Source organism: Castor canadensis, chromosome 13, assembly GCF_047511655.1.
Source record: "Castor canadensis chromosome 13, mCasCan1.hap1v2, whole genome shotgun sequence".
In the NCBI taxonomy this organism is placed as follows: domain Eukaryota; kingdom Metazoa; phylum Chordata; class Mammalia; order Rodentia; family Castoridae; genus Castor; species Castor canadensis.
In genome coordinates this window covers 40,237,265-40,381,443 of record NC_133398.1, presented here as the reverse complement: position 1 = coordinate 40,381,443, position 144,179 = coordinate 40,237,265, and the positions used below count along the sequence as shown (strand labels likewise).

At 39.1% G+C, this 144,179-nt stretch overlaps 2 protein-coding genes across 9 annotated transcripts; one reads left to right on the top strand and one right to left on the bottom strand.

Annotated features, from left to right (window-relative positions):
• The first annotated feature begins 23,359 nt into the window (after positions 1-23,359).
• Positions 23,360-85,125, top strand: Aco1 (aconitase 1). Of its 4 annotated transcripts, XM_074051628.1 has the most exons (23): positions 23,385-23,482; positions 30,508-30,598; positions 39,349-39,424; positions 42,078-42,196; positions 43,174-43,342; positions 44,283-44,420; positions 52,173-52,242; positions 52,370-52,553; positions 53,065-53,204; positions 61,820-61,991; positions 64,035-64,135; positions 64,646-64,762; positions 65,488-65,647; positions 66,817-66,952; positions 67,682-67,766; positions 68,538-68,694; positions 70,130-70,254; positions 71,714-71,818; positions 72,434-72,576; positions 74,531-74,678; positions 78,454-78,576; positions 80,548-80,733; positions 81,679-85,125. In XM_074051628.1, the coding sequence occupies exons 4-23, from the start codon at positions 42,100-42,102 to the stop codon at positions 81,790-81,792; spliced, it is 2,670 nt and encodes an 889-aa protein (XP_073907729.1). In that variant the 5' UTR covers positions 23,385-23,482; positions 30,508-30,598; positions 39,349-39,424; positions 42,078-42,099; the 3' UTR covers positions 81,793-85,125. The 4 variants fall into 4 exon arrangements, with proteins under 4 accessions (XP_073907728.1, XP_073907729.1, XP_073907730.1 ...); XM_074051629.1 differs by lacking the exon at positions 39,349-39,424; XM_074051630.1 differs by lacking the exon at positions 30,508-30,598 and having other exon boundaries at positions 23,419-23,482.
• A 6,394-nt stretch (positions 85,126-91,519) lies between these two features.
• Rigi (RNA sensor RIG-I) lies at positions 91,520-132,500 on the bottom strand. Of its 5 annotated transcripts, none has more exons than XM_074051626.1 (17): positions 132,359-132,500; positions 124,275-124,456; positions 123,184-123,331; positions 121,154-121,276; positions 119,409-119,507; positions 118,845-118,998; positions 117,838-118,096; positions 115,495-115,657; positions 113,399-113,503; positions 110,609-110,766; positions 109,532-109,667; positions 106,736-106,884; positions 103,323-103,413; positions 100,028-100,198; positions 98,545-98,696; positions 95,811-95,954; positions 91,520-93,931 (listed from the first exon to the last, which is right to left on the bottom strand). In XM_074051626.1, exons 3-17 carry the CDS (start codon positions 123,311-123,313, stop codon positions 93,635-93,637), a joined length of 2,331 nt encoding a protein of 776 aa, XP_073907727.1. In that variant the 5' UTR covers positions 123,314-123,331; positions 124,275-124,456; positions 132,359-132,500; the 3' UTR covers positions 91,520-93,634. The 5 variants fall into 5 exon arrangements, with proteins under 5 accessions (XP_073907727.1, XP_073907725.1, XP_073907724.1 ...); XM_074051625.1 differs by having other exon boundaries at positions 91,521-93,931; positions 121,154-121,279; XM_074051624.1 differs by lacking the exons at positions 124,275-124,456; positions 132,359-132,500 and adding an exon at positions 122,788-123,071 and having other exon boundaries at positions 121,154-121,279; positions 123,184-123,320.
• Between the last annotated feature and the right edge of the window lie 11,679 nt (positions 132,501-144,179).

Below are 144,179 nucleotides of genomic sequence, written 5' to 3'. Positions count from 1 at the left end.
AGGGATAACAAATGGAAATTACAAAATAAACCTGTAAGAGTTTGCCAATTAGCAAACAGAAATCTTCAGATAAGATATAGAAAAAATTTAACAAAATCCAGCTACATTAGCGTCTCCCCCTGCCACACACACTTATCCACAGTTAGACTTTCCACAATTTCAGCTATCCACAGTCCACCACAATCTGAAAATATGAAGTGGAAAAATTCAGAAATAAACAGCACCATTGAGAGCCTGCTCTGTCCCCACTGTATACACTATGCAATCATTAGTCACTTAATAGTCTTCCCAGCCGTCAGATCAACTGTCCATTGTGGCAGAGAAGGAGAGAGAGATCACATTCACGAATGTTATTGCAATGTATGGTCATAATTGCTCCATTGTATTATTGTCTTTGTTGTTATTTGCTTTCTGCACCTGATTTATAAATTAAGCTTTATAGTTATGGACATATTTTTAGAAGAAAATATAAGAATTATCCTCTGTGAACCCAATAAATAGGGTTTTGTACTTTCCGTGCTTTTAAGCATTGACTGGGGGTTCTTAGAGTATCCCCCACATACAGAGGGGAACAATAATATGTATTATATATAAGAAAAGCACCTAAAATGTACAATAAGGTGAAAATAAAATACAAATTGGTATACAATGCAATTATTATGAAGTTAATGTAGCAATGCTAATGGCAGAAAAAATGCGTACTTCAAGACAGAAAATAAATAGGAAGCTAAGGAACATTAATAATTAAAGGAATAACATACTAAGAAAATATAAGAATTATCCTCTGTGAACCTAATAAATCCATAAAACATATAAACAAAAGCAAATCTCAAATTATAAAGCAAAATGGAGACCAGGGATATTCCACAGAGGCAGAGCACTTGCCCAGCATGTCTGAAACTCTAGGTTTGATCTTCAACACTGCAGAAAAAAAAAGAAAAAAAACAGAAGGAAAGAAAGTGAACAAACCCACAAGCATAGGTAAGGATGTCAATGCCTCTTGATCTGAAATGGATAGATCCAGCAAGGGAAAAAAGAGTAAGGATGTAGAAGATGGAGAGCAAAAATAACAAGCTTGAAGTCAGTGATAGTCAAAGAACCAGACCCCCCATGACTGCTTGAAGAAAATATAAAAATTATCATGTAAACTATATATTCATAACCATAATGAAAAATACTACCTTATCAAAAGTCTATAGAGGTACAATAAGGAGATTTGGAGTTGTGAATACCCATGAAAAAATTTGCATCCAAGTAAAAAATATTTAAACATTAAATTCAAGAAGTTAAGGGGGGAAACTGGATAAACCTATTGAACAACATGGACAGTTACACAATTCCTAGTAGCATATCTTCAACCCCAGAATTGCATTCTGGGTGAAATACTTAAGCTGTATGCAAAGAGATTTATTGATGCAGGTTTGGAAAAAGTGAAACATTCAAAACTCTTTCAGGAAAGAAATTGAAAAACCAACTTATTTATACAATGGAATATAATATAGTGGTTATTATAAATAATCAAGGACTGTACACATCCAAATGGATAAACCTGATAAGCATAAATGAGTGAAAAACATTTCAAAGTAATGCAATCAGTATTGCGCCATTTGCGTGCAGTTAAAAAGAAAGAACTGTAGTGTACATTGATTATGGATATAAGCAATACACATACATGGGAAAAACAAATTCAGGACAGAGGTTACTCTGGAGGAGGGGGATAAATGGAATAGAGGAAAAAATGAAGGGAAGAAAAAGGAAAAGACAGAGGGACAAAACAACAGCTTTTTCTGACAATTTTATTATTAAAGAGTCTAGAGCAAAAGGGGAAAATGATAATTTTGTGTGGTAATATCTGACACATAATTTTATGCACTTTTTTGCATGTTTATATTTTCAATATAAAAGACCATTTAAAGGACTGGAAACATTCCTATCAAATTAAGAAGAAGACTATGACACTGGTTCTCAGTGCTGTTCTTCACTATTATTCTAAAGTTATGAATATTGTGAATGGATAATAAGAATAGTATTTAAATAAGAAGACAGAATCATGATGTTCTTTTTTGTGGTACTGGGATTTAAAGTCAGGGCCTATACCTCGAGCCACTCCACCAGCCCTTTTTTTGTGATGGGTATTTTTGAGATAGGGTCTTGTGAACTATTTGCCCAGGGTTGGCTTCCAACCGTGATCCTCCAGATGTCTGCCTCCTGAGTAGCTAGGATTACAGGTGTGAGCTACCAGCACCCAGCTAGAATTATTATTTACATCAGTATGTTGAGGAAACATCTGCAATTGCATGTTTGTTATAGCACTATTTATGGTAACTAAGATATGGAATCAACCTAGGCATCCATCAACAGATGAATGAGTATGGAAAATGTAGCATACATACAGAATAGAATATTATTCAGCCATAAGAAAATGAAATTCTGTCATCTGTAGCAACATGGATGTAACTGGAGAACATTGTATTCAGTGAAGTAAGCCAGGCACAGGAAGAGAATACTGTGTGTTCCTACCTATATGTGAGAAAAACAGAAAGTTTATCTCATAGAAATAGAGAATAGAAGAGTGGTTATAAGAGGTTGGAAGGGTGTGGGGGAAGGTGGGTGGAGAAAGAATGATTAATAGACACAAGGGTGCTGTTTGGTAAGAGGAATAATTTCTAAAGTTCTATAACACAGAAAGATACCCACAGTTGACAACAATTAATTGAATATTTCAAAAGAACTAGCAGAGAAGAATTCTAATGCTCCCAACATGAAGAAATGAGAAATATCTGAGGTGATAAATAAGCCAATTATCCTGATTTGGTCATTTCTCATTGTATACCTGCATTGAAACAATACATTGTGTCCTATAAATAAGTATAATTACTATGTACAATTAATCTGATTATCTACCTAAGAAATCTAAAAAATTAACTTAAAATCTATAAAAGCTAAAAAGAATCCACAAAGAAAGTCAGTAATAAAATGAATATACAAAATAAAAACACTTGTGGGGCTGGCAGTATATCTCAATGGTCAAGTGTTTGCCTAGCATGTGTGATGCCTGGGGATTGACTCCCAGCACCACAAAAAATTTAAAAAAAAATAAAACCACTTGATTCATTATATACTAATAATGATGAGAAGGAAACTATAACAGCATTCTCAGCTAAAATATAACACATGAAATATTTACATTTTAATATAATAAGAAATATTTGTCAAAATGAAGAAAACCAAAACCTTACTCTGGGATATGAAAAGAAATCAAGTGATAAACAGTTACCTACCCAATTTCTTACTCTATGTCAAAGACCATCCTAAGAAGTTCATACGTATCATTTCCTTTAAGCCTTATAACCACCACATTTTAATTGATAAGGAAACTGAAGTAGAGAGAAGGTAAATGGTTGCCTGAATATGCAGCTCAGTGCCAGACTTGAACCTGAGTCTTCTGGTTTCAGGATCTTTAAGCACCAGTCCTTAAACTCTGCCACTGTTATTCCCTCAGTGTGAAAACTCAGCATCATAAAAAGGGCAGATACTGCAAATAATTTTAAATTTTAATACCATAGCAATAAAAACCTCAATACCACTTAGAGGGACTTGACCTGAGAATCAATGTATTCAACCACCTGTGAGTTGATAAAAATGATAAGGTTAGAATTCTTTGCCTGTGTTAAAATGATGACATATTTATGGATATGTGAACATTTCTACTGCAAATTAAGTGTCAAAGATTCACAAGGTTCTACACAAAGCATGACCCCATTAGTGTAAAATATGTATTTGTAGTTCTACTTTTTATAAGGCTCAAAAAAAGAAAAGTCTCAAGAGTTGAGCTGGGGATGTAGACCAGTGGTAGAGCACTTGCCTAGCAGGCATGAGGGTCCTGTTTCAATCTCCAGTACTGCAAAAAAAAATTATCAAAATTTATACAAAAACAAAAAGGGTAGCACAGCTATAAGGAAATGCCACACGTGAACCCAAAAGGGGCTAATGTAAGCATACAAAAAGAAAAATCTTTTTTACTTTGTTAGCCAGACTTCCACCACTATAGCAAATACCTGTCCACTTATAAGGAAAAGGTTTATCTTGGCTCAATGTTAAGGGTTCTATCTTCTCAATCAAAATTGGCCCAGTTGCTTTGGGCCTGTGGCAAGGTCATGGTAGGAACACATGACAGAGCAAAACTGCTCATCTCATGGCCAGAAAGAAGAAAGAAAGAGGTCCCACAATCACCTTTGTGGGCACACCCCCAATAGCCTGTGGACATCTCACCAGGCTCCACTTGCCACAGGTTTCACCACTTCCCAACAGCCACCTTGGAGACCAAGCCTTCAACACAATGTGCCTTGGGGAGACATTCAAGATCCAAACTATAGTGATCAGTACAGAAAAAATGTCTTTGAGATTCTGTACTTGTAATAGTTTGTTTTATACACATTTAAAGTGTACACTTTGATGAAGTGTGTCAAGATGATAGAAAGTTTCCCCCAGACCCTTTGGAATGCCTCCTTCTATTACAGTCTTGCCCAACCCCCACCAAACCCAGACCAACACTGGCCTACTCTGACTATAAATTAACTTGCATTTTCTAAAACTGTACATAGAATAAATCATACAGAATGCACTTAATTGTTTCACTCCATGTAATTATTTGGAAGTTAATCCATGTCGTGCCATGTATGCATAGCTAATTTCTTTTTATTGCTGAGTAGTTTTCCATCATATGACCATACCACAACAATGCTAATACCACATTTTCAATTAACTTCAACAACCTTAGAAACATTTTGAAAAGTGAGATTCTATAGTTTTGTCTTTCTGTGCCTGGATTACTTCACTTAACATGATGAAGAAAATGCACCTCACTTATTGAGATAGTTCAGAGGTGATATAACTAAACTTATTGACCGTGGTAGGACAGCCATGGAGTGTATTTTTTAGTGTGTGTGTGTGTGTGTGTGTGTGTGTGTGTGTGTGTGTGTGTGTGTGTTTGTGTGTTTTCAAAGAATTTACAGTGAACATGCTTTACTTTTATTATGACAATGAAAGTGATGTATAGAACTATTCCTACTTTCACTTCTGTTTAAAACCACGTTTATGTTTTAGTACACAACAATAAGTGTCTCCTTCAAGAATACCTCATTTTGCTTTCTCCATAAGTTGCAAAAACAAACTAAGATAATGAGCAGTTTATTTGTTGGCTCTGCTGAAGGAAGTAACTTGCAGAACTTTTCCCTGTGGCAAAACAAAATGTCATACACAGAGGCATTATAGTTTTATGACAACTATGGCATGTTACACACTCAAGCTCATTATTTTAGTCTCATTAATTTTGTGCTTGTGCACAGCACTGCCATTTATATGATGACTTAGCCTTTATGGATTTCAATCAAAGGTTTCAAAACTCAATGGAGAATGTATCTACAGTGTACGGAGATGTATCACTGACTAATTTTCCTAACAGGGAGCATGTTTTGATATTTAATACCTATAAGCCCCTGTAATGCTTACCTAATATTTTTATTTAAATTATGGTTCTTAGGGCAAAATCTGGCAGAATATTTTGGTTTCCTTATCTAAAAATAAGAAAAGTAATGTTTCCTAAAAAGAATATCAAATTGAGGAGACTAGAGATAAGTCAAGAAACAATTATTTCATCAATAAAGATGTAAAAATCTAAAAAGACAAAATAACTTTCATAAATATATATGGATATAAAAATACATATGAAATGAACATAAGGGGGAATTTTCTAGATACTCTCTTTTATACACATAAGCTCAAAATAAGCAAGGAATTTTAACAAAGAGGCTTATTTTATAGCAAAAGCTGAGCAGTATAAATTGTAAAACTTCAAAGAGAGAAAAATACACAAGTTTCTCCTCTTTAATTGAGAACCAAACAGAGCTCCCTGAAAAGCAATCACTTTTGCCAGCAGACATTTTAGTTTATCTTGCTTTACTCTTTGTCATGGAGTCGTCAGCCTTGTCAACTGTGTTTCTGTAGAGTTGTGAAGTGTTTCATGAGCATTATGAATGCCATCACATCATAAAAGCAGTGAGAACTTGTGAGAACTTTTATTCTTTTCTAAGCTGTGTAGCAGTTACAAAACATGGTAATTACCTATTGTTTCATGGAACCACCTGACAGCAAAAAATCCAACTGTTTAACAACTACTGGAGATGGAAACTCCTGTACACTGTTGGTAAGAATTTTTTGTTTTTACTTTGTTTTGGGTTCTATTGTTGTTTGTTTGTTTGTTTGCAGTGTTGGGAATCAAACCTCCAGCCCTCAAGCATGCTAGGCAAGCATTCTACCATTGAGCTATATCTCCAGACCCTGTTGGTGAGAATATAAATCAGTAGTGTGGAGATTCCTCAAAAAAATTAACGCTAGAACTACCATATGACTCAGCTATCCCAGGAGTGGGTATGTTTCCAAAGAACGTGAAATCAGCATGTCAGAGATGCAACTATACGCTCACATTCACTGCAACATTATCCACAGAATCAAGAGATGGAACCCACTTCAGGGCCCATAAAGGGATGAATGGATAAAAAGAATGTGGTATGTATATACAATTATTCAGCTTTAAGATAAAGAAAACTCTCCTACCATTCGTGACAACATGGATGAACCAGGAAGGCGCTACATTAAGTGAAATAAGCCAGGCACAGAAAGACAAAGTACCAGATGATCTCACTTATATTTGGAATCTAAAATATTGAACTCCTAGGAACAGAAAGTAGAATGGTGGACCCCAGGAAACTGAGGGGCAGGGGTAAGTATTGGGTAAGTATTGGTAAGTATTGATCAAAGACCACAAATTTTCAGTTAGACAAGAGGAATGAAATCAAGAGATCTATTTACATTGTGGTGACAGAGTTAATAACAATACATTGCAAGTTTGAAAACTGTTAAAAGAGTAGATTTTTTTTTCTTTTATTATTCATATATGCATACAAGGCTTGGGTCATTTCTCCCCCCTGCCTCCACCCCCTCCCTTACCACCCACTCCGCCCCCTCCCTCTCCCCCAAGCAGAAACTATTTTGCCCTTATCTCTAATTTTGTTGTAGAGAGAGTATAAGCCATAATAGGAAGGAACAAGGGTTTTTGCTGGTTGAGATAAGGATAGCTATACAGGGAGTTGACTCACATTGATTTCCTGTGTGTGGGTGTTACCTTCTAGGTTAATTCTTTTTGATCTAACCTTTTCTCTAGTACCTGTTCCCCTTTTCCTATTGGCCTCAGTTGCTTTTAAGGTATCTGCTTTAGTTTCTCTGCGTTGAGGACAACAAATGCTAGCTAGTTTTTTAGGTGTCTTACCTCTCCTCACCCCTCCCTTGTGTGCTCTCGCTTTTATCATGTGCTCAAAGTCCAATCCCATTGTTGTGTTTGCCCTTGATCTAATGTCCACATGTGAGGGAGAACATATGATTTTTGGTCTTTTGGGCCAGGCTAACCTCACTCAGAATGATGTTCTCCAATTCCATCCATTTACCAGCGAATGATAACATTTCGTTCTTCTTCATGGCTGCATAAAATTCCATTGTGTATAGATACCACATTTTCTTAATCCATTCGTCAGTGGAGGGGCATCTTGGCTGTTTCCATAACTTGGCTATTGTGAATAGTGCCGCAATAAACATAGGTGTGCAGGTGCCTCTGGAGTAACCTGTGTCACAGTCTTTTGAGTATATGCCCAAGAGTGGTATTGCTGGATCAAATGGTAGATCAATATCTAGATTTTTAAGTAGCCTCCAAATTTTTTTCCAGAGTGGTTGTACTAATTTACATTCCCACCAACAGTATATGACGGTTCCTTTTCCCCTGCATCCTCGCCAACACCTGTTGTTGGTGGTGTTGCTAATGATGGCTATTCTAACAGGGGTGAGCTGGAATCTTAGTGTGGTTTTAATTTGCATTTCCTTTATTGCTAGAGATGGTGAGCATTTTTTCATGTGTTTTTTGGCTATTAGAATGTCTTCTTTTGAGAAAGTTCTGTTTAGTTCACTTGCCCATTTCTTTATTGGTTCATTAGTTTTGGGAGAATTTAGTTTTTTAAGTTCCCTATATATTCTGGTTATCAGTCCTTTGTCTGATGTATAGCTGGCAAATATTTTCTCCCACTCTGTGGGTGTTCTCTTCAGTTTAGAGACCATTTCTTTTGATGAACAGAAGCTTTTTAGTTTTATGAGGTCACATTTATCTATGCTATCTCTTAGTTGCTGTGCTGCTGGGGTATCGTTGAGAAAGTTCTTACCTATACCTATTAATTCCAGAGTATTTCCTACTCTTTCCTGTATCAACTTTAGAGTTTGTGGTCTGATATTAAGATCCTTGATCCATTTTGAGTTAATCTTGGTATAGGGTGATATACATGGATCTAGTTTCAGTTTTTTGCAGACTGCTAAACCAGTTTTCCCAGCAGTTTTTGTTGAAGAGGCTGCTATTTCTCCATCGTATATTTTTAGCTCCTTTGTCAAAGACAAGTTGGTTATAGTTTTGTGGCTTCATATCTGGGTCCCGTATTCTGTTCCACTGGTCTTCATGTCTGTTTTTGTGCCAGTACCATGCTGTTTTTATGGCTACTGCTTTGTAATATAGTTTGAAGTCAGGTATTGTGATACCTCCTGCATTGTTCTTTTGACTGAGTATTGCCTTGGCTATTTGTGGCTTTCTGTGTTTCTATATAAATTTCACGGTAGATTTTTCAATCTCTTTAATGAATGTCATTGGAATTTTGATGGGAATTGCATTAAACATGTAGATTACTTTAAGGAGTATAGACATTTTTACTATGTTGATTCTACCAATCCATGAGCATGGGAGATCTCTCCACTTTCTATAGTCTTCCTCAATCTCTTTCTTCAGAAGTGTATAGTTTTCCTTGTAGAGGTCTTTCACATCTTTTGTTAGGTTTACACCTAGGTATTTGATTTTTTTTGAGGCTATTGTAAATGGAATTGTTTTCATACATTCTTTTTCCATTTGCTCATTGTTAGTCTATAGAAATGTTAATGGTTTTCTATGTTGATTTTATATCCTGCTACCTTGCTATAGCTATTGATGATGTCTAGAAGCTTCTGAGTAGAGTTTTTTGGGTCTTTAAGGTATAGGATCATGTCATCTGCAAATAGGGATATTTTGACAGTTTCTTTACCTATTTGTATTCCTTTTATTCCTTCTTCTTGCCTAATTGCTCTGCTTAGGAATTCCAGTACTATGTTGAATAGGAGTCGGGATAGTGGGCATCCTTGTCTGGTTCCTGATTTTAGAGGGAATGGTTTCAGTTTTTCTCCATTAAGTATAATGCTGGCTGTAGGTTTGTCATATATAGCTTTTATAATATTGAGGTACTTTCATTCTATTCCTAGTTTTCTTAGAGCTTTTATCATGAAATGGTGTTGGATCTTATCACAGGCTTTTTCTGCATCTATTGAGATGATCAAGTGGTTTTTTTCTTTGCTTCTGTTAATGTAGTTTATTACGTTTATTGATTTTCATATGTTGAACAACTCCTGCATCCCTGGGATGAAGCCTGCTTGGTCGTGGTGAATAATCTTTTTGATGTGTTGTTGAATTCGGTTTGCCATTATTTTGTTGAGGATATTTGCGTCAATGTTCATTAAGGAGATTGGCCTATAGTTCTCCTTTTTGGAGGTGTCTTTGCCTGGTTTTGGGATAAGTGTAATACTGGCCTCATAAAATGTGTTTGGCAGTTTTCCTTCCCTTTCTATTTTGTGGAACAGTTTAAGGAGGATTGGTAACGGTTTTTCTTTAAAGGTCTGATAGAATTCAGCAGAGAATCCATCAGGTCCTGGACTTTTCTTTTTGGGGAGACTCTTGATCGCTGCTTCAATTTCATTTTGTGTTATAGATCTATTCAGGTGATTAACTTCATCCTGGTTCATTTTTGGATGATCATATGTATCTAGAAATCTGTCCATTTCTTTAAGATTTTCAAATTTATTTGAATATAGGTTCTAGAAGTAGTCTCTGATGATTTCCTGGACTTCCATGGTGTTTGTTATTATCTCCCCTTTTGCATTCCTGATTCTACTAATTTGGGATTTTTCTCTCCTTATTTTAGTCAGGTTGGCCAGGGGTCTGTCGATCTTGTTTATTTTTTCAAAGAACCAAGTTTTTGTTTCATTAATTCTTTGTATGGTTTTTTTTTTTTTTTGGTTTCTATTTCATTGATTTCAGCTCTTATTTTTAGTATTTCTCTCCTTCTATTTGTTTTGGGATTTGCTTGCTCTTGTTTTTCTAGGAGTTTGAGATGTATCATTAGGTCATTGATTTGGGATCTTTCAGTCTTTTTAACATAAGCATTCCTGGGCTATGAACTTTCCTCTCAAGACTGCCTTAGCTGTGTCCCATAGGTTCCGGTAGGTTGTGTTTTCATTTTCATTGACTTCCAGGAACTTTTTAATTTCCTCTTTTATTGCATCAATGATCCATTCTTCATTAAGTAATGAGTTATTTAGTTTCCAGCTGTTTGCATCTTTTTTGTCTTTACTTTTGTTGTTGAGTTCTAGTTTTACTGCACTGTGATCAGATAGTATGCATGGTATTATTTTTATTTTCTTATATTTGCTGAGGCTTGCTTTGTGCCCTAGGATATGATCTATTTTGGAGAAGGTTCCATGGGCTGCTGAGAAGAATGTATATTGTGTAGAAGTTGGATGAAATGTTCTGTAGACATCAAGTAGGTCCATTTGATCTATTGCATATTTTAGATCTTGGATTTATTGATTTTTTTGTTTGGATGACCTATCTATTGATACTAATGGGGTGTTATAAGCTCCCACAACCACTGTGTTGGTGTTTATATATGCTTTTAGGTCTTTCGGGGTATGTTTGATGAAATTGGGTGCATTGACATTGGGTGCATACAGGTTGATGATTATTATTTCCTTTTGGTCTATTTCCCCTTTTATTAGTATGGAATGTCCTTCTTTATCTCGTTTGATCAATGTAGGCTTGAAGTCTACTTTGTCAGAGATAAGTATTGCTACTCCTGCCTGTTTTCGGGGGCCATTGGCTTGGTAAATCTTCTTCTAGCCTTTCATCCTTAGCCTATGCTTATTTCTGTCAGTGAGATGGGTCTCCTGTAAGCAACAAATTGTTGGATCTTCCTTTTTAATCCATTTCGTCAAGTGGTGCCTTTTGATGGGTGAATTAAGTCCATTAACATTAAGCGTTAGTACTGATAGGTATGTAGTGATTCCTGCCATTTAGTTGTCTTAGTTGTTTGAAGGTTTGATTGTGTGTACCTAAGTTGAAGTTACTCTCTACTGTCTTGCTTTTTCTTTTCCTGTGGTTTGGTGCTGCCTGTCTTTTCATGGTTAAGTTGGGTTTCACTTTCTGTGTGCAGAATCCCTTGAAGAATCTTTCGTAGTGGTGGCTTTGTGGTCACATACTGTTTTAGTTTCTGCTTATCATGGAAGACTTTTATTGCTCCATCTATTTTGAATGATAGTTTTGCTGGGTAGAGTATCCTGGGGTTGAAGTTATTTTCATTCATTGCCCGGAAGATCTCACCCCATGCTCTTCTTGCTTTTAATGTTTCTGTTGAGAAGTCTGCTGTGATTTTGAAGGGTTTACGTTTGTATGTTACTTGTTTTTTCTTTCTTTTAGCCTTCAATATTCTTTCCTTAGTTTCTGAACTTGTTGTTTTAATGATGATATGTTGTGGGGTAGTTCTATTTTGATCTGGTCTGTTTGGTGTTCTGGAGGGCTCTTGCATCTGTATGGGAATATCTTTCTCTAGATTTGGAAAATTTTCCGTTATTATTTTGTTGAATATATTACACATTCCCTTCACTTGCACCTCTTCTCCTTCTTCAATGCCCATGATTCTCAAGTTTGGTCTTTTGATGGAGTCGGTGAGTTCTTGCATTTTCTTTTCACAGGTCTTGAGTTGTTTAATTAATAGTTCTTCAGTTTTTCCTTTAATTACCATTTCATCTTCAAGTTCTGAGATTCTGTCTTCTGTTTGTTCTATTCTGCTGGATTGGCCTTCTGTTTTGTTTTGCCGTTCTGTTTCGTTCTTTTTTCTGAGGTTTTCCATATCCTTGGTGGTTTCCTCTTTAATGTTGTCTATTTTTGTCCTGAGTTCATTTATCTGTTTATTCATTGTGTTCTCTCTTTCACTTTGGTGTTTATACAGTGCTTCTATGGTTTCCTTTATTTCTTCTTTTGCTTTTTCAAATTCTCTATTTTTGTTGTCTTGGAATTTCTTGAGTGTCTCCTGTACATTTTGGTTGACCCTATCCAGTATCATCTCTATAAAATTCTCATTGAGTACCTGTAGTATGTCTTCTTTTAGATTATTCTTGTGGGCTTCATTGGGTCCTTTGGCATAGTTTATCTTCATTTTGTTGGAGTCTGGATCTGAGTACCTGTTTTCTTCATTCCCCTCTGGTTCCTGTACTAATTTTTTGCTGTGGGGAAACTGGTTTCCCTGTTTTTTCTGTCTTCCTGTCATTGTCTTTGGTGTTGTTACTGTCCCTGTACTGTGTACAATTAAGTATTTTCTAGCTTGTAATAATAACAATGCTAATATTTAGAATGGAAAGTTGAGTTGAGATGGAAAGCAAGAAGTTAAAGAAATGGGAAAAACAAATGCACAGACTGGAGGGAGAAAACAGAACAAAGTGTTGACAAGAAGATTTCAAAGGCATAAACAGGGAGCTTTAGTGTACTAACCGACAGTAAGCTGAACAGACATTACAGAGACAGAGAGAAGATTGAAAATCAAAAATAAAAAAGGTAAGAATAAAAATAAAAAATAAGTAAATGAAAGAAAAATCTATTTATAAAATTGTATTAAAATAAAATGAAAAAATTGAAAATTTAAAAAAACCAAAAAACCTCCAAGTTCAAATGCCGTGAAGTCTCAGTCTCCAATCCTGTAGATGGTGCCTCAGATGTTGTTCTGTAGTTGTCTCATCAAAGGGGACGCATAAAGAAGAACAAAACTACACACACACGCACAAGAAAAACCCCACCAAGTGTCCCAAATTCAATTGCAATACAGTTTCAGTAAGTTTTTCAGCTTGCAGGTGTAATTCGGTTGTTCTCTCATCAAAGGTAGGGAGACAAAGAAAAAAAAGAGTCTGGAGACAGTTCTGAGAATGGTATCTGCAGCTGTGGCTTGCCTGCCTGCTGCTGTCAGCCTGCTGTTGCTGGAGGCATTATTTATGCAGATCTCTGGGGTGAGCTTAGCACTCACCTGGCCCTGCAGGCTTTGTTTGCTCAGATTTCTCCTGTGCGTGAGCCTCTGCTACAAGGTTTCTCCTTTCCAAGTACTGGGAAATGTGACACTGCACCTGCATTCTCAGGCCTGCATGTTCATTGACAGTTCATGTGGGTGGTGGGTCTTCCCCCCTCTCCTGTGCAGTTCTCCTCCCACCTCCACTTTCACAAGCTTTCCTGCTCCTGATTACTGCGCAGTGTTGCTGCTCCTGCCAGCCGCCATGTTTGTTTACAGTTCCCGTGGGAAGTGGGTCTCCCTCTTCTCCTGTGGAGTTTTCCTCCCTCCGCCATTCTCACCTGCTTTCCTGCTCCTGGTTGCTGGGCACGCGCCCCGCCTCCACTCCTGCCAGAGGCTCTCCTGCCCGCCCGGCTTGTTTATTTACAGTCCCGGGAAGGATTCTCTTCCCCCAATCTTCAGCGCTCTGGGCGCCCCACCCTCTTTCTAGAGTGTCTTTATTGCTCTTATTGCTTATTACTCAGTTTCTCTTTTTTTTCCCCCAGGTGGAGGTCAGTCTGTACAGGGAGCTATGCTGCTCTGCCCCAGGCTTGTCTGTGGGAGTACGGTGGTACCGTGAAGCTCACCTGATTCATGTCTTCCCAAGCCGTCTGGGCGCAGGCAACTGGCGGCCTGGGGGCCCTCCTGGTTTCTCCGTTTAACGTGAAGTGGAGATTCTCTGCATCAGCTGGAGGTGTGGAGGAGTCAAAGTTATGCCTTTTCTCAGTGATTATGCCTGCAAAGTGTGTCTCCAGCGTCTCTCCAAGATTTCACTATAGGAGGCTCGCTGTCTGCTTCCTCCCTCTAGCCGCCATCTTGGAATCCTCAAAAGAGTAGATTTTAAGTATTCAATATCATGAAAAAATATATAGAGAGATATATGGCAATGCCTATGTTAAATAGCTTAATTTAGACATTCCACACCTATGCATATATTGAAAAAAATCATGGTGTATACCATAAATATAATTTCGCTTGTAATTTTTTAAAAGATTTAAAAAATAATAATAACACACTGATGGAGACTGTACACGTGAAGATTACTAAATTGTTAATTCTTTTTATCCTTATTTTGATGCTGGAGTTCAGGTCTTTCAAACCATCTTTCTACTTTCTCAAATGCCTCTGAATTAGGCTCTGTCAATAGGGACAAAAAAATAAACAAGCAAAAACTATCCACTAAAAAGGCATTATTTCTACAGAGAACAATCCAATAGCAGTAAACACCCTAGTGCTCAGATTGTGGTCTCTAAGTACCATTTCCTGTAAAGAGGAAATAGAGCCATTTAGAGAAAAGGCAGGCTGTAGGTTTGCAGCATACAATGTCCAATATGAGTGAGGAAAGTTATTTTATCAGAAAGGAAGGAAATTGTCATCAAGGACAACTAGGTTATGTCAAAAGGACTCAGGTGCCAACTTGAGAACAGTCCCACTGACTAAAAATAGATTAACTGAAGCATCAGTAAAAATAATAGTACAGAAGTTAGACACAAAGTACGTCTAGATTCATGTGACATCATACTAAGAAAGAAACTTCACTGGTCTCTTTGGAAAATGATAGAGATTCACTTATTATTCCAAAAACAAGTGATAAATAAATAAGTACAGGGTTGGGGTAGAATCAAGCATTTATCTTACTTTTCTCAGCAAAAGTAGATGTAATGAGTACCAAATAGTTAATGAAGAAAATATTTTCAATTATAGACCCCAAACAATCAAAAAACCCCACAGATACCCATCAGGGTTTGAGAAAACCTGTTACTATTTTATGGATAGTGCAGAAAATGCAAGACCCCTGGGTCACAGGAGTCTTCTAATCACTCACGACACAGAAAGCAGCATGAGCATCACATGTCATGGGTTCTCCCTGCCCATATCCCACAAGGGTAATATGGAGGTGCCTAGAAGGGTGCAACACACAACGATGGGTTTGTGTCACAGTCAAGCAACATTGAGCTGATGTCATACTTAGCATGGTGAAAGGAACTATGCAGATGTGACTAAATTAAGAATCATGAGGGGGTTGGGGATTTAGCTCAGTGGAAGAGCGCTTGCCTGGCAAGTGTAAGGCCCTGAGTTCGGTCCCCAGCACCGAAAAAAAAAAAAAGGAAAAAATAGAAAAAAAAAGCAAAAAACAAAAAAGAATCATGAGATGGGAAGATGAAAGATAATCTTATTAAAATGAACCCAATAGAATCCTGGGAGTCCTTATAACAGTTAGGCTGGAGGTGTGAAACCACAGCAGAGTCATCCCTCTGGGAAGATGATGCACTGCTGGCTTTGATGATGGAGTAAGGGGGCCATGCGTCACACACATGGTCTCTAGAAGGTGGCAAAGGCAAGGAACGGATTCTCCCCTGGACACTTCAGTAGAAACGCAGCCCCGCCAACACCTTGACATTAGCCCATTAGGGTTTGAGATTTACTCCACTTACAAACTGATAAAGCAAGCCCATTACTATCTTAGAGATATTGAAGATACATTTCAGAATTCTGAGTTTCAGAACCATAAGATAATAAATTTTTATTGTTTTGAACCACTGAACGTTTAGTAACTTGTTATAGCTATAACAGGAAACTACTACAAGGGAAAAGGAAATGTTTTCAATCACAGAGATTCATTATGTCTCCTTCTTTGACCTCCATAGGGCACTGTGGGAGAACTAAGCAGGTATGCCCAGCCAAATGACAATTGTCTTCATGTTATTGGATCAAAGCAGGAAGATTTAAACAGTCCTATGAATACCTTGCAGAAAAAATAATAAACTTATGGAAAATTCAAACTATTGAAAACCAATCACAATAGAAGATTTTAAAATTGTCCAGAGAAAAAGACAATTTGCCTTCAGAGGAGGAAGATTTAGGCTAACAGTGGACATCTCAACAGAAACTATAGAAGCCAGAAGAAAGACAGGGCTATTTTTTAAATGTTGAAAGAAAATAATGACCAACCTACAGTTTAAATATCTTGAAAAAAATTTCTCCAGAATAACAGTAAAAGACACTTCTCACTAAATGACATCTGAGAGAAACTGTCACTAGAAGACCCACACTAGAGAAAGTATTATTAATCAACTAGGAAAAAAATATGCAAAAGGAAAGCTGGACATACAGGAAGACAGAACAACAAAACTGGTAAATGTATTTAAATCTAAATAAATAATAACTGCATATATAACAATAAATACATCTTGAAGAATTAGCATATATGAGTATAAAATGCAAGAAATAACAGCATAGAAAACAAAAGGGAGTAAAAGTATTAGCGTGTTATAAGAACCTGGCACAAGCGTTATTCAGAAAAAAATAAAAGTAGCAACATTAGGTTTTGATGCATCCAAGATGAATGCTGTAACATCTTGGGTAAACAATAAAATAATATCCAAAGATATCTGGGAAAATAATAACAGTAAATCCTCAGGGTCCTCAGAGTAAGAATCAATTTAATCATAGTCATTTTGGTAGCTGCCATACCAGGCACTCAGCAAAGCCATTGTGTTGACTAAATCGGTTTCTATCTCTAAATTTCTAGGGCATTCAGTGGATATGAAATTAAGAGACAGAGGGTAAAATTCTTAATCCATTAATATTTCTTCTTATTGCTTTCTCTCTCTCTCTCTCTCTCTCTCTCTCTCTCAGTACTAGAGTTTGAACTCAGGGCCTCAAGCTTTCTAGCCAGTCCACCAGCCCTTTTTTGTGTGTGTTGGGTATATTTTTGAGATAGGGTCTCACTATTTTCACCCAGGCTGACCTTGAACTTTGATCCTCCTGATCACTGATTCCTGAATAATGAGATTACAGAAATGAGTCATCGGTGCCCAGCTAATGATTGCTCTCTTAATGCAAAAGCATCTTCTCAGCTTTTTACAACAATGTGTTTACTGCATATTCATATTTCATCAACAGAGGGCAGCATCCAACCATGATCTTTTACTTTTTTTTTTTGAAACAGGGTCTCCCTAGGTAGCCCAGGCCGTCGTCTGACTTCTAATCCTCCTGCCTCTGCCTCCTGAGTGGTGGGTTTATAAGAGTACCCCACCATGCCCAGCTCGCTTACTGAATCTTCAGGATACTTTCAAGGATGAATCTGGAATAGACAAAGCCTACCTTTCAGTGTTGTAGTTTGGTGTTTCCTACCACCAAGAATGGGAGGAGGGTGGGAAAGTTAGGATGTTCCATTTTTAAAAGCACTTAAAATGAACCCCTTCATAAACTAGAAGTAGAAATGCACCACATTAAAGGAACCCCTTCATAAACTAGAAGTAGAAATGCACCACATTAGCCACAAATTTGTTATTTTTCTTTTAGACTTTCATTTGTCAATGTTGCCAAGTCATTTTATTGAAAAAAAATAAACTAGTACCAACAGCCTCAGGACATGCCATTCTATTTTGTGTACCTGGATAGATTTAATGGATCAATCCTGCAGATTTCCCTCTCCACCTTGGAAAAAGATAACACATTTTAAAACTATCCAGAAAACTCACATAGGTGAAAGATGATACCTAGGAATTATGTGCAGATCCTGAAGTTCACTCTGAACTGCCCTGGGTTTCCAACACCTCTGTTTCCCAGAGTAAGGACTATCTTTACCAGGGTGTTGCTAAATTTCAGGCTGCAACAGAGATCACTGAACTATTATCAGGGGAAAGAAGCCTGAAAATAAGTGAATAAGGACTTTCAGACTATGTGGTGATTGACGTTCATTCCAGGACATCTAAGTCCCTCTTCTTTTCTTCACAATAAAGAAAATATTAATAACTTTTAACTTCAGAGTATCTGACTACTTTGTCACATAAAGATAAAAAGCATGAGCTCTGAGGTGAACTAGCCTTTGTTCAAATCCCAGGACCATCATGTAGGAATTTTGTGACCTGAAGCTAGTAATATAACTACTCTGAACCTCAATTTCCTCATCTGTGAAATGGCAACAGTAATGTTACCAACCTAGAATGGTTGTTGTGAAGTTTAAATGGGCCATAAAATAACATCTGGGTTTTATTACTAGTTGTATTGAGTGAAATGTTGCTTAGACTCTGGGAAAGCAGCTCAGGATTCAGGTGCTTAAGCAGTAAGAAAGAGCAGGAAAAGTAAGAAATGGCAGGTAAGAGGACATTGAATGTTTGTAAGGAGCTGAGATGAGACTGAGCCCTGTCTCCTTCCTTAGTTTTCATTTTTTAGAGGGACAGAAAATATTTATTTCAATTTACTCTGGCATGAAAAAGAGATACATTAAGTGAAGAATTTAGGAATTCAAGAGTACATTCAAACAAGAAATTCAGGAGGACCACTTTATACTTCATTCAGTACCAAACAAACGTCTTCCCTCTGTGTTATGCAAGAGAACCCTGAACAGTGTGCCAGCCACCAGAGAGCTACAGAGTAGGTAACAGGTGAAAGCTGACAGAAAGTCAGAGTCCACAAACCTGTACTGAGCAACTGAACTGTGCCAGGCTTCATGTCGAGGTGATGAACAAACTGATATGGTCCACTGCCCTTGTGGAATGTGTGCAGCAGGTCCTCAATGCCAATCTGTGGGCATGCTAGGGCAGAATCACCCATGGCAAAAATTTACATCTCTCAGAATCTGAGCACCCATGACTTACTGAATCACACACTTAACAGGTAAAGAGGACACAGGAGGCTATATTTTTAATAAGTGTCTTCTGATGATTCTGAGAAACACCACTAGTATTTCTGAAAGGGAGACCTCTGATAACCTGCATTGACCTCAGTCTCTCTGTCTGTGTGGGCACGTATGTCTTCGGTGCACTCTGAGATTAGAGAACTGTCATACTAGACTATTTTTCTTTTGTACCGCTTCCTTTCCGTTAAGTAATATGTATATGAAAGTTTCCCATAAATTGTAAAGCATGACATAAAATCAGTTGGAAATATAGTTCTTGGGATCTTTCAACAAACTGAGAAAGTCCAGTTTATACAAGTACAGGCATGCACCACATAACATTTTAACCAAGCCAACCATAGGCTGTATGTACAATGATAATAAGGTAATAGTGTATCACGCAGTGATCCCAAGGCCATCTCAGATCAACCACATATGACTGCAAAAGCACTTCTCAGAGCTTAGCTGTTCTCTGACATAATCTGAGTTTGTGTGTGTGTTACTGGAGTTTGAACTCAGAGCCTTGCACTTGCTAAGTCAGGTGCTCTATCACTTGAGCCAAGTCCCTAGCCCTCTGACAGAATCTTTACTGTTCTTACTAAGGCTGCTAGAACAGTGTTGTTACCCCACCCAAATTCCCTTCTTCTGCTGGTCAATGGGGTAGAGCTGCGGTGCCTAAACAGTTACCACACTTGGCTGGCTTTCTTTCAAAAGGTCCATAAAGTATATGCACTCCACTGGGCACTAGCAGAACCTTTCTATCAGGTCAGAAAAATACGTATTAGGCAGATCATTTGTGAGCACAGTAATATTGTTTCAACGTCATTAGCTTTCTCCAAAGACCATAAGACCCAAACTCAAGATGTAGGATATAGGGTGAGGAAGAAACTATATGGGTAGAGGGACAAACAGATGGTTAGAGAGGTTACTACATTCCTATTTTAGATGTGATGAATGACAGGTGCCTTTGGAATATTCAGGTGGTGATGCTACAATGGCTGCAATAAAGGATATGTGAACAGAAAAAATAAAAAGTAAGGGGAGAGTGAAGTAAGACCAATGATGGAAAGAGCAGGCTTCGGCTGGAAGTGACAGGGAGTTTACATAGTAAGAAAATAGATGAAGAAAAACTCATCAGTGTGTAGAGTAACAAGGAGATTAGAATTTCAAAGAAGACTAATCGCCATTGTCAATTAGCACAGAGCAGAAACAAGGACAAGAACAGAGAGAGGCCACTGGATTCCTAATCAGCACCTCACTGGTGATATGTTAAAGAACAATGAGCAGAGAGATGTGGGAACTATTTCCTTCTTTTCTTCTTTTCCTTCTTTTCTTTTGGTCAGCATGCTAACCAACCTCCATTCTCTTTGTATCTCTGATTTAATTACTTTTGGCCAAGGATATCAGTTATATTAACATGTGTGTCTTCACTGAACATTAAGACATTGTGCTTTCTGAAGGACTGCATCAGTACAAATCAACGTTTAGCTGGACATGTTATCACCCTACTCCCAGCCTTCCATCCACTCCCCACTTCCCCATACTTCCCCTAACTCCCAAGGAGATGCTGATATTATTACTCTTCAGAGCTTGTGGTAAACCTCTAGCATATGGCAGGCACTCAAGGAAACTGTTCAATGACTGTGAATGGAATGGATTTAGGAAGTGAGTGGAAAGTAAGTGTCTATTATTGGAAATGCAGTAAATTAACCCCCCTTCAAAAAAATATATTTAAATATAACTAGGGGACAGCTGCCCCCCAGAGTGTGGCATAATGGAAGAAGTGCATGTGGCACAGGAATCAGACATGCTGAGAACTGAACCTTCTGTGTGGAAGAGCTGAGATCTGTGAAATCCAACCCCAGGGCTCTGCATCAGTGAGGGCAGTAAATGGCAGTAGTTGGCACTCCTGTTTGTTTTAGTGAGACAGATCAAGGGGACTACTCTCCCACAGGCCATTTGGCTGGAGGTTAAGCAGTGTTAAGTACTATTGAGAATATGAATTCCATGATGGGTGTTTAATGTAAGCACCCTTCAGTGCATACTTCTCCTTCAAATAAGTTAAACTGCTGAAGCCCGGGTTGATTTGATCCTTAGATGTACCACTGTCAGAGCCTTCCCTCCTGTCCAACTGACGAGTCAGGAGTTGTCAACCAAGCGGCCCCTTTTGGAGATCGGCTGGACTGTCCTCATGGTATCCCAGCTGCTCGGAACACTTTACACGAAGAACAGGGAACCACAGTTACTGCTGAGGCCATAATTGTTGCTTCAGGAGGCATTGCTCCAGTCGGGACCACTCCAGCAACTGGCACTGGCTTTGGAAGTCTCCCCTCTTGGTGAATTCTAAATGACCGGGCTCACCTGCACCTGTTCTCACTCAGAATGGGAGAGGGAGCACCTCCCCAGTGACTCACAGAAAAAAAGCCTGTGATCAGTGCAATGAAAGCTTTCAATTGTGATTGGTGGAACTGGAAGCTGTAGGCATGCAGGGCTGTGATTGGTGGAATTACAATCCATGCACAAGCATGCCAAGCTCCTCTTCTGGCTATATAAGCTTTATATAATAAGTTTGCCTTATTTTGGGGTTAGTTTGGGACGTTTTTCTCCTGTGTAGTACACACACACACACACACACACACACACACACACACACACCTGTGTTGCAACATCAGATCCAATAAAGTCTTCTCTTTTTTTTTTTTTATTTTTTTTTTCTTTTTGCAGTACTGGGGCTTGAACTGAGGGCCTACACCTTGAGCCACTCCACCGACCCTTTTTTGTGGTGGTTTTTTTTCTTTTTTTTTCTTTTAATTTGTATTTTATTCATATGTGCATACAATGTTTGGGTCATTTCTCCCCCCTTTCCCCACCCCCTCCCTTACCCCTTCTTACCCCCCCTTACTCCTCGTTACCTGGCAGAAACTATTCTGCCCTTATCTCTAATTTTGTTGAAGAGAGAGTATAAGCAATAATAGGAAGGACCAAGGGTTTTTGCTAGTTGAGATAAGGATAGCTATACAGGGAGTTGACTCGCATTGATTTCCTGTACATGTGTGTTACCTTCTAAGTTAATTCTTCTCAAATTAACCTTTTCTCTAGTTCAAAGGCTTCTCTTGAATGATCCCTTGGTTGCTTGTGGACTTTGTCATGGGCTGGTTGTATGAAGACCACACAAGACCTCAGGGCTTCCAGCCCTGGTAGCAGAATTGGCAGCACAGCAGTGAGGATTTGGCTGAAGAATTCCAGAGAGCACCCAAAGCAGAAACTCCAAGCTAAAAATACGAAGGACAACAGCAGTAGTACTGAGACGTGAGAGGCTGTGAAGGCTAAGGTTGGGAGCTGAGACAATAAGCACTGCAACCCCAGTCACTACAAGAGTTTGAGAGAGCCGCCAAGGGTTAAAGAGCCAAGGGCATGACATCCACAGCTCAGTTGTAACTCCGCCTGCTGGGTGTTGGCTCGCTAAGCCCAGAGCAGTAAGTCCGGAGCTCCTGCAGCCATAAGCTTCTGGTCCTCAAGGCTTAGAGCTATAAGCCTCTGGGTTTGGAAACCCGGTTTGTGAATATTTGGAACCCAGAGCCTTCTTCAACAGCACGGGAGCTTCTCCTTGCCTATATGCTATGCGATTTCTATGCGGATAGAGAAAAGGAACCCTCAACCACTCTTTGCAACATTACCCATGAGCCATTCATCCTGAATGTTGCTCATTCAGATAGAAAACTGCAGTAACTCAGGATAGAAAGCTACAGTGGCAGGAAAGCCCTGCCACTTTTCATCTAGGAAGCTCAAATCACTTCTTTGACCTCACAACTGAAAGGGCACAACTACAACCGACATCAAAAGCAGGTATAGACAAGGCCGACTTAGTGCCATTTCTCGGACTGCACATCCATGCACAGCGTACGTTGTAAAGTATGAAGTGTGGTTTCAGGTTGAAAAAAATGTTTTACACATAGAAACTCTGCATTTGTAGGCCAAAGAACCGTTGAGGTTTTGTCCTGAGAGCGTGATGTCTATGCCCACTTACTATACTTTGCTCAAAGAATTAGGAGGGGGCTTGGGAATGAGGGGTGAGGGACAAGTGGAGAGATGGGCAAGCATGTGTGTGCCCCTCCCCCACCGGGTGACCACACGTAAGGCAGCAGCCAGATAATGAAATCTCTCTCAAAAACAAAGCAAAAAAAAAAAAAAAGTCCTGCATTTCTTCCCCGCACCTGCAGCTCATTTCCAAGCGCCCAGCAGTCACACCCTCTGCCCAAACGTGACGACAGCCACCCTGGTCCCGGGCCCTCAGCTCTCAGAAGTGGACAGGGCTCAAGAAGGCGTCCCTCCACTTCCTGCGGCTGACCCTTAGCAACCTCGGCTCCCGCCCAGGAACAGGTCTCTGCAGCTGGGTGGGGGCGGGGCCTCCGTGTCGCCCCACCCCCTTGGCGGCCCGCGGACTCCGCCGCGCCCCCCGCTGCCCTCCCCGCCCGCCCCGGCTCCGCCCATCGTCCGGTGGTGGCTGGGGGAGGAGCGCGGAGGCGGCGGCCGAGCTCACTGCGCGCGCCCCTCTCGGTCCCGGCCCGGGTCGCGGAGCCCCACCGTGCGATCCGTGGTGAGTACTGACGTGGCCGGCCACATCCCGGGTGGGGGCACCGGCCTCCCTGTCCCCCGAGGGTCGCTGTGGGCCTTCTCCGCGGCGCCCGGGGCAGAGCGGCCCGGGGAGGCCGAGGGGACTTGTTCCCGAGGAGTGACCTCTCTGCCCGATGCGCCGCGTGGGCCGCCCGGGAGCCTTGGCCGCGGCGGTGCTGGCGGCGATGAGGATTCCCAGCCCCGAGGGTGTGCGGGCCTCACGAGGGGGCGCCGGCCTGGCCCGGCTTGCGGGATAGAGGAATGGTCGCTGAACCTGGGTAGGCAGGTTGGGGAATCTCCATCAGAGGGAGAAGGGAAATGGAGTGAAGGGGAGAAACCCCTCTGCGAGGGGAGAGTTGGGCAGAGAGCCCACCCTAGTTGATTTCAGAGAGCCAAGGTGATCCGGCAGTCTTCCCATTGGGCCCGCACACCAATGGCACATCCTCCTCCTTCCTGCCGCACACATGGCCCTCCTCACTGGGGACCGCCTCTAGGCAGAACTTCCCAAACTTTTTTTGCACGTAGTACCCCATTGCGCTCTTAAACATTAGAATCCTAAGGAACCTTTGTTTATATGGTTGGTATGTATTGAGAATTGCCATGCAGAAATAAAACTGAGAAACTTTTAGGATTTTTAAAAATTCATTTAAAGTTAATAGGACAATTATATATTAACGTTTTCGTTAAAACAAACACAAAAAACTTCTAAAACAGAAAGTTATGGACAAGAGTGGTATTGTTTTACATTTCTGAAAATCTCTTTAATCTCAAGTTTAATAGAAGATGGAGTGCTGGATGTGATGGTGCTATCCTGTCATCCCAGTGCTTACAACGCTGAGGTGGGAGAGACGGATATGAGTCTGAGGCCAGCCTGGGCCAGTTCCAGGCCAGTCTGGTCTAAAGCCTGTGTCAAAAAAAAAGGCGGGTGGATTCTTGTATATGCTTCTGCATTCAGTCTGTTGCAATATCACATGCCACATAGCTTCTGGAGACCTCCACATTATACGTCTGAAAATGTAAGAATGAAAAGGTCACATGACTTTGCAGATACCTGGAAGTTCTCTGCACCACACTTTTAGAACCATTTGGAGGCTTTACTCATTGGACCTGCTTCTTGTTTGTGATTCTTCCTCTAAGTGGGAACATACAAGACCCGAGACCACAGATAGTGTTAGCCTACAATATGTGGAAGCAAGCTTGTCCTCACTTTGGAAAGCAAATACGAGGTCCCCACATTTGATGATGACTCTTGCTGGCCTCCTTAAAACTCAGCAAGTCTTACATGAGACTTTGGTTGTTTCTATGCCTACAAAGCTGACTTGGTATATATCAGGATTACAGCAGTAATGTGGCAAAAAGGACCTGTGGATTCAGAGAGACTGTGCCAAGTGTGTAAGGATTGGTGTGAGAAATACCAAGTAGTCGAGAGGTATTGGAATACGCTTCCCAGACTTGGTGTTCCTTCGCTTTCAGCTTTCAGAGGCCTGGCGCTGTGAGTGGTTCTTGCTCAGTCCCTGCCAGAAAGCAGTTGTTCAACATTTTGGTGTATGATAGGTGGGATCCTTCCCTGGATTATTTCCTTGGCTTCATGCTCTGTCAGTACATGTTCAAGATAGAAATTGTATACATATATACATCAAAAGAAAAATTTCTCTCACTCTACCTGCAGAGCCTGTAGTGCTCTGATGGAGTGACTTTGAAGCCTAGAACCGATACTTTAGAAATGATTTGTGCACAGTCCACAGATTCTGGGATCTAAACTCTGAGTACCTGTTGTGCTTTTTGCAGAAGCCTCCTCTTGGATGATGGAGTCTTATTCATCCCTTCAGTGAATATTTGTTGACCTCCTGGTTATCATGTGCCCAGTTCTGTACTGGATGCTGGGAAAATAGTGAATGCACAGGACACAGGCCCTGTCTTTCTGGAGCTTACAGTTTTGTAATTACTGTTTAATTGAGTCAATCTACCAAGAGGGTTTAACATGAAGCTTGCTCCTACCCTGTAGCAAAGATGTGCTTCAAAAGCATGTGCCAGGGCTAGTGGAGTGGCTCAAGTGGTAGAGTGCCTGAGGCTCTGAGTTCAAATCCCAGTACCACCACAAAAAAAACAAAGAAAAGCGTGTGCTGAGCATACCAGTCCTACAGATAATGATTGCCAGGTACCTGGCAAAGAACTTCCTTTGTCTTGTTTCCTCCATTCTTCCTTTTACAGAGGAAGTAAGTCCCAGTGAGCCAGACTATGTACAGGAAAATTACTTCTAACTTGATGCCAGTCACTGGACCAGCATTGGGTTAGGATGCTTGATCTCGCTGGGCCTTAGTATCTTTGACTTTAAAGTAAGGGGTTAGGCCAGTGATATCAAGTGTCCCAAACAACCAGTGTCTTACTGCAGTTGGCTAATACTAGCATTCGTGCACATCACTTCCCAACTCCATGTTCAGTAGCATCACATATTTTTTAGCTTGAAACAAGTCATGTTGGGATCTTGAAATAAGTCATGTTGGGAACTAGCCAATGCTCCAAATCTGGGCTTTCTGTCTATAGAGCAAGTTGTTAAACATTTACCAGCACACCACTGCTACTGTCAGAGTCAAGGTACTTTTGGATTGTTTCTTTTTTTAACAGAACACACTTTTTAGCCTGAAAAAAGAAAGACACTGGATATGAGTATGTGATTCAAATCTTCCAAATTTTTGAAGAGGGGAAGAGAAGGGGCAGGAAGCAGGGGAAAGAAATGGCCCAAACAATGTATGCACATATGAATAAATGAATAAATAAATAAATAAAATGTTTTTAAAAGACTGTGTTTTCACCATGTCCTAGAATATGGGTCAGCAAGCTTTTTGTGTAAAGAGCAGATAGCCTGTGCTGTCTGGACTGCAAATACATAGCTCTGTTGCTGTTGTGTGAAAGCAGCCATATGCAATATGCAAAGTTCCAATAAAACTTGGCTGAGTTCCAATAAAACTTTATTTACAAAAACAGGTGCTAGGTCAGTTTGCAGATACCTGACCTAGAATATTGAAACAGGAGCCATGTTTCAAGAGGTAGTTCCACAGAAAAGAAAATTCTTCAGGACTTTCCAGGGACATAAATCTCCAAGATGGGTATAGGAACTGCAAAGGCATTGGAATCAAAGTTGTGGAAGACTCTATAGTGGGTTGTTTAAAGGAATGCTACGTACAAGTTTTGAGGAACAACATGGATGGTGAGTGGGAATCTTTATTCCCACCTCCCTTTTTGAAGCCATCTCAGAGGCTCTGCTGGGGTGAATGGAACCTGCAGACTAATCCAGTGTGTGGATTTTGGGTGTTCTTATGCAAAAACCAGTAGCATCTCTAACAGAGACCTTGATTTCAGAAAGTGTTCTAAAGAAAGTTAAAATCATCCTTGTATATGTGTATCTTATACATTGTATAGACACACTGTATGTATACATGTGTACTTATGTGTATTTACATTTCTGTATATGTGTGCAAGTTGTATACTTGTGTAATTACACAGTTTGTGAATTTAAAATCATCTCATAAATGTTTGGAAGACAAGCATACCAAAATATCAATGGTAGCTTGTTCTGAGCAGTGGAGTAGGTAGAAGAAAGGTATGGAAGCTTTAGTTGTTACTTTTTATAAAACTGGATGTCTGTTTATCATGCAGCATTCATATTTTTTACAACTTAAAAACCTAAAATCCAAACACCTGTACTTTTAAAAGGGAGATGGGGTTATTTATTTGATTAAAAAAACAAAAACCTGGTTGAGCACCTGTGGCTCACACCTGTAATCCTAGCTACTCAGGAGGCAGAGATCAGGAGGATTTCCGTTCAGAGCCAGCCCAGGCAAATAGTTCCGTGATACCCCATCTCAAAAAAACCTTCACAAAAATAGGACTGGTGAAGTGGCTCAAGGTGAAGGCCCTGAGTTCAAGCCCCAGTACTGCAAAAAAAAAAAAAAAAAAACTGTCACCACTCCCTCCCTCCAATAAAACAAATTGTCACTAGTATATGGAATGCTAGTATATACTAACTCAAAATATTGAGAGCAATCCCTCTCAATTCAGAATATTTTATTAAACAGTATTAATGTTTGACTTAAACTCTTGTCCATGGTTAGAGGTACTAGGTCAAAGTGTCCATTTATGGGCCATTATGCAATCCTTACACTGGTGTTATAAAATGCTATTGTATGGTTTTAAAACTCAAAAAGGAAACAGGACTGTTTCCTTGTGATCCTACATTTGTAAGGAGAGAAAGCGTGTGTACATCTGTGAGTGGATATATGCCTGTGGAAAGGCAGTAGATTTGCCAAAACATTGAGTGACTTTCTGTTGGTGGAGGTGAGGAGAGGTACAGTTGATTTTTTGATTTTCTTCAGCTTTGCTTATCATTGTTTGCCAGCATGAACAGATACTAAATTTGATACGACAAAAATCAACCCCAGCAGTAGTTTTTACACATAATACATTGAGCACACAGGGGCTTTCATTTTTCTTCACACTCACCTGCTGCCAGCCTGCCTGGTGGCAGAGCGCTGCTATTCTTTCTCCAAGTGGGAAGTGGAAAAGTAAGTGAGGAGAGCCAGGTCTGGGGAGTTGAAAACGGGCACAGCGACCACTGCGGTTACATTGTGCCATGTCGACTCCCCACGTGGTCTGTTCCAGCCCTCTCCTTCAGTTGATTAGGAGACGAGATTAGAAAGTTCTTCCTAGGTTTAGTGCCATCAACTGACCATCATTAATTGGCCTTGATTTCTTTATTTTTAATTAATGGGAAATTTCAGAAATACAAATTAAATGGGGAAAAAGAGTATAAACTCACAGCTTCTGCAATTGTGAATGCTGACATTTGGCCTGTCTTATACCTTTTCTTGGCCTCACTACTTTTTTTTCTGCCTAGAGCTGACATCTTCATTTTTAACTATTTAAATTAACAAATAACTATTCTTTGTTGTGTCTTTTTAGTAGTAAGCAAGCACTGACGACTGTAGCAAGTCTTTAAATTGTTCTGCCAAATGGAACTTCTCAATGGTCTTTGAGCACTTACTGTGTTACTGCTTCTCTACTTTTGCATTTGATCTTCCCTGGGCCTGTAAGTCTAAATCTATCTTTCCTTTTTCCATTATCTGTAAAGCCTTTCTCAAATCCCAGTTGTAGCTCTCTCTTTCCATTGACCTTTCTTATTATCCTTATCTTATTGTAATTAAATATGTGTTTATCTTAGTCTCCTTGTTAAACTGTAATCTTTATATAAATGGAGTATTTTCCTTATCTTCCCTTTTCTTGTGGTACTTAGCAATGCTTAATGCAAAGAAGATACTCCAGAAATACATGTTAAATTAATTTGGATTGACCAAGGTCACTGGGGAAAAATTTGAGTATAAAGGAAATCCATCACATTAAAAGAAACGTTTTCAGACATTACCCAGGGCCAAGAACATTTTCTCTCAATATTTTTTAAGAGTAAGAATCATAATGAACCAATATAAAAAGGTAGGATTTGTTATCATTGTTGTTTTGTTTTTTAGGACATGTTTTTTTTGCCTATGAGCCACTAGGTCTTTTCTGATCTTAGAATGCCCTCAGCCTTTCCACTACCTGGAAAAAAAAAAACAAAACTGAATAGTATTGGGTTACTTTTATTGAATAAGAGTGATTGTTTACTCTATTTTAAATATTTATTGTTTTAAAATGTAATTTTTTTTTTTTGCCATACTGGGGCTTGAACTCAGGGCCTACACCTTGAGCCATTCCACCAACCTTTTTCTTTTTTTTTTTTTTTAATGGGTTTTTTTGAGATAGGGTCTCACAAACTGTTTGCCGGAGCTGGCTTCAAACCACAATCCTCCTCATCTCTGCCTCCTGAGTAGCTAGTAGGTGTGAGCCACCAGTGCCTGGCTAAAATGTAAATCTTTACTGAAAGAAATAGGTGACATTTAGAGCCCCCTAAGACCGATGAAATAAGTCAATAGCAATCTCAGGAATTATGGTTATACAGAAGGTCACTGAGCTTTAGGGTTATCCCATCTAGTTATCCCAGCAGCCCTGTCATATGGGCAGAGCTGTACAGGCAGGTATTGTTACCTTAAATCTGCAAAGAAGTAAACTGAGGTTTAACAAGCTAGAGGGACTCTTGTCTACAGCACTAAGTGGTAGAGTTTGATTTTAAGTGCAGATTAGAAACTAAAAGAATTTCGGATTAGAGGTTATGAACATGCAAAGACATGAAACCGTCTTGTGAAGCATTATATGTCTTTTGGACTCAGAACAGGTTCTTGTACCCCTTAATGCCTTAAAGCTACTAAAAGAACATCTCTCTGACCAGTTGTTTCTCAGATTCCTTATGTTCTGCCTTAGCTCTGTTGTCAAGAGTTAATCCAGGCACTTCGATGAGTAGTAGATCCTGTCTGTGCATGTGCACTGCTGTGATTCTCACTCATTCTCTCCTGACTTTAGCACTCTGAGTGAGCCCATCTTTGGATAGGGTGACTTGCTGAGGGCCATTGCTCCAGCAAATGAGTATGGAGCACTTAATTATTCATTATCCTTATCATCCTTTCTGTGACCATTACTGTAGACCTACAAAGCAAGGTACAAGTTGTGACATAATTCATGAAGGTACATCACTCTCAGGTAAAGTGGCCTTCCTACATGATTCACCAAGTTTGAATTTTTGGTTGAGAAAAAGAGCATTAAATAAACCATTGCTGAGATTTAGTCATATGCAAGAGCTATGCCAGGGCTGATGTACAAAACATGCCATTTTGTATTTGTATTAAGGTGGTATCAAGACTAGCTTTGGGTTTGAAGATTTCACATGAACCTTGTTTGCTCAGATAAGGAATCAGTCACCTCCTAACTGCTTAAGTGCTGGCGATGACTGCATTATCCATATCAACCCATCCTATCTGGTCCTCATGTAGGTGCCTTACAGTTTGCAGATTATTTTAAAGTGAATTTTAATTTTTAAAATCCAATTGGTTAATTTGGGATATTTTTTATGCTACTTGTTAGGAGACTCAACGGTGGATGCAAGAGAGTTGGCTCTGACATTGGAAGGACTTGTAACCAGTTTGGTCACTCACCAAGCTGGAGTCTTTGGCAGGTGACCTAACCCCTCTGATGCTGTCTTGTCACCTGTAAAATGGGGTGGTGGTGCTTTTGTCTCAGAGTTGCCGAGGGGAGATGGCACCCCACAGGCAGTTCACATGTCTCTGGATTGCAGTGCATCTGCAGTCATTAGTCCCTATTCCATAAGGCTTTTCACCACTGCTCTTCCCGACTTCGTCCCAGTCCCACCTCCTGAGCTCTCTAGGCCCATATATGGAGTTGACCATAGACATCTTCTTCCCAGATTCACCATGTCCACAACCAACATCCCAGTCCCCATCTTGGTCACTGGCTCTGATTATTTGCCCAAATCAGAAACAGCTATGATCCTAGACTTCTCTATCCTCCTCACCTACCCATAGTCTATTCTGCTTTCATAATGCCCCACCTCAGGATCTTTTCCCTCCTGCACCTCATTATTGCCCCGGCCTCATTTTCTGATTTGGTAGTACTGATAGCACTAACCTGCTTTCCATCTAACTTCCTTGCTCCGAATCAGTCCACACCACTACCAGAGAGATCTCTACTCTAAAAATCAAGTCTGGGCTTGAAGACTGCAGCCTAGGATTTTTGTCTTCAGTGCAAATCCAGACCTTCCAGTGGACTTCCTCTTGACCTGGACCCTGAACACCTTTTTTCTCTTAGCCTCAGAAACACGGTGAATGCACAAAAGGTGGCCCCGTGAGACCTGAAGCAGGCAAACATCCATCCTTTAGTGGTGATGTCCTTTTGTTCTTTCTAATTTCTAAAGTTTAAGTCAAGTCAATCACCATGATTTACAACATGAGTTTGGGAGCTTGAGGAAATCAAGCAGCCTTCTTCAAGAATGAGTCTCAACTAGTCCTGCTCTTAGTGCTTCGGCATATATAGCTGCCTGCCACTTCTGTCCTCCTCACATGACTCAGATGCTGTGGGACTTAGTTGGAGGTCTCTGAATGTCATTTACTAAACCCCACTGGTGACCACAGGGAGCAGTAGAATAGAAGACCCACATTCCAAGAAGGGACTGAAGATGACCTTTGAGAGGAGGGATACAGTCAAGCTGGGTCTGGAACCTTCTGAGGAGCCCTCCCTCCACTTCTTCCTCTGGCCAAGTGTTTCATGACCCCGTGATGGCCTGCTTTTTCCAGCCCATCTCTGGAATCTATAAATGCTGAAGTTCACCAAGACTTTTTTGTGAAACTGCTTTTATTAGCTCCAGTGATACTAAAAAGTAAAAATGAGTAGGTCTGTTCTTTTGAGTTACTGCAGCTAATTTAGAATGAGCATAAAGGATGTGTTGGGTTAAGTCTTTGTCTTGGGGAGCTGCAGATGATCCTGCCTTGTCTTGGAAAGTGATCCCAGAAATGTGGAGCTTTAAGAGGCTCCCTTGCCACACCTTGCTGTGGTGTGGTCCCAGTCCCCCAAATCCTGGCTGTTATTTTTGGCAGTGCTGTGCACATCTGCCTAATGAGTCATGATCATCTCTGTGGCACATCCTGAGAATTTCCAGTGTTGCTTAATAATGAAATTCAGAGAAACAACAATTAGGTTAGCGTTCGGGAAGTTGCCACTTCTCAATTGTAATCTAATATATTCATACTCTGAATTCATTTCAAATCCATCAGATTTTAGCGTTAGAAATCTACAATTTAAACTAGGTGTGCAGCCAGGAGCTTGTAGTTGTCTTTATCAAAGTTCCTGTGTTGGCTGACAAAGCCCCATGTAAGGTTTGGCCCCCGCTGCATCCTCACCTTCTTCAGCCCTCACTCAACCTGGCCACCGTGATGTCCCTTTGACTTACCAGCAGGCCACTACCTCAGGGCCTTTAATGGATTCTGCCTTCCCACAGATCTCATAGCTTTTTCCCATCGCTTCCTTCAAGGCTCTGTTCAGGTGGCCCCATGCCAGTGAGGTCTTTTGTGATCAAGGTCACCGCCTCACATTCTGTTTGAATATCTATTTATTTGTTTAGTCTGTCTCCTTCCACTAACGTGGAAGTGCTGTATTATCACTGCAGAGACTTTGTTCACTGGTGTCTTCTAGGATCTAGAATAGTTCTTGACATATATTAGACAATTAACATACATTGAATAAATGAATGAATGAATGAATGAATCATAAGTTGTTTTTTCTTTACAAGGACATTATAGAGCATCAACCAACCTTATTTTAGATCATTGACCAACCTTATTTTGCTCATTAGGAAACTGAGGCACAGAAATGTTATATGGCTAAATAAAAATAAAACTGTATTACTTTAACAACCATTACAGTTTCAAAAAATCTAGAAAGGGCTGGAAAAGTGGCTTAATTGGTAGCGCACCTGCCTAGCAAGCATGAGACCTTGAACTCAAATCCCAATGCCACAAAATAAAAAAACCCAAGAAATATATGTGGAACTTTCTGCTCATTTATCCAGAGTAGGACAGAAGACTGAGAGACAATAGACTGCTAACAATTTAGCAAGAAAGATACCCTGTGACTACAAAGCTATCTGATACAGAAGGCAGAGTTGCATTGCAGACCACTCCACATGTGATGAGTGCTCAAGAAAAACCTGTGGCAGGATTTGATCACACTGTTATAGACCCATTCCCTTCTCCAAGACCATCCCTGTGTTCCAGTGTTTGTTTACTCGTTTTTCTGTTTTCTCCCCGAAATAGATCATTGTTCTTCTGGCTTTTCCTTCAAAGTTCTTGTGATACTTGTATCTAGTTATAAGTTAAGAGGTTTTTGTTTTGTTGAAATCCCTTTTACCAATAGCTGAAGTATCTGATCTCTGGGAAATTTCAGAGATATCTTGTTGGTCCATATGCATCCATCCATCCATCCATCCATCCATCTGTCTATCTAATAAAGCAAAGAACTAGAATTTCTAGTGCTCTGCTTGCAACAAGCTATGGTGATTTGCTGGCTTGGAGAGTTCTGACCTCAGTGTTTATGCTTACATAGACATCCTTGGAATCTTTCTTTTGACCAAAAAAGGTTGTTTATAAGTATCATTGTGTTTAGATACAAAGCAGTCAGTTTGGGAGTGGGACCAATTAATTTCTCTTTAAACAGGAAAAAAAATAAAGTATAGCTAATATTTCTAGTGAACTGAAGTAAACCCTACAGATGCAGTGATGTTACTTTGACTTTGGAGTTAGAAGCTGTAGAAATTCAGGATGGGTATATTTAGGAGGGTAGCAGGAAAATAAGGGGACACACCACAAAAAATACAGAAGAAACCCTTCCTGTTGTCTGCCTAGACTTGAAAAACCTGCCCTTGTGTGTCTTTAGATGTCCTAAAGTAAAAAAAAAAAAAAACTTGCAGATGTACCATGTGCTGCATGCCCAGTGAAGTGATTCTCATCTCAGCTGCTCACCTGACAGCTCTTGCTGACCATATAAGTTCTTTGAAAATGGATTTGTAGCCTCAAAATAGAAAGCCCAAACTCCATCTTTACTCCACTATTGACAGGAGTTCTGCCCAGAGCCACTCCTCTCTTGCTTTCCTCCTGGGATGTGAAAATTCTGGGTTGGCAGCCTTAAGAGGATTCTACTCTGATAGCAGAGACTGTAAAATCATAGATTTATATACTCCATAAGCTGAATAGAGCTCTAAGAGGAAAAGAGAATCTTTTTCTTTTCTGACCATTGGCATTTAGCTCATCTAAGTTGCTGATTAAGACATCTCTACAGATCTAGCTGTAATGGATAAACGTCCTAGCATGGCACTGTGCTTGGGTGCTGGTGCTCATACTGAATCAATCACTATTGGCTGGTCCATCTGGTTTTCTAACAAGAGTGATGTTTTAGCATCTGTCCATATGCTGTGCTTAGTCTCCCTCATAAAACCCATTTTCAGGATTGCTGCTGGGGCTTGCAAGTTCATTCTGGGGTTATACATAGCAAAGCTCACTGGCTCAAATGAGAATTTTGCCCCTGGTTTGAACTCTTGAACCTCTTATCTTGCTCTAACCAATGAGGTTCATGATTATGCAAACATAGAGTCAAATTGTGCAACAGATTTAAGGACTGCCTGTCATGTACATAAGGGGAAATCTTGTAGACTGGAAATCTCAAGTCTAGATAGAGGGCAAGGGCAGTCCCAGTCTCTCCAGGGTTACAGAACCGAATCTCATCCTCATTAACTTTTTAGTCAAGTCCCTATAGTGACCAGATGAGAACATTTGGTCACTAGAGGCCATTTTAGTGTCACTCAGTTTGACCTGCCTGGCAGACAAGCAGTTTACAGAGGAAGAAAGTCAGTTATCAGACAAATAGGAAATGATTCAACTTTACTAGCTATTAAAGAAATGGCAAGATTGGCTTTTTAATTTCTCAACTTGGCAAAATGTAAGAACAAATTATGTTGCCTGCTCTGGGCAGTTCCAGAGAAGGCTCGTTAAATTGGTACAGCCTTTCCCAGGTACCCTGGTGATAATTGACACAGTAAAGACATGCAGAGCCTTTCACCCAGCTGTCCTGCTTCTAGTAACTGAAAGCCAAGCATTTATTTATAGGAATTGATTAGGGACCTCCTAAAGCCGTGTATACTAGGGCTGCAGCGATGTTTGAGTGGTAATACTTGGAAACAAGCTAAGTGTTTTAATAACAAAGATTGAAGTAAATTGTTTCTGATTGGTAGATTTTTATAGTCTATTTAAAAGTGGTGAAAATATCACACTTGCCCTGTTAAGATATTTGTGGTCTACTGCTGACTGGAGGGAAAAAAGCAAAACCATATGAGCTCTAATTTTTTTTTTGAAAAGTACATTTAAAATTCTTAGTAAGGAAAATCTAAACTATAGTATTACAGAGGATGTTTCTTATTATTCACTTTATTTTCTGTTGTTTCTACAATGAGCATCTATTTAGTTGTGTAGCATTTTCAAAATTATCACTGCCCAAGAAGGTGTGGTTCAACAACAGTTTGGTGTTCACTGGGATTGGTAGACAAGGAAAGACATTTTGGAAAGCATAGTGGCTTTATCTAGAGCTAAATAAATTTCCATCAGACATTAAAGACCTGCATATTGTTGTTTCAGGAACTTGATGAGCTCTCCTCTCCTCCCTCTACCTCTCCCTTTTCCTCTTCCTGTCCCTCTCCTCTCCTCTCCTTCCTTCTCTCCCTGCCCCCTTGGTGCTGGTGATCAGATTCAGAGCCTCATGCATGCCAGGCCAGCTAGACAAGTGCTCTACCATTGAGCTACATTCCCAGCTCCAAGTTCTCATTTTATAGAGAAACTGTTACAGGTGTCTGTGTATGAAGTAAAAAATGATTATTTAGGTCTTATAAGAAGTGAGTAGTAAGTGAGTGCATAGTTATCAAAAACAGAATTTGGAAAGTACAAAGGTATATAACATGAAAAACTAAAGGCCCCCTCCTTTATAGAATGTAGTCTATTTATAGATAATGTTAACTTTATATCATTCTTTTTTGTATGCATTTTCAAACACAATGGTGAAATGTATATGGATGAGTATATACCAAGTCTTTCAGTTCAAAACTTAAATTGGATCCTAGTACAGCCAGTTCTCTGTATTTGTGGATTCTGCATCTACAATCAACCAACTGTGGATGGAAGGTATTTGTTTTTAATTACAGCCCTGTACTAAACATGTAGACTTTTTCTTATCAGCATACCCTGAATAATTCAATATAACTACTATTTGCAGAGCATTTAATGTGTTGAATAGTGTAATTAATCTAGAGATAACATAAAGTAGCAGAAGGATTTGAATAGGTTATATGCAAATACTCTGCCATTTTGTATAAGGGACATGAGCGTCCCCAGATTTTGGTGTGGGACAGAAGGTCTTAGAACCAATTCCTCAGGCATGCTGAGGAATGACTGTTCTGCAACTTCTAAATTGTCACTTATGCCATTTAATGTGTCTTTACTCACATTTTTTATGTGACTCTGATTAGGAAATAGCATATTTGATATTTATATTAATAAAATTTATTTGTGCAGATTGTAAAAGCTTAACCATAAGTTATTTTTCCAAAGTTTAGTTGCCATTTAGTTCTCTAGAGTTCTGAAGCACGTGGAAGGCTTCCCAAATGATTGTAGGGCTAACCTCACAAAAGCATCCAAGGACTGTGAGATGCCCAGGTAGTGCTTTTTCACACTACCATGAAGCATTTTAAACTGTACTGTTTTCCTGTGGGAAATTTGCATTTCTTCGGCAGGGAAGGCAGCTAAATTTTCTTCCTGGTTCTACCACTAATGAGTCCTGTGACTCTAGACAGTCATTTGTTTTCTGTACCTCTTTGTTCTCACTGGGAATGCTACATAAATCTCTCAGGTCCACTGTTTTCAGATTCAGTCTCACTGCCTCCTTTGCCTATAAGGCCAAAGTGTGCCATGTACAAGTGATCTCAGTGGGGTCCTATACTGAAGCCAGAGGTAACTTAGGAGCAAGAAGGGAGCCCAGTTCTGAGCTCCACCTCCCTACCTGTTTACCAGGAGCACAGTTCAGTTTGTAATATCTACTTTAGAGCAGGCTGCCTGTGCCTAATATTTGATTCTGTTTTTACTGATTTACTTTAAAAATCTGGTGTTGAGACACTCCACTCTCCAGCCCCACTTTTCGATGCACAAAATGTACTTATGAAAATCATGATGTTTTGGAAGTCACCCAGCTGTATTTCACGATGGGTTGCCTTTGACAAATGATTATCTTGACTTTCAGAACATAGGTGCAGTGAAGGGTTTCAGACGAAGTGCGAGTATCTCCTTTTGTCATTCCTTTTGTATAAGAACTCTTCACTTGTCTTACTTGATTCAGGAGCCTCACAGCCCTCAGCATTATGGTAAGAACCCAGGAAGGACAAGTTCTGAATGATTGCTCCAACTTCACTGCTTGCAAGATATCACTGCCCATTCTTTCCTTTCTGTATTTCTTCTATTCTCCTTTTTACTTTTTTTCTTTTCTTCTTTTTCCCACTTGCCTCCATGCAGTATCATCTCATTCTGTGAAACAAAAAGCAGCAACCTTTACATATTGTGATGTATGGTAATTTCTACCCCTTCCAAAACCAGGATAACTCCAGTCTCTCCCAAAAATCCATGGTCTACTCTCCAGATTTATTCCTCTTTTCACTATTGAATGAGGATTATATAAAACAGAGAAAAGAGGCAGTAACAAAGCAGCCCAGCAGCAGGAAGTGGGGGCAGATAAGAAAGCAATTGAAACAGTTTGTGCTCTGTTCCTGTGAGTAGGCGAAGCACCCTGCCCAGTTGGTGAGGTTCCTCTTTGTCATTTTGGGGGCAGTGGTCATTCTTTAGGACTAAGGATGAGTGGACTTCTGGCCAGGGAAAGGCAGATGTAGAAAGCATTATTGTGCTCTAGACCTGGACCCATTCCCGGGCCAAAGATCTTTCCTTCCCTCATGGAGAGGTGGTTACTTTCGGCTTTCCAGGGCAGTTATGAGCTCTGAGGGCCAGAGTCCTACAGACTTAACGTGGAGGGGCTGCGCCCAACTTTCAAGCAAAACCAGTTTATAGTTGCTTAACACAGTTGCTGTTGTTTTCTGCTGACCTCTGGCTCAGTAAAGAGTGGCAAGGGGCCACGTGACAATGCCTGGTTTAGAAGACGTACTGGAGGATCACTGGAAAAAAGTCAGCACAATCCCAGCTTTCGACCTTGGGTCTCTCACCAAGTTCCCACCACTTCCCCTGGCTGAGAGAGTCTGAGACATCCCACACCCTCTGGAGATGCTCTTCTGTTGATCCATTTTGCCAGTCAGACAAAGCAACAGTTTTACTGTTGCCGTAATCCGTGGGGGATTTGTGTGACTGTCTTCAGTTATCCAGGCAGGTGGGTGACCTCCAGCCAGCATCACTTTCAGAGCAGGAGTCACTTAAGTACCTAGACAGGTCGGGTAGGGCGGCAGAAGTAGGCAGGGCTCAAAATCTTATTCTGACTCTCATTAGATCTGTGCATTTGGGCAAGGTTTTCTGTCCCTCAGAGCTTCAGTTTCCACAGATGTAAAAATGGGAAAATGTTAGACTTTCATCTATGAATATCTATGGGGTTGTTGTCAGGATTAGTGACAACACTAAAGCACTTGGCACGTATTTAGTAGTAGTTGCTTCCTTTCTCCGCTAACTCCTGACTTTATGTATATGCAGTACTGGGGTTTGAACTCAGAGCCTAACGCTTGCTAGGCAGGTGCTCTACCACTTGAGCCATTCCACCAGCCCTATTTGCTGTGGTTGTTTTTGAGATAGGGTCTAGCATTTTTGCCCTGGCCATCCTGGACTGCAATCTTCTTACTTATGTTCCCTGCATAGCTGAGATGACAGGCACAGGCTAGTTGCCCAGCTTTTTGTTGTTAAGATGGAGGTCTTATTAACTTTTTGCCTAGGCTGGCTTTGAAACAAGATCCTCCCAATCTTCGCCTCCCAAATAGCTGGGATTTCAGGTGTGAACTACCAAGCCTGGTGTTCACCTAAATTCTGTCAACAGAATTTGCTTCATGGCTGTAGCAGAACTAGACACTTGCCTAATTTCTAAGGAAAGAGGGAGATAGACACTAGAGTTCTTCATAAGCCACTCTCTGTAAGAGCACATTGGTCACTGTGCCTATCCTGAGATACTAGCTGACTTTGTAGGGTAGTGGGAATGGCAGGAATTATATGAGGACAATGTTATGCCCAGGGAACCTGTAAGCAGTGGGGAAAGGAAATTACTATAGTCAGTCCCCACTGAATGATGGCAAATGTGGGTACAACTTAGCAGCTGGTTTAACCATTGATTTTTTGGCAGATTCCAGACCCTTGAACCCTTTGTGACCTGACACAGAAACAGGAATGATCTCAGAAACATAAGGCTAGCTAAAGAGGTGGGTGAGCCATCTGACTCAGTCCTGCAAGTGTTCCAACCACTGCCCCTCACCCCAGAGAGTAAAACATCTCACACCCTCTGGAGATGCTCTTTTATTGACCCATTTTTCCAGACAGACAAAACAATAGTTTTACTGTTGCAGTTGCTACTGTTTGGTGTAGAAACATTAAATCAGAGCTGGTGGCAGCGGTGACAAATCAAAGAGAGAATACCAATATGGCCTTTGTATCTTCTTTGGAATTCCACTCAGGGGAATTATTAGTCTCATTTTCTGAACCACAGATTTATAAAGTTCTCCTGCAGACAAGCTAGCATGTTTCATATTAAAATTAATTTTTTTCCCTCCTGGCTGGCTTGTCAGTTCATGGTAGTTGGTAACAAATCTGTTGCACTTGTGTGGCACTTTGTCCTACATGCAGTCTCGCCTCAAGAACTGAAACTACCCTCCCTATGCAACCTGCTTCTCTTGTGTAGCTCTCCTGCTCATGGCCCAGAGGCGATTCAGGCTGTGATTCACCTGTTAGAACATACCCTTCCCTTTCCCTGTGGCAGGCATGTTACTTACACTGAGTGCACGTTCCTCTCCTGGCTTTCCATAGCATACAGCCATGGTTCTCAAACAGAACATGTGCTAGAATCACCTGCCCCTTCCCTGATGTGCTCAGTCAGTGGATCAAGCGGGGCAGAGGGGTACTCAGGAACCTATATTTTTAACAAGACAGATGTCCAGGTAATTCTAATGTAGATGTCCTTGGGTACTTAATTTTATAAATAATGATGGATGATCCACCATAACTGGTCTGGTTGGCCTTTCTTCATTTAGTTTTCATTCTGCAATTCCTAAGAAGGAAGTCAGTTGGCTCATATTGGGTCAGATACTATCCCTCTCTCCTGCCAAGTGGCAGCTGCTGCAAACAGGTGAGAGAAGGAATGCCAAGGAAAGAGGCGTTGGACAGAACCTCATGTGCTCGCCCTCTGTGTTGCCTCATGGCTGTCACAAGTACCTGTGGCATGTCCTGTTTCTTGTGCACTGGTAACTCCAGGAACACAGAGACTGTTTCTCAACCACCTGCTTCTCCGCAAAACTGCCCAGTACAGTTGAGTACTCTTAATTGAAGCGTGGGACTAGAAGTGTTTCAAATTTTGGATCATTTTGAATTCTAGAATGTTTGCATGGGCATAATGAAATATCTTGAGGATGATACCCAAGTCTCAACATGAAATCCATTTATGCTTCATTTATACACCTTATACACATAGCCTAAAGGTAATTTTATGTAATATCTTTAGCACATCTTTGGCTGTGACACATCACGTGAGGTCAGGTGTGCAATTTTCTGCTTGGGGCATTATGCTGGCACTCACAATGTTTCAGATTTTGGAGCATTTTGGATTTCAGATTTTTGGATAAGGAGTACTCAACTTGTACTAGATTTTGGAAGAGGAGATGTGTGAACACCTGTGTCTTTTAAATTTTTAAGTACCTTTAAAAAAGTTATATGTGTATGTAGTTAAAAAAATGCAAACAATACTGAAGGAGATAGGATAAAAACTAAGACTTCCTCCCAGTCCTGAATTCTAGCCCCCTGCCTGCCCCTCTTTAAAAAAACCCAGCCCTTTTGTGTTCTTAATGAAGACAGGCCTGTGTATAAAAAGAAGACACACTTGTTACTTCTCATCCTCACAAACAGTACTTTCATATATGGACTGTACATAAAATATCATTTTATAGTAATATATTGATCTTTCCATATCAGTTCTTATATGTGTATGCTAAATAACTAAGTTTTACTTTTACAAACCTTGGAATTTGGCAGGGAAATGTTAGCTATTCTCATCTTAAAATTAAGAGTATAGGAGAATGAATTCGTTTAGTAGTTTTGACCAATAGATAGGACCAAGAAAGCAAGTCTTTTGGCTCCCACTCCAGGATGCTTTACTCTTGATTTGTAGTTATTTGAAAGCAGTCTTTACCAACTGGGGACAGGAACAGTGCCTTTCCTTGTTCACTGCCTGTAATTTATAACCAGATTCCTGGGAAGTCCTGCCCCAAGCTAAGGGAGAGAGACCCCTCCCCCAAACACATCTGGAATGTTCAGGCCTTCAGCCATCTCAGAGTGAAGATTCCCCAGTGGCTGCCACCATATACTAAAGCAAATCAGGGAAACTTTTAACTGTGGGTTCACATTTATTAAAATGCAGCACAGTTTGTCAGAATAGGAAATACGCAAAACAGTGCCAGAAAATGGCTGCTCTTGAGTCCTGTCTTCCAAAGTTCTGATTTTCTACAATTGTATAATGTCACCTGTGATGGACTGTTACTCCCAGCTCAGAAGTCTGTTTGTATATTCAAGATTTTCTGTGAGATGCAGCCTCCATTTCCCTTTTCACTGCATCTAGTCAGTGGGAAAATGTTGAGAGGTTGTAAAAGAAAGACAAGTTTGGTGATTTATGCTGTCTTGGGAGGTGAATGCTGACTTTCATAGTAGCCTCACAGAAGCCCATATTCATTTGCCAAGAATGTCATTCTTGTATTCATGTAAGTCCCAACCACCCCCATTTTGAGAAGATAACCAGTGACTTCTTCAAGTGACTGTGTACCATAATTGTTAATTCCAAAGTAAAAATTAAGTGTTCCCTTTCTGTTTCAGGGACACGTGATCATCAGTAATCATGAAGAATCCGTTTGCACACCTTGCTGAGCCCTTGGATCCTGCACAGCCAGGAAAGAAGTTCTTTAATTTAAATAAATTGCGGGATTCAAGATATGGTAGGTACATGGCTCTGAGATGCATTTGCTCTGATAGTGGCTGGAATCTCCTCTGCTATATAATTGAGTATGTGTTAGGAGAGTGAGAAGAGGGAGTAGCAGAGAATGGGCAAATGTTCTTGGATTAAGCACACACACTTCCCTCACTGGTCATTTTTGAGTAGGTAATGATTATGTACATTTAACATTTATGTAACACTTCATAGAATATGCAGTGTTTATATGTACATATCAAGTGATTTTATGTGACTAATGACTCTTTGGTCATTACAAAATACAAGATGTTGTGAGGAGGCTGAGGCCCAGAGAGAGCCACTGGACACATGCAGAGACAGCAGAAGAGGGCAAGAAAACAAGTTGCTTTTATTCCAAACCCCAGATTTATTTTACCTTTTGCTATCTTTTTCATATGTCCAATTTTCATGTATCATGATGGAATTTTTATTTTGCAAAGAAACAAAATTAATTTTCTCATGAACTACCATAGTGTTTTCCTGGAAACTCCAGTTACCAGAGACCATGTTGCTTGGTGTCTAGGATTTCCCTTTGAAAGATGTGTATGCCTATACTGTTATCAATTGTTAACTATTGTTTGCTCACTTCTTGAGCATTAGTTTTCATAAGAAATATTATTTTGTATATATTAATATCTGTATACTTGCTAATGCATAATTCAATGATAGTCTACACTGATGGTAAGATGCGATGAGTTAAGGAAAGCTTTCTGTTACTGGAACCCTAAGCAATGCAACCATTTAATATGAAAAAAATAAATTAATATTTTATTTTGCCTAGTCTGGATTTTGTACTACCATATGTCTCAAGCCCACTCTGCCCTTAAACTGTCAGTCACTTTGTCTTCTTTCCCTGTTGGAAGAATAATCTGATGCCTCATATCATGTTTGCATAAAGAGAGCTTTTATATTAAGGTGTTATGGTTTCAGTTTGTTTTCTCATACTTTCTCTTTTACTCCCAGGACGCTTACCATTTTCCATCAGAGTTCTCCTAGAGGCAGCCATTCGGAACTGTGATGAGTTTTTGGTGAAGAAAAATGACATTGAAAATATCCTAAATTGGAATGTCATGCAACATAAGAACATAGAAGTACCATTTAAGCCTGCCCGCGTCATCCTGCAGGACTTCACGTGAGCCTAGTGTCAATTCTCTCTCCTCTGCCTCCCTTGTCAGCCTTTTAAGAAAGTTTGCTTTTTAAACCAAGTTTTGCAATGACTGCATAATTTATGACCCAATATCCAGAAGGTTTCAAAAGCAGAAGGGAGATCTTGCCCCCAGCAACAGGAGAAACTGGGATTATCTCAGGCACCCAACTTTTTCCAGTGGTGAGGGTCATTGTGCTTGGTCTTGAGTATCCTAGTCTTGAGTGTACTAGGAAAGGGAAAAGAAATAGCATGAAGCAGAGCTGTCCTGACATCTTTTGCCTGGGGAACCAGGTTTCAGACAGCTGTACTTGAACACTATTGTGCTGCCTGCCAGGGCAGATAATATACTAACTGTTAAACCTCAGCTCACATCCCACCATTCCTAGGAACCCTTGTGTCCCATCATGGCCTCTTTACTGAGACATAATCTTCCCATTTTTAAATGATGTTATTTTTATTCCTTCCAGTAGCCAAATTTCTTTTTTCTAGAGGAAGATTACCCAAAGGAATGATTGATTTAACATACATGTGATTTACAGCCTACTTTTCTGCATTACATCCATTCCTTTGAATGTGGTCTGCCTTCTGCAGGTCCCGTCTGCCCACCATACAAATGAGAAGCAGTCACGGCAATAAAATTTGCAGAGAGCGTATGCGCTAGCTTTCCCATGAAAAATAGTTCCCATGACCATAGTTGTGTTAAAATTTAATATGGTGGTGAAATTGTACTAGAGAGTCCTTCAGTCATAGCACTTACTACTTACGTGATTTCTGCTCAAGAAAATATGCTTAGAAACTTTCACTTTTCATTATTAGCTCCTCTGATGAAATGGTCCCTTGTCACTATTGTCAATGGTGGCAGAAACCACAAAATCCAATCACACTTGTTTACACTTAATTTTCACTTAATTGTTCCTTTCCTTAGGGGTGTGCCAGCTGTGGTCGACTTTGCTGCAATGCGTGATGCTGTGAAAAAGTTGGGAGGAGATCCAGAGAAGATAAACCCTGTCTGTCCTGCCGACCTTGTAATCGATCATTCCATCCAGGTTGATTTCAACAGAAGGTGAGGAGAGATTAAGATGAATTCTGGGTTTCCTGCTTTCTGCACAATCTTGGAATACAACTCTCTGGCTCTCTCTCTCTCTCTCTCTCTCTCTCTCTCTCTCTCTCTCTCTCTCTCTCAATGTGTTTATGTACTTAAAAGAAGAGAATCTTTAAAAGGTATTGTCAGGAAAATTCAAACTTAATATGTTTTGGAGGAAAGATTCTTTAAAAACCATTTTTGCATGTCTTTTACTTTGGTTTGGAGCAGACTAGATTGAATTCAGCTGAACATCAAGTTCTGCCTTGAGAGTTTGTCAATGCAAGTAACAATTTGGTTTTTTCCATCCTCAGTACTTTATTTCTTTTGATCCCAAGTGATGAGTTTGTGTTTGGCCATCTGTGCCTCTCCCTGTGGATTTTCAAACCTATCATTTTTATTCCCCATGTTTTTTCTTCTATTGTTTGGGATAGTCTCTCCCCCACTTCCTTCCCCTCCCTTCCATATGGGCTTATAGACCGTGGAGGGACGTTATCACTTTAGTTGCTTTGGTTAGACTGTAGGCTTCACAAATGCAAGATCCAAGCATGTAATGGGCACATAATGTACTAAACCAGGTAAATTTGAAGTTATCCTTGGTTAGATGAGAACCTTGAGACCAAGTTAAGGTGGCCATAACACAGTTACTGAATCTCTGAGGATGGTTGAGGTTTTTTTGTTAATTTACCCCCTCACCATTGACATCCAAAGGTGTGGTGTTTAAAGTGTCTTAGGCTAGGAAACTTATAGAAAAGAGTATTAAATATGTGACTATATGTTTATGAACTAGCAGCTTAGGCCTGACCTCTTAATAAACTTTAAAAGTTAAGTACTTCTTAAGTAAAGTCTATATACCATTTATAAGCCTAGTCCATTGAAGAGATAACTAAGTTCAGTGAGTTTAAGAGTCAAGTAGTAATGGTTAATTTTCCTGACCCAGTCTACTTTAATAAGCATTTATCCTTCAATCTGATTCTCTAAAAGTGTTTGCTTTAAATTGGAATTATTAAAAATGAATCTTTTGGTTCAAATGGCATCAGAACATTAAACATTCTGTATTCCCAGTTGCCTTTAAGATATATTTTAAAAAGCATAAGAAAATGTGCAACAGTAGAATCCAAATGAAGCACTCTATGATTTGATAGGACCCAAAACAGCACTATTGATGAAGTTAAACTTGAAAAAAGAGAAACCAGTCACCTTTGCCCTTCAAATCAAAATGGTTTAGACAGGTAGGAATGAAATAAAGGCAGAGTTTACACCACCAGACCACAAGATTTTGATATAAAGTAGGTATAGAAATTAGCTATTGTATAATGAACAGCCCCAGAGTGGCAATCAGCAGTAAGAATCCACCTCTGACACCTCTATGAGTTAGTTGGTTGGGAGGTGAGCTGACCCAGATGAAGGCATCTGGCCAGCTCTGCTTTGTGTTACAGTGGCTGGGTTGAATGCTTATGCAAAACTGCACATTTGCAGGGCAGCTGGGGCAGCTCCATTCCTTTTGTTTCTTTTGGGGTCCATATAGGCTAAAGAAGAAAGAAGTTATCTGGTAATCATAGAGGCTCAAGAGGGTATTTGAAAATACACAGTATTTCTTATGGCTACCTGAGGACCAACATAGGATCACTTCTGTTCATAGTGTCCCTGATCAAAGTATGTCACACAATCAAGCCAAAAACTAGGATGAGGAGGTACAGTCCATCTTTTGTAAGAATAGCTACAGAATTACAGAACCATAGTTTGGACATAGAGGGCAATTGGGTAATGCTAGGAGGCTAGTATCTTAACTTAGAAGTACGACTATGTAAAGTTGTTTTGTCAATGGGCAGAGAAAATAAGTGCTGGGGAAATTAAGAGGGAACAGTTCATATGAAGTGAAGCATAAATGCTTAAAAATGGATATCATATGTCTTGATGAAAAAGACCTTTTTAAATTTAGAAGCAATTGAATGAAATGAGGGAAAAAGTCTTTAGCATTAATGACTTCAAAGTTAAAAAGACATAAACTTTGCAACAAATATGACGAAGGATTAATATCCTTAATATATTAAAAGCACATATAAACCATTTAGAAAAATAATAAGACTCAGTAGATAATTAGGTAGAGTAAAAGGAATTACAGATGGTAAGCAGTATATGAAGCCTTTTCAGTCCTGCAAATAATAATGTAAAACAAATATTTAAGATACCATTTCACTCATCAATATAGTTAAGATTAGAAAATGAACATTAATTATTAAAGTGTCATGAGGAAAACACTTGTATCCTACTAATGTACTGTAAGTTAATAATGATGATAGCAATATGTAGTAAGACTTTAGGAATTTCTATATCCTTTGTCCTAGAATTCCCACATCTAAGCATATCTTCAACAGATAACTGAAATTCAGAAAAAGCCATATGACCAATAATGTTCATTAAACTCTTACTTATAAATGAAAGCCTAGAAACATTCTGAATGTCCAACAAAGGTGAATTATTTATTAGATTATGCTACATCCCTGAAGTGAATTGTAAAGTGTTTTACAACACTTGGAACATGCTCACGTTTGTAGCTCAGTGTGCCAGACACTAAATTGCATGTGTGAGTAATCTGCACTAGATCAAAAGTTATGCAGGACTTCAATTTTTAATTTCTTTAAAAATTGAAAGAGATACTAAACTGCCCAACAGTCATACCTGGAATTGTGACTGGTCTTTATTTATTTTTTACACTAAGAAACTATTATTTGATAATTTTAAAAGTCATTTGACAATATGAAATAAACCACTCAAAGGGACATGAAAATCACCTTTATTTGCCTCCTTGGGGATTTAAGTGGTTTCCATGTAGTCTCAAAGGAAATTTAGAAAACGATTATTCTTCAGTTAATACTACACATACCCAGACCAGAAAAATCCAGGCTAAAGAGAATTTACAATTCTTAAGCAAATAGCCTGAACACTCTCCAATTTTCTCTTTCCTTTGGACTATGAAATCACCCCTGGGCAGCATGCCCTCCAACCCTTTAAATCACATGAGCTCAATCTAATGTTCTGGATTCAAAGAAAGAGTTAAAAATATAACATCAAATACTACACTATTTGAGCAGAAGGATGTTTCCTAAAGAAGACTTACAAAATGATGGCCACTTTCATCATTCTTGGAGATGCTCATTCACATCGATGGGCTTACCCTCCATTTTGTCTGCCCAGAAGGTACAAGTATGGAGGAACTTGTAATGTCTCTTGACTTAGAAGTCAAAGTATTTGTGCTTATTAATGCCTCAGAGTCATCACTTAGTGTATGTTGATTTCTTCCCTCTGCTTTAGTTCTTGACTTCCATCCACTCTGGTTTCAGTTTTTTATAAACTTTTTTTATTTACATTATAGTAATGAACATGTCATGAAAACAGCAAAAACCTTGGGTGACTTTCTAATCCAAATATCCAGATCTAGTGAGGATCCATATGTATAATTAGAGAAAACATTTCTTTTTTCTTACTTATTTTTTTTTTGGTGAAACAGGTTTAAGCTCTGGGCCTTCACTTTGAGCCCCTCCACCAGCCCTTTTTTGTGTTGGTTTTTTTCAAGATAGGGTCTTGCAAACTATTTGCCCAAGCTGGCATCAAACTGCGATCCTCCTGATCTCTGCCTCCTTGTGCCCGGCTAAAGAGAACATTTCTGTAGAGTTATTTTCATTGACAGTGTTGTGTTTTTATTTCTTGAGTTTTGGTTTTGCAATTTGACCTCCTGATCTCTTTCCTCATTTTTTAAGAACTTAGATGTAATATGTCTCAACCCTTGTAGAACTGTATACTGTGGGCCTATTCCCAGCTTTATTACAGAAAAGAGCTAGAAAAACTGGGTGAGGGATGGTAGGGTAATTTATTTTTCAGTTAATTATTTCTAACCTCTTTGGCTAGAATGAATAATGTTGTTTGGTCTAGCATTGTGTTTAGAAATCTAACTAACAAATAGTTGTAATAATTACGCAGTTATCTTGGAAATGTCCCCTTTTTTCCCCAACAAGAATTTCTGACCAGATTTCATGAGTGTGAAAATATCTTCTCTGTAAATATTACTTGTAAGTTTCTAGAGTACCATTCAGTGTAATTCTCAGGAACTGTGGACTATGTCCAAATGTGAGTTCAAATGATATAACTAAGAAGAAATTTCCCCATTTTCATTTGTGAGGTCATTGACATGCCTTATTAAAAGTTCATAGATTGAGCTAATTTAGGGAAGTTTTGAATGATAAAATCTCTGAATTCTAGGTTTATTCATTCCAGTAACTAGAACTAGGCTAATTGAACCAAGCTTAGCATAATAAATGTTTTTATCTAGAAATACCATAACTTAGGACAGCCTGAGCATTTCTGGTTTCTGAACAACCCGTGAATATGTTGCTTCTGACAGTCTGATGTCCTCAACATTTCCTGGGGCAAGTATTCCCCTCTTCATCCCAGCTTCTGCTTTAAGAAGCTCTGACATCCTCCTACTGTTGGAGGGAAGAGGACAAACCATGACAACTGAGGCCCAGAAGTTCTCAAAGTACTGCTGAAGAGATAGGACTTCTGCCCATTCTGGTAGAAGTAATGGTTGGAGATCCCTTCTGGTTTTCTTTCATTTGTTAATTAAGTCAATGTAATGAACCCACTGTGTACTAGTATTCATTCAAGAAACTGGTTAATTTAGAAGGGAGATTAGTGAATATGTAACTTTAATGTAGTTGATATGTGTAATCACCACAGAGAAGGCAGCAAAGCATCCTGACTTGGGAGTCAGAGGATTCTCCAGAGTGTCACTTGATCTGGATCCTGAAGCACGTTGAGTGAGGAGAGCTGGAAAATGCATTGTGTCAGAGAGAACAGAGTGCGAAGTCATGAGTAAAGTGGGGTTTGGCAAGGTGTGATAGCTACTGTGTAGCGGAAGCTGAGAGCTGGGCTGGAGGAGAGAAGAGGGCTGGTAAAGGAAGATTTAGGTCAGGGTACAGGACTTTGGTGGGGGGTGGTTGTTGGTGGTGATGGTACTGGAGATTGAACTCAGGGCCTTGTGCTTGCTAGGTAAACACTATACCACTTGAGCCATGCTGCCAGACCTTTTTGCTTTATTTTTCAGATAGGGTCTGGACTTGGACGGTGATCCTCCTCTCTACACCTCTCAAGTAGCTGTATTGTAGGTGTGTTTCACCATGCTTGGCCTAGAGCTTGGGTTTGTTTGTGGTTTTTTTTTTTTTGGTGGTGCTAGAGTTTGAACTCAGGGCCTTACACTCACCAGACAGGCGCTCTACCAGTTGAGCCATGCCCTCAGCCCAAGGACTTTGTTTTTCAAAACAAGGAATTTACACTTTATTTGAAAATGGAAGCCCATTGGTAGATAACAAACTGGTGCATGAACTACATTTTAGAAAATCAATTCTAGTGATGGTATAAAAGGTAGGTTTAGTTGACTGGCTGAAAACTAAAATAAATACTTTGATAGTTACAGGTGAAAAGTGGGAAGGGGGGTCATTAAATGTGGTGTGGGCAGAGATTTAGGAGAAAAAGCCAAGCATTGGGGTTCAACCCCCAATGTAATCCTGATGCAGATGCCCAGGACATGCTGCCAAGTGGGCCTGGACCTGAAGAGGCAGGTGGAAAACAGAAAGACGGAGCCCTCAGGGTGCTAGTGAGAAGAAGATGGAAATGTGTACCTTGGAGAGTGGCTGCATCATGTCTAGGGGGTGTGCTGACCCAGGTGTCTGTACTGTTAGATTGCCTTTTTCTCCCCTACCAGGCTCTCTCCTTTCTCTGGTGTCTTCTCTTTGCTTTTCTCTAATGTGTACACATAACTCACGGAAATTCATTCTCTCAGTCAGGGATCATTAAACTTTTTCTGCAAAGGCCAATAGCAAACATTTTTGGCTTTGTTGGCCCCATGCTGTCTTGTCCACGTATTTCCCCTTGCCAACTCCCTCGCCTTTAAAAGTCATTCTTTGAGGACCAAGCATACACAAGCATTATGCTGATACAGACTGCAGACTATGGCTTATAGACCCCTACACTAATATGTCTCAGGAATTGACCCCATTAAACAACTGACACTTACACACGCTGCAGTCATTTTCTTCCCAAGAAGTGCCTGCCCATTTCCTCACTAGCTGACTCCTGGCATCTTTCAGCCTGCATTGACATCATTTCCTTCTGGAAGCTTTGGGGTCCAAGTTCATAGCCCTTTCTGAGTGTTCCCATTGTGCCCTTAACCTGCAGTGTCAGGCATCATCCATAATCACACCCTTCTCTTGCTTCTCTTTCTCTCAGCAAGGCCTGAACTCCAAATGGGCAGTGAATGTGCACCATTGCTTTCCCAGCATGCCACGTGATAGTCTCTCAGTAGATAACTAGTGAATGAAAGGAAGAGGTGGGCGAGAAATAGTTAAAGTAGAGACCCCAGGGCCAATCAGACCTAGGTTCAGGTGACAGCTCTGTAACTTACCTATTATCTGACCTTGGACAAGTTACCTAGCTTTTCTGTGTCAGCTGCTGCTTCTGTGGATTGAGGATAACAGAAGTATCTACATGAGGGTTGTTGTGATGGCAGAATGAGGGAATGAGGTCCTGTGTGTAAAGCACGGTGAGCCTGAACAAAATGTCACACTTCAGCACCTGCTGTTATTCTTGTTATTCTTGTTGTTATTACTATTATAGACATTACAGCCACAGCCACTATAATTGCTCCTGCAAGGAGACAGTACAGTATAGGGACTAAGAGTATAAACTTAGGCTGGCAGAGTGGCTCAAGTGGTAAAGTACCTGCCTACCAAGTACAAGGCCCTGAGTTCAAACTCCCGTACTGCAAAAAAAAAAAAAAAAAAAAAGATAAACTCTGAGTTAGACCGTCTGTCTGGAATTCCACTTTCATCATTTACTAGCTATATAGTGCTCAGCTCAGTAAGTCTCTTAACTTCTCTGTGTCTCATTTTTCTCATTTGAAAAATGTATGTATTAGTTGCATCTAACTCAAAGCATTATTATGGAGACTAAATGAGAAAATTAATCTTAAATATTCAGAATAGTGGCTGGTTCCTAGTAATGTCAGTAAATGTTAGCAATTATATAATTAGTGAGGTCTGGCTAGGGTTGTAACTATTAATTTTCCTATCTTTCCTCAACCCATGATATACAAATTATGAGTGCCTTCTCTGTGCTAAACCTGCAGAGTCATAACAAAGACTTTTTCTACCTGAATGAACCTGAGTAAACCTCAGTGCATAATTTGGGGTTTACAGATGTTCTTGGGTAGCATCATCTTCCACACAAACCCATGTTTGAGAGATAGGAGACTGTGATTCAAAAGTGACTAAGGCTCTGGCATAGCTGGTTCACTATCTTCCAACATGAACAGGTGAAAATGCCAGCCCATACAGGGCTCAGCTCAGAGAAGTGGCAGGTCATGGACAGGAAGAGGGTACAGAAACAAGAGTTCCTTAAAGGTCTAAGCTGCTATTATCATATAAATGTCTTGAGTTTGTTCCTGTAAGACTTTATGATAAATTTTGACTTGAATTCAGCTCATATTGTCTTTCCACTATGCTTGAGGATATTATAAGAATTTTGGAATTTACCTCTTAAGCTTTTCCAGATTGTAATCGTGAATGCCATCCAACAAGCTTGCAGGTGCAGTTGCAATTTTGTTTACTCGTTAACAATAAATTTGACCAGCAACATTTTAACCTTGACATTTATACATTTAGTTTTTCTCTCTGACAGGCCGGACAGTTTACAGAAGAATCAAGACCTGGAATTTGAAAGAAATAGAGAACGATTTGAATTTTTAAAGGTATAGCAAAGCTGGATTTCTGTTTGGTTTCCTGTAATTATAGGATATGAGGGACAGATGTGTAGAAGATAGGCTGAGTAGAAGGACATCAGGCACTCATAGTACTCTCTCCATTGTTCAATCTTAGTGGGGTTCACAGGCCTTTCACAACATGAGGATTATTCCACCTGGCTCAGGAATCATCCACCAGGTGAATTTGGAGTATTTGGCAAGAGTGGTATTTGATCAGGATGGATATTATTACCCAGATAGCCTCGTGGGCACGGATTCACACACTACCATGATTGATGGTCTGGGTGTTCTTGGTTGGGGTAAGTATCTCCCAGATTCCTGTTCTGTATGAGCTGTTCTAGAGCATTCAAACTAAGACACTTTGTCCCCATTACAACTCAGTGGCATGAATTTGCATAACCATAAGTGTAGGAGTGGTATTTTTGTCTTTTTTTTTTTTTCCACTACTGTATTTCCAGTGCCTAGAAAAGTGTCTCACATCTACAGGCTCTCAATTTATGTTTGGAAAAATAAACTAGAATAAGAGGTTAGGAACATTTTGCATAAGTGAAAATAATCTGAAATGTATAACAATGGAGATTTTTCCATTGGGTGTGGCACTGAGGGGTCATTGATGTAGGTATTTGGGGTGGGGGGCACTTTGAGAAACACTTGTTAAAAGTTCTACATGGGGAAGTAGAGAAAAAAACAACTGTTTCTTATAGAAACAACTGTGAATCAGTTAAGCATTATAACTGGGTTTATTGGCTTTATAGCTGAGGATATAGTGAGGAATATTAAAGCATTATTTTGGCATGCCCTTCCCTGCAGGTGTGGGTGGTATTGAAGCAGAAGCTGTCATGCTGGGTCAGCCAATCAGTATGGTGCTCCCTCAGGTGATTGGCTACAGGCTGGTGGGAAAACCCCACCCTCTGGTAACATCCACTGACATTGTGCTCACCATTACCAAGGTAAGGATATGCTGCTCTGTCATGCTGTTGGGAGCCAGTGATAAGTGGGGAAGAAATACATAATGGGTTTCTGTATGCTGTAGAAATGCAATGAAACAGTATGTTGATAGAGAAGATAAGGGAAGTATTGTATGGTGAAGTTTATATGATATTTGACTCTTGTTGCATGGAATTTTTTCTTTTTTCTTATTGTTTTAGTATTCATATGTGCATACAAGGCTTGGGTCATTTCTCCCCCCCTGCCCCCACCCCCTCCCTTACCACCCACTCCACCCCCTCCCTCTCCCCCCCAACCACCTCAATACCGGGTAGAAACTATTTTGCCCTTATCTCTAATTTTGTTGAAGAGAGAGTATAAACAATAATAAGAAGGAACAAGGGTTTTTGCTGGTTGAGATAGGATAGCTATACAGGAAGTTGACTCACATTAATTTTCTGTGCATGTGTGTTACCTTCTAGGTTAATTCTTTTTGATCTAACCTTTTCTCTAGTTCCTGGTCCCCTTTTCCTATTGGCCTCAGTTGCTTTTAAGGTGTCTCCTTTAGATTCTCTGCGTTAAGGGCAACAAATGCTAGCTAATTTTTTAGGTGTCTTACCTAACCTCACCCCCTCCCTTGTGTGCTCTCGCTTTTATCATGTTCTCAAAGTCCAATCCCCTTGTTGTATTTGCCCTTGATCTAATGTCCCCATATGAGGGAGAACATATGATTTTTGGTCTTTTGGGACAGGCTAACCTCACTCAGAATGATGTTCTCCAATTCCATCCATTTACCAACAAATGATAACATTTCGTTCTTCTTCACGGCTGCATAGAATTCCATTGTGTATAGATACCACATTTTCTTAATCCATTTGTCAGTGGTGGGGCATCTTGGCTGTTTCCATAACTTGGCTATTGTGAATAGTGCCACAATAAACGTGGGTGTGCAGGTGCCTCTGTAGTAACTGTGTCACAGTCTTTTGGGTATATCCCCAAGAGTGGTATTGCTGGATCAAATGGTAGATCAATGTTTAGCTTTTTAAGTAGCCTCCACATTTTTTTCCAAAGTGGTTGTAATAGTTCATATTCCCACCAACAGTGTAAGAGGGTTCCTTTTTCCCCGCATCCTCGCCAACACCTGTTGTTGGTGGTGTTGCTAATGATGGCTATTCTAACAGGGGTGGGCTGGAATCTGTGTGTGGTTATAATTTCCATTTCCTGTATTGCTAGGGATGGTGAGCATTTTTTCATGTGTTTTATGGCCATTTGAATTTCTTCTTTTGAGAAAGTTCTATTTAATTCACTTGTCCATTTCTTTATTGGTTCATTAGTTTTGGGAGAATTTAGTTTTTTAAGTTCCCTATATATTCTGGTTATCAGTCCTTTGTCTGATGTATAGCTGGCAAATATTGTCTCCCACTCTGTGGGTGTTCTCTTCAGTTTAGAGACCATTTCTTTTGATGAACAGAAGCTTTTTAGTTTTATGAGGTCCCATTTATGCTATCTCTTAGTTGCTGTGCTGCTGGGGTTTCGTTGAGAAGTTCCTACCTATACCTACTAATTCCAGAGTATTTCCTACTTTTTCCTGTATCAACTCTAGAGTTTGGGGTCTGATATTAAGATCCTTGATAAATTTTGAGTTAATCTTGGTATAGGGTGATATACATGGATCTAGTTTCAGTTTTTTGCAGACAATAACCAGTTTTCCCAGCAGTTTTTGTTGAAGAGGCTGCTATTTCTCCATCGTATATTTTTAGCTCCTTGTCAAAGACAAGTTGGTTATAGTTGTGTGGGCTGCCTTGCTATAGGTATTGATGATGTCTAGAAGCTTCTGAGTAGAGTTTTTTGGGTCTTTAAGGTATAGGATCATGTCGTCTGCAAATAGGGATATTTTGACAGTTTCTTTACCTATTTGTATTCCTTTTATTCCTTCTTCTTGCCTAATTGCTCTGCCTAGGAATTCCAGTACTGTGTTGAATAGGAGTGGGGATAGTGGGCATCCTTGTCTGGTTCCTGATTTTAGAGGGAATGGTTTCAGTTTTTCTCCATTAAGTATAATGCTGGCTGTAGGTTTGTCATATATAGCTTTTATAATGTTGAGGTACTTTCCTTCTATTCCTAGTTTTCTTAGAGCTTTTATCATGAAATGGTGTTGGATCTTATCAAAGGCTTTTTCTGCATCTATTGAGATGATCAAGTGGTTTTTGTCTTTTGCTATTACATTTATTGATTTTTGTATGTTGAACCACCTCTGCATTCCTGGGATGAAGCCTACTTGGCCGTGGTGAATAATCTTTTTGATGTGTTGTTGAATTCGGTTTGCCATTATTTTGTTGAGGATTTTTGCATCAATGTTCATTAAGGAGATTGGCCTGTAGTTCTCCTTTTTGGAGGTGTCTTTGCCTGATTTTGGGATAAGTGTGATACTGGCTTCATAAAATGTGTTTGGCAGTTTTCCTTCCCTTTCTATTTCATGGAACAGTTTAAGCAGGTTGATATTAGTTCTTCTTTAAAGGTCTGATAGAATTCAGCAGAGAATCCATCAGGTCCTGGAGTTTTCTTTTTGGGGAGACTCTTGATTGCTGCTTCAATTTTATTTTGTGTTATAGATCTATTCAGGTGATTAATTTCCTCTTGGTTCATTTTTGGATGATCATATGTATCTAGAAATCTGTCCATTTCTTTAAGATTTTCAAATTTATTTGAATATAGGTTCTACAAGTAGTCTCTGATGATTTCCTGGACTTCCATAGTGTTTGCTGTTATCTCCCCTTTTGCATTCCTGATTCTACTAATTTGGGTTTTTTCTCTCCTCATTTTAGTCAGGTTTGCCAGGGGTCTGTCGATCTTGTTTATTTTTTCAAAGAACCAAGTTTTTGTTTCATTAATTCTTTGTATGGTTTTTTTTTTTGGTTGCTATTTCATTGATTTCAGCTCTTATTTTTAGTATTTTACTCCTTCTATTTGTTTTGGGATTTGCTTGTTCTTGTTTTTCTAGGAGTTTGAGATGATTTGGGATCTTTCAGTCTTTTTAACATATGCACTTCTGGGCTATAAACTTTCCTCTCAGGACTGCCTTTGCTGTGTCCCATAGATTCTGGTAGGTTGTGTTTTCATTTTCATTGACTTCCAGGAACTTTTTAATTCCCTGTTTTATTTCATCAATGACCCAATGTTCATTAAGTAATGAGTTATTTAGTTTCCAGCTGTTTGCATGTTTTTTGTCTTTACTTTTGTTGTTGAGTTCTAGTTTTACTGCACTGTGATCAGATAGTATGCATGGTATAATTTCTATTTTCTTATATTTGCTGAGACTTGCTTTGTGCCCTAGGATATGATCTATTTTGGAGAAGTTTCCATGGGCTGCTGAGAAGAATGTATATTGTGTAGAAGTTAGATGAAATGTTCTGTAGACGTCAACTAGGTCCATTTGATCTATTGTATATTTTAGATCTTGGATTTCTTTATTGATTTTTTTGTTTGGATGACCTATCTATTGATGATAATGGGGTGTTAAAGTCTCCCACAACCATTGTGTTGGTGTTAATATATGCTTTTAGGTCTTTGAGGGTATGTTTGATGGAATTGGGTGCATTGACATTGGGTGCATACAGGTTGATAATTATTATTTCCTTTTGGTCTATTTCCCCTTTTATTAGTATGGAATGTCCTTCTTTATCTTGTTTGATCAATGTAAGTTTGAAGTCTACTTTGTCAGAGATAAGTATTGCTACTCCTGTCTGTTTTCAGGGGCCATTGGCTTGGTAAATCTTCTTCCAGCCTTTCATCCTAAGCCTATGCTTATTTCTGTCAGTGAGATGGGTCTCCTGTAAGCAACAAATTGTTGGATCTTCCTTTTTAATCCATTTCGTCAAGCGGTGCCTTTTGATAGGTGAATTAAGTCTGTTAACATTAAGTGTTAGTACTGATAGGTATGTGGTGATTCCTGTCATTTAGTTGTCTTAGTTGTTTGAAGGTTTGATTGTGTGTACCTAAGTTGAGGTTACTCTCTACTGTCTTGCTTTTTCTTTTTCTGTGGTTTGGTGCTGCCTGTCTTTTCATGGTTAAGTTGGGTTTCACTTTCTGTGTGCAGAATACCTTGAAGAATCTTTTATAGTGGTGGCTTTGTGGTCACGTATTGTTTTAATTTCTCTTTTTATCATGGAAGACTTTTATTGCTCCATCTATTTTGAATGATAGTTTTGCTGGGTAGAGTATCCTTGGGTTGAAGTTATTTTCATTCATTACCCGAAAGATCTCACCCCACGCTCTTCTTGCTTTTAATGTTTCTGTTGAGAAGTCTGCTGTGATTTTGATGGGTTTACCTTTGTATGTTACTTGTTTTTTCTCTCTTACAGCCTTCAATATTCTTTCCCTAGTTTCTGAACTTGTTGTTTTAATGATGATATGTCGTGGGGTAGTTCTATTTTGATCTGGTCTGTCTGGTGTCCTGGAGGCCTGTTGCATCTGTATGGGAATATCTTTCTCCAGATTTGGGAAATTTTCTGTTATTATTTTGTTGAATATATTACGCATTCCCTTCGCTTGCACCTCTTCTCCTTCTTCGATGCCCGTGATTCTCAAGTTTGGTCTTTTGATGGAGTCGGTGAGTTCTTGCATTTTCTTTTCACAGGTCTTGAGTTATTTAATTAATAGTTCTCAGTTTTTCCTTTAATTACCATTTCATCTTCAAGTACTGATTTTCTGTCTTCTATTTGTTCTATTCTGCTGAACTGGCCTTCCGTTTTTTTTTTGCAGTTCTGTTTCATTCTTTTTTGTGAGGTTTTCCATATCCTGGGTGGTTTCTTCTTTAATGTTGTCTATTTTTGTCCTGAGTTCATTTATCTCTTTATTAATCGTGTTCTCTGTTTCACTTTGGTGTTTATATAGTGCTTCTATGGTTTCCTTTATTTCTTCTTTTGCTTTTTCAAATTCTCTATTTTTGTTGTCTTAGAATTTCTTGAGTGTCTCCTGTACATTTTGGTTGACCCTATCCAGTATCATCTCTATAAAATTGTCATTGAGTACCTGTAGTATGTCTTCTTTTAAATTATTCTTGTGAGCTTCATTGGGTCCTTTGGCATAGTTTATCTTTATTTTGTTGGAGTCTGGATCTGAGTAACTGTTTTCTTCATTTCCTTCCGGTTCCTGTACTAATTTTTTGCTGTGGCGAAACTGGTTTCCCTGTTTTTTCTGTCTTCCCCTCATTGCCCTTGTCGTTGTTATTGTCCCTGTACTGTGTGCAATTAAGTATCTTCTAGCTTGTAATAATAACAATGGTAATATTTAGAATGGAAGGGTGAGAGGATATGGAAAGCAAGAAGTTAAAAAGGGACAAACAAATAAACAGGCAAATAGGAAAAAACAAAACAAGGAAACAAAAGTTTCAAAGGTATAAATAGGGAGTGTTGGTGTACTAATTGACAGTAAGCTGAACAGGCATTAGAGAGACAGAGAGGATTGAAAATAAAAAAATAGAAAGAATAAAGATAAGATTAAAAATAAAAAATAAGTAAATGAAAGAAATATATATATAAATAAAATAAAACAAAATGAAAAATAGAAAATAAAAAAAATTTAAAAAACAACCTCCAAGTTTAAATGCAATGAAGTTTCAGTCTTAATAATTTTGGTGTCCATCTCAGTCTCCAATCCTGGAGACGGTGCCTCAGATGTTGCTCTGTAATTGTCTCATCAAAGGGGACGCATAAAGTAGAACAAAACTGCACACACACAGAAAAAAAAAAACACAAAGTGTCCCAAGTTCAAATGCAATACAGTTTCAGTAGGTTTTTCAGTATGCAGATGTAGTTTGGTTGTTGTCTCATCACGTTAGGGAGAGAGAAAAAAAAAGAGTCTGGAGACAGTTCTGTGAATGGCTATCTGCGGCTGTGGCTTGCCTGCCCTCTGCTGTCAGCCTGCTGTTGCTGGAGGCTTTATTTATGCAGATCTCAGAAGTGAGCTTAACACTCACCCAGCCCTGCAGGCTTTGTTTACTCAGAGTCCTGTGTGGGAGCCTCTGCTACAAGCTTTCCCCTTTCCAAGCACACTGAGGGAGGTGACACTGCACCCGCTTTCTCTGGCCTGCATCTTTATTTACAGCTCACATGGGAAGTGGGTCATCCCCCCTCTCCCTTGGAGTTTTCCTCCCACTGCCACTTTTACAAGTTTTCCCATCCTGATTACTGGGCGGTCCTGCTGCTCCTGCCAGCCTCCGTGTTTGTTTATAGCTCATGAGGAGGTGGGTTTTCCCCCGTCTCCTGTGGAGTTTTCCTCCCTCTGCCACTCTCACAAGCTTCCCCGCTCCTGGTTTCTGGGCGCAAGCCCCTGCTCCCACCAGAGCCTCTCTGGCCAGGCCCATCTTGTTTATTTACAGTTCCGGGAAGGATTCCCTTCCCCCCTCTTCGGCGCTCAGGGCGCCCCACCCTCTTTGCAACGTGTGTTTATTGTTCTTATTGCTTATTACTCAGTTTCTCTTATTTCCCTGGGGGGAGGTTTGTCTGTCCAGGGGGCCATGTTGTTCTGGCCCAGGGTTGTGGGAGTACACATACCACTTAGCTCACCTTGTCCATGTCTTCCTACGCTATCTGGGCGTGGGTGACTGGCGGCCCAGGGGCCCTCCTGGTTTCTCCGTTTAACGTAAAGTGGAGATTCTCTGCGTCGGTTGGAGGTTTGGAGGGGTCAAAGTTTTGCCTCTTCTCGGTGGTTTTGCCTGCAAGGTGTGTCTCCAGCGTCTCTCCAAGATTTCACTATAGGAGGCTCGCTTTCTGCTTCCTCACTCTTGCTGCCGTCTTGGAATCCTCTGGAATTTTTTCTTAATATTTAAAATTATGTCATAGTTAAAATACACAGAAACATGATATTTATATGGTTTAATAGGTGACAAGATTTTGCCATGTTTATTTCAGCACTCATACGTTTTTTGGTTGTTTGGGGCAATACCGAGATTTGAAATCAGGGACTCATGCTTGTTACGCAGGTGCTCCACCACTTGTGCCACATCCCTACCCCTTTTTGTTTTAGTGGTTTTTCAGGTGGAGCCTTACGGTTTTTTGTCTGGGCAGATGTAGACTGTGATCTTTCTACTTATAACTCCTGTGTAACTGGGATGTCAGGTGTGCTCCACACCCAGCTTTTTTTGTTGAGATGGGGCCTCAATAACTTTTTGCCCAGGCTGGCCTCAAATTGCCATCTCCCTGTCTCTGCCTTCTGAGAGGTTGGGATTACAGGCATAAACCACCACACCTGGCTCTGTGTTTTAAACAAAGTGATATGTAATGCTTTATGGCTAAAGTCACCTTCCCCGTATCTAGAAATGATCACTATTTGAAGTTGTAAGACTCATTCATGTGTTTATACTTTTGCTACCTTTTTTTTTCACGTGGTTCTTTATATGTAAAGAGCAAATTAGGTCCATAAATGTTTGACTTTTTTAAATGTCTTCTATATTATAATTATAATTATTATTGTAATTATTATATAATATTGTTATAGATGTTTCTCCATGTTGGAAAATATTAGGGTTTTTAATCTTAAGTTCCTAGAAGAAGCCATCTTTTTTTTGTGATTTTCTTGATTTACAAAAAAGGCAGTTTCATTTTAGAAAACTATTAGAAAAGTATGATTTTGCTTTACCACAAGCATAACTTTTTCTGGTTCTGTAGTTTGGAGGCTTGTGGTCTTATATATAGATACCATACTGTAAAAGGCCAAAAAGCTTCTCTTTGATTTAATCTTTGTGGAATTTGGAATGGATTTATTTAAACACTGTAGCTTTTCACAGATGTCTGTGTACTATTTTTGGAATATGGAATAACAAAGGCCTTGCCCACAAAATTTGACAAAATACACATAACCAAAAGAGCTTTTCCATGTGACTGTTGACAGTCTATGAAACTGGCTTCATGCAGAGCTATTCAGTCCGTCACAGAGCCTCACCCCAGATGATGGCTTGTGTAGAAAAGATGTGGGAGAGCCTGCTCAGTCTTTTCATTACATTTGACTTGTACCTGTAGCATGAATTTTATGCATTATATCTTTGAAAAAAGTCATTTACTTATTCAACTACTGTGATTACATAATTTATTTAGGTTTATTTAGGTTGAAAGAATTTTATTTTTAGCACTTCTGTTCAATTTCTAGACACTTCTGTTTCATTAGAGTGTGTTTCTCATTTTGAAAAACTTTCCTTGATGTTATTTGTATTTTGGGGGATTACTTTTTCTTACTTTTTTAAAAATAGGAACTATTTTGACATAATCTTAGATTTACAGGAGAGTTGGTGGATAGACAGTACAGAGTCCATGTTACCTTTCTCCCATCTTCTTCTAATGTTACCACCTTAAATAACAATGTACATTTGTCAGAACTAAGACGTTGACATTGTTATGGAATGTATGTATGTATGTATGTATGGTATGTCTTCTCAGTCATGTCCCTTAGCCATTCCAGGATCTAGTCCAGGATACCATGTTATTTTGTGACATTGCTTTTTAAGTTTTATTTTTAAAAGTAATCTGAAACATACTGGGCTAATTTATTTGTGTTACTCCGAAGGCTAGTATATAAGAGTTGTAAGGGGATTCTGAATATGGGCTATCAAGTTTCAGACTTTTCTGTTGTTTCTGCTGCTTAGCATCTCCGCCAGGTTGGCGTTGTGGGCAAATTCGTGGAGTTCTTCGGGCCTGGAGTAGCTCAGTTGTCCATTGCTGACCGAGCTACAATTGCTAACATGTGTCCAGAGTATGGAGCAACTGCTGCCTTTTTCCCAGTTGATGAAGTTAGCATCAAGTACCTGGTGCAGACAGGTAGGTGAAGATCTGTGAAAGCAGAAGCTCCTTGTTAAAGTTTTCACAGAACACATTATTGGAGCTCTCTCTTTGTCTTTGTCTCTGCCCCTGCCCCATGCAACGCTCTTGGGTTAGAGTTACATAACTTTTTTTTCATCTCCATAGGGTCCAAATGTGTTGTTGGGATTTCAGAAGTTCTGAGATGGAGATAGTATAGCCAATAGAAACAGTCTCAGTCAGTACTCCAGAGCCTAGATCTTTACTGGATGTCAATGGTTGGCATTGAGCAAGTGTTGTTAGTAAGTGGTGAGTGCTGTCTGTGGGGTACCTGTTGTGTACCAGACACTCGGTATGTACTTGCTGCTGTCTTCATCACACATTTATAGGGTGGCTTGATTGATCAGTTAATTAAATAATAGGAGAGAAAACTGACCATCAGAGAAATGTTATTGCCCAAGGCTTAGATAGCAGAGCCAGAACCAAACCTGAAGGTGCCTGGCTCCAAATACGGAAGATACTGCAGTACCTCTCTTGAGTTGTCCAGAAACCAAACTAAGAGTCTACATTGGAAAGTATTTTATGTCATGGAGCTTTTACTTTGTATAAATTTGTTTAGTAATTTCTCTTTTTTGTGTGTGTGTTTCAGTGCTGGGGATTGAATCTAGGGTCTCCATACATAAGTAGGCAAGTGCTCTACCACTTAAGCCATGCCCTCAGCCATTTTCTGTTTGTCTCACTTGCTTTACCCAACTTGAGCAGACCTGGAGTTTCAGATCCTCCTGCCTCTGCCCCCAGAGTTGTTGGTATTATAGCTACCATATCTGGCTAAGTTTGACTTTTAACTTTGAGATAGCCTTTTGTTTTTAATTTCTCAAGTTTATTGTAAAAACATTTAGTACTCATTCGGTTACTCATTTAATACATTATCAATATCTGATGTAGGGCTAGGACATACAGCGGTGAACAAGATAGATGAAAGAAGAGAATAAATAGTTGAGGGTGTCAGCCTTAAGAAGAGAAGGGAAGGCACAGGAGAAAAGAGGTCAGGTTTTTTTCTGTGGTGCTGGAGGTACCACCACAGTTCATAGTGGTCCATCTATCAAATTGAAGTGACTATGCTGCTTTGAAAGAGTGAAACCCTTTCTCTTACCCAGCCCTAGGAGAAAGAAATCTCTCCTGCTCATTGTTTTGAAGGGGAGGTGCCATGGGATCTAATGAACAGTGGGCTTGACACCAGGCCATGCTAAATACGTTAAAGAAGCCCCTTATGCTGTCTCTTATGAGGTCCATATTGACAGACCCATGGCCTTGACAGCACAGTTGAAACAGGCAGAAGAACATTGTGACCTAGGGTGGACCCAGCTTTCAGTTTCTATTTAACTGAGAATCGATGAACTGTATGTCCACGGCATACTTTATGGGTGTTATCTTCTATACCAGGATCTTGATATGAAACAAGTAGCAGAGGGCTCAGGGTCATATTCCTGGTGATACAGCACTGGGAGTTAAGTCCAAAGACTTCAGAGCTAAACTTGGGTTTGGATCCTGGTTCTGCCGTACACTTGCTGTGTTCCATAGATTTGAGTTTCTTTATCTGTATATGAAAATAGCAATAGTACTTTTCTCAGAAGGTCATTATAAAAGATTAGAGTGTGAAGTAATTCTTTTACTAGCTGGAGGTTTGGGCTGGAGATGAGATGGATAATGATTTTAACAGTAGTAATGTAGCATACCAGTAGTCTTTATGGTCAGTTGAAGGCAGATCACAGGTACAATTAACTATTGCAGTTAGCTCAGGCTTAGAATCCTCCTGATTAAGGTTTGTAACCAAAAAGAGGATGAGTATCTATAGGAAAAACCAGAATCTTTTCCAGAAAATTATCTGTTTGATAGGAATGACAGATCAGTTAATGACTCCTAATAAAAAGCAACAGCAATCAGAGGGTCGGAGTGTGTACATGGAATACATATCACTTACATACTGGTAATGGAGGTGTTAATTTCATGGCTTTAACCAGGAAGTATTAATAGGTATTACTTGTTACTACTGATGTCATTTAGGTCGTGATGAAACCAAAGTAAAGCACATTAAAAAGTATCTTGAAGCTGTAGGAATGTTTCGTGATTTCAGCGACACCTCACAAGACCCAGACTTCGCGCAGGTAGGAGATGTGAGAGCACCACCCACCAAACACGTTTCTACATTCCCAACACTGCAATTTTAGTGGTCTGTGTTTTTCCTTGGGGTGGGTGAGTGTACTTGTAAGAAACCAGTCACTGCAAAGTCATCGTAGGGGACCAGTGCGGTAAAAGGCTGAAAAATTGAAAGGATAAGGAAATAGTAAACAACAAGATACTTTGGCAATAAAAACCCTGTATGAGCTGCTTTATGGAGCAGGTAAGTGGAAGACACTGGCAGTTACTATAGTGTCCACTCTGCACTCCTGAGAGGCAGCAGGCGTCCTTCCTGGCCCATGCTACTTAAATGCCCATCTTGCTCTTGGGAAATCAGTCCCTTACAAATGTTTTAAGATGAACCTTGGCTTCTTTGTTTTGGGGTGTGTTGGTTTTGTTTACTTGCTTATTTTCATTATGATGTGTCACCATGACTTGTGCTTTCTTCTTTATGGATATAAGGTGAATTCTGTAACTCCTTTTGGTTGAGTAAATAGGTTGTGGAGTTAGACTTGAAAACAGTAGTACCTTGCTGCAGTGGACCCAAAAGGCCTCAGGACAAAGTCGCTGTGTCTGACATGAAAAAGGACTTTGAGAGCTGCCTTGGAGCCAAGGTAGGGCCTCTGGACTCTGCCCTGTGTCCGATTTCTTAGTTCCAGGCTTTTACCCCACTCGATAATGAATCTTTCTCACTTGAAACTTCATGGCACTTGGTCTAAAAACTTTTGATGTGATTCCATATTCTTTAACTTATGCAGTTGATACTTTATTTTCATGTATGTTTTCCCTTATTGGAATGTACTTTGGAGCATAACATTTGTGTCAGAATCATTTCGGCATCCCACAGATCTTGTACACAGACTTTCAATGACCATATCCCAAATAAATGATTAAGATGTTCGATAGCCTGTAATCCTAGCACTTGGGAAGCTGAGGCAAGAGGATCATGAGTTCAGTGTCAACCAGGGCTACATAGTGACACCCTATCTCCAAAACTAGAAAGATCTGTAATGAATTGTGTTCATGGACAGCATTCATAGTTTCAGCATTCACATTTTTGAGGAGGGAAGAAAGTATTGTTATTAATTTTAGTGCAGAGTAAGAGTTAGAAATTATGGATGCCTTTTGTAAAGATTTTAAAAGAATAAAGAGAATTTTTCTGTGCCATTTTGAAGCTTAGAGGCAGAGATATTTGTGTGTTGTAAATAATCGATCTTTAATGTTACAGTTACCAAAGTATTCATTCTCCTTCATTTTTTTCTTCCTAAAGCAAAATAGATAGATATTTTTTATATTTTTCTTCCTGTATATAATCTATATGATTTTTTTCTTCCTATAGCAAGGATTTAAAGGATTCCAAGTTGCTCCAGACCATCATAATGACCATAAGACGTTTATCTACAATAACAGTGAATTCACCCTTGCTCATGGTTCTGTGGTAATTGCTGCCATTACTAGCTGCACAAACACTAGCAACCCCTCTGTGATGTTAGGAGCAGGTAAGTGCATTTAAGTCCACCCCGTGAATGAGCAGGTGGAAGTCTCTCCAGATATGACCCAAGGTTGTAACTGCATTGTACATATAGTTCTCTGAACCTGTCTTTCTGGATGAAGAGATATCTACTCAGATATATCTACATAACAAATAGAATCCAAAGCATTTAAAGTAGGAATTATGATGCATCAGAGTCTTTTTCTTTAGAATTAGCCCAAAGGAAGACTGAATTTCTGCTAATGCCCAGAATCCACATCAGACCTCAGAAGGAAAAAAATACCTGTTGTCATGTCATAGACTTTGTTCTCTGTAACTCCACTGACCAGGGAAGTTTCATAACATCTTGATGCATTGGCAGTTGCATCTGAATCAGGGCACAGGGCACTGTTAATAAAGCTCAGTGCACCTGACCTGTTATGCAGTTCTGGTGAAGCAGTTAATATTTACGTGCTGGGGTCACTAACATAAGATCTCTTTAGTTTCCAGCTGTGTAATCATCCCCAAGTTTTCTCTGTGTCCACAGGCCAGTGTCAACAGTTCTTTCTTCATGAGCATAAACAGAATCTTCTTTTTGAAGAGTCCTTACGTTGCTACCTAAGCTTTCCTTATTTGGAGCAAACTAGACTTCTTAGGATTCATACCAAGTTTGCCTATAGTCCTTGTCCCTTTACATCCTCACCCCCACACCTCATTTCTTTCCTGTTTCTGTGACACTTCCTGAGTCAGAGCACCCAGTGCTGCGGTAACAGTCTGTATTTGCCCTGCCCAAAGGTCCAGGAACCTTTGATCTTCTACTTGAGAAATACCTGTAGTCTAGATGGGTTTTTTTTTGTAGGCTGACTGTGTTCCTCATCAACCAGTACACAATTCATATATTTTCAGAAAAAGCCCTTTAGTTGTAATTTCTATCCAAATCAAACATAATTAGAAAGATACTTTCCCTACAAAACGAAAAACTCGTTTTTAAGTGGTTCAAGGTTTATCTCTTAAAAAAAGAAAAGTAAGCACATCTCTTCATTTGCACGACTGATTTTGAGCGTAAGTGTCTCTGGGCAGTGGACTTTTGATTTCTGTTGAGCAGGAAATGAGACTGAAAGATCAGATGCTTTTTGAAGTGTTCTTGGCACCTAGTGTAGGTGGTCACTCACTGTGTCTGTGTTCACCGTTTCACAGGATTGTTAGCAAAGAAAGCCGTGGATGCTGGCCTGAATGTGAAGCCTTACATCAAAACCAGCTTGTCTCCTGGAAGTGGTGTGGTCACCTATTATCTGCGAGAGAGCGGAGTCATGCCTTATCTCTCTCAACTTGGGTGAGAGAGAGTTTCCTCTTATGCTCTTGCTTTTGTTGTATTTTTTTCCTCTTCTAAATTGCTGTGTCACCATGTAATAGCTGAGAGCTTATCTGATGCTGTCTAATTGCATAGCCTTTTATCAGATGGTAGGTGGACTTGAATCCTAACATTCCAACTGAATAGGGTCCTGTTGTATAGTTGTGTTGGTTGTTCACCATACAGTGGTGCCTTCTAAGGACAGAGCCTATGCTCTGCTTACCGAGCATTGTGCTTCTAGGTTGTCTGTTCCCACTGCAGGAGGTACCTTATTTGTCCTGAGGTATGCCATGGGCTGGCAATGGCTCTGTCACTGTATGAAAATAATTATTTACTTTGGCTAAAAGCATTCTAATTCCTTGAGGCAAATTAATTACTGGTTGTCAAACACAGTTTCTCTAGTTCCTATATTATTCTTAGTTTGACACCTGTTTTCTCCATGTGCCTCATAAAATTCAAAAGTCCTTGGGATAATATAATAATAGCAGTGTAGGGAGACATTAAATGGCATATATGATTTCAACCTTTTAACTTTCTAGATTATTTGATGACTATTTCTTATAAGTAAAATATGAATAGTATTCTTAGGTATGCTATATGGAAACCTCTCTCAGGAAGGAAAGCTTGACAGAAACAGCACTGTCCCGAACTTAACTCACACATAAAGTAGCTTTGTGACTCAGGTGTCAGGATTCTCTCTCTTGTGCCTAGGTTTGATGTGGTAGGCTATGGTTGCATGACGTGCATCGGCAACAGTGGGCCTTTGCCTGAACCCATGGTAGAAGCCATCACTCAGGTAATTACGGAGGAGCCTGCATGTTTCCGAGCCATTGTTTCTTTTCAGATGATATGTGACAATAATGCTGGTAATTTCAAGACAGTCCATGGAAACAGGGGATGTGATTAAGTATATGGTCTTTAGAACTAAAATTATAAGCAATATAACCTTGGACAAGTTAATTAGCTTGTTTGTGCCTCATTTCCACAACTATAAATTGGAAATGATAATAGTATCTATTTTATAGAGTTAGGAAAATCGTGATGATAAAACATTGCAGTGCCTGGCACTCGAGAAAGTGCTTAATGCCTGCTGGTTTTGACTATTAGGGCTCCAGAATTGTTCATTTATGGTCATTTGAAAATTAGTCCAAAATAAAACAAGTCTCCATGTAAATGAGTCTAAACTAAATTATCCTGGCTTGATTTTTGTCTCAAAAATTCTGTAGCCTTGAAAAATACTATTGAAGTATTACACTTACTGTGTAAGTCACTGTGGCTTCCTTCATCTGTCAGCTTTGGTCTTTCCCACCTGTTTACCAGGTAGTAATAGCTCGGACATTATGTTCTAATGTACCTAGTATTTTCTTATGAGCAGAAATCACTGAACATACCTTTGCTGTTTTTGATACAAAATATCTCTCACAGGGACACTATTGTCTACCCTTGTCCCCATAGCAGGAGACATAACAGGTGAATGGGCAGCTGAAAACTGTTACTGATGGTCTGAGAAGAGAAGTACAGGCAACCTCTTTTCTTCATGACCGCATTTTTCTCTTGCGTTCCACAGGGAGACCTCGTAGCTGTTGGAGTGCTGTCTGGGAACAGGAATTTTGAAGGTCGGGTCCACCCTAATACCCGGGCCAACTATTTAGCATCGCCTCCCTTAGTAATAGCATATGCAATTGCTGGGACTGTCAGGATCGACTTTGAGAAAGAGCCATTGGGTAAGATTTTGGTTTTGTGGCTGTGATTTTTTTTCCAGTGAATTAAAAACTATTAGTTGAAATAAATTGCTGCTTTCATTAATAAAAATGAAACAGAGAACCTCCAGAGATAAAGACGGGGAAATATTTGCAGTATTCTCCAATAACTGAAGTCAGTAAGACTCTGCTGAGGGTTAGAGGTGGCAAAAGGGAAATAAATGCCAAAAATAGTAGAGATTTGCTGTTCTAGTTTCTTCTAAAGATCCTCCCTTTTCCACTCCTGCTGGACTCTATTGATAGCCTTTGTTTTAATAAATACTTTGTAGGAACATTGCAGATAGTTTAGCTTCTTAAAATTCAGGAGAAGTGATGCTTTGTCTCCTTTCCTGGCGGCTTCCTTGCTATACCTCCCTCAATCCATTCTAAGCAGATTAGATAATATGGACACAATACCTCTTTCTTTGAGTTACCTTTAGGAAATCATAACTTTAGAAGTACAGTTGAGTCTATATTTGTAACTTTGCTAATTCACTAAAATATATTTCAACCCTCAAATCAGTATTTCTGGTGTTTTTATGGCCATTGACAGATACACAAGACATGAAAACTGATCCAACTCAACACACTACACTGAGGTCAAATAAGGCTACACTCAGCCATCTTGTTTCAACTCTAGCACTATAAACAAGTTTCCTTTTCAGTCTACTTAATACCTTTTATCCCCCACATTTTTGTGCTTTTGTGGTGATTTTGCTGTTTAAAATGGCCCTTGAGCATATTCTAAAGTGCCGTCTGGTGTTCTAAGCAAGACTGTGGTGTTTAGATAGGCTTCATTCACGCATGAACTTTCGTGCTGTAGACTAAGTCTACTGTTGATGAGTCAGTAATGGACATAGTCCACCAGTTGCTCGGAGGGATTGGCTTCAGGACCCTCCCAGGATGTCAAAATGAGCAGATGCTCAAGTGCCTTTTATAAAGTGGCATAGTATTTGCATAAAACCTACCCACATCATCTATAGATGACATATAATAATGGATACAATACAAATGCTATAAAAATAGCCATATAAATATTGAATTATTTAGGGGATAATGACAAGAAAAATACCTGTACTTGTTCAGCACAAGTTTTTTTCTAAATATTTTCAATCTACAGTTCAATTACCAGATGTAAAACCCATGGATATGGAAGACCAACCTTATTTTAAATAAGATGTCTTTAAACAAAAGAACATATAAAACAAGGTTATGTATTGATCAGTTGATGAAAATGTGGCCAGAAGCTCTGAGGGACCTAACCTGTGCTTCTCCTAGGGACAGGGGCTTAGAATTTACCAGTTCAGTATTGGCACTAACTTCACAGAACGTAAGTACTGAGAGAAAAGAGACCTGACTGTATCTAAGAATGAAAATGGAGTAAAAGACAACATTTTTCTCAATAATATGTTTTCCCTAGGGATAAATGCAAAGGGACAGCAAGTATTTCTGAAAGATATCTGGCCAAGTCGAGATGAGATCCAGGCTGTGGAGCGACAGTATGTCATCCCTGGCATGTTTAAGGAGGTCTATCAGAAAATAGAGGTGAGGCCCTTGCTCCCTCCCATCCTCAGGAATCTAGAGAAAGCCCTTCTTTGTGTCATATCTGCAGACTTTGAGGCTAATGGCAGTATAAACTGTAGAAAGTAACATTTATATTTTTGTTTAAGTAGGAAAGTAGTTCTCCGTCATTTTTCTCCAATGACTTCCCACCTTTGCAAACCCCACACTCCCCAGGTGCTCCCAGATTAGGACACACAAATGACAGATGGCCTCGAGAAGAAAGGCCTCAGGTCCAGCCCTACAGAGTTCCATTCCATTCTCAGACACCTTAAGTGTCACCTGTGGAGAGGACCATAATGATCACTGTGTTGTGTCGATGAGGTGGAATCAACTGAACTAGTCAAATGTACTGTTCAGTGCATTATTTGGTTGCTTAAAAAAAAAAAAACACTCAGCAGGAAGTGCCCAACTGCTGAAATAAGGAAAACTTTCTGTGCATTTTAAAATAGAAGAAAATGAGTGGGGCTCAGTATCATCTTCTGAGACTCTTGGATGTTATTCCTTTCCCTGCTTTTCCCTGTTAAGCTGCCAAGGGCCAAAGAAATGAAATGAGAGCAGGATTTTCTGAGGAAGTGGGAAATGGGCATGGAATTCAGGCACTGTGCCTCCCACAAGGAGCTCATTGGGAAATAGTATTAAAGACTTAGCAGCCATAGTGTTGAAGGTATTTCTCCAAAGCCAAGTGAATAGACCTGTGAAGAGGCTTCAGGTCAGTTTTAATGCATAGCAGCTGTCATTTGCTGTTCAGTATCCATGTGACCTGGCAGTCCACTTTCCAAAATATTCAGAGTAAGTAATTTTCCCTTTGGTACATTCTAGATTATTGTATCATTAGTTATTTATAAATAAGTGTATTCATTATTTCTGTGTAACAAATTATTTCAAAACTTAGTCAAAACAAAAGAACATATCATCTCAGCATCTGTGGGTCAGAACTCAGGTGCAGCTTCACTGGGTGCCTCTGACTTCACAAGGATCCTACAAGATTTCCTGGGGGCTGTGCTTTCTGGAGAAGAATCTGGTTAGGCCCATTTGATGGATGGGCTGAAGTCTTCAGTTCCATTACTGACTCTTAACTAGAAGCTACCCTCCTTCACAGCCCACAGCGTGGTAGTTGATTTTCCATCAGAGCAAGCAAGAGAGCAAGAGTCAGAAGACAGAGTCTCTTTGTAACTCTGTCTTTCCTGGAGATAAGTTACTAACAGGAAGGAGTCACCTACAGCTATGAATTCCAGAAGGTGGGATCTTCCTGACATTTTACCAGAGCTTATGCTTCTTTAAATTAGTAAGACATTATCTTAGTATAGAGGGACTCTTGTATGGCTATTTAGAAAAAAAAAGGTTTTTATTGTACCTCTTAGCTTGAATGTTTTGTGTTTGCATGTTTAATTTTTCCCTGGAATGGAATGTGATTATATCTTTTTTCTTTCTTTCTTTTAAGACTGTTAATGAAAGCTGGAATGCCTTAGCAGCCTCATCAGATAAACTATATATCTGGAATCCCAAATCTACATATATTAAATCACCACCTTTCTTTGAAACTCTGGTATGAGTTTTTATTTTTTAACAAAATGAGTTATTTAAAAGGTTTTTTCCTTATAAAGTCCACTTTACTACCCCATTTCCTTGCTTGGACTACCCATTTTATTGAAACCTGGTGAGTCTTTTAGGAGACTGGAGTGTTGTGTCTGTCTGTAGGAACTGTTTCTCTGTCCAGGGGTTCATTGTGACTGTGCAGGCCCCCTGCAGCAACTACCACCTAGACATGGGTCAGTCAAAGGTGACAGGCTATTCTAGGACATTCTCAGGGCTTGCCAGGTTCTCAGTGAACCCTGATGGTTCACTGTGGAAGGGGAAAGGAGAATGTGTCCTCATCTGAGGAGTTCTGGGAAGATGAAGAAAGACTGTCATTTGCAGCTGTTGCTTTTGAGGGGATGGTGCCAATACTTTGCCTTCTCCTCAAGGCTGAGATATGAATGTTTTGAGTAAATTCACCTTATGTTTATAAACATCTTTGCTAAAAACCAGAAAACTAGAATTTTCCATGCACTGATGTAGAGCTGTCACCTGGTTCAGGTTCATGGACCACTACTCTTGAGGCTCACCTGGTGATGTGTTTGAGAAAAACAGGCAAATGCTAACTTGTTGTATTCTTTGCTAGACTTTGGACCTCCAGCCCCCCAAATCTATAGTGGATGCCTATGTGCTATTAAATCTGGGAGATTCAGTAACAACTGACCACATCTCTCCAGCTGGAAATATTGCAAGAAATAGCCCTGCCGCTCGCTACTTAACTAACAGAGGGTAAGAATGAGCAAAGCAGGAAAAACTAATGGTAAGAGTGGAGTAAATGAAGCAAATGAGGCCAGTGTTTCTCTTTTCACAAGTTCTCTCTGGAACCAGACTGGTTTTTCACCGAACCCTGGGGCTTACATACCGGTTGATTTTTCTGTTTGTTGCTTAGTAGCTCCATGGGAGAATCCATCAGCACATGAATCCCAGCAGGGGGCAGCAGAGAGTGACCTTTTTGAGCAAGTGTACACATTAGGCTCAGGTATCATCCTGCCAGCAGCTGTGTTGGAGGCTGCTCATGCTTGAGACTCTGCATGATACAACGTAAAAAGCATTGCCATGTTCTGGTTGTTTACAGAGAACTGTAAACAGAATTTGAAGTTCATCCATCCATTCATCAGTCCCTCAGACATGCCAATATTCATAAGTAATACATCAATATTAGCCACTATACTGATAATGAGGTTAGCAGTTCCAAAATCTGACTTTCCAAGAGTATCTCATGGGGAGACAAAAATTCCTGGCTCCTGTCCCGACCTTCTAAATCAGCTCCTTCAGAGATGGAGCCCAGAAAGTGGTGATTCTCTTTCACATATGAACTTTTTAGGGAATTGAATGAAAACAAATATAACATCTCCCCCAAAACTGCATGAACCCTCACATTCTGGGTAGAATTTCAAGGGTTCCTACACATGCTTGTCTGGTCCTGAAGTCAAATCATAGACTCTTTTAATCCTCAAGTTAGATTTGACCATAAAATCACACTAATATTCACAGCAACCCACTAATGTTTTAAGAAACATGCCAGTGAGCTGGTCACTGTGTTAAATTATAATATTGTTCTTGATATCACAAAATTTCCTTTCATTGGAAAAAAAGATTTTCCTCTGGTTTTGAGACCAGAAATAATTGCTCTGCTACTTTGGTACTGCTGTGATTTTCATCTTATGAAATTTGTAAATCATGTTGCCAATATGTTGCCTTTGCCTTGAGATCTTAATAACTCAAGAACAAATTCAAACCTACTTTTGGTTAATTTATTTAGAAGCAAGTTCTAGGTCAGAGGTCTAACTCCAGGGGTTCCAACATGTCAGGTCAGCCACTCGCCCCCATGCTTCAAGTACAGAGATGAGTAGTGGTGAAGGACAGGGAAAGGAGACTTACGTAGCACGGGCATGCCATGGGAAGAGGCAAAGTAATCATTTTAGCCCACCTTTGGAGAACGGACATGAGCTTTAGTTTTAAATAGGGTAAGAATTAGGGCAATGGGTGAGAGGTCTCATAATATTTAACAGTCCTGGTCACAGGTGTGGCCTGGTGGTCAAAAGTGTGTTCAGGCTGATCATCATCTCAGGATTGGTAAGGCAGGGTGTGGTCACGATAAGAAAGTCATTGCTGGCTGGGGGTAGTTTCAACTTGTGACACAAGATGTTATTCATCAGTCCTGCAAGGTGACTTCTCAGAGCAAAGAGATGTACAAAGGAGGCAGGGAGGCCAAGTTTTTGTGCACTTCTGGTTAACTTGGGAGCCCAAGAAAGAAGCAAAAGTAGTTCCTAAAATTTTTTCAACATTTTGTTGACCCCCATTCTAGGCTTCCATCTGACTATCATATCCTAATTATTCCCTTGTTTCCATCTTCTTATTTTTAATCTGTCTTTTTACCTCATATGAAGCTTTATAGGTTACCCTGCTGAATACATAAAATAAATACTCTTTTTAGAATCCCTCCTGATTTCTCTGTCCAGATTTGAAAGTTAATCCTGATGAATATTGAGTTCTGCCCTTTACCCCACTTTTCACTCCACCCTAGTTGAAGGTATGAGAATAGCTTTTCTGCCTTAGAGAAGAATGCTCAGTAGATTCAGAGCAATAGCTAGATTCATGCCATTTTTCTTTTCTTGGTGTAGGCTAAGTTTAATCTTTGTTCACTCTACTAAACTGGCTCTTCTTCTGCTTGTATTATTAGACTAACTCCACGAGAATTCAACTCCTATGGCTCCCGCCGAGGTAATGACGCCATCATGGCACGGGGGACATTTGCCAACATTCGCTTGTTAAATAAATTTTTAAACAAGCAGGCACCACAAACAATACATCTTCCTTCTGGAGAAATCGTGAGTATTGCCTCTTCTGCTTCTTTCAAAAGCCAGTATTTCTCAGGCCCTAGGAGACTGGGTGTTTACACATTGACTTTCCTTTTGGTTTTATTTTTTTTCTTCACAGCTCCATCCTACCCTTGGCTTCTTGTCATTCCTCTAGCCAGTTGCCTATATGTGTGAAGTTTATCACTAATAGATATTAAAACCTCATCTTGCTTAAAGATTCTATATCATGAGTGGTTTAAGTCTCTTTTCTTGATAGTTGAGATAAAAAGTCTCCGAGTTAAATTTGATGTTTAAAGTCTTGGAAGAGAAATTCCAAATTAAATTAGAGGATATTTATCAAGAAGTACTACTAATGATCTTACTAGTATTTAATTTATTTCCCCATATACATTAGGAAAAGAAGGAACATGGAGGCCCTTTGAGTCTGCTTGAGTCCTTAAGGAAGCCACATGGAGCTGGTATATATACATAGCCAGGATATTTATTCACAGATTTGGGGTGTGTGAGAGGTAGGGAAGTCTGCAGATTGTGCCACGCAAGTCTGGGTTTAAGTCCTAGCCCCACCTTATACTAGCTCTAGAGGTTTGGGCAAGTTACTTCCCTCTGAGCTTCATTTTTCTTATCAGTATAGTAGACATTAACCCTGCTGTATAAGGCTCTAAGGCTTAAAACAAATTAGAGTGACTTGGAAAATCAGTCTACCCACATGTGGTGGGTCCTTATTGTCCCTTCCAACTGCCTAAGAACTATTTAACCTACTAGAGAAATAACCCTGCCAATTTATTTCATAACAGATGAAGTTAATATTTCTGTGGAACTTGCTTCTATGCAGCCACTAAGCTTTTTGCATATGTTATCTCATCTTCATAACAACCTTTTGAAGTAGGTATCTGTGTTTAAACTGAGAAATTGTGGCATAGAGATAACTCACTCAGGTCACACATTGGACAAGCTGAGATTAAACCCAAAGATTCTGGTTCATTGTTCATTTCCTTTGCAACTCCACATGCTGTCTCACTCAGAAGTGACTATATTTTTGTAAAACAAACTCTGTTACTTGAGTCCTCACCCATCTTCTGGACCTAACTCAAAGGATGAATAACAGAGATAGTAAACTATCCTATAAAAAGACACACTGAATGATGGAATACCCAAGAGACCAAGGTAAAAGACAGTTACAGACATTGGGGGTCTCCAATAAACTGTGCCAAAGTGACCCTCACAGTTTTATAAGCCCTGCTGTGATGTAGAGCTTCTAGTCAGATATTCAGTGCCTCACCTTAAATAAGGAGATAGGATCAGGAATAAGCAGACATTTGAACAAAGATTTGAACTTGAAAGACAGACCTAGATGAAAATGTTTGAGGAAAGGAGGGAATAGAACATTGCAAAAGCAGTAGAGGAAAACTTTTAGAAAAAGAATCATCTCTTCAGAAAGATGAGTTAATTTCCCATTGCCATCAAGTAACAGCCTTTTTAAATTAAAGAAGCTTCTCCCCAAATAATTCAAAGGAAAGTGTATTTGGTTAGTTTAGAAAACTTCCGTAATACAGAACAGAATGACAAAGGGAAAAATGAAAGTGTAAGAAATTAAGGGCTGAACTCAAATGGTTCAACATGTGATTAAAGAAAGGTATAAATACAACAGAAATAAATGGGAGGAAAGTTTAATTATCAACTAAATAACAGAAGGAAAAATCTTTCCCAGCTGAAGTATCTGAAAATCCAGATTGAAAAGGCCCACTGAATAACCTGCAAGATGACTTACAAAGATGCTAAGTCACATCATTGTAAAATTAAGGACAATGTTGAGGCATCATCAGAAGGACTTCAGACTTCCTGAAGACATCCAAGAAGCTTAGACTAAGGAAAATGACTACCACCAGTCAAGTGCAATGACACTTTCAGATATTCAAATGTCTGAATATATTCAGATATTTAAAAATCATCCCGCAGTCCTTCTCTCAGGGGGCTCCTTGGTGAATGTGTTCCACCAAAAAGAGAAGTAAACTAAGAAAGGGAAGGATGTAGGATCCAGGAGAAGGGAATGAAGGCACAGAATCCCCAGGATATTGGTGAAAGAAGCTTCCTCTGTCTCAGGAATGCAACAGCACTGAGCCAATGGAACTGGACCAAGGGTTCCAGGAGTGAAACTGCCATGACAAAGATTTTTAAATGATACATTGCTTGATACAGCTGAATATCTTTAAAGAAAATTTGTACTTTGAGGAAAGTATTAGTTAATGAATAGGGACATAGTTGCAGGTGAGCACACCCAAAACAGAAAATGACTCGTTCTATCTTGGTATGTTACATGCCTATGCTGTAAACAGAATTTACATAGCCACAATGATGCAGAAACCACATATTGGCTTGCCAAAATGTATGGCACAGCCATAGTGGGAGGTTAGAGAGAAGGGAGGTGGGGAAAGGGAATGGCAAAGAGAACTAAACCCTCATCAGAGTACAGAATTGCTAGATGATAACAGAAATGGAGAAACGAGAACTAGCCATTTAAACATAATACCTAGAGATACAATAACCAGAGATTGCAGGTTTTCTGTGTTCTCTTCTGCAGAAGAGAGGGACAGTACAGGGAGCTGTCGCTTTATAAGCCACTGAGTGCTATCAGCATGGCTGATGTAATAGAAGACACCCGAATTGTAGGCCTGCTTAGTCCCTCTGATTTGGGGTAACATGACCTGCTTCACCAGAGTTACCCACTCTACAGTGATTCTGAAATCACTTTTTAAAACACATGTCTCCTGCATTTTTAATATGCAAAGCTAATAGTCTCTGAAAGTAAAGGTAGATTATGAAAGGATCTAGACTATTTGGGCAGAAGAAGGTAGTTACTATTTTTCTAAATTTCTGAGTTCTGTATAACTGAAGACATAGAATCCTCCCAGATTTACATGTGAAATTAACCACAGCTCTGTCAGTCCCTTAAAATGGTAAATGTGCAAAGCCTACTTCAAAGTTTGAGTAATTGCTTATCTTCAGCTCCTTTCAATTGAAAATCTTTCCTCTCTCCCTCTTTTTCCCTACTGAGGATCAAACCCTGGCCTACGCCTGCTAGGCAAGTGCTCTGCCACTGGGTGCTCAATACAGCTCTTTTAAGGAATTTTATTTTCTTACTTTCTTATCCAGGAAAAACAGTTGTTTCATTACTCAGTCACCAGTAATCATATCAGATATCTTGATGAAGCCTCAGCTCAGCACAATATCCAGATTCCTATTCAGAGAAAGAAAGAAACCTGCTTGTGGAAGATGTTTCTCATGTGTTAACATATTAGCTAATCTTTTCCTGATCTTTATTGATTTATGCTTCCAATACCTCTACCCTGGACCTTGATGTAGAAAGGGAGCAAATTTTGCATATTGTTTGATTTCAGAACATTCTGCCTTGTGTTTTTGCTCCCCTTCATAATTGACCATCACTGACTCTGATATTTAGTCAAGTATTTGTGACTTCTAAAACAGTTCAATGGGAGAGAAGAAACAAATCTAATTTAGTTTCCTTTTTTCCCCTGCCCTAAGATTTAAATGTTCTTATAAAACAGGACAAGAATTAGGCATTTCAGCCAAAAGAAGATAAAATTCAATTTAGCAGAAATAAATAGGTGGAGTAATTGAGGACTTGTAGGCCACAAGTCTGATGGGTTGAGTGTTGACTGGGTTGTCTGCAGACCCTTCTGACCTATCACCTCAAGAGGGTTCACTGGGCCTGTGTCCTTGTTCTTTGCCCCTCCTGCATCTCTAAAATCTTCCTTTTCTTCCTCAGCTTGATGTGTTTGATGCTGCTGAGCGGTACCAGCAGGCAGGCCTTCCCCTGATTGTTCTGGCGGGCAAGGAGTATGGCTCAGGCAGCTCTCGAGACTGGGCAGCCAAGGGCCCTTTCCTGCTGGTGAGTATGAAATAAAGACTTCCCAGCAGGCCTTGCACCTCTGAACTGAAAGGGAAACTGGGAAGGTGCCCAGGAATAAACTTTGTTGATTGGCTTTCCAAGATGTCATGAAAGCGCAAACTCAGAACAGCATGTAATGTTTATTCATCTCTTGCTTCTTGGTGGATCTAGATTTATTTCACTCAGTGAAGGGGAATGACCTAAAGTTGAGCCAGTTCCCTTAGATCAAGCACTATACCCTGACAACCAGAAACTTTGGAGGTGTCTATAGATCAGCTTTGGAGGAAGAGTTGTAGAGTCTCTGACATATCTAAAACTATATATACAGATTTTTTTTTTAATAGGGAGAACCTTCATAGTTTTCATAACATTCTCAGAGGTTGGGGACCCAAAACTTATTTAAGAACATTGTCCTAGGTGTGCTTTATATGAAGTTTAATATAAAGAGTACATTCAATGCAGTTTGATCCTTGAAACAGAAAGTATAAAAGCAATGCACAGTAAGGAATGGCTGAAACTTCTGTATTGTCTGTCAGGATCATAGAAGGCAACCATGAGAAGCCACGGCTTCTTCAAGAGTTACAGAATAGACTCCAGGTCTCTTGGGGAAACAAGGAGTATATGCTTTTTACAGTTGCTTTCCACTGCCTATGAAAATCTGCTTATCATCTCTCAGTGAGAAAGAGAAGCTCCCATATACACAGCCAGGCAGCTCTCCAGAGACTTCAGCTGGTTCACCTGCCTGAGGTGTCTCATAGGCAGGGATATACAGGAAGCAGGGAATATTTACCTCTTCAGTGTTTGCTTGCCGTGAAAGCAGGGAAGAATTTTACTGCCAGCTTTAACCCTAGAAGTAGAGTAAAAAATAGCTTAGCTGATGTTAATTTAAATCATTTATAGCTCAAGCAAATCGATACACTTGGGAAACACCACATTATATGCATAGTACAGTAAAAAATATGGCTGTCTGGCAGTTAACTTCCCAGGCATCTGGGCATCTGTGAATGTCATTGAATGTCACACCTTTTACTTTCTTAGTCATTTTGCTCTGAGGAGGGAATTTCTTCTCTGATTAGCTAATAATAGGTCAAAGGCCTGCCTTTTCTAAGAACTGCTAAAAAGAGTTGGAGAAATTTCAACAAAAGAAAAGGATCTTGGGAAGGGCATTGGGAGTTGGTATGGGAAATGAGACCTGGGCAGTGAGCAGTCAGGTGGGGATCTTACAGAGGATAAGAAAAGAACTGGCACCAAAGGGGCCTCTAGAGTCAGGACTTTTTCTACAAAAGTATTGACTAGTAATAATAAACTAATAGGGGAGTCTGATTGATCAGATACCCTACTTTATTACTTCTGCATATTTCCAATTATACAGTACCAATAAAATGTCCTTTCTAAGAAGCTTAGTATCAAAACTGTAATGTATTTTGATCCTGAAAACAGTAAGTGTAAAAGCAGTGCACAGTAATAATTTACTTTGTCTGTAGTATATTCTGAAAGTTGCTTTTTGATTAAACTTTCTGTGTTCTGCTGATGCACCTACAATAATAGAAAATTTCAAGGGAAAGAAACTGATTTTCTCTCTGTTGTTTTGTGGTATAGATTCCATCTACAATGGAAGTCTACTAAGGGATTTTATATCTTGGGGTGGCTAAGCGTGTGGTCAGTCTGCATGGGTTCGAATACAAGATCCTACCACTGACTACCTGGGTGAAGGGAGATATAGCGTCTGCTATGACCCAAGGTCAGTGGAGGGTGAAAGGAAAGAATTCATTCCAGTCCTCATGTAGTGCTTACACTGTAGGCAATCAGTTAGGATCCACTACTGTGTTATTTATAACTGGAGAACAACATTTTGGGTACTCAAGAAAGACTTTAACTATGAGAACATTGTGACTTAAGTCTTTTGTAAAGTTTCTATGTACCTAAAGAACATATTGGAACTGTATCCAAACTACTCTCTTGGCTTACCAGGGAATCAAAGCTGTTCTGGCTGAGAGCTATGAACGAATTCACCGCAGTAATCTGGTTGGAATGGGAGTGATCCCTCTTGAGTATCTGCCTGGTGAGAATGCAGACTCCCTGGGTCTCACAGGGCAGGAACGATACACTATCAGCATTCCAGAAAAACTCAAACCACGCATGAAAGTCCAGGTCAAGGTAAGCGGAAGCTTTTCCATGCCAGGACCTGCTCTAAAGGGTCCTTTGTAATCAATCTTGTTAACAAGGAAATTAATGAGATTTTGAGAGGGAAAACATCACTCAGTAGGACAGCATTAGACTTGAAGTCCTACTAGTATCTTTTCCACCTACCTTCACAACATAGTGAGAATGATGCCTGATGATATATCATTTATTTCTCTGTTTATCCATAAAGTGGTTATCAAGTCCAATGTTAGCTTCTATCCCCAAACATCCCCACTCATCGTTCTCTCAATTCCATTCAGCCAAAGAATACCAATGAAAGTTCAGAGATAGGACGTTTTCACATTATCTAAAAAAACCTATATTCTGAAAATGTTATCAATATATACATTCACCCCCTCCCTGAGCCTCACTTAAGGCCCCATACTTCAGTTAGTCCAAGGGTGACAGTGACACACCCTAGGTAAGGGAAGAATGAAAGGCCCAGCACCAAGGTCCCAGCATCCTGCAGAGGCATCTGCTAAGGTTTGTGTCTCAGGGTGAGCAGCTGGGTCACTTGCCTAAAGGACAACCTCAGTGAAACTTCCGCTGCCCCAAGACACTTCTATCTACAGGAAGCCCCCAGAGAAGATATCAGAAAAATGTCATCCCAATGTCACTAGTAGCTGCTGCCCAGAGAAGCTATTTCTACTTCTCAGGAACCTCTCACCTTCATCATTTATACTCTCCAGGGCCTCTCAGACTTTAATGGGCAGATAAACCTCCCAGGGTTCTTATGGAAATGCAGATACTGACTCAGTGGGTCTAGGCAGGGGCCAGAGACCACCTGTTCCCATACGCAGCATGTGCATAGACCACACTTTGAATTGTAGGCTAGAGGGCAGGCCAGGTGGAATCTCCCTGAGCCAGGGGTGTCTCTCCATCTCCTCAGCCCTTCTTCTCTGTTCTTTGTCATCGTAGCTGGACACTGGGAAGACCTTCCAAGTTGTCATGAGGTTCGACACCGACGTGGAGCTCACTTATTTCCACAACGGGGGCATCCTAAACTACATGATCCGCAAGATGGCCCAGTAGGCCCTGGTTTCTCAGGAGACTTGCACTCAGGGCTCAGCCAGCGAGACACTGGCCCCAACCAGTGGATGCCCAGTGGAGAAGCCTCCCCCGGCTCCATGAGGGTGGGCCCTGTGCACAGAGCAAGTAGATTCTGCAGTTTAGGTTCCATTCCTGGAGGCACAAAGCCAAAAGTTTCCACTTTCTCCATTTTTATTAATCTTTTTATCCTTTTCTACAGTTTGGAAGCTAGAATCATGGGAAGGTCAGTACTGCCAGAAAGAAAACTAGTTTATCTTTAAAATTACTGATCACTGGACATTGATTTTTTTTTCACTCTTAACCTATTAATTTTCAGCTAAACACTAGTAAGTATTCTCAGAAGGCATCTCATATTCTTCTTATTGTTCTTCTCTGTTGTCCTGTGATCAATGAAATCCTTCCCTCCAGGGCCTGTACCTTTGCATTAACTGACATAGGTAGGTAAGAATTTTTTCATACTTCAAATCACAGTAGTGATTATGATTCCCCCTTCAGAGTGAATGATCCAGACACCTTGTGAATAAGTCAGACTTTGAAATTTTTTGATTATGTACTTTTTGAGAGATCAGAATGAGAGAGTACTTTCTTTTACTGTCTTCAAAACTTTTTCCCAGAATTTTTTTTAATTATTATTATTATTTTTTTTTTTTGTCAAGAAGAAACCTTTCTTTGGAAGTGGTTGGGGAGAGAAACACAGACCATTTCTAACTTGAATAAGATTAAATATATTTTCATGGAAAAATTGCTGACTTGGAATTGAGTTTGGCTGGGGAGGTGGCCATAGTTTTGTGATATTGAGAGCACATTGTCCTGAAGCCTGAGTGACATTCATGTTCTCCTCCTACAGCTACATTTGAACCATGCAAGCTCAGTTACCTGCCCTGTATGGGAGCAACAGACAAGAAGGAAGAGTAGCCTAGTAGCAGTAGCAAGGATATAAATTTGATGAGCCAATCATAGCGTTTTAGTGTCTTGAAGTTAATTTGCTCATTTTCAGGGTGTGTCTTAGTCTCCTAAGGCTGCCATAACAAAGTACCACAGACTGTGGCTTAATCAAATTTACATTCTCACAGTTCTGGGCATGTTAAGTCCAAGGCCAAGATTCTAGCTGATTTGGTTTCTGGTGAGCACTCTCTTCCTGACTTGCAGATGGGCTTCCCTGGGTATTTACACTTGAAGTGGGAGAGGGAGAGAGAATTGGCTTCCTAATGTCTTTTCTTACTAGGACGCTAATTGTATAAGATAAGACCCCATCTTCATGACCTCATTTAACTAACTATTTTCTTAGAGTTCCTGTCTCCATGCAGATGTGGGGTTTAGAGCATTAACATGAATTCTGGGAGTGTACAAGTATTCAGTCCCTAACAGGGCACCTTATAGTTAATTTTCTTGTAATGATGGTTTTAAATTTATCTTAAATATAAGGTTAGCAACAGCGTGGGTATTATTCGTTCCTCTTACATATCAGACAGGGTAAATAACAAGTCATAAGTCTAGTACATGAAAGTGTCTATTCTCTGTCCCTGGAAGCCAGCGTGCTGCCTCTTTTCCTGGCCTCTCATGCTGCCAGCCTCATTTCCTGTGTGTTTTGTACTGAGGCTGTGTGGAAACCAGAGAGCTGAGGATGTCACCTAGCTCCTTACATGGTCTGTCTGAGGCTTGGCTCCAACCCAGCCAGTGTTTCTGTTACAGATTAAAATGGAATGTTTGGGGAGGAGGTTGCTTTGTTCTTTATAAAAAAAAGTTTTAATGACAAGTAAAATTCCACGTATTTACTGTTTATAGTCTGATATTTTGAAATATGTAAACATTATAGAGTGTCTAAATTAGCCAGTCAGCCTGTATTAACTCACACACTTGTTTTCCGTGATGAGAATGCTTGTAGTGATTGTCAAGAATATAGAAAATAATACACAATCATTAACTATAATCGCCATATTGTACAGTAGAATTCTTGAACTTTATTCCTCCTAAACGGAATTTTGTATCCTTTTTCATCTCCCCAGTATCTCCCCGGGTTCTTGGTAATTACCATTCTACTCTCTGCTTCCATGAGTTCACCTTTAGATTCCATATGTGAGAATATGCAGTATTTGTCTTTTTGTGCCTGGCTTATTTCACTTATATCCACAAGATTCATCCATAACATTGCAAATGACAGGATTTCTTTATTAAGGCTGAGTAGTATTGCACTGTGTGTGTGTGTGTGTGTGTGTGTGTGTATTCATACACCATACTTTCTTTATCCATTCATCCGTTGATGGGCACTGAGGCTTATTCCTTATCTTACCTATCATGGATAATGCTGCAGTGAACATGGGAGCCCAGATGTCTGTTCAACATACTGATTTCATTTCCTTTGAAAATATATCCAGAAGTGGGATTGCTGGATCCCATGGTGTTCTATTTTTAGTTTTTTGAGGACTCCATACTGTTTTCCATCATGATTGTACTAATTTACATTGCCACCAACAATGAATAAGTGTTCCCTTTTCTCCACACCCTTGCCAACACTTATCTTTTGTCTTTTTATATAATGTCTATTCTAAAAGGTCTGAAGTGATATCTCCTGTGGTTTTAATTTTCAATTCCCTGACAATTAATGATGTTGAACATTTTTTCATATGCATGTTGGCCATTTGTATGATTTCTTTTTAGAAATGTCTGTTCGGGTCCCTTGCCCATTTTTAATTGAATTATTTCACTTTTTTGTAAAGTTGTAATATCCATACATTCTGCATATTAACCCCATATCAAATGTATGGGTTGCAAATATTTTTTCCCATTCTGTAGGTTGAGTCTTTATTGTTTCCTTATCTACAAAAGCTTTTGATTTTGATACAATCCTATTTGTCCATTTTTATTTTTGTTTCTTGTGCTTTGGGGGATCATATCCAAAAAATCATTACCTAAACTAATGTTCTAAGTTTCTCCACTTTGTACTCTTACAGTGTCCGGTTTTATGTTTAAGTCTGTAATCCATTTTGAGTTGCTTTTTGTATGTGATATAAGAGTCTAATTTCATTCTTTTGCACATAGATATCCAATTTTCCCAACACCATTTACTGAGTTCTTGATTCCCTTGTCAAAACTTGGATTGACCACACATGTGTAGGTTCATTGCTGGACTATTTTTTCTATTGTCTTTTGTGTCTGTTTTTATGCCAGGTCTGTGCTGTTTTCATTGTTATAGCTTTGTAGTATATTTTGAAGTCAGATAATGTAATATCTCCAGATTTGTTTATTTTTTACTTGAAATGTCTTTAGATATTTGGAGTGTTTTGTGGTTCCACATAAATTTTAGTATTGTTTTTATTCCTGAAAAGGTATCATTGGAAGTTTGGTAGGAATTACATCAAATCTGTAGATCACTTTGGTTAGTGTGGATGTCTTTCCAAGAAAGTGGTCCTCCACTTTCTTGGTTAAATTTATTCCTAAGTGTTATGAATGGGGTTGTTTCCTTGATTTCTTTTTCAAATAGTCTATTTTAGTGTATAAAATGCTACTGATTTTTATATGTTGATTTTTATATACTGCAGCTTTATAGAATTCATTTATTAGTTATAACAGGGTTTTTTTTGGTAGAGTTCTTAGGGTTCTCCATATATATAAGATCATTTCTGCAAACAAACAATTTGACTTTCCTTTCTAATGTAGATACCTTTTATTTCTGTTGCATAATCACTGTAGCTAGGATTTCCAGTGCTATGTTGAATAGAAGTCATGAGAGCTGACATCCTCCTTTTATCCTGTTCTTAGAGGAAAAGCTTTCAACTTTTCATAGAATGTGATATCAGCTGTGGACTTGTCAGATATGGCCTGTATTATGTTAAGGTACATTGTTTCTTCACCTAATCTCTTTAGGGTTGTTACCATGAACAAATATTGAATTTTGTCAAAATTTTTTTGCCCCTATTGAGATGATCTTATGGGCTTTTTTGGTCTCTTATTCTATTAATATACTGTATTATTTTTATATGCCTTAATATGTTGAAGCATCCTGGCATCTCAGGGATAAATCCTACCTTGTCATGAAGAATGATCCTTTTAATATGCTGTGGAATTCAGTTTGCTGGTATTTTGTTGAGGAATTTTGATCTATGTTTGTCAGGAATGTGGACCTATAACTTCATTTTCTTATAGTATCTTCATCTGGCTTTGGTATCAGGGTAATGCAGGCCTCATAAAATAGAACTATCTGATCTTGTTCAGTTTTTTGGAGTTGAGAAGGATTGGTGTTAATTCCTCTTTAAATGTTTGGTAGAATTCAGCCATGAAGTCATCAGGTCTTAGACATTTCTTTGATGCAGGACTTTATTACAGTTTTCTATGTTTACTTTATTTCTGTTTCTTTCATTTCTAACTGAGTTTTCTCTCTTGATCTAGTTCAAGTTTTATCAATTTCATCTTTTAAAAAAAATCAACTCTTAGTTTCATTGGTCTTTCCTGTTGTTTTTCTAGTCTGTATTTCTTTTATTTCTGTTTTAATCTTTATTGTCTCCTACTACCAAAGTTTTGGGCCCCAGTGTACTTACTTTTCTAGTTCCTTGTGGGGATAATGTCATATCATTTAAGTTCTTTCTTCATGTTTCCCTTTACACTGACCTTTGCTGCATTCCACAGGCTCTGACACATGCTGTGCCCTTCTTCATCGTTATGGCACATTCTAATTACCCTTTCAATTTCTTCTTTGATTTGTTAATCTCATTTGTTCAGGAACATTATATGTATTTGCGCATATAATCTCCTCCTGTTATGAAGTTCTACTTCTGTGCTCTTGTGGTTGGAAATGACACTTGATATAATTTCAGTTTTCTAAAATCTGTTGAAGCTGGTTTTGTGGCCCAGCATGCTGGTCTTTCCACATAGCGTTTCTGCTGCTCGTGAGTGGAAGGCTCTGTAAAGGAGCCCGTTTGGTCTGCAGCGCAGTTGAAGTCTTTTGGTGGATGGTCTGTGCACTGCTGAAAGTGGAGGTATTAAAGTCCTCTCCTGTTACTGCATTACAGTATCTCTTCTGATCTATTAATACTTGCTTTATATATTTAGGTGCTCCGATGTTAGGTGCATATATGTTTATAATTGTTATATATTCTTGGTGAATTGATCCTCCAACATTTGACATTCTTTGTCTTGTTTTACTGTTTTTGACTTAAACTCTATTTTGTCTAATATAAATATAGCTAAGCTTTTGCTAGAGTGTCTTTTCCATCCTTTTGTTTTCAGTCTGTATAGGTGGTGAAGTGTCTATAGGCAGCATATTGTTGGTTTTTCTTTTCTTCATCTGTTTAGCAATCTGTCTTTTGGCTGGAGAATTTAATACATTAGCATTCAAGGTAATTATTGATAGGTAAGGACTTACATAATTTTGTTAATTGTTTTCTGGTTGCTTTGTAGATCCTTCATTCTTTTCTCCCCTTCCTTTGTGAATAGGTAATTTTTTTTTATTTTTAGTTATATGCCTTGATTTCTTTTTATCTTTTGTTTATCCACAATAGGTTTCGATTTGTGGTTACCATGAGGCTTACATAAAACATCTAGTAACAAACTGTTTTAAGCTGATAACTTTAATCACATGTGAAAACTCTACAATTTCACTCTGCCTCCCTCCACATTTATATTTTTGATGCCACAATTTATATCTTTTTGTGTCTTATGTATTCATTTGCAAATTGTTGTATCCATTATCTTAAGTTTTGTCTTTTAACCTTTATGTTAAAGATAGAAGTGCAACATAGTAAAAGATACAAAAATTTACACACCATCATAATAGTACTAGAGTATTCTGAATTTGACTGTGTACTTTTACTCATCAGAGTTTTATATTTTCAAAGTGTTTTCTTGTTACTAATTAGCTACCTTTTCTTTGAGCTTGAAGAACTCTTTTTAGCATTTCTTGTAAGACAGGTCTGTTGGGGATGAACTAATTCCTTGAGCTTTTGTATTAAAGTCTATGCTTCATTTCTAAAGGGCAGCATTGCCAGGTACAATATTCTTGGTTGGCAGTCTTAGGACATTTTGTCTTGTTTTGGTGTGTTCATCCCCCACCCCAGCACTTTGAATATGTTATCCCACTTTTCTGATTTGTAAGGTTTCTGTTGAGAATTTTGCTTATAACCTTTCTGAAATTCCCTTCAGACTTGCTTCTTTACTCTTGATGCTTTTAGGATCCTGTCTTTGGTTTTTGACAGCTTGACTATAATGTCATAGCGTTTTATTTGGATTGAATCTGACTGGATACTTTTGACCTGAGTTTTTGTATCTTTCCCCAGATTTGGAAATTTTTTTGTTTTTTTAAAAATAAGCTTTCTACCCCTTTATCTGTCTTTTTTTTAAATTCCTATAACTTCAATATTTTGTTTTGATGCTGTCCTATAAATAAGCTTTCTTCATTCTTTTTCAGTACTTTTTCTTTTATATCTTGAAATAACCTGTTGTTGAGTTCAGAGATCTTTCTTTTGCTTAATTTATCTTGCTGTTGACACTTCATCACATTTCTTCATTGATTGTGTTTTCCAGATTCAGAATTTAATTTTTTAATAGTTATAATCTGTCAGTTAAATTTCTCTTTTTCATCATTTATTATCTTCCTGATCTTACTGAATTGTTTCTCTATATTCTTGAGGTTCCCTGAGTTTCCTTAAAATAACTATTTTGAATTATTTGTTATGAGATCCTAAGTCCTCATTTCTTTGATGCCGGTGACTAGTGCTATACTTTGCTCCTTTGGTGGGCCCCTGTTTCATTGCTCTTGATCCTTATGGCCATGCACTGTTATCCACACATTTGAAAAACAAGGGACTTACTCCAGTGTTTGCAGACTGCCTTGTCTGGAATGCCCTCCACCAGTCACCCCACCCAAAGATTCTGAGTAGGCTGTCTAGGGTGGATGGGTGGGCTTGCTACTGGAGTCCTTGGAGAGACTGCCCTGATATCTGGGTTGCAGGTGGTAGACCAGGTTAGGCTAGAGCATCGGTCCACTGTGATGGGTCCACAGGGGCTGATGGCACTAGTGGTGATCCTTAAATCTGCAGGGGGTAGCTGAAGATTTACAGGGGTAGTCCTAGAATCTCTCCATGAGTGGTTGCTCTGGCACCAGCATCCACTTGAGTGGGCCTGGACCCTGGGTCCACTAGAGAGTCTTGGGCCACCCATGGTGCTGGGGCAGGCATAAAACCTGAGTCCATGGGGTTTGGTGTGGAGCACTGGATTGTGAGTACAGGCCTGGCACCTGAAACCACTGAGGTTGGCCTAGAAGCTAGATCAGTGAGGACTGTCCTAGAAATGGGTTCACAAGTGCAGTCCTAAAGTACAGTTCCATGAAGGCCTTTCCACCACTAGGTTCTATTGAGATGAGCCTAGCTGGCCCAGTGCTAGAACAGGCCTGAAGCCTGTAATGGCCAATCTGGTGGCAGGACCAGTGTGGCTGTCAGGTAGCCTAGAACCTGAGTCCATAGTAATTTAGTGAGCCTAGAAACTGCATTTACTCTGCAGACTTGGAGTCTGGGACCACAGGGGGCTTCTCTACACTGGGTTTTACTGGCAGATGACTGGCATTGTGTCTAAGGGAGATCCCAGTGTTCACCTCTCTCTCCTTCCTTCACACTTAAGAGTATCTCTCCACGCTATGCTGCCTGTGGTTTAGGGAAGGGTGGTGCCAGTAATATAAAACAGTTCTTCCTACCCTTATCAATGCATCTTTTAAAATATCCGTGCTATGTCTAGGTGCCATAATCTCTCACCTGGTAACTGTATCTCTTATGATGGTATTTCTGTGCATGGATAATTATTCAAATTGATTTTTCTGTGGGGAATAAGCACTGGAAAGTCATATTCCTCTGTCTTGCTCAGGTTTCATCAGTTCCTCTCACGGTGATTATGGAGACCAAGAATTACCATGATTTGCAGTCTGAGAACTGGAGCCCAAGGAAAGCTGATAGTGTAATTCAGTCCAAGTCTGAAAGTTTGAGAAGCTTGGAAGATGCATGGGGTAGTGGTATAAGTCCCAGAGTCTGAAAGTCCAAGAATTAGGAGCTCTAATGTCCAAGGACAGGAGAAAATAAATCAATGTGATGAATTTCTTAATCTCAACTTGAGCACTAGGGACATAGCCTGGGCATCAGAACCCCTGGGATCTAATCCTGTTTACACCTCTTTGCCAGATGATAGATTGAGGCAGTTTATTTAGTATCCCTGCTTCTAAGATTACATTCTTGGGAATCTAGTTTGTGTACAAATAAAAATTGCAAACAGCCCTGTGGTATAAAACAAGCCTGTGGCCCTCCATTTGGGATCAGTCCTAGCATAAAAGCTAAGAAAGGCTGAGAAGACAGACCTCTACCTCCCAGCTCTCAATCACTGAGTATCTGACTGTCTAGCTCCCTCTATTCAGTGGTTGCTGTGGTTGGAATGTTTGTGTCCCTACAGGGTTCATTTGTTGAAATCCTAGTGCCCAATATAATGACAGTAAGAGGTAAGGCCTTTGGAAAGTACATGGATGATGGGGTTAGAGCTCTCATGAATGGGACTGGTATCCTTTTAAAAGAAGCCCAAGAGAGGCTGCTCACCTCTTCTACCATGGGAGAACACAGAAAAAAGGAACCATCTGTGAAATATAAAATAGGTCCTCACCTGACTCTGACTGTGCAGTAACTTGATCTTGGACTTCCCAGCCTCCAGAAAAGTCTGTTGTTTATAAGTTACCCAATGTATGGAATTTTGTTATAGCAAACTGAACAGACTATGACAGAGGTTATGAGGAAACAGACTCTTATGACCATGGCTTCTGGAATTGGTTCTCTTCACTTCTGAATTCCCCTCGTCTCCCTCCCCATACATCCTTTTCATATCTTGGCCAGTATCCCATCCTGATCCACAATAAAACTGAACCAACAAGCCTTTTTTACCCGATAACTTAAGAAGGCACTGGGCCTCTTACTCTCCAATTAAAAATAAACAGCACATGCTGGTTTTAGTCCCCTTCTTCTATATAGGAGTCTCAACTCCTGTCTTTTGGTTTCCAACTCCATTACTACCTTATTTCTCCCAAGGAGACACAAACATTCCTTGGCATACACAGTGAGTTAAGTGGAAAACTTATTCAATGCAGCAAGTAGGTATACACATCTTTGGTTATAAGGTGGCCTTCGTAAATGTAGGTAGGCATACACTGTTTTTATGTTGCATGGAGAATGTTAGCTGGAGGAAGAATATATTAGTCATGACTGTCTTAGTTATGTGCGTTTAACAGAAGCACAACTTAAAATCAGTTAAGCAAAAAGGAAAATGTAAACTGTAACTTAAAAAACAGTGGTGGTCATGGCCTCAGGCTTGATTGGTTCTGGTGACTAAAACTCAGACTCCCTGCCTGTCATTTCCCCCTCAATTTATCTTCCATTGGCCTCTGTAGTGAAGTGGCTGCTTCCATTGGCTTACGCTAGGCCTGTCCATGTGCCGGGGCTCTGGCCGCCAGCAGCTATTGGGTAAGAGTTAATAATGACAAATTATTAAATCAGAAATTTGCCTCACTGGTGTTCCCTAGGGTAAAAATACTTGGGGTTCCTAATTACTGAAATGAAGAACCTTATTTTTTTTTATTTTATTTTATTATTCATATGTGCATACAAGGCTTGGGTCATTTCTCCCCCCTGCCCCCACCCCCTCCCCTACCACCCACTCCGCCCCCTCCCTCTCCCCCCTACCCCCTCAATACCCAGCAGAAACTATTTTGCCCTTATTTCTAATTTTGTTGTAGAGAGAGTATAAGCCATAATAGGAAGGAACAAGGGTTTTTGCTGGTTGAGATAAGGATAGCTATACAGGGAGTTGACTCACATTAATTTCCTGTGCATGTGTGTTACCTTCTAGGTTAATTCTTTTTGATCTCACCTTTTCTCTAGTTCCTGGTCCCCTTTTCCTATTGGCCTCAGTTGCTTTTAAGGTATCTGCTTTAGTTTCTCTGCGTTAAGGGCAACAAATGCTAGCTAATCTTTTAGGTGTCTTACCTATCCTCACCCCTCCCTTGTGTGCTCTCGCTTTTATCATGTGCTCAAAGTCCAATCCCCTTGTTGTGTTTGCCCTTGATCTAGTGTCCACATGTGAGGGAGAACATACGATTTTTGGTCTTTTGGGCCAGGCCAACCTCACTCAGAATGATGTTCTCCAATTCCATCCATTTACCAGCAAATGATAACATGTCGTTCTTCTTCATGGCTGCATAAAATTCCATTGTGTATAGATACCACATTTTCTTAATCCATTCGTCAGTGGAGGGGCATCTTGGCTGTTTCCATAACTTGACTATTGTGAATAATGTTGCAATAAACATGGGTGTGCAGGTGCCTCTGGAGTAACCTGTGTCACAGTCTTTTGGTTATATCCCCAAGAGTGGTATTGCTGGATCAAATGGTAGATCAATGTCTAGCTTTTTAAGTAGCCTCCAAATTTTTTTCCAGAGTGGTTGTCATATGTGCTAAACATACTATTAATACTTTGTGATCTCTTTAAGTTTTATTTAGACCATTGATAGTCCCAATGAACTACAAATGCCTAATCTGTTTTAGGAAGATGCTTGCTTAAATTATGATAGCGTCTACAAATTACTGTAACTCCTATCCTGAGCTGAACACAAAATACGTTCTTCTGGTGAAAATAACAAAACTCAGGTTCTTGGCTCCATGTCTAGAATGCCCCAAACTAAGCTCTCTGAAGCATTAGCAAACAGAGACACATATTCCAACTATTTAAGTAGAAAAGACAGCCAAACTAAACTGCATCATCCATGGGACTTAACTGAAAATAGGTGATCTTAAACATCAACGATTATTTGAAATTATGATTCAGAGGGGAAAATGGAATATGTTAAGCAAACAAATTGGGGGTGGCAGAGTGACTCAAGTGGTAGAGTGCCTACCTACCACACCTCCCCCAAAAAAGAACAAAATGTACAGTAAACTAAAGATACTTGGTTGATGTGTTTTTGCTACTAAAAGCTTTCTACTATGGTTTTAAAATTATCATCCACATATTACTGTAAAGAAAACATGAGTACATATATGTTAATACCTATGTATACAAATTATATATACTTAATGTACCAGCAAAGAGGAACCAATTTAAAAAAAACTGGGAGAAAACTAGAAAAGATAGAAGCAAAACAAGAGCGTTTTTTGTTCCTTTTTTTGATGTTTGAACTAAGAGATTTGCACTTGCTAGGCAGACACTCTACCATTGAGCCATGCCCTCAACCCCTTTAGTTATTTTTTTTCAGATAGGGTCTCAGGCCTAAGGCCAGACAGCAATCCTCCCAATCTCCACCTCCCAAGTAGCTGGGGTTACAGGCAGCAAAGAGGTCAAATAGAAGAACCAAGGAGGGCTCAGTGAATCTGGCCATCTTGAAAAGAGCAGTTTCAGGGATTGTTCCAGTTTACTGTAAGTTAAGGAAAGAAAGGGAGGCGTGGAAAACCTTTCAACATTCCATCACTCATTTCATCCCAAGTGTGTCCAGTAGCTACTGTGATCACTGGCAGTAGGTTCTGAAAAGGACAGAAACAAGATTTTTTTTCTTTTCCCCAAGTACTGTAAGTTCTGTTGACCTACAAAGTATTCAGTTGCTACAGTTCTCCCAAAAGTATGCTTTGCATATATATGGTGCAAACTGTTGAAAACAAACAGAAGGTGAAGTTAACCGATAAATATTTAAACAGCATAGGCCTTACACAAAATACCTTCACAGAGGTATAGCAATCCATGATTGTACCCAATGGTCAATTTCTTCTTCACTAAAAGTCACCATTCCCTAACACAAAAGACTGGGACCCTAAGATAGTCATTTGGGTGTTTCTGTAGCAGCAAATTGTATCCACTCAAAATGAAAGTCCTTCCACTTTGAGTACCGTGTCTGATCTCCAGTTGCAATATCCTCTACTACAAAACTCTCGATTTTTATGACTGGAATCTCAAGTGTCTTATACTTCACATGGATTCCCCAGTCATGGCCACAGTTGTGTCTGGCACAGAGGATCTTTGCTTTCTTCTCAAAACCTCCGAACTTCTTTGGTTTGGGATGTGGTTTACTCACAAATCGCTCCTTAAAAGCACATCCAACTACAGTGTAGTGGGATTCCTAAGATGAGAAAAACAACATACGAGAGACAATCAGAAGCAATCCCCAATTATAATTAAAAAAAAAAAATCCACAATAACCTGGGATGAAAAGTAGGTGGAATCCCACTTCTTTTACAGTGGGAAAATGAACTACAGAGTCACCTGAAGATCATATTAGGATCCATTCACCTGATCTCTTATACAGTCGGGGAAAATCTAGCTCCTGAAAGTGAACACTTGTCATTAATTTGGAAACAAAAGGGAGAGTTGTTGAAGATTTGTGAAGTACAAGTTTGCCAGGTAGCCTGACAGGCACAATTCCTAGGACACATGGAAGAACAGCAAAGAGGCAGTGTGCATCTGAAGAATGTTGACAGGTCCTGCCTACAGTTGACTAGAGTACACTGCACAGAAGCAAGCAGATCCAACATTTAGTCCTCTAGGAAAATAGCCTAAAATCTAAAAGGGCCACTATCAACAAGCCATTCAAATTGGAGCTGCAAAAACCTTTTTATAAGTTAAAGAATCACACTAAAAATTTTTTAATACCACTCCAAATATGCTTCTTGCTCGAACAGTTGGGCTGGTGAGATTTCAGTTTTCTGAAGACCAAAAGGAAGCCTCCAATAATAACTGGTCCTCTGGCTGGCCCAGCCGCTCCACCTGCTCTCTGTTAGTAGCAGTAGTTACACCCAATGTTTGTCTTTGGAGATTTTCTAACCCTTCAACTAAATGTTTTAAGAAAAAAAAAATGGAAGGCTAACCTGCAGGTGTCACATTTTAAAAATGATACTATATTTTCTTAATAAAAATATTCCTTATTCCCAAAGAAAGTTTAGAAAACACAAAACAGTAGAAAGAAAAAGTCATGGAATCTCACCACCAGAATATTAACATTTTGTACATTTCCTTTAGTCTTTCTTCTTTACAAAGATAGGGGGTTTTTTTCTTGGTGGTCGTGGTAATGGTATTGCTGGTATTGCTGGTATTTTATGCAACTAAAGGAATAACATCCAGATTATTTTTCCCATGTTACAATGAGTTTGTAAGCAGTTTTTTATTATGCTACATAAACTTCATAACTGTGTTTTTAAATAAGTTTTACTTTTGAATAATTTTAGATGATCAGAAACATTACAAAGATACCACAGAAATTTCTTGTATACATCTGACCCAGTTTCTGCAAATGTAATATCGTATGTACCGTAGTACATTTGTTAAAAATAAGACATTAACATCAGTACATTACTCTTACCATTAACTAAACTATATTTTTCTAATAAAATCCTTTATCTGTTCCAGGATCTAATCAATAATACCATGTTGCATTAAGCATAACCATTAATTGTAATAACTGAATAATACTTTAGTGGCAGCAGTTTCTAAAAACTATTTTTGATCTTTTACCTTTAATTGACATACAACTGTGTATACATATGCGATACAGTGTGATAATTCCATATATATGTATAATGTATAATGATCAAATCATGGTGGTTATCATTTCCATATCCTTAAACATCATTGCTTTGAATTGTAAACCTTCAAATTCTTCTCATCTAATTCTTTATAAAATATGTAATCAATTATTATAAACTATAGTCACCCTAACATACTATGGAATGCTAAAAGTTATTCCTCCCATATAACTGTATTTTGGCACCTGTTATCTGACCTCTTTTCTCCCCTCCCACCCCCCTTCCTCACCTCTAGTGACCACATTCTGTACTTCTATAAGATCAACTTTTTTAGCAAAAAAAACAAAAAAATTTTTAATACATGGACCATGGGCACAGAAATAATAGTATTCTTCCTATTGATACTTCACCAGTAGATAGTGAATTTTAACTAAGACTAAAAAATAACCAGGCACTTGTTTTTTATAAAAGGATGCTTACCTCTATCACTCGTATATCATCTGTATAACATGCCAAGACTTTACACTTGCCACAGAGCAGTTTTTTGTTTTTCTTATCAGGGGCAGGTTTTGGTTTTTGTTGACTATCTCTGATGGATTTTTCCTCAATCTGTATATCATGAACCTACATGCCAAAAGAAAAAACCTCATAAACGTAATTCTGAGTATGACTAGCCCAATGATTCATACATGTTCCATGGACATACAACCTACTTGTAGAATTTTGTTTGTAAACATCCCACACATAATTTTAGTGGTTCTCCTGACTTTATATTAGTCAATGTTTTAACTACTGCTTCCAATTAGTCTCTCAGTCTCTTCCTCAAAGATGCCCATAAACGCACTGAAGCTATTCACAACACTCATGGCACTCCCATGACTATGTGAGTGATGCTTTCTACTTTAGCTATTGGCAACACTTTAGAAATCCTTTACAGATAGATACATAATATAGACTGTTTCAAGCATAATTATACCCCAGGCTGGACATAAACCAATTGAAGGGAACCAAAGGAAGAGTAGCCCCACCACCCAAATCTTTTCTTTAACCCCTTCAACCATAGAAAATAATGCTGAATTCTAGCAGCGTTTACTGTATTTTTTAATTTTTTAATTAAATTTATTTATTAGCAGTACTGGGAGAGCCTGGAGCTTGCTAGGCAGGCACTGTACCAACTTGACCTTAATGTATATATAGTGTGACTGTATCTTAATTCAAAATTTAGACTTTAACTAAATACAACTCTGAACCTTGTGCATTACGTATAAAACAAACAGATTCTGAAGAGAGGAGGGCAGACCAGCTAGGAATTGCAGGACCCTAGGAACAACATGGCAAGTTTCCTGAGTTTTCTTTTTATCTAATTAGGTCTCAGACTAGGAAGTGAAGAAACTGAAAAGCCTATACGTGGAGACAAAAACTTCTCAACAAAAACGTGCTCTCCCTCAACATAGGGCCTCTAGCAGACAAAACCTTTAGACAATAACTGCTTCACTCCATGGTGGGTAGAAGAACCCTGTGGCCCAAGCCCCACCCATGCCAGCACAGACCAAGTAGGGAGCTGAGTTTCCAACCTACAGGCTGTAATGAGGTAACCCAACACCTGGGTGTGTCAGAGAAGGCTAAGTCAGGATATTCATCTTGGTTAGCTGGTATCACCCACAGTGTTGATAATGCCATGTGGGGAAAAACTCCCACCTCCACCCAGCAGTAACAAGCAAACCTCTCCTGCCTCCATTTACTAGTATCAATAGAAGCAGGGTAGGAAACTTCTCCGTGGCAGAGCAGTGTCAGCAGCTAACGCAGGTTAAATAAAATTCAGTCTCATAATATGAAAATGTCTTGAGTTTCAATCAAAAGGCACTCTTTATACCAAGAAACAGGAAGACCTCAAACTGAATGAAAAAAGGACAAAGGATGTCACCACTGAGATGACAAAGATATTTGAATTTTGAGATAAAGATTTTATGCACCCATGATAAAAATGCTTCAGTGGGCAATCAAACACTTTTTTAATGTAAAATTATACTCTTAAAATATAAAAAGATATACAAGGCTCACAACCAAAATAAAAGACTCAACAGCAGACTGAAAGGAACCAAGGAAAGATTATCCAAGTTCAATCTGAACAACAGAAAGAAAATGGACTGAAAAAAAAGAGCAGAACCTCAGGGACCCATAGAGCTGTTTAATACTCATGTCACTGGAGTCCTGGAAGGAAAGAGGAGAACAGGACTTAAAAAGAACTCAAAGAAATAACAGCTGAACAGCTCCCAAATTTAACAAGGAACATAAATTTACAGAGTCACAAAAGGTGAAGAAAAAGAAGAAGAAAAAAAAAAACAGGATAAACCAAAGGAATTCACTCCAATGTACATTATAATTAAACGTTTAAAAACTGAAGACAAAGAAATAAATCTTTACAGCAACCCAAAAAAATACCTTTACCCCTAGGGGAAAAGTAATCTGAACAACAGGTGACTTCTCATCAGAAACCAGGAGACCACAAGGAAAGCAGCACAATAGTTCTCAAATGCTAAAAGAACTGTCACCCCTGTACCTATACTTACCAAGTATACCCCTTAAGAATAAAAGGAAAATCAAGATATGCTCAAGGAAACTAAGAATTTGTCACCAGCACACCTATCCTAAAATGATAGAAAGAAATGACTTTTTAGTAATTTTTTTGTTGTTATTGGGACTGAGGTTTGAACTCAGGGCTTTGTGCTTGCAAAGCAGACGTTCTACCACTTGAGCCACACTTCCGATCTGTTTTGCTCTGGTTATTTTGTAGATGAGTTTTTAAGAACTATTTGCCCAGGCTGTCCTCAAACCTTAATCCTCCCAATCTCAGCCTCCCAAAGTAGATAGGATTATCTACTTTGAAGCCAGTACCTGTCTTCAAAAAAATCTTGAACCATCATGAAAGAGGAGAGAACATGACAACTTCCTCAAGAACTTTCAAGAGCAAATCTAGCTCAGTTTGCCTTTTAGATCTAAAGACAGAACATTGGGTATTAGCATAGAATCTATTTCAGTCTCACTGACATGTAGAAACAAATTTATTGTTCACTGCAGGCCAAAACTTGAAACATAAACCTACTGCTCTAATAAAACATTCTAACCAGTATGACAAAAGGTAACAGCCACATGCATGTTCCCTGTTTGTTATTTGTGGTCAGATGCTAAGAGTGACACAAATGAAAACACTTACCGTTTTTTCAAATTTTGCTTCATCCCATTTCTGAAGTCTCGAAATGGATTCGTTCATCATTTTTTCCTTGTATATGTTCATATGTTCTTTTTCAATTACATCAGCATAACTAGTCAAAAGGAAGCACTTACTATCTCTTGCTCTTCCTCTGCCTATAGGAAAATAATTATTTGGTGTTTTTGACGTAAAACTCTGATACAATATGAGAATAAGTAAACAAAGGGATAGAAGTAGTCCTAAAATTCAACTTTGGTTGAACTGAATTCTCTTTCCTAGAAAAGCTAAACTGTCAAGAATGGACTCGAATGCAGGTATCCACCTACATGTTAAACATGCAGATAAACTGGGTACCCACCTTAAGGCGGCTTTCTTCGGGTTTCCCAGTGTAATTGGGCAGCCATACGGTCAGAAACTCTGCTTTAAAAATAACCCAACATGAACCCTCAGTATGACACTGTAAGAACCCTAAGATGAATAATAAATAGATCTTCCCCTCCTTCAAGAGCCTTCTAGGTAATGAGAACTAGTACCAGAACATGGGTGGAAAATTCTAAGTGCTATGATAAAGACCAATAAAGGGTTATGGGCATTCACAAGACAGATTATTCCAGCTGAAGGAATTGGGATCAGATGAGATGGAGGCAGAGGGAAAGTAAAATGAAGAGTGTCAACATGAGCGACTTTCAACAAGCAATTAACAAAGTCTGGTGGGCTGAATTGGATAATGAACATGGAGAATAGAAATAGGTTAGGAAGATAAGTAGGTGCTGGATTTTGGAAAATCTTGAACTTTCTACACAAGGTGGTGACATGCTCGGAGATGTTTCTCAGGGAAGAGTAAAGTGGCAGCTGTTCTTATAGAAATTGTGGGGAAAAGGGCAAAAAGGAAGGGAAACTAGTAAGAAGACTCTCTAGTCCAGGTGGGACTGAAGAACTGGTACTGGATTACTGATCTGAGTTTGTGTCCTGGTGTAGTTGATGATAGAAGATGCCAGACCAGCAGTTAAAAGTAAATCAAGCACAAAGTTCATTGAAAGGAGAGCAAAGCTCCCTGCATAGGAGGAGCTTAGTGAAAAAAGTTAAGCCAAGGAATGGCTGAATCTAGACAATGATATAGGGCTCTGCCTGCCTTAGAAAACAGGGAGCCACCAGCCCCCAACTATGAAAGGCCTACACATTGACTGCCAAAGCCTTAATCCAAGTTGGAATTATCCTTTCATAAATATGCCAGTCAGAGCTGGGCAAGTAAGTGGTGCCATTGTGAACAAGAATCACAAGAGGATTTAAGTCAGTGGGCAAAACTGTCACAACCCAATCTTGAACAAGAAAGTCAGCCTTTGGACCTATGGTACTAGAGTCCAGTGTGCCATTGAGCACATATTCAATCATGGCTCAGCAAAGAAGAAAGGCCAAAATGACAAACACATTCACAAACCAAAATGGGAGCCATGTAGCAATGGCATCAAAGCTTCTCTTCTCTCACCTCTGGTTTGGATCATTTTGATGACATTGCCCACGTACTCATACAGGATGACCAGATTGCACTGAGCAATGTCGATGCCTTCATCAGCAACCGAGGTGGCAATCAGAATATTACTATCTCCATTGTTTCTGAATGCATCCAATACACACTTCTGTGCTGGGAGGGTCATTCCTGCATCAGAACAAGAGGACATTATACAACTTATTAATGAGAGCTTTCCTCTTAAAAAATGAGCTATTAATTAGGGAATGCTTATCACAAGTCAGGTACTGTGGTAAGTGCTTAATATTCATCTCCAAACAACCCTAGGCAATAAAATCTATTCCCATGTATTTTTTACAGAGGACATTTAGCTGGGACTCTACCACAATACCACCTGAGTTCAAATCCAAGTTCTGGCACCTACTTTAAACCGTACTATTCCAAAAATAAATACTGAAATATTGACCCTTTTGCAAAATATCAATAGGTACTAGTAATATCTTTACATGCATATAGAAGTTTCAGCTGGCAAAACATTTTCATACCCAGTCACAGGAAATTTAAAAAGGCCTTTTATTGATTGATAGATGGATTTGGGGATACTGGGGTTTGAAATTAGGGCCTCACGCTTGCTAGGCAGGTACTCTACCACTTAAGACTATACCAGCCCTTACAAAGGCCTCTTGGATCAGTGGGGCCTATGTTATGATTCCTCTTTATAGATGAGGGCTGCCACACCGTCAGGGGTGAAAATCTGGGTAGATAGATATTGTTGTATTATAGTTCTCTATAAAAGGGACAACACTATCTGTTCACCAAATCCTGTTTCTTTCTCTTGCTGAGTACATAGATAAATAAGACTTCCCAGCCTCCCTTGCATATAGATGGAGCCTGTGGTTAAATTCTAATGACATGAAGACAGAAGTAGTGTGTGTCTCTTCCAAATCTGACCCCTAAAAATTGTCCATACTCTTGCTATTCCACATCAGCAGGCTAGGTAAGGTTACAGGATTTATAGGCCCCCAAGGATGAGAGAGTCATAACATGGAAAGAACTGGAATCCCTAAATGAGTGGAGGTACATGAAACAAAGGCCCCACATTCACCTGTCTACACTTGAATTGTGATGTAAGCAAATGATAACTTCTACTGTGTTACATCCTTGGAAGTCATTTGTTGGAATCTAATCTAGATTACTCTGATTTATACAAAGCCTTTTTCCCTGGCTGTAGCTACTAGGTTGAAACAAGCATTTGAACCATATTGGGCCCATGAAACCAATGTGCAGGATTCAGATGACTGTTCATTCTCAGTTGCAAATGTCTGTGAAGCCCAAGTGTACTTCCTGGTCACGGGTTCTATGTAGACCTGATAATCTGTGCACCCCCATTCTGCTTGGACTGGCCTAAGTGAGGTTCTGTTTGGGATGGAAAAAAGACCTTGACTAAGAAAGCTACCTCCTGCCTTCTAATATTCTATGACCTTGGAGGCTAAATTTAAATTGTCTGAGTATCCAAATTCCCACTTCTGTTGCCATTTATTTCCTATTTTGTGAAAATACAGGTTATTTTATTCATACAAATGAAAAACTAATAATACCTAGCTCATTGGGTTAATGTTAATGACAAAATCTGGCTTACTGCCTACTTTTGAATGGTTCTTGAACTGAAAGTAATATTTTTCTTTCTAAATGGTTGAAAAAATCAAAAGAGCATTTCATGGATATTCAGACTTAGTGAACAACTTTTGCTGATTTACCTGCAGCTTTTTGTACAAGTTCACAACTTTTCTAGTTTAACTATGAAAGGAAGAGGAACAGACCAGAAAAGTTAGTCAAAATCATTCTAATCCATCTAATTTGTTCATCTAACGTTTATTGAGCAAACATGGATTAAGGTTGCCAGATAAGAATACGATGATTAAAGATTCTTTTGTTACTGAGAAGAAACTCATGTTTTGAGGAAGGATACAGACAGGAGGCTGTTTTCGATGGGATGAACAATGACACAGTGGCAGAACTAGAGGTCACAGGAATGTGGAGGAAGGGCATCTCAGTTTTCAGAAGATAGGAAGAAACACAATGCCTGGCACAGTAAGTTGTAAGTATGTGTTGCATGGATGGATGGAAGGATGGATGTGTGGAACAAAGGGAGGTAGGAAAGGTGGTGGATGGATGGATAGACAAATTAAGAAAATAATTTATAAGCATCTACTTGTAGGGGAAGAGCAAAGTTTGAAAATCCAGTTGGACTCATATTAGACAGATTGCAGAAAATTTTGAATTTCAACCATACCAAGATGGTGTTGGGCTTTATTTGGTAAGCCACACTTTCAAAATCTGAATCTACTTTTTATATTCATGAAGTTTAAAAATGCCACAAGTACAAGCGATGACTGAGGACTGGGAGGGTGGGCATGAGGAGGGTTGTTTAATATAAACAACACTAAGGGAAGAGCAGAAAGGGACCTGTCAGCATGGGTCATGAAGTAGTTCATGAGACATTCCTCTGAGGGGATCAGGATGATGACTGGTCACTAGGGTCCTCCCTTCATTCTTTGACCGTCCTTGCTAAATTTCAGGGTTTCCTGCTTGGACATTTTTAAAACTATAAAATACATAGTAGACCAAAAAAACTGTGCATCTACAGTTTAAAGAATAACAATACAATAGAAGTAGAACATTTCTATTTCTAGTTCATCTTAAATCTGTTGGTTGAGAATTTGAGGAGAGGGAAGTGCTCAAACAGTATTTTTAAAACAACTTTGGCTTTGTCCAAAGGATATGAGAGGAAACAATTTTCTGCATGGAAAGAGACTAGTATGTTTGGGTTTTTGAGCAATGGCATTCCAATGCAGCCACTGGGCTAGGGTGAACAGTGGTTCCTAGTTATTCATCTAGGTGCTGCCATGAAGGAATTTTGCAGATGTGATTAAAATCTCTAATCAGTTGACTTTAAGTTAGATAAAAACAGGATTCATTCTAGGTGGGCCTGACCTATTCAAGTGATCGTTATAATTGAGGGGTTAGGCCTTGCCTGAGCTCAGAGACTTCAAACGGCTCATGGTTGTGTAGGGTTCCAACCTGTTTCTGGTCTTCACCTCCTGACTGCCTGCCCTACAGATCTCAGCCTTGCTTTGCAAGCCCAATTCTTTTAAAGAAATGTCTACATGTATGCACACACACATAAGTACACATACACACACCATATTGTAGATAATCTACTGGTTTTCCTGACTGACATAAGCATTTAAAAAGAATAGTATACTATGCATAGTACAGATAAAACACACCAAGCCTGATTCACTACAAATACCTGTTGCCTGACTTGTTTTGCCACGTCCAGTTAATATGCCAGGTTTTAGAAAGCTGAGTGCAGAATTTTCTTCAATCCATTTCTTTAAAGCCTGAAAATGAAAAACAATTAGTTGGACACTACTTGTAAGCCCTCTGTATCAATTCAAAATTGAAATTTATACAGCCGGGCGCAGGTGTCTCACATCTGGTAGCGCACCTGGAGGATCATGGTTTGAATCCAGCCTGGGCAAATAGTTCCACAAGATCCTATCTCAAAAAAACTCTTCACAAAAATAGGGCTGGTGGAGTGACTCAAGGTGTAAGCTCTGAGTTCAAACCCTAGTACTAGTATCGTTAAAAAAAAATTATACAAAAAGAAAATAAACTTGAAGTTAGTATACAGATGGATTTCAGACTGACCAACCTTCCTGAACTCTATGCAATAATAATTCCAGCAGTATAGATCTCTGTGACCTACTGTGATTTCATCTCTAAGATACATTTAAGTGAAAAAAGCAAAGTTCAAAATAGTAGGTGCATAGAATTAATAAGTGAGACCAGCAAAACAACAGGATATAAGAGCAATAAACATAAATCAATTGTGTTTCAAAATATTAGCAACAAACAATTGGAATTTGAAATTATTTTAAAGTATCACTCACCATTGCATAAAAAAATCAATCACTAGGTATACATCTGACAAAACATGCAGGATTTCTATGCTGAAAATGGCAACACAGCTGGGCACAGTGGCTCACTTGGTGATACCAGCCACTCAGGAGACCGAGATCAGGAGGATCAGCGTTTGAGGCCAGGGGGCAAAAAAATTACTGAGACTGCATCTCAAGAAATAAGCTGGCTGTGGTGGCATGCTTCTATAATTCCAGCTATTTGGGAGGTATAGCTAGGAGGATCACAGTCCAAGGCCAACCCTGGGCAAAAACAAAAACAAAAAAACACAGACTGTATCTGAAAAATAACTAAAGCAAAATAGGCTGGGGCATAGTTCAAATGGTAGAGCATCTTGCAAGCATAAGGCCCTGAGTTCAAACCCCAGTTCTGGAAAAAAAAAATATATAGTGCTGCCAAAAAATTAAATAAGAATTTTAAAACTAGCTGCATATGGTTGCTCATGTCTATAATCCTAGCTACTCAGGAGGGTAAGATAGGGAGGATCATGGTTAGAGGCCAGCCCAGGCAAAAAGTTGGTGAGATTCCACCTCAACCAATAAAGCTAGGAGCCCTGTCATTCCAGCTACATGGGAAGCATAAACAGAAAAATCACTGTCCAAGCTGGCCTGGGAAATAAACACAGGACCCTATTCAAAAAATCACTAAAGCAAAAAGATCTGGGGATGTGGTTCACGCAGGGGAGCACCTGCTTAACCAGCATAAGGCCTTGACTTCAAACCCCAGTACCACCAAAATAAATAATAAAAAATGAAAGTGACAAAACACTGATAAAATCAACCAAAGATCATATGGTAGGCAGCCTTTGAGGTAGCCTTCAGTGACCTCCTATTTTCAAAGCCTTGTGTCATCCCCTCCCTAGAGTTGAGCTGGACCTCGTAACTTGCTTCTAATGAGTACAACAGCTGTGGTGGGACGTCAACTCCAAAATGAACTCTTTTAAAATGACTGTGACTCCTAGATTAGGTACTCTTTCCCTGGCTCTGTCTCAGTTCATCGTGATGGCATTAGGCAGGCCTGTGGAGAGGCCCAAAAAAGTACACTCGGAAGCACATAGTCCTTCTGAGGATGGACGATAGGAGGTTGATTATCCCTAGACAAGTCTTGAGAGAACGTCCGGCACCTTGATTGCAGCCTCAGGAGAGACCATGAGCCAGAAACACCCAGTGAAGTCCCTGACCCATGGATATTATCAGATAATGAGTGCTAGATCCTGACTCTTATGTTTTGGAGTAATTTGTTATTCAGAAATAGATAAATAATACAGAAGCCCTATAAAAATAAAGAGATATACCCTGGTCATGGCTTTGAAGACTTGACATCGTTACAATATCATTTCTCCCCAATTTTATCGATAGATTCGATGCAATCCCAAAGAAAATCTGAGCCGACTTTTTCATAGATGACAACCTGATTCTAAAATGTATATGGTAAGGCAAAGGAAGGTGGCCAAACAACTCAGAACAAGTAGTTGAAGGACTGATGCTAACCCATTTCAAGACTCACCACGAAACTACAATAATCAAGAGAAATGTATGGATCAGAGAGAAAGAGTGGAGAGTCCAGAAACAGATCATATAAACACAGTTAATTGATTTTTTTAAAAAGCTAAAAAGTCAATTCAATGGAAACAGGATAGTCTTGTCAACATACAATGATGAAACAATAGCATGTCCATGTTTGAAAAGAAAAAAAAAAAGCATTTCAACCCATACCCCATACTATACAAAAATTAACGCAAAGTGGATTGTAGACCTAAATACAAAATGTAAAACTATAAAATTTCAGGTGGTAACAGAGAAATTGTGACCTTACGTAAGCAAAGATATAATGCCACAGGCAAAATCCAGGAAAAAAAAAAAAGACAGTAAATTGGACTATCAAAACTTAAAACTTACAGTGTGCAAGAGATGCTATTAAAACACTGAAAAAACAAGCTAAAGGCAAGAAGAACATATTTATAAATCACATACAACTCACTAAGAACTTTTTTGTCAGAATATAAAAGGAATATTAAAAAATTCGATGATATGATAACTCAAATTTCTTTGTGGTGCTGGGGATCCGGCCCGGGACCTCACATATTCAAGCAAGTACTCAGCCGCCTCACCTAGGTGATGTCCCAGCCCAACAGCCCAATTTTATCACATTTTTTGTTTGTTTTATTTTGTTTTTGTGGCACTAAGGACTGAACCCAGCGCCTCAGTAAGTCTCAGCAAGTGCTCTACCACTCGACCTACACCTGCTGCCCTTTTGTTTTTATTTTGTTTTTGAGGTAGGGTCTCACTAACTTTGCCCAGGTTGGCCTTGAACTTGTGATCCCTCTGCTGAGTAGCTGAGATTACGGATGCACACTGCCATGCCATGCCCAATTTTAAAATGGGTGAAAACAATCTGACACACTCCATCAAAGATGATTTAAAATGACTAATAAGCTTATGAAAGATGTTTAACCATATGAAGTCATTAATAAAATGCAAATGAAACTCCCAGAGAGATACCATTACACACCCATAGAATGGCTAGAATTTTATAATGTGACTTAAAAGTACAAAGAAGAATGAAGTGCTCAGATGTTAAGACATACTTAAGACAGCGAGGTATTAAGCCTAAGAATAAATAGGCAATCAAAACAGACCCACACATATAGTGTACTTGATTGCAGAGCAGTAAGGAAAAGGCAATGCTTTCAATAAATGCTACTAGGTCAATTTGTTATCCACAGTGAAAAAGAAGGCTTACGTCCACAAGGGCTCTGGTTTTCACGAAGAGAATGGTTTTTGTCTCTGGATTTAAGTGGTATTCTTCTTGTAAGATCAAGTAGAGGTCTCTGAGTTTCGGGTTCTTGTTGCTGGGATCCGTGGAAATACTTTCTAGTTCCTTCAGCTTTTCTGAAAATGGAAAAAATTTTACAAATGGCTTATAAATTCTAAAATATTACCACACACTGTGATCTCTGGTTCAAACACTTAACCTTGACCAGAATTTCTGAGGTAATAACTGCCAATTTAAGTTGGTACAAGATTTTAGGAAGACAATTTGGTAATATCCATCAAAACATAAAGCTTATATACTCTTTGATTCAGTGATTCTACATCTAGAAATTTGAGACATAGTTATATTTAGAAAGCTGTGGACAAAGTTCCAAGGGCAGTCCCTGCTACCATTTAGAATATAACAAAAATAGAGAACAACCTAAATGCCAACTAGCAGAATACAGTTCAACAGATCATGCACTAAATGTCTGAGATTAATACAATGTGGCTGTTAAAATTAATAAGGGAACTATGTATATACTGAGAGGGAGATCTCCCAAACATTTCTTTTTTGTGGTGGTACTGGGGTTTGAACTCAGGGTGTTGCGCCTGCAGGCTTGAACAACACGCACCCCAAACCCTTTGTGCTGTAGGTATTTTTCCAATAGGGTCTGCGTTTATGTCCAGGGCCTGTCTGGATCACAATCCTCCTATTTATGCTTCCCCCACATAGCTGGAATGACAGGCATATGCCACTGTATCCAGCCTTTACTGAGTTGAGATAAAGTCTTGGGAACTTTTTGCCCAGGCTGGCCTTAAACCACAAACCTCCCCATCTCTGCCTCCAGAATAGCTAGGATTACTGGCATGAGCCACCGCTCCAAGATCAAACATATCTTAAGTTAAAAAACCAAAGTACAGAACAATATGTCCTTCATCATCCCTTCTGTAAGTGTGTAATTATGCCACAGCAGTGTGCAGCAGTCAGATCATGCCAGACTATGATAGTCAGTTATTAAATTTTTGAAAGTTGTGAGAGCTGGTTTTAAATACAATCATTATTAAAAATTCAGTTTAGATATGCTGGAGATGTAGCTCAAGTGCTGGAGCACTTGCCTAGCAAGCAGAGGCCCTGAGTTCAAACCCCAGTACCATCAAAAGAAAAAAAATTCATTTACATAAATTTGTAGCTCAGTGACTTATCTTAAAAACAAGTATCATAAATAGCACATGCTTGCCATTTCCCAATTGTTTTTTTACTTTTTACTATTATCGCTGCTCTTGAGTTTATTTAATCGATTGTGTATGCATGGTAGAAATTCTATAGAAGGGTGCGTTACTGTTCCTCTTTTTAACAGTCCAATGACATCATGTTGGGGGCTTAAAGTTGACGGTAGTGGAAATAATTATAATAAACCACAAAATCAAGATAACACTAGGAGGGGGAAAGGATAATGATGGAGGGGTAAATGCAATTACGACATATTGTAAGAACTTTTGTAAATGCCACAGTGTACCCCTAAGTCCAACAACAACAACAACACTAACAACACTAAAAATGAGTGCTTGACCTACTGTTAGTAGTCAGACTTATAAAAGTGATGAGAAGTAATGAAGATTCAATTTAGCTACTACATTGTGAATACCACATAAAATAGTCTCCCAGTGTTTGAAAAACTATGATCCTATTCAGCCAGAAGTTACTCACACCACTGACAAATGAATGAAGCCCCAACATATGTCTCTGTAGTTTCAATTTTCATCTTACTCCTAACAATAATGAAAATGTACACCAGCATCCACATCAGAGCCACACTTGTTTGTTGATTGCAATCACTGGTTAGCTAAAGATACAAGGGTTTTGCAAAAACCCCAAAAACATTCTATATGAGTCATGGGCTATATGGAATTTACAATAAACAGTATTATATATATTATTTGTATAAGTCATATAAGTCATAACTACATATTCTCCATATCAATAAAATTAATAATAAAGTTATGTAAATATATGTATACATATACATTGTGTGTGTACCATTTACCCACACAACATACCATGGTCTGTATACATGATACAGTAAATACTTCAGTATAAACCAAAAAAATTATTAAAACTGATTTACTTTTGGGAAAAGGAATTTGAGAAAAGAAGGGAACTTTTTTTTTTTTGGCAATACTGGGGCTTGAACTCAGGGCCTTGTGCTTGCTGGACAAGTGCTCTACCAATTGAACTACAAGTTCACCCCTGAAAACTTATGCTTCATTAAATATATTTCCATATTTGGGAGAGTAATATGGGGGCAGGAAGATTATAGGTCATTTTTTTTTCTTTATATAGAAATACATAGATAAATTAGTCTTCTTAATATCATTAGAACACCTTTTTGTTTTGAAAACCTTTCTAAAATTACTAAAAGTTAAACAGAAAGAATGCTACTATCTACTAACTGTATGGGAAGTACCCTTGCAAATCTTGCTATTTTTCCTTCTTCCAAGTAGGAAATGGTATAAACAGCAGAATCTTTCCTTAGGCACCAAATTTCATTGACGCCAAATAGGCCCACTTTTCTTTGGTACTGGGGATTGAACCCAGAGTCTTGTACATGCTAAGCTCACACTACACCACTGAGCTACACACCAGCCCTTACAGTAGCTTCTTAAGCCAAGACAATGGCCTGAGCATCACCAACTTATGTATGCTAAATATCACGCAGTGTATGTTTGCTGCCACTCGAGTCACTGCACTCCAATGGCTTCCTCCTCTGAAAACCCACTTCACCTTCAAACCTCCAGCTAAGATCTTGCTCAATCTCATCAAATCCTGCTGCTCGGACATTTTTGAAGAAGTCTTTCAGGTAATTCAAAGCATCTTTCATTTGTGCATCCTCACTGATAATGAGAGCATCGTTATATTTCTGTTTAAAAATGAAAAATGAGTTTCAATATGTTTTCAATGTCTAATACATTAGTTATACTTAAGTTCAATTAGCTGTACTTAGTAAGGAATGAATGTAAAGAAATATTTCTCATCTATTCCAATTGAGTTATTTAAGATGAATGGTCCCTAACAGTTTTATGATAAAACTTTGAAGCAAATACTGAAGGAATCCCAATTAGCTAGAAACTTTAATTAAGTAAAATCTTTTTGGATTCTAGAATTCCAATAATGAAATATTGAAATTCCAAAAATGAAAGCAAATTTATTTCTACCTTAACCTGTGTCATAATTCAGATATTCAACTGAATTTCCAAAGCCATTGCTAAATTGTAAATGTACCTACACCAAAAGTCAGCTGAGGTAATTACAAGTCAAAACACATGCTAATTAAATGCACTTAAAAATTATTCTCAATAAAAGAAAAATGAAAAAAAAAATTATTCTCAATGGCAAAATAAGCAGAGGTGAGGGTTGTTACCATTGTTCCTTAACTTCTGGGTTAACCAGAGACCCTAGGTTTTTGAACATTTAGCTGTATCAAAAGTAAGAAAAACATGCTTCAGGAAATGGCAACAGGACCACTTATTAAACTTTAAAGATGGCTGTCACTGGCTATGCATCTAGAACAATCATCACCTCTCATCAGCACCCCATTTTTTCCAACCATGTCAAATATGGGAATGCTGGAGGCACAGCATGGAGTCTGAGCCTTCCTGTCAGTCTGGTCTGTTGCCTGTTAAGTTTCAGAAAGCAAATCAAGATGATGCTGACTGAGACGACTTTTAGAGTTCATAAGAACTTTCTGGAAAGGATCCTAAGTGAAGTCTTAGGGACAGGATGAGAAGGTGGTGTTCTCAGCTGCCACATGGCACTCCTAGGAGGCACCATGACTCAAATATATCTTTAAAGGTAACATACCCGCAGATGTGAAGTATACAGAAACAGCGCAGTACAAATCCTGCTCTCTTCCTCTTTGTCTTCCATCCGGAACACCGAGCACTTTTTATGAACATCAACAATCCACTGTTCGTATTTCTGTGTTCCAAATTCTCTATTTTGAATTTCAAATAAATTTCCTGGAGAGGGAAAAAAGTTTTTCACTGTGCCATAATGCCTTTCACTGGGTCAAACACAGAACAGGAGCTCAAAAGATGCTTGTCATGGACACATCTTTATGCGCCTCTCTACTGAGTGGTTCAAAACTGGAGTCTGTAGTGGTCCAGGCTCTGTGCAGGATGCTGGAGATAGAAAGATGAGGCACAGCCAGCACCTTCTCAAGGGGCTTGGTCTGTGAGTTACTCTACTGTCAGTTCCTCAGAATGAGCACAGTACAGGACAATTCACAGGCAAAAGCTGTAATTTGAATTAAATGTTCTCCTTACATATTCATTTTTAAACAAGAGGAACAAGAAGGTACACAAAGAAATATCAATGGCATGCTTCTTTCCCAGTCCTAGTGACAAGGCTCCAGCAACAAACTAGACAAAGCATCAAAATTCATTGAACTTGGGTAAGTGTGCAAATCATTCATGCAATTAGAAGATGGGCAATGGACAGGAGTTTGACTGTTAAAAAGGTAGAACCAGGGTACCTGAAGTGAGGAATAAAGAAGTAGAAATTCATGACTCCACAGTCATCTCCCCACCCCTCTGCCACTTCACCAATCAGACCATGTCACCTTGCCCCTAGATGATCCAACTACCTCCTACCTGATCTCCCAACTGTAAGAGGTTCCTCAATCCATTCCCCACCTGGCAGCTAGACAGAGTTACAAAACTGCAGATGACAGCCATTCTATCCCATGGCTCAAAAGCCGTGGATTCCTCTGGCCAAACTCCTACCCTGGTGCTGTGGCTTAGATATGATTTAAGCATCTCCCAAAGGCTCACATGTTGAAAGACTGGTCTCCCATGTGACGGTAACAGGTGGAGCACCTTTAAGAAGTGGGACCTAAACGAAGGTTGTTAGGTCACTGGGGATACTCCCCTTGGATGGGATTAATGGAGTCCTCACAGAACCCCCTTAAGTCCTTATGAGAGGGTTGGTATAAAAGAGAACAACCCTTTCCTGAATCTTGCTCTGGCTTCCTGTCTAGATGTAATCTCTTCCTCTCACACATACTCCCTTTACGGTGAGGCTTTCACCTTGCTATTTGGACTTTCAGCCTACAAAACTGTGTGTTAAATAAACCTCTTTTCTTTATGAGTTACTCTGCTTCAGGTATTGAATTACAGTAACAAAACAAGGACTAACACACCCATTCACAGAGGTGAACGGTAACATCTGTGATCTGACCTCTGCCCACTTCTATTCACATCTCTGGCTACTCTCCTTCCTGCACTTTCCTCCTGGCTTATACATATGCAGTTCCCTGTGCCTGAAATATGCCTTTATCATCACCACCACTTACCCACACCCAGATGCCTTAGTATTATTATTATTATTATTATTATCACTTATCTAATTCTAGCTTTAACATTAGACTGAAAATGCCACGGGGGCAGGGCTGTCTCAGGGTTAATGCTGTATTCCTAACACAGGGCACACTGCCTAGCACTAAATGACAGACTGAACATGTTCAAGGAACTGCTCAATCAAAGAATTCAAGTAGGGAAAATATGGAAGAAAGAATGAGAAAGATAAGTGGAACTGTTGTCCAGACAGGGCTCAGACTGTCAGGTCACACAGTTTGAAGATTATCTTATAGGCAGAGATTTAAAGCAGGATATTGACGTGATGAAACTGGTATTTGAAGACTAACCAGGTGGACGGCAACTGGCCCTAAGGCTATTAGAAAACGTCCTAAATTAAACTTTGGCAGAAAAGGAAAAAGGAAGCAAAATAGTGTGAGAAGAGGAGAAACACTATAAGGTAGGTGTCTTACAGACATCACAAATTCAACATTTCCAAAATTCTAAATTCACCTGATACCTGTCAAAGCTACCCCAGGTTCTTCAAACACCTACCATCCACGGGCATACACACAGGCGCCCCAGCCATCAGGAAGTAACCCCTTCTCTCTCTCCCCCTCCCCTCAAATCCAATTCATCACTCAATCTTACCACTTCAGTTGGAAGTACCTTGCCTCTCCCTTCTCCAACTCATCCTCACTACTTTAGCATATCACAAATCAGTTTAAAATTTTCAGTTGCATTTAGGATACAATTCAAATCCCGGTTGTTCTACCAGGCCCTTCCTGGCTGCCTCCAGCCTCTCTCTCCAGTTTCACTTCTTTCCAGGACTCACGTATTAAGATTATCAAGAATTCTGGTAGCTCCTAAAACTCATTGTGTTGTCTTCCCTCTATGGCTGCTGTCCTTTCAACCTCATTTGCTTCTCTCCTTAATTTGGCTGATTTCTTCAAAATTTGTCTCAGGCATCAGCTCTTCAGGAAGCCTTCCCTGAAACCCAGTCTAGGAGGAAATTTTCATATGGTCCCAGTGATTAGTGAGTGACTGTCCTATTACAGGGACACTGCTTGCATCAGGTTCCCATTGTTTGAATGTGAGTTCCCTCAGGTGGAAACTATGTCTTCTATCTCAGGATTTCCATTGCTAGAACAGCGCCTGGCACAATAAATACTTAATGAGTGAAAGAATGAATAAGAACTGGAAGAAAAGAACATCAGTAAACAATATGGGGCTGTCCCCAAATGGAGGGGGCATAAAATATGAGACTTTGCTCACCAAGAATTAGAGTAGAACTTACCAAGTTCTTCAGAGATATTCTTCGCCAGGAACTCTGTCTCCTTCATCAACTGAGATATGATAAGTTTAAATTTGTTGCTAGTCCGTGATTCCACTTTCCGGAAAACTAGAGCCATTAAAATCAAAGTAAATGTTTTAAGGAAGAATAGATTGGAGTTCAATGTAGAGATCTCTAAACTTTTTTGTGCCTTTATTGCTTCCTCTGGAAACCTGGCAGCCCCAAGCCCATCGGTAGGTAGACTAAGTCCCAACAAATGCTCAGAAACCCCCCTGTTGCTTCCTGCGCTGATTCTGATTTTGTCTTTCACCATCTAGATCTAACCCAAGTTCTCACTCTGGCTTTCCCATTGCCTCTGCTCTGACAAGTCTGCTGCTCCTCTGGTTTCTACAGATGCTACACTATCACCCTGTCTCTGCGCTTTTCTATTCTTCCTCCACCCAGCCCAGTCCCAAAGGGTGTTCCCACTGACCTCAACATTCATTTCTGAATTCTTTCAGCAGAAACTTACTAACTGCCTATCATGTGCCACACTCTGGTGACAGAGTTGAAAAGAAAAGACAAGTGCATGCTCCAGATGTTCTGCAGAGTTCTGTACTGTGAGTGTGTGTGAGGTATCATGGAGCCCAGGGAAAGGAATATCTAATTTGTTGGGGAGAGTCAGAATAAACATGGGAAAAAGAAAGAAGGAAGCAAGAGCAGTCATGGACAAAGGGCAACATGGACACATTCTTAGAAAGAAAGCATGTCATGTTTGAGGAGCCCAGAAGAAAGCAAGGAAGGTCATGACTGGTTTATGGAATTCAGGAGATGAGGCTCAGAAGGCTGGGGAACCAGATTATAAAGAAATTCAACATAGCTATGCACAGGGTTTATGTCTGTACTCCCAGCTACTCAGGAGTCAGAAATTGGAAGGATCTCAATTCAAGTCAGCCTGAGCAAAGTCAAGGAGATCCCATCTGAAGAAGCAAGCTAGGCATGGTAGCAAACATCAGTAATTCCAGCTACGAGGAATGCATAGATAAGAGAATTGTGGTCAGAGACCTGTTTGGGCAAAAATGCACAAGACCCTATCTGAAAAATAACCCAAAGCAAAAAGAGCTGGGGATGTGACTCAAGCGATGTAATACTCACCTAGCAAGTATGAAGCCCTAAGTTCAAAGGCCCATAGTGCACACACACACACACACACACACACAAACAAAAATTTACACGTGGCACCAAAAAGATTGAGTACCTTCTCTATACTCCTTACACGCAGCTCCCAAAAAGGAACTTAAGTGTGCTCCACCCCCTGCCCATTTCATGTGCATCTCTTCTGCCTTCAACTGACACACCATAGGCTGCTCAGAGAGCAAAAAGGAGGTCACGTATGGTTTTTGTACCTCTCTCCTGTGCAGGGCTGGTGTAATAATAAAACCAATAAACATTTGCTAATCAGTCAGTCTTTAAAAATCTCATCTGATCTTTGGAGGTGATACAGTGAGTTTAGATCATTTCAACCTCAATTATGGGATACATATTCACACAGTGATGACCACACGGTGTCCGCCTCGTGCAAGGAGTGCAGGAAAGGACTGTGCCAGCCTTGGGTTAGATCTTCTCATCCTCTCTTTCATGTTACTGCTAGTCTTTTTATGAGGGTCTTATGGAGCCAAAGAGTGGGAATTGCCATTTGTTCCTTACAGGCCACTTCCAAGGCTCATCAGTTGCTACGGGAAAGAATTCAATTAGGCAGAAAGACTGAAAATGTGGCTATTCCTGTTTGGGATTAAATAACTTCCTTTATTTCCCCCACATGTTTTTACTCGTGCATATTAATTGCACAATGTGGGGTTTCATTGTGATTATTTCCATGCATGAATATACTTTGATCATCCTCACCCCTCTATTACTCTCTATACTCACCCATTTTTCATCTTTATTGCAATTATTTAAAGGGGTTTTATTATGACCTTTTCATACATGCATACGATGTACTTCAATCCTATCCATGAAACAGATACAGGGTCAAAGCTCAGTGTGCATCTAACTGGCCGTGAACTCGACGTAGCAGAGCGTAACAAGAGCCAAAGGACTCGTTACTGGACCCCACTCACATTTCTGGGGCTTGTGAACAACTCGCTCCAGCTCTTTCAAGTTTTCTCTGACTGTCGCAATCACTGTGGCATCAAGAGCGGCACAAAGTCTGCAGATGTAAGCCATGGCTTCGTCTGTGGTTGTGGCATCCCCAACACCAACAGAGGCAGTCAGCCCGATGACCTGTAAGGGGCATTCCAACATTATTTTCCTGACATTCTCTATGACATTGCAAATAGAAAGGTCCCACTAGCAAAGCACTACATAAATGCAGGATTCAGAGCTCATCAGATAAACGCTGATCACCACAGACATTGAGGGGGACCCTGTCAAAGCTGTGCTTCTCTCTTCTCTACTCTGTATCCCCTGCCACATGGAGAGCACCATACTGAAAAGGATGAAATCAGACCCGAATCTGTTCCAGTCTCAGCCATGTCACTTGCTGTGTGTCCTTGAACAAGTACCTTCTGATCTCAGAAAAGTTGGGAAACAAACACCTATTTAAAATGGTAGCTGTGTGGGTTTAGTAAGATGACTCCTTCTAGTAGCCACTCCATGACTACTGAATAATTAACTCACCAGTAAAGAATCTAGTTAATGCCAACATTATTCCACAAGAACAAACTCTAAAAAATGTGACTGCTTTGGAAGGGTATTTTTTTTCTCTGTGGGCATGGTACCAATTTCTTTTCACCTGAATTTCCTAAATGGACAATTATTAGGGCTAGAGAACTTTATACAAATGTGTTCACTAACATACAATAAATTCATAATAAATAAAATAAATTAATAAATAAAATAAATAAATTCATGGTTTCCGACCTCATTTGGGCTCCCCATGTGACCAAGAATTCTTCGGTGTATCCCTCTCAGGGTCTTGCACTCTACCCCTTGAGCCATGTCCCCAGCTTTTTTTTTGGGTTGGTGGGGGGAATCCTGAGCCAGACTTGAACTGTGATCCTCCTACATATGGACTCCCATGTACCTGGGATTACAGACATAGACCAACATACCCAGATTTTTTGTTGATATGGGGTCTTGCAAACTTTCTGACTAAGCTGGCCTTGAATCTCAATGCTCCTGATCTCTGTCTGAGTAGCTGGGATTACAGGCATGAACCACCATACCAGGTTTCCCTCTTGGTTCTCACTTCCATTTCAAATCCTCCTCACTCTTCCCAGTTCCCTTCCCCATTCATATACTTTGACATTCTTTGATTCTCAGCAAAGAATCTATCTCTCCTGTTGTGTTTGAGAGAAAAGAGAAGTTTGATACCAGGGATACTCTTTCCTTCCTGCCCCATCTAAGAACTACTTTCTGAATCGACTCTTCTCACATGACATCAAGCAAGATGTTCCTTCTTTCCTGTGCTAATCCAGCTAGTTGCCCATTAATCCCACATGCTCTGGTCTCTCTGCACACCTTCTTCTATCAATTATTCCTCCTCCAGCTCTGCCTTACCTACTGCTATTCCCTACCTCACACACTCACACACTCACTTGCTACTACTCACACTATGGCAAAGTTTCAAGAGTCTGGAGCACACCAGACTCTTTATGCCTCCATGTCTCTGGACACACAGCACCCCCTTACTGAGAACCATCCAGCTAACTACCTGGAAAACTCCTGTTAGTTTTTGTCCAACCTACCTTCTAGTAGCTCTTGCCTTACTTTCATAGCACACGTAGGAGTGCTTTCACTATGTTCTCACTATGCCTTGCACCATGATAAATTGTGACATAATCTTTAAGTATCTGACTCCCCATAAAAATTCAGCTGTCTGAGGGCAGGGACTGTGTCTTTTTCCATCGGCATCCTCAGCACCTAGAACAGGGTGCAAGGCACACTGTCATGTACCATGGTACACACAAGTGGCCCTCCACACCCACAGGCTCTGTATCTGTGCATTCAAACAACCACGCTTCAAAAATATTCAAAACAAACCACATAGCTACTACATATGTGTAAGCTTTTTTCCTTGTCGTTATTCCCTTAAAAATACAGTATAATAATCATTTACACAGCATTTATCTTATACTAGGTATTATTAGTGATTTAGAAGTTATTAGAGCATACAGGAAAATATGTGGTTATATGCCAATGCTGTGCCATTTTATACATAGCCTTAAGCATCCTTAATTTTAGAATCTGTAGGGGGAAGAGGCCTGAATCCAATCCCACTTAGATACCAGGCATAACTGTTTGTTAAGTGAATAAGTGAATGAATTGATCAAAATTGATCAGTAGTTGTATAATATGGGCTAAGGACCTTGAGAAGGACAACCCAAATGTGGCCACAGGAGTAAGTAAATAGGACCCAGGATGATGATAGCTCTTCTGGAGAGCCATCTGACTAGAAGTACCTGCGGCAGTGGCTCTGAAGATCCCCCAAATTTCTGATCTAGATAGTTGAACATGATCACATTGTAGGGGTGGTGTTTGTTGGTGTTGTGGCATTCATCAAATATCATCATAGTGAAGACAGACACTGATGGAATAGTTCCATATTTAAGGTTGTTCACAAGAATCTGTGGTGTTAAAATGATGATGTCATTGTTCTCGATAGTCTGTTGCACTGGGATATTCTCAGCTGTTGCTCCAGAAATGCCTGCAACTCTGTACCTGGAAAATGACACAAATTCCCTATTACCAACCAAGATGTGAATGAGGAAACACAACAATGAAATGCTAGACAAGGACAGCAATGGATGAAGTTCTCCCTAAGCCCAAAAGGAATACATCAGGGGACAACTTAAGTCTTTGGTACAGAACCTGACATACAAGTGGTCAATAAATGCAAGCTAGTTGTAACTTATCATAATACATATTATTCATTAAAGTCATTAAAAGAAAAAAGAATACTTAAAAGAGTAACATCAGCTGTGCATGGTAGCAGATGCTGTAATCCTAGCCCTCAGAAGGCTGAGGATGGAAGATTATGAGTTCAAGGGCAGCCTGGGTTACATAGTGAGACCTTATCTCAAAAGAACTAAAAAAAAAAATAGTAGCATCAAATAAAGTATAAAATCATTAAAGAAATTAAATGCACTATTTAAGTGTCAAATTTAACTACCAAGTCACTTACTCTTTAAGGTTTAGGAGTTCCACTATAACTAATAAAAATAAAATGAACCCATGAAGGAATTGCTTCAAAATTATATGAACGGTGAATCTTTCAGATTTTTTTTTAATCATGTCTTTCAAAAAAGAAAACAGCTAGGGATATAACTCAAGTGGTAGAGTGTTTGTCTAGAAAGCACAAGGGCCTGGGTTCAATGCCCAGTATCGAAAAAAATAATTAAAACACAAAACAGAAAGATATTAATTGCATGAAGAGAAAAAAAGAAGGTTGACCAACTGTTATACCTACCCGAGTCTTTCAAAATATCTTGAGAACACAGACTTCTGCTGTTCATATACAGGGACATGATTAGCAAAAAAGACAACTTTTCCTTTTTGTCCTTGTGGAAATTTTTTAAGATGATGTTCACATATAAGAAGTGAAACAAAGGTTTTTCCACAACCTTTTAACATATAAAGAAAAAAGAAAACATATAACTAATACTATATTAGCTATTTCTGTACAAAGCTGTTCAGTTTGGGCTCTTCTAACACCACGGGGAAGACAAGTCAGTTGGTTGTTTACAGGGACTAACAACTGTAGAACTTAAACTATGATTTAAAAATATCAAGCAACTTCCTAAGTAACATGAACTCAGATACCTAGGATCAAAAGGAAGCTAAAAGAAGGCATTTTTCCTTTCATTGTTCATGTCTCATAAAATACATTGAGACTATATTAATAGGACAGTTTTCCCGAGGACAAATGAAACAGGAAAAAAATTGAAATTTCTCATTTTATCACAATATTCAATAAAAGAAAAAAAGGAGCAAAAAGAGAGATAAACTACATCAGTAAGTCCAATTGGCTTACCAGTAGGAGCACATATTATTGTATTTTTTCCTTGCTGAGCAGGCAAAGCAAGCTCCAGTTGGTACTCTCTTGGTTTCAATGGGTTGTGTTGAGTCATTTCTACAACACAAAAGAAACAAAATCACAAAAAGTGACTGCTCTGAGGACTCGTGGAAATAGCTCTATCCAGTGGACATGAATTCTGACTCTTGCAAGAAGAACCTCATTTAAGATGGCTTAGAATATTCTCTCTTATTAACCATTCCAGTTCCTCCATTGCCTTGAAATACAGAATTCTCTCTCACTGACAAGAAGAAAAAAAAAAGTCACAATGAATTCTGCCTTAAACAATCACAGAAGCCTAATAAAGAGAAAAGAAAGAAAGAACAGCCTAATTCTGGGCAAGACTGATGGCCACTGGCTACAGACAAGGCCAAATGGAACAAAATGACAAATCCCTCCAAGATCCTTGAAGAAAACCACATTGTTAATGTTAATACTGGATTCTCAAAGCAACTTCTTAGTGAGGAGTTTGGTCTGTAATTCTTCAGGCTCTCCAATATTTTCTCTCAATACAACCAGAAAACTAAAAAAAAAAAAAAAGAGGCTTTATCTCAGTAACAAGTAGCATATAAAATGTTAAGAGCCAGAAAAGACTTTCAAATCATCTAGTGAGACTAACCATTTTAAAGAGAGGCAGAGTCTCTAAAAGGTTAAGAGAATTCACTTCATTTAAAAGACATGTAAGGATCTTTAAGCATCACAAATACTTATTTTTAATTTTTAATTTTTGTTTTTGGTGTTTGAAGTTTGAACTCAGGATTTTGAACTTGCAAAGCAGGCATTCTATCACTTGAGCCACACCTCCAGTCCGTTTTACTCTGGTTATTTTAGAGATGAGGGTCTCAAAAACTATTTGCCTGGGCTGGGTTTGAACCACACCACAATCTCAGCTTCCCAAGTAGCCAGGATAGCCAATAGCACCCAGATTTCATCACAAATATTTAAAGCAATCTATACTCACAGAGTTTATTCTGGAATGACAAAAGCCTATGTAGAAGTAATCTATAAGTTTTCTTTTTTATTATGTTATACTAAAAATCACAGTTTTCTTCTAACCCTAACTATGAATCCCAATTTCCATCCTTATACTCTTTTATAAATAACTTTTTATTTTGGAATATTATACAGCCTTTTGGTCTCATTGTGAAAATATGCTTCAAGAAACATAAGGAAGCCCTCCAGGGCCACAGCTAATGTGTAATGAGAACAAGGGGCTGCTCTTGAAAGGTACTAGCCCCCACACACACTCTGGATCTCAGCCAGGCAAACTTGCACAGTACACGACCTCACCAACTTGCATGGTAGCCCTGGGAACTAGAATGAAACTGAGCAAGTGGCTCATGAATAGAAGTATTCTTTAAGGAAGCAAGGCTGCTTCTTTTATTTCATAGACATCGAGACTTTGGGAGGACTCTTTCTGCATTTCCAAAGTATGAAAAGTATGTCAACAACTACATACTTTTTTAGTGGCAAAACAAGATTTAAAAAGAAAAAAAGAAAAAGATAAAGGCAAAAGCAGCAGCCATGAAAGAAGAGGGTGACACTTCTAATTATAAGGTATCAATTTTAACACAAATTCGCTTTTCTTTCTTAATTTTCCTTAAAAACCTTTCACAAGGCTGTGACTTTGGACACTGCAAAACATGTCCCCACACAAAACACCTGAGGAGTGTCATTATGGAAAATAACAAAACGCCAGGTACCTGAGGGTGGACAGGGAGTCTGACTAAGATTCTGGTCTTCGGGAACTTCCTGGTAGAAAAACTCTATGTTGGAAGTGTCCATTCTATCATCTTCAACATCTTTTATTTGAACAATTTTTGCACCTACTTAAGGAGACAAAATAATCTTAGAATCTCAATGTCATCTGATTATACTTCTGATTACAAAAAAAAAACCCCACTAAGTCCTAAAACTAAAATTTTTCATTTCTATTAAGATTTCTCAAAGCCACACCCTTTCACTTCTTAAAACAATTAAAAGAATCATTTTGAGTTTGAAGTCTTGATTTGGTGATTGAATTCCACTGTCACTTACACCTGTGTTACTCGACGTGCAGAACATGGGACCTGTAACTTCAGGAGAGTGTTAGCAGCATGAGTCACGAGCCCATCCTGAATCAAAAGTCTCATTTTAACAAGAATTCTATGGGAGTTGTATGAGCACTAAAGAAGAGCAGTTTGATTTAGTAAACATTCATGTGCTTCATCTCTGACTGACCCCTGACCCAAGAAATTAGATGTGTATTTATGCAGACAGTTTCTGAAACACCTTATAATCTAAAGCCATGGAGAGTCTAAAACTAGATAGTTGGGTTTTGCCAAACTTAGCCTTTAAAACAAAGCTCTGAGAAGAGGTGAGCTTCAAGAAGCCAAATGATGGCTCAGATAATCACAGAAAGTTCTTCTTTCACCTCTGTTCTGTTCAGTTCCAGATGGCTTCCAGGCAAAGATACCAATGTCACTCATTCTTGACATTCAGACTCTTCTCTGAAAAGAGGATAAATCCTCAAGTTTGAACCTTTACTACTAGAATTCTTAAGCTATTTGTCTGATAACCTAAACTCAGGCTGAAAGCTCAGACTCTACCCTTCCCCAAATTCTTTGGGCCAGGTGGGTTAATTCTGGATGGCAGCAGTTTCTCTGGACCATTTTTAGGAGTTATTACAACCAAACTAATTCCATAGAAACGTAGCTGCCTTCCTCCACAGATGCAACTTTTTTTTATCATATATTTAAATTTTTATTTTTATTTATTTATTTTTAATACGTGAAAGGTTTTATTTTATTTTTTTTAATATTATTATTCATATGTGCATACAAGGCTTGGGTTATTTCTCCCCCCTGCCCCTACCCCCTCCCTTACCACCCACTCCGCCCCCTCCCTCTCCCCCCCACCCCCTCAATACCCAGCAGAAACTATTTTGCCCTTATTTCTAATTTTGTTGTAGAGAGAGTATAAGCAATAATAGGAAGGAACAAGGGTTTTTACTGGTTGAGATAAGGATAGCTATACAGGGAGTTGACTCACATTGATTTCCTGTGCGTGTGTGTTACCTTCTAGGTTAATTCTTTTTGATCTAACCTTTTCTCTAGTTCCTGGTCCCCTTTTCCTATTGGCCTCAGTTGCTTTTAAGGTATCTGCTTTAGTTTCTCTGCATTAAGGGCAACAAATGATAGCTAGTTTTTTAGGTGTCTTACCTATCCTCATACCTCCCTTGTGTGCTCTCGCTTTTATCATGTGCTCAAAGTCCAATCCCCTTGTTGTGTTTGCCCTTGATCTAATGTCCACATATGAGGGAGAACATACGATTTTTGGTCTTTTGGGCCAGGCTAACCTCACTCAGAATGATGTTCTCCAATTCCATCCATTTACCAGCGAATGATAACATTTCGTTCTTCTTCGTGGCTGCATAAAATTCCATTGTGTATAGATACCACATTTTCTTAATCCATTCGTCAGTGGTGGGGCATCTTGGCTGTTTCCATAACTTGGCTATTGTGAATAGTGCCACAATAAACATGGGTGTGCAGGTGCCTCTGGAGTAACCCCACAGATGCAACTTAATGCTGCTCTCTCACCAGAGATGCACCCTTTGGTGTCTGAAGGGAAAAAGTGCCTCTGATGGAACGTAAAAACAGGTAGGAATGAGGCAAGTGGCAAGGAGAACCACGAGGGGGCACAGCCTGGTTCCCTCTTCTCCCCACCAAAGCTCTTCCTTGGAACATCCTACCTTCCCCTGCAGTCCACAGTTCACTGAACTTGTTGTCTTTTTTCTCCAAGGCGAGTTTCAAAGCCTTGGGCCAGTTCTCTTTATCTGATCTGAGAAGGTATTCAACCATTTTCTCTGCACCTGCCATCATTCCTTTATTGTAGCAAACCTAAGCAAGGCAAATGCAGGGTCTTAAGCAATTATTTCAAAAGTTTGCCTTTTATGAGTTTTCACTGAAGAAGTAACAATTCAAATTCTTTCTGATTTGAAAGCTTTTTAAATTATGGTTCGATGGGTCTTAGCTACCATTATCTTGCCTCATCTGACACTGTCTTTTAAGAGTCTCTTTCCTTTGTCTTTTACACATAGCATTATGTCGAGGTCAAGCCAAGTCTTCTTATCTTCTGAGTTCTTATCCCCATCATTACCAGCATATTAAGAAAAAATTAACCCATTTGTTAACTATTCACAATATAGATTTTTTGAGGAATGTAACAAAATATTAACAAATGATTTTTCAGAGTAGATGGATTTACATGGCTCACAATTAATCATAATTTTTAACTAAAGCTTATTGTGCACAAACTATTATGTGCCATTACTTAGTATTACATATGTAAATAATTTGCATTTGTTATCTCATTTAGGCCTTTTAAAACAGCACATTAATGAGGTACAATAATTTCTCTTTCCTTGTCCATGAAGACATAGATGCTTAGAATCATTTAGTAAATTGCCCAGGATCACGTCGCTAGTAGGATGAGTTAGGACTTCAATAAAACTTATCCATACCCTGAGCCTAAAGGCCTACCTGCTAGTCTACAGCCGTTTTTTCTTTTCATTTGCCAAACTGTTCAATTTTACTTACATTTGCATGAAACGTTATTCAGAAAGTAATGTAATTACAACTGAAAATAGATCAAACTTGAAAGTCCATGGCACAAAATTACTCAATTTACATGAAAAGTACTATTGTAAGTAATTGTACCCTAGATATGAAGGCTTTTATGGCTTTCAATTATCTTCTTTAAGTCTAAAATAGTACAGAAAACAGAAGACATTCCCCCATATACTAATCACTTCTCCAAATTTAGTATTTTATGTTCACTTACCTGCCGAATTTCTTCATGTTCCTGTTCAAATAAACATTCAGCTATTTCAGGAAGGATTTCTGTTGGAATAATTCTGGCTTTAAATTCTGGTTGTAAACGTCTTAAAAGTGTTCTATGCTCCTCTAATTTTTCAAGTTTTTGGAAATCCCAACTTTCAATGGCTTCATAAAGTCCAGAATAACCTGAAAAAAAAAAAAAGAAAACGAGGATTTTTATGAAACTAACAAGAAATACTTTGACATCAGTACTATAGGGTTGTGTTTGAATGTGTAGTAACAGATCTCAAAAACATCTGCAAATTACCTCAGTTGTTATTATGGTTTGGATGTGAAGTGTCACCCCAAAAGGCCAAAGTGTCGAAGGCTTGGTCCCCAGAAGGTGCTACTGAGAGGTGAATGGATCGTGAGGGTCCTAACTTCATTGATGGGTTAATACATTGACTAGTTCATACCGAATGGTCCATTAGGAAGTAGGGCCTGACAGAGGAAGCTGGTCAGTGGTAGGTATGCCTTTGAAGGGTATGTCTTGTCTCTGACCCCTTCCTATGGCTCTCCTGTCCACCGTGAGGTGAACACTTGTCTCTACCACATGCTCCCCACCATAATTTCTGCCTCACCAAGCACAAGTCCAGAAGAAATGGAGCCAGTTAACCATGGACTGAAAGAAACTGTGAGCCAAAATAAATCCTCCCCTCTTAAGTTGTTTTTTTCAGGTTTTTTACCCAAGGATAAGAAGCTTTGATACAGTTATTAACTACTTTCACAGAGAAATCAATACTTCTCATTTTAGGTACCCAACAGTTTAAGTCTTCTAACATGTATTTTATCTTTTAGGATAAAGTATTAAGCACAAACATGAAGTCTTACATTTGATCTTAGTATAAAATCTTCCAAAATGCCCCACAGACTTCACCTACAACTCCTACTTTGCCTTTAAATAAATTAAATTCATGTTTCTCTTTTCAGTGGAAAGCAGTAGAGAAGACAAGAAGAAATATAAATCTTAATTCCTTACCTCAAGGAACTTTCTTTCTACATTATTTCAAGAAAAGAATGCTAAGTAAATAGGGTACTAGAGGAGGAAAAAGTAATTTCCAAGTGAAATACTCCAAGAATGTCTCATTCTAAGATTTTCTAACAGAATCACCAAGCTGTCCCCCACTTATTTCAGGAGTTTGAGGAACAATGAGTTTTTTATTCCTAATACCCAAGTAACTAAAGCAATCCTAAAGAAGCTACTGTGTGTAGAAATGGCAGAGAGAGATGGGAAAACCCTGGATTCTGTTAAGAGAATCTCATTCTGATACCTGCACATGGATATAAAACCAAACAAAAATATCCTAGAAACAATCATCAGAAACAGGTACCACTAATGATAATATGTTTAATGCACACCAAGTTCATTTTCCGAACACTCCAACTGTGTCTCTTACAGTGAAAACTCAGCAGCATATGCACATAACTTTTAGAACATTTTTCATTATAATTGCATTTCCTTAAATGAATCATATTTAGAAAGTTCAGAGAAAAATAGTAATGGTCAATAAACATCATTTTTATGTATAAAAAATACATAACATAAAACTTACCATCTTTACCATTTTTAGATGTACAGTTGAATAGGGTTAAATAAATTCATTGTTGTGAAACTGAGCCCTAGAATTTTTGCATCTTGCAACACGGGAACTCTACACCTATAAGCAGTAATTCCCTTTCTCTCTTTCCTACCTCCTGGTAACCATCTTTTTCTCTTCTTCCAAGTATGACCACTTGAGATTGCTCATACAGATGGAACCATGCAGCATTTGACTGTCGTTTCACTTAGCATCCCTCTCTCAAGTTTCATCCATGTGGCAAGGTTTCCTTCTTTCTTAAAATTGAACAATATCCCATTGCATGTATTTACTATGTTTTCTTCCTTTTAAACATTTATTTATTTATTTATTTATTTATTTATTTATTTATTTATTTATTTTGCAGTGCTGGGGATGCAGTTGAGTCCTGAGCCTCCATGCATGCTAGGCAAGCACTCTATTTTTGAGCCACATCCCCTGCCCATTACTAATTTGGGTAATGGACCATTTGGGTTCTTCCACCTCCTAGCTATTGTAGATATGGTGATATGAACGTGCACCTGCAAATCTCTTTTGAAGACCCTGCTTTCAATTCTTTTGGAACTATACCCAAAGTGGGATTGCTAGAGCATATGATTCTGTTTATTTGTGTGGTACTAGGGTTTGAACTCAGGGCCTTACACTTGCTAGGCAGACCCTCTACCACTTGAGTTATGCCCCCAGCCCTATTTTTAATTTTTTGAGGAAACTCCACACTGTTTCCCACAGCAGTTACACCATTTAACGACGCTACCAATAGTGCCCCAGAGTTCCAATTTCTCCACATCCACACCAGCACTTGTTACTTCTGATTTTTTGGCAGTACTAAGGTTTGAACTCAGAGCCTTGCACTTGATAGGTAGGCACTGTACCACCTGAGCCCTTTTTTGTTTCAGTTACTTTTCAGGTAAAGGGTCACAGTTTTGCCCTGGCTGGCCTCAGACTGTAATCCGAGTTTATCAATTGAGATGATGTCTTGCTAATGTTTTTTGCCTGGGCTGGTCTCCAACTGAAACACAATCCTCCTGATCTCTGCCTTCCAAGTAGCTGGAATTACAGATATGAGCCACTATGCCGGGCTGATTGTGTCTTTTGATGCATGAAAGTTTTTGGGCTTGATACAGCTCCATTTGTCTATTTTTGCTTTTGTCATTTATGCTTTTAATAGCATATCCAAGAAATCATCGCTTTTTGCTTTTGTCATCTGTGCTTTCGATATCATATCCAGGAAATCATTGCAAAGTACAATGTCAGGATGTTTTCCCCTATGTTTTCTTCTAGGACTTACATAGGTTTATGTTTTATGTTTAGGTCTTTAATCATTTTGAGTTAATTTTTGTAGACAGTGTGCAATGGTTAATTTTATGTGTCAACTTGACTGCATGACCAACTCAAAGGATAGACCAGAGAGCCAGGAAAACATTATTTCTGGTGGTATTTCCAGAAGAGATTAGCATGTAAATCAGTGGTTAAGCATCATTCAATCCCTTGAGAGTCCAAATAGAACAAAAAGAGGAAAGGCAAATTCTCTACTTGACCTCAGATATCCATTCTCCTGCCCTCAGACAACAGAATTCTGGTTCTTGGGACTTTGGACTTCACAACTTAAACAAGCAACCCCCTAGTTCTCAGGGCTTTGACTCAGACTGAGTTACAAACCTTTCTCTGGGTGTCTGGTTCTCTAGCTTGCAGAAAGCAGCTCATGGGCCTCGTCAGCCTCTCCAATCACGTTGCTAAATACCATTGTATATGCTTACATGTATGTGTGTGTGTATATGTATATATATATATGTATGTGTATATATAGACTTATATGTATGTATATCACATATGTATATATGTAATACATACATATATAAGCAGATATTAATAACGTGTGTGCTACACATACACAAATATATATCCTATTGATTCTTTTTCCCTGGAGAACCTAGTACATGGTAGAAATGTCCAACTTCATTCTTTTGCAAACAACTACCCACTTTTCTCAACACCGTATGTTGAAGAGACTGTTCTTTCCACCTTGAGTGATCTTGGTACCCTGTTGAAGAACATTTGACCACATACTTGAGAGTTTATTTCTGGGCTACTAGTCTATTTGTCTGTCTTTATGACAGTACCACATCATTTTGGTTACCATAGTTTTGTAGTATGTTTTGAAATCAGGAAGTGTGAGTCCTCCAAGTTTGTTCTCCTTCAAAATTCTATTTGGAATGTCTTGAGATTCTGCCTGAATTTTAGAATAAAATGTTCTCTCTCTGTAGAAAACTGCCATTGGAATTTTGGAAGATAATGCAGTGACTCTGTAGCTCACTTTGGGTGCTGACATCTTAACTCTATCTTCCAAGTCATGAATGTGGATGTCTTCCAGTTTGTTTGTATCTTCTTTCATTTCTTTAGCAATGTTCTATAGTTTTCAGAATACAAGTCTTTGCACTTCCTTGATGAGGTTTTTTCCTAAGTATTTTATTCTTTTTGGTGCTATTATAAATGGAATAGTTTTCCAGAATTCTTTTTGGATTATTTGTTAATACAATGACAAGCAACTATTTTGGGGTGATGATTTTATATCCTGAAACTTTTCTGAATTTATCAGTTCAACAGGTCTCTTGTAAGATTAATTGTTAGGCTTTTGTTTTTGTTCTTAATGTAGATCATCTTATCTGAAAACAAGTGTTTTACTTCTTCCTTTCCAATTTAGATGCTTTTTCTTTCCTTTTCTTGACTAATTATTCTGGCTAGGACTTTCACTACTAAACCTCATCAATTTTAAAAGTGAAAATCAGAAGTGCCATTTTTCCTTAACAAATTGATAAAGATATAAATAATATATGATGTTATATAACAAATAATATAATACCCAGATCAGTTATATCTCCAAAATGGAGAATGGTGGTTTCTCTGCAGAGGGCTGTGTAAAAGGTAAAGAAGAAAGTAAACAGAAAGTGACTTTATTTTTCTCTTTATATCTTTCTGCCTCATTTAAATTGTTATAAAAATAAGCCCCATCTCTATTGCCACATGCAGAATAGAAAAGCATGTAAATACAGTAAATAAAAGTTTAGAGGACTTTCAAGACAAGGCAAGGAAATGCAAGAAAATAAATCAGCAAGCATTAATCCTAGAAGCAGAATCAGAGAACTACATTTCAGTTCATAATAAATATTATGGGAGATTTAAACCCTCTCACCTAAAATCTTTCCTTGAAAAATTAAACCACATTACTTGTCATAAAACTATGGCAATCGTATTGACTTCATAGGCCTCCTGAGGAATTCTAATTGGTCAGTAAAGCAGTGTGTTTAACACTGTGGTGTTAATTTAATATTATCATGTTTTTAACATGACCATGGTAATATAATACATCCGTTTTACAACGTGATGGCACAGAAGTGGTGGATGCCCCATCATCAGGATTTTTTACAGTTCAGTAACAAATTTCCTTTAATCCATCTATTTTTTAAATCATGATACTACAATGAAAATAAAAATAGTTATAATTATGACTTTCTTGTCTGTAGTTCCTCTTTGCCTTGTAGTAGGTTCTTTATATATGTTTTCTCACTCACCGTTTACAACACTGAAAGAAAATTATCTTTTGGCTTATCAACAAAAAAGTAAACGAGCATCATAGAGACTAAGTTACTTGACCGAGACATAAGTGGTTGACTTGGCTTTGAAACTCAGTGTCTGACCTCACATTCTAATGTCTCAGTGGTGCAAACTGCCCCAAATGGAAATGCCATCCATGGACCCAGATTCCAGCTTCAGTTTTTCTACTAACCAACTGTGTGATCCTGAGAAAAGCATCTCTCCAGGCCTCAGTTACCCTATGAAGAAAATGGGAGGTGGACCACAGCATTCCTAAGATGCCTTTCATCTCTAGATAAGACTCACTTTATATGCTGTGAACAACAGAAACCGAAAAAGACATCAGAGCTCTGAAAACAGAAATTTACAAATTATATAATAGTTGATCTCATAACAGGGAATTTGTGACATATACAATAAGAAAGAGCATTACAAAATAGACAAAGGTGAACCTACTACTCAACTTAAAACCTAGAATATTTGCCAGGCACCAATGGCTCGTGTCTGTACCACTAGCTGCTTGGGAGGCAGAGATCGGAGGATCTTGATTTGAGGGCAGCCCAGGCAAACAGTTCCCAAGACCCCATCTCCAAAATAATTAGAGTGAATGGACTGGAGATGTGGCTCAAGTTCAAATCTCAGTCCCACCAAAATAAAAACTCCAAAAGAAATATACCCAGACTATTCCAATACTTGTGTATGCCTTTTCTTTCCCACACCTCCATCTGTCCACCAAAGACAGCACTTCCTATATTTGACACATCACTCCTTTGATTGGTTTTGAATAGTTACATGGCATATGTCTTCCCCCCTAAACAATACATGTTTAGTATATCTTATTTGGGATTTTGCAACTAGTATATGTAAGTTTCTCTGACTTTTTGAATTTTGAATCTTGCATTTCTATGATTCACCTGAGTTGTTGTCTTTAGATGTGGGGACGCTATACAACGTATCTATCTATCCATTCTTCTTCTGAAAGATATTGGGGTTACTCCCAGTTATGTTTGCTTTCTTTTTAGAATTTTTTTTAAACTTTTTCAAATTTTGTTGTTATTATGCTGGAGGTTGAGCCTGGCAAGTGCTCTAGCCCTTGCTTAATCATACTATGAGCATTCTTTTTTCCTTTTTTTTTTTTTTGGTGGTACTGGAGATTGAACCCGGAAACACTTGCACATGCTAGGCAAATGCTCTACTACTTGAGCTATCACCCAGCCCTTTTGTTTTAGATTTTGTTTATGAGACAGGGTCTCATGACTTTGCTTGGTTGGTGTTAAACTCAAGCCCCAACTGCTTCCTCTTCCCCAGTAGCTGGGATTACAGATGTGAGTACCATGCCCAGCTTCACCTATGTGTGTACTAAAATGAATGAGTAAGGATTTTTTTTCTAGGGCTCAAACACAAAGATAAAACTTGGAAAAGAAAAAAGAATACTTGAGAGTTGTATTCTGTAAGACAATGTCAAGTTGTTTTTCAAACTAGTCCTATCAATTTACATTCTCTAGAGCAATATTTAAATTTTTCCCATTATTAAATGTTCTCCTCAAGCCTTCAGACTGTTAGATGTAAGTTTTGTTTTCTGGTTTTAGACTGCTGTTTCACTATGTCTCTACCTTGCCATTCCTCATTGCTGACTGGACCGAGAATCCATCCCTTTCTTTACTCACCTTCCACACCACCCTTTTATTTGGCATGTCTGTCCACACCTCTTGCTCTATGGTGTTTTCTTTCTTTTTCTAATTGATTTTAAAATCAACGTATTCTGAATAGCAAGCCTTTGGTGATTATATGTTTTGCAAATTCCTCTCCCACTTTGCCATTTGTTTTTTCATTATATTTATGGTGCCTTTTGATAAACCTGTTCTTCATTTTAATGTTATCAAACTTATAAAGCTTTCTTTTGTGATTAATGCTGTAATGTCTTATTGCATAAATCCTGCCACGTCATATTTTATCCAAATGTCATAAAAAACTGTTCTATATTGTTTTCTAAAATTGTTAAGTTTCCTTTTATAATTCTTTCTATTGTTTTGAATTCATTGTATGTGGATGGAATGAGGTAAGAAATACAAGCTAGGACTGACATTACAATGTCTCAATGTCTGTAACTTTATAGTACATTTTTTCTGAGATGGGGTCTCACTCTATTTCCCAGGCTACTCTCAAACTCCTAAGCTCAAGTGAACCTCCTGTCTCAGCCTCCTCTCAGTCTCCCAAGTAGCTGGAACTATGGGAACATGTCGCCATCTAGAAGGGGAAGCCCCAATCTACTTAGTTCTTCTTTAGGGTGTCTTGACTTTTCTTAGGTCATAATTCTTCCATATATATTTTAGAATCAGATTATCAAACTCACTGAAATGCATATAGGGTTCTAATTAGAATTGTATCAAATATATAGATTAATGTAGGAAGAACTGATGTATCTGTCTGTGTGCATGACTGTATCTCTCTAGTTAGGACATCTTTAATATTTCTCACAAGCATTTTATCATTTTTTTCACTCAGACTTTACACATTTTGTTAGATTTATTCCTAAGTATATTATATTTTTTGTTAGTGATACAACTGATGTTTCATTTTGGATTACATTTTCAGTTTATTTCCATTGAGTAGAAAGTCAAGTAGGCTTTGTATACTTATCTTAGGCCCACAATCGTGCTAGCCTCTTCCATTAGTTAAAATAATCTCTCTGTAGATCCCTTTGGCTGTTTCAGGTAGACAATTCTATCATCTTCCTGAAAACAGTCTACCTTGCCTCTGACTAAGGGACATAAACAATGAACTATGTTAATACTTTGAAATTAACAGCTTTTCCCTTTTACAGCATTCTGACACAGCACAGTACTCTATCCTGATTTGTGAGTAAGCAGAATGAACTCACCTGCTTGACCTAGGGCATCCAAAAAGCCACGGAACCAGCCTTCTTCCTGGAGCTCCAACAAGAACTGAAGAAAAACCGAGGCAGCCTCTTTCGGGCCCTTGTTGTTTCTCTCAGCCTGAATATACTGTATTTCATCTACAAACAGAAGCAAGAATGACTATTACCCTGCAGAGCTGTAAGTCACTGGAAGAAAAGCTAGAAAAAAGCTGCCACACTTTCCTGATTATGGATGTTGCTACACATGGCCATCCTCTTGTAAGGACAATAGTCATACTGGATGAAGGGCCCATTAGACTCCAGTATGACCTCATGGTAACCAATTACCTCTGTAAAAACCCTGTCTTCAAATCAGATTAGCATTCTGAAGTATTGGGAATTAGGACTTCAACATAACTGTTTGAAAACAATTCAGCTTGTAACACCAACCTATCTTGTCACTCATCCCAGCTTTCCTGGGCCCACAACCTCACCCTATTCCTTTGAGTCAGTCTATCCTATTCCTAAACTCGGTGTTCACAGCTGTATCCTTTCTCCCTGATGCCCAATCTTCCCTTAGACATACTACCAGCCATGACTGATGCACACAGATTTAAAGCCGCAGCGGGGGCCTGCCCAGGTACATCATCTAGTCATATCCTGGGCAGCTGAGACATCCGTTGCACACGGTATGGCCCATCCTTCTGCTAGCTGGCTCCAATACCTGCTGCTCCAAGGCAGTGATCATTTCCTCAAAAGCATAGGGGGTTCAATGCAGAAAAACCCTATCTTTTGGGAAACTCAGTAATTCCCACTGCCTTCACTGATCTGAGGGTTCCTTTGTGACACCATCTTCAGCTTCCCAAGTAAGAATTCCTTGCTGTCTTCTCTGTGCTGGATTACCCTCTTCACAGGCCTCTGACTAAGGCACCTAAACTACAGACAAACTTAACTCATTTATCACCATCAACAATGCATGAATGCCTGTTTCTCTCCACAATGCTGAATTTGCACAAACAGACCAAACAAATGCCAGAGCTTTTAAAGATTTCATGCTTCCTCCTTTGGTCACTGTGTTTTTTTAAAAAATAAATTTCCTGTTCCTGGTCCCACAGCTAGTTTTCTGGAGGAGTCATTCATCCTTTTTCTGAACTGAACCTGTAAGGATCCTTTGTACCTTCTAACTGGTTTCCCCAGGATACGAGACATAATTAGTTTTTAAACATCTATTACAGTAAGACTGAATGAACTATATTAGTTCCAATACTTTGGAGAAACTTTTGTTGCTCTTTATTTCAGACAATATCCTTTCCTTAGGGTTTTCTGATGTTTTAGTTGTGGAGTTTTTTGGGAGGGGTATTGTTTTGTTTTGTAAGTGAGTCAAAATCATTAATTAGTTTCATTCTTTTGAGATACCAGTAAATCCATTTGGGCTAATAAACTTTCTTCTGACTAGATGCTTAGCTAGATCATAAAATATGTAACATAGAGCTGGTGGAGTGGCTCAAGTAACACTGCACCTGCCTAGCAAGTTCAGGGGCCATGAGTTCAACCCCCAGTACTGCCAAAAAAAAAAATGTAGTATGTGGGCTGATTGTCATCCTTACTTTTGAAAATGCATATAATTATCTTGCTTTACTCTTTCAACTAGGAGTTACTAAAATATGCTACTTTGAAATTATTTGATAATTCTTTTAAACTCCTATGATTCATTTCAGGGATATAAAACAATACCTAACACTTATTTAGCGCCATTCACTTTAATTACCAAAAATCCAAATGTTATTCTCAGCTTACCAATGAGGATATTGAAACAGTGGAGTTATAAGCTATGCTTTGTAACTAAAGATTTATCTGTAATTTAGGATCTAATATTTGACAAAGCTTCTTAAGAACTGGAGAATAAGATATATTTACTATTTATAGGGTACACAATTGTAATATAGCCACTTAGATCGACTTTATGACAGTAAACAAATCATTTTTATGTTTATTATCAATGCTCTGATTTACCAATACTAACAAAAAATGTCTTAATAATTTCCAAATTTTTGGATTTTTTTAAGGATTTTTTTGTTGCATTTAGTATGCAAAGATTCATATGTACCATAGCTTCATTGTGAATTAGGTACACTAAAGTGTTTGAACTTTGCTCCTTGCAAAGCAGGAGCCCTACCACTTGAGCAACACCTCTAGTTCCATTTTCTGGTTATTTTGAAGATGGGTTCTCTCAAACTATTTGCCTGGTTTGGCCTCAAACCATGATCCTCCTGATCTCAGCCTCCCAATTAGCTAGGATTATAGATGGGAGCCACTGGTGCCCAACTTAGGTATCTTTTTTTTATCCTAATACTTTCTGCCAGTACAATACTTTTTTTTAGTATTAAAATTGTATCTCTTGCTTTATTTTCATTTGCATTTACTTAATATATTTTTGTTTCTTCAGTCTTTACTTTTGGTTTTACTTTGGATAGACCCCTTACAGATAACAATTCACTTAAACTCATTAAAGACATTTGACTTACTACATGCCCATAACTGATAAAACTAGTCTTCCTTTTGTTACCTTGTTTTATACTTCCCTTTCCTGTCTCCTGGTTATCTTAAGTTACATGACACATTTTTTTTTCCTTTCTAGAACAATAAGACATATACAATCACTTTGACATTGCTGTACCACTGTCTTTAACTTTGCAGACAAAGATTATACTGGGATGCTTCCCTTTTGAGCCAAGGAGTTTTACATTTGTCATCATATATTCTCTAGCTTTTCACTGACATTTTCTTCCTTTCTAATTTTTCCTTTTTTAATGTGGTAAAAAATAAATAACATGTATTTTACCATTTTAACATTTAAGCTTATAATTCAGTGACATTTAATTTACATTCATAGGGGACTGGAGACGTGCCTCAAGCTATCTAGTGCCTGCTTTGCAAACATGAACCTGAGCTTAAACCGCAGTGCTGCCACAAAAAAAAAAAACCCTTCACAGTGCTTTTCCCCACTACCACTGTGTATGTCCAGACCTTTTCATCTTCCCAAACAGAAATGCAGTACCCTTTTAAGAGCAATTCCATCTGATTTATTTTGTAATCCGAATTATTCCTTTAAAAGCATAACAGTTTTCACTATAAATTATCTTTTAAAAAATGCTTGGCTGCTGTGATTACTTTCGTGGCCAGATTTATAAAGCAATTAAAAGTTAACTGTACACGCCTGGTTTCAACGTTCATTATCAATGCTTATATTCCAGGGTTGCTCTTTTTATTACTTTCTTGCGCTTTCAATTGTGTGTAATGTTTCAACTAACTTTCATAAGGGATGAATGAGATATCACATATACAATAACGTTTTCTAATGTGTACACATGGAAACCTGGCTGGATACACAGAATGCACACGGTGCTATTGCATAATTACATGAGAATTACAGAGAGGTCAGACACCGATTTGATGCTGGCTCCATGATGAGAGATCTTGTCTAGAGCTGGTGGTGTGAGTTTAAATCCCAGTGCTGCCAAAAAAAAACAAGAGCCGAGACAGAAACCTCAGCCACCTTATTTGTTTTGTTTTTCTGGAATGCTTTTGTTACCACTTCACCTCAGATGTTTGAAAGTCCGACCAGTGTATGTAGAGACATGAGTCCCTTCTCAATAAACTCGTATAAAACATGCTGCTTGTTTTTTAGAGACATAAATGTTTTCCTATTTATTTTCACTCTTCTTTTGTTATCTTCTTCCTTGGAATCCACATTGTACCCAAACTGTGTGGCCTGGATTTTGTGAGCATGCTAGAAAGCACTGTTTCCACGGTCATCTTGCCCTCTTGTTTTCAAAACAACTGCCCACATTTACTTTCTCCCCTGCCTTGCCTTCTATTTATTCCTCAGTGCCTCGGTTTCCTTTTTTTTTTTTTTTTTTTTTTGCATACTAGAGTTTGGGCTTGATTTCAGGGTTTTGTGCTTGCTAGGCAGGTGCTCTTTCACTTAAGCCACACTCCTAGCCCTTTCTGCTTTATTAATTTTTCAGATAGGATCTTGTGCTTTTGCCTAAGCCAGCCCCTATGACAATCCTCCTATCTACACCTCCAGGACGGCTATTACAGTTGTGTACCACCACACCCAGCTTGTTTGTTGAGATGGGGGTATTGCTAACTTTTTTGTATGGGCTGGCCTCAAACCTTAATCCTTTTCACCTCTACCTTCTGAGGAGATGGGATTATAGCTGTAAAGCCACCATGCCCAGTCCCCTCAGTTTCCCCACCATCTTATACCTTCACCCCACTACCTTTCCACAGAAACTACTCCTATGAGTGGCCCCAAGGTCTACAATGCCACAATCAAAGGGGGGGAAGGGTTGTTTTGTTTTGTTTTGTTTTGATTTAGCTCTGATGTTGCTTAAGCTCTTATAACTCAATGCAGTGATCCACTTTTACTCTCCCTTGGTTGTCATGATGCTTCCTTGTAAACGCAGAGGGCCAAGCTTCCCCAGCTCTTTCTTCCTTTGCTCATCTCATCAATGACTGAATTTCTCAGGATTCTGTTCCAGGCTCTTTCTACTCACCCTCCAATGGGCAACCTCACCCATTCTTTGCTTCAGGTAGGATCTTTTATTCTGAGCCCCAGACCTCATGCAGCCAATAATCTGATATCTCTTCCTGGATGCCTGCAGACCACACAGTCTCAGCATACCCAAACATGAACCCTCATCCTCCCCTGCAAACCTATCCCTCCAATACTTCCTATCTCAGAGCCATTCTCCACCTGCCCTCCCCTCCCTTGCTCACCTGAGTACTACTAATTATACTTTTTTAATGTATCCTGAAGTCTCATTGTGTAGCCCAGGCTGGCTTCAAACTTGAGAGCCTCCTCTTTCAGCCTCCCAAGGGCTGGGATTATGTATGTGCACCACCACACCAAGCTTTCTGCCTCCAGTTTTGCCACTCCATTGTCTAGGAATTTTTTAATGTGCCAGTCCCCATTCTCCCAGTCTTCTACCTAACCAATTCCTCAAACTGTAGCCAGTCGTTTTTCTGCAACCAAAAAAATAATTTCACCTCCCCACCTTATCTATTCAGTGGATAAAGTCCCAAACTTGACATTCCCCACTTCTGGCTGTCTGTCAAGTCTCATTCCTCTTAAATCCTACCTCCCCTTCACACTTAAACCACAGTGATATTCTCTGGATTCCTGGACCTGCTGTTTACCTTTCACCTTGGACCTTTGTACCATGAGCCTGCATGGCTTGTCTCCCTCCAACTGACTCTCCTGTCTTGGACCTCAGTTCAAATGCCACCTATCTTGGAAGTTCTGCCTGTCCCCTTGACACTAGGTGGCTATCCTAGCTATCTTGCCCTCCCACAGACAGTCTAAATTTGTTAGCAGGAACCATTGCCACTGTGCTCACCTGGAATTCCTCAGCTCCTAATTTAACAGATGCATAGTGATCTATGCATCTAAGTGATCATAGATGCCCAGGCCGGGCCGGGCAGGGGGCGCCGCACCTCCCAGCGCAGCGCAGTTTCCTTTCCTGGCCCAGGGTGACCCACCTGCCCCCCTGCGAACTGCCTGTATTTCATCTTTTTAAGTTTGCATTTATAACGGGCAAGTTTAGACACAGTCCAAGGCGCGCAGTGTAAGTGTGCAACTCAAAGAATCTTGAGAAGCGTATGCAGCTGTCATCACGTCTCCCCATGCGCCAGGTCCTAGGGTGACCCTGTGTTTTACCTGCTCTGCAAACCCGCCCTACCAATTTCCATTCCCACAGCCCCTGGACACACACTGGTCCTTTAGTATTTATTTATTTATTTATGTTACATTCTGTCTTAGTCGTGTGAAATACGACTGTGGTTTTAATTTTAATTAATGTAGCTAGCGGTGTTCGGCACATTTACGTGTTCTCAGTGGCCATTCGTGTAACTTCTTTTGTGAGGCATCCGCTAGTGGCTTTTGCTGGGAGGGTTTTGTGTGCGTGCTGTTGCTGTTGTTTGCTTTGTTTTCGTTGAATTACAGGAGTTATTCTGGATGCAAAATCGTCAAATATAAGTATTCAAAATATCCTCTGTGGCTTACCATTTTTTAAAAACCAGCTTTTAGGGCTGGGAGCGGGGCTTAAGTGGTAGATCACTTGCCTGAGCCCCCAGTTCCAAAAACCAAGAAAACAAAGCAAACAACAAACTTTTAATGAGAAGTTTATATTGAGGAAATCCAATTTATGTTTTTTCTTGTTTATTGCTTTTTGTGTGCCCTTTCATAAATCTTTGCCTACCTCAAGGTCATGAAGGTATTCCGTGTTTTTTTTAAGAGTTTGTATTTTTAGCTTTTAGGTCTATGACTATGGCAGATTAATTTTGCTGTGGTGTGACACAGGAGCCTAAGTTCATTTTTTCCATACTTATAATTGTACTGTCACCATTTATTGAAAATTTTTCCTTCCCCCACTGAACAGCCTTGTCAAAAACTCAGTTGACTGCATGTGTGCAGATCCACCGCTGAGGTCTCTACCTCATTATATCTCCTATTTGCAACGATGCCACTTTTTTTGGTTACTGAAGATTTCAAGTAAGTCTTGACATAAGGAATGACTGAGTCCTCCAGATTCATTTCTCATTGTAAATATTGCATTGGCTATTCCAATAGCCAGGTTTTTTACATATCCATATGAAATACAAATTAACATTTCAATTAAAAAAACCTATTGGGAATTTGATCAGAATTGCATTGAACCTACAGATGAACTCAGGGAGGACTGACAATATTGAGTCTTCTAGTTCATGAACATTGTACCCCTTCCATTTACTTAGTTCTCTAATTTCTCTCAATGATACTTTATAGTTTCCAGAATACAGAGATTATATGTATTATATTCAATTTGCTCTTTTTTTTTTCCTAGTGATACTGGGATTTGAACTTAGGGCCTCATACTTGCTGGATAGGCAGGCGCTCTACCACATGAGCCACTCCACCAGCCCTTTTTTGTGATGGGTTTTTTCAAGATAGGGTCTCACAAACTATTTCCTGGCTTTGAATCTCTATCCTCCTGATCTAGTCCTCCTGAATAGCTAGGATTACAGGGTGAGCCACCAGCACCTGGTTCAATTTATTCTTAAGTATTTTATGTGCTCTAGTGTTACTGTAAATAGACTTTTCAATTTTTCATTTTCAAAAGAGGGGAGAAGAGACAAGAGAGGACCATGAGGGGAAATATGATCAAAGTACATTATATACACGTATGAAAATGTCATAGTGAAACCCATTATTTTGTACAATTTAATATATGCTAAAAATAGAGAAATATTAAATTTCAATTTCAAATTGTTGCTACTATATAAAAATGCAAATGATTTTTGTTTCTTGGCCTTATATCAGGCAACATTCCCAGATTTACTAATTAGTTCTAGTAATCATTCTGTACATCCCTTAAATTTTTCTGGTACAAACAATAGTGGACATTTGTGAATGCCATTTTACTTCTTCCTTCCATATCTTTATAACTTTTATTTTATTTCCTTATATTTTCACTTCTTATAATTTTACTTCATTCCCAATTTTAGTGCATTTTATATCATTTCCTTTCCTTATTGCACTACTTACGGCCTCCAACAGAAAGTTAAATAAAAGTGGTGAGTTGACTCTCTTCTCATGAATCTCAATGGGAGGTGGGGGGAAAAGCTTGCTTGGTAGAGAGCTGCCTAGCCAGTGTGAGGCCCTGGATTCAATCCCCAATACCACACACACACACACACAGTTTAGGGAGCTAATAAAATAATGTCTGAGAACAAACTTCATTTCCAATGATAAGTTTAAGTACCACTCTGACATCTAGGAGGAGACATCTTCATTTAAAAATCAGACTTTATCATTATTAATTAAGAGATATGCATAAGGTGAGTCTTTTGAGGGTAGGGAAGTAGCTCAAGTAGCAGAGCACTTGCGTGACATGCTCAAGATGATGCTGGGTTGAATCCCAATACCACAAAAACAACCAACTCAACGACAACAACAAAAAGGATTTCAGTAGAATGATCAACATTTCACATTAATTATGCTGACATTTCTAGGTTTATCTGAGATGCCCTTTATCAGGTTAATGAAGTTCACTTTTATTTCTGATTTGTTAAGAGTCTTTGTCATGAATGGGTGTTGAATTTTTCAAAAAATGTTCCATGTCTATTGAGGTGATCATACATTCTGCTAATAATATATTAAATTTTATTGACTATTTTTTGTATTGTTCTTTGTAGGTTTTTAATTTTTTTTGTTGTTGTTATTTTTGTTTTTTTCAGCACTGGGGTTTCAATTCAGGGCCTCACACTTGCTGGACAGGTATGTTACCATTTGAGCTACTCCAGCTCTTGATTTAACTGATTTAAAAAAAAAAATTTGGCAGTGATGGGGGTGTTGAAGTCAGGGCACTGAGGTTGCTAAGCAGGCACTCTACCACTTGAGCCACACACCAGCTCCACCTTTAATTGATTTTTGAATGTTAAACCAACTTAGCATTCCTGGGATAAGTTCATCTTGGTCATGATGCATCATCCTTTTCATATATTTCTGCATTCACTCTACTAGTACTTTCACAATTTTTTTCCATCCGTGCTCATAAGGATTATTGACCTGCAATTTTCTTATAATGCCTTTGTCAAGTTTTCATGTTATTTATGCTTGCATCATAAAACAACAATTTGTTTAAGATTTGTATCATTTCTCCCTTAAATATTTAACAGAATTTACCAATAAAACCATTTGGGCTGGCAAGTTTTGTTTGGAGATTCCTTATAATGAATTCAATTTCTTTACAAGATATATAAGGCTACTCTGATTTTTAAAAATTTCACCTTGACTCAGTTTTGGTTCACTGTGCTTTTCAAATATTCAAATAACTAAATGAGGGCCATTAGACAGAGGCAGCTCAAATGCCCTTGGAAGCAAATTGAAACAAGCTCAGCCAACCACAGATGTCCATCTGGGCATTGTTACATGCTCTTGAACTTCTCATTTGGACAGTCCAGAGAAGGCAATTTCTCACTCTTCAGCCAAGCAAATAATTTGTTCTGCTTCCAGAGCAACACTATAAAACCCTTCCCTCAACCTCGCTCTGGCAGAACCCTGAACCACTTCTGGTTTGAAGCTACTCAATTCATGAATTTGCTCAAATAAACACCTTAAAATTTTAATGTTTCAAGGTTTATCTTTCAAAAATGAATTTTTTTTAGTAAACATTTTTTTTTTTTAACTTTTATTTTATTTTATTTTTGATATGATTAGAATTTTATTTTATTTTTTTCATTTTTCTTTTATTATTCATATGTGCATACAAGGCTTGGTTCATTTCTCCCCCCTGCCCCCACCCCCTCCCTTACCACCCACTCCACCCCCTCCCGCTCTCCCCCCTCAATACCCAGCAGAAACTATTTTGCCCTTATCTCTAATTTTGTTGTAGAGAGAGTATAAGCAATAATAGGAAGGAACAAGGGGTTTTGCTGGTTGAGATAAGGATAGCTATACAGGGCATTGACTCACATTGATTTCCTGTGCGTGGGTGTTACCTTCTAGGTTAATTCTTTTTGATCTAACCTTTTCTCTAGTTCTTGGTCCCCTTTTCCTATTGGCCTCAGTTGCTTTAAGGTATCTGCTTTAGTTTCTCTGCATTAAGGGCAACAAATGCTAGCTAGTTTTTTAGGTGTCTTACCTATCCTCACCCCTCCCTTGTGTGCTCTCACTTTTATCATGTGCTCATAGTCCAATCCCCTTGTTGTGTTTGCCCTTGATCTAATGTCCACATATGAGGGAGAACATACGATTTTTGGTCTTTTGAGCCAGGCTAACCTCACTCAGAATGATGTTCTCCAATTCCATCCATTTACCAGCGAATGATAACATTTCGTTCTTCTTCATGGCTGCATAAAATTCCATTGTGTATAGATACCACATTTTCTTAATCCATTCGTCAGTGCTGGGGCATCTTGGCTGTTTCCATAACTTGGCTATTGTGAATAGTGCCGCAATAAACATGGATGTGCAGGTGCCTCTGGAGTAACAGTCTTTTGGGTATATCCCCAAGAGTGGTATTGCTGGATCAAATGGTAGATCGATGTCCAGCTTCAAAAATGAATTTGACTATTTCTTTTAAATTGTTAAATTTATTGGCATAAGTTTTTCATAATATTCCTCATTATCATTTTTAAAAATCACTGTTACCAAGCATGATAGTACACAGCATTCTGGCACTCAAACAGACACAAGAGGATTGAGTCCAAAGCCAGCCCAGGCTACATAATGAGTTCCCAGACCAGCCTGGTATGCACAGCAAGACCCTGTCTCCAAAACAAAATAAACATATAAAAACAAAGTAAAAGTAAAAAAATAAAAAACAATTTAGTCCTGCCAGTTTCTTTTTGGGTGGGACTCAAGCTTGAACTCAGTACTTCACACTTGCAAAGCATGTGCTCCTAAAGCAGGTGCTGTACTGCTTGAGCCATGCCTCCAGTCCATTTTGCTTTGGTTATTTTGGAAATAGAGTCTCATAAACTATTTGTCCAGGTTGACCTTGAACCAGGATCCCTCCTGATCTCCCAAGTAGCTAGGATTACAGGCATGAACCACTGGTGCCCGACTGGACTATCTTGCTATATATTGCAGATGTACTTAAGAAGAATAAGTATTCTGCAGTTCTTGGGAGGAAGTATTCTATAATGTCAGTTATGTCAGATTAGTGTGAAATGTGGCCCAAACCTCCTTCACCCTAACTAATATTCTACTTGTCAATACTGAGGTGTTAAAAACCTCTAAGTATGATTTTTCCATTTGTTCCTTTTGCTCTATCAGGTTTTGCTTCATAAATATTTTAATTGTAATTAGATGCTTTCAGATGTAGGATCATTATCTTTCTGATAAATTATGTCTTTTATCATTATGAACTATCTCTTTGTCTCTGTTAACACTTCTTATATGAAATCTGTATCAACTGATATTCCTATAGCCATATTGAGGCAGGCTAAAATTAGGGAAAATTTGGGACTCATCAAAATTTAATATTACATCTCAGACTAACCATGCTCTGGCTCAGGAACCACCCATTCCCTTCCCCACTCACTGATTATTGGATGGAAATCACCTGGTTCCTCCCGTCCCATAGATTAGCATAAAAAGCACCTGGAAAAGAGAAGCACATTCTTTTGGCCTCCAGATTCCACCTGGGTCCCACCATTCTCCCTTTGTATTTCCCTTCCTTTTAACAAACTCCATTCACCCACATGTCTTGCCATGGATTCTTCCATGTGGGACAAAGAATTTGGAAGTCCTCTGATCACTGCACCGCCAACAATATAAGTTTTCTTAGGCATATTGATACCTGCTATATCTTTTTCATCCTTTTTAACATTCAAAGTGTATCCATAATATACAGCATATAGTTGGATCTTGTATTTTTATGCAGTCTAACAGACTGCCGTTAGCATTAAATCCATTTACATTTAACTATTGATACAGAGTTAGAATTTTGTTTGTTGCACCTGATTTTGGTTTTCTATTCCTCCATTCCTTTGATTTGGGTTAATTAAATGTAAGTTTACTTTGATATATTTTGGCCATAACTCTTTGTATTCTTTTAGCCATCTCTCTCTTCATACACATACATTGGTATGTGTGCATGTGTGCGCATGTATGTGTTTATGTTAGTGGTTGTCTAAGGCTTACGATATTCATGCTCACTCAAGATTAATATTGTGCCACACCAGGTAAAATATGCAATCCTTATAACCACATAATCCCATCTGTCAAACTCCATCCTGTGTGCTATTGTCAGAAATTTTACTTCTATGTATGTTACAAAAACACACAATGTTA

Bases quoted from the DNA above. Each gene is read 5' to 3' on its own strand.
- Rigi (XM_074051625.1), bottom strand. From the start codon at position 123,313: ATGATGGCAGGTGCAGAGAAAATGGTTGAATACCTTCTCAGATCAGAT. The intron at 110,767-113,398 runs GTAAGTTCTACT...TTCCCTCTCCAG, and splicing joins GAATATCTCTGAAGAACTTG to GAAATTTATTTGAAATTCAA. The intron at 98,697-100,027 runs GTGAGAGAAGAG...ATTTTCCTATAG, and splicing joins CAAAATGATCCAAACCAGAG to GCAGAGGAAGAGCAAGAGAT.
- Aco1 (XM_074051627.1), top strand. From the start codon at position 42,100: ATGAAGAATCCGTTTGCACACCTTGCTGAGCCCTTGGATCCTGCACAG. The intron at 52,554-53,064 runs GTAAGTATCTCC...CCTTCCCTGCAG, and splicing joins TCTGGGTGTTCTTGGTTGGG to GTGTGGGTGGTATTGAAGCA. The intron at 66,953-67,681 runs GTGAGAGAGAGT...TCTTGTGCCTAG, and splicing joins CCTTATCTCTCTCAACTTGG to GTTTGATGTGGTAGGCTATG.